The sequence below is a fragment of the Amblyomma americanum genome, chromosome 5, assembly GCF_052857255.1.
Source record: "Amblyomma americanum isolate KBUSLIRL-KWMA chromosome 5, ASM5285725v1, whole genome shotgun sequence".
In the NCBI taxonomy this organism is placed as follows: Eukaryota; Metazoa; Arthropoda; class Arachnida; order Ixodida; family Ixodidae; genus Amblyomma; species Amblyomma americanum.
In genome coordinates, this window is record NC_135501.1 from 1,564,315 (window position 1) to 1,708,493 (window position 144,179).

A 144,179-nucleotide genomic window follows, 5' to 3' on the forward strand; every position below is an offset into this window, starting at 1 on the left:
TAAGGCAGTTACTAACAACGCCATACCATGCCATGTGTAATGGGCTTGTAGAGCGGTTCAACGGCACCCGAGCCGAGCGCTGCTTGTAATTAAGTTGATCTCCGCAGGCCCGTAGCATTCACTGCCTTCAATCAGATTTTTCTGCACACTTAAGACACCCGCAAAGTACTTTGATTTTAGACGACACACAAAAAAAACGGGAACTAGCCATGGAATCAGCTGTTTTCTTGCAGGCCGCCATGTTCACGCTATACCACTGCCAGTGCGCCCTTATGGCAAGAGAAGTTATCCTACAGCAAATTTAATTGCAAAACTGAGAACGCTTCTAAATTTGCTTCGTGTTGCTGAGTTTGTCAACACAGTTTATTACCAAACTAAAACATTGTTTTTTTATTCACTGCGTTTTTTTCCGGCTGACAAGTGCACGCTTTACCGCTGACAGCGCACCTTCGCGGCAGCAAAAGCGACTTAACAGCAAATTTAATTGCAAAACTGAAAACACTGGTTGATTTGTTTGGCGCTGTTGAAATTGAAATACAGTTTCCTAGCAAAATAAAAGATTACGTGTTTTATTCACTCCGTCTTTACAGCAAAACATTAGCCTACGGTCCCTTGTCGTGCAAATAAATGGTTCCGGAGCGGAGCCCTGCTAATAGCCACCGCAACCTTGCTGCTAATTGGCTGACTTCGCTCTCGGCATCTCGCGGTGTCAAGTCAAGTTTATTTTTCTTTTCGTCGAAAAGAAAGGGGCCAGGACTAAAAGCTGTGAAAGGCAGCTTGACAAGGCCCTGGCCCCCTACAATTGGCAGAGCAACAGCTAGGAGGAAGATCAGTTTGGAAACACGTGCACAATTTTATACATCAAAGAATTTCATGTTATTACTTTTGTCTATATGAAAATAACACAGAGCAAAGCACAAGAAAAGAAAATAGACACGTCCTAAAAACTCAGTCTTAAAATGAGAAATACATCAAGATAACATTCTAAATACAAAGCAACACTAGGCTCACAACAGTTGTTTGCGGAAAAAAAGACCACTTTGGCGATTTGACTCATTAACTGCATCGAACCCAGTTGCATGCAACTTATCCAGTAGTTTCGCTACAGTGTAGCATAACGATTGTGTATGAATTTGTGCGAGGCTCTGAAACAAGATATTTTTCTTTGTGTCGGGTTTGTCGGTCTCAGATATTTTTTTTTAATTCTGCAAGGTTTACGATAATGCTTACATTAGATTTCATGAAATATTTATAAGCTACGATTATCTTGTATCAAAAAAGGAGAACGCAGAGCGGACATTATACCTCAAGAAAAGGTCTTTGGTTGAATGACAGTAAGACACACCCGCAACATACCATAAACCTCTTTTCTGCAACAAGTGTAATTTGGATAAGTTGGTTACCCCTGTGATGCACCAGACTAAGCTGCACTACTGTAAGAGCGGCAGCACAAACGCGTTATATAACAAGAGTTTTATTTTAGAAGACTGCAAGTATCTTATTCGGGCAATGGCGCAAACTGCTGATGCAACTTTTGAATGTAAGTAATCTATGCGGTCGTTCCATGTAAAGTGCCTTGAAAAGGCCACTCCGAGTACTTTCACAGAGTTAACAATCTCAACTTTTTCTGTCCCCAAGCGTACGCTCAAGGCAGCCGGTAATTTCTTCCCTTTTGGAGTGTATAGAAATGCTTTCGTTTTGCTTGCGTTTATTTTTAAGTGGTTTGCTTTGACCCAAGCGTCCAGGTCCAGAAGCACCATATTTGCTCACTCCTCTACATCTGCTTGCGTACTTCCGGTTACGAAAATGGTGGTGTCGTCCGCATAGGAATTAAACTTTACGTTCCGAGTGCAGTGTGCCATATCATTAATATAAATAACGAAGAGTAGCGGTCTGAATATGCTTCCCTCTGGCACGCCAGTATGAACGGATTGCAAAGAAGATTTAATGTTATTTATTTCGACATACTGTGTCCTGTTGCTAAGGTATGATGTAAGAAGCTCATGTGGTGTTCCACGAATGCCATATCTGTGCAATATTGAAAGAAGGATAGTGTGACTGACAAGATCAAATGCCTTTGAAAACCCGACATACCCGACCAGACGGGTTTCCGTCGAACCCTGGATTTCATGCCCAGTACCATATGTTTCTTGGTGAATGCTTCAATGATAAATTCTTTTTGCGTTAAAAGTGGTGTTTCTGTTGATCGATGCTTCCTGAAACCATGTTGATAATCGAGCGGAAGAGTATGACGCGATAAAAATGATACAATTCTGGTCTAGTATTTTTTCTAAACCTTTAGAAAATACTGGTAGTATCGAGATTGGGCGATATTTGACGAAAAGACTACGATCTCCAGATTTATATAGGCATAGGAACGACACGAACAGTCTGCATTGCTTGGGGAAATACGCCCGTGGACAACATCGTTATATATAGAAGTAATGACTGGACAAATTATGTCAAGAACTTGCTTCACAGGAAGTATCTGAATGCCACATACATCCTCAGATTTACTATTTTTGATGGACTTAATACAAAGGCATAATTTTGTGCACTCCGTCGGAGAAAAGAACAGTGAATGGCATGTAGCAGTCTGACAGAGGAAGCGTTCAGCACGGGATGTATTGTTTGCACCAGAGTAATCACTGTGATCGGCCTACTGTATGAAAAAACTATTTAAGGCATCAGCTAAGTGGCTGCCATTTAGCCGTTTCCCTTCATGTATAAGTGTATCGGGTATAACTCCTTGAGGGCCAGAATGCATTGGTGAGTTCACTTATTGCCAAAGTACGTCATAACGTTTTATGCTCTCATCAGAAAATATATCTGCAAAATAGGCGTTCTTTGCTGCACGTAGTCTAGACGTAAGCTTATTTCAGTACGCTTTAAATTCACAAAATGCATGCATATCTTTGTCTTTTACAAACTGCATGCAGGCCATTTCTATGTTTAACCGAATCTAGTAATTCCCGCGTCAGCCATGGCTTCCGAGCATTTTTCGGTTTCCTTCTTGGACGTAATGGAAAATGTGTATCGTACAGGGCTTTCAAGAGGCCAATGAATTTGCAGTATGCTGTGTTACTGTCTTGAGTTGCACAGACAGGGTCACAGTCCTGCTTACTAACGGAATGACGAAACAAATCAAGTGTAGCAGGGGTAATTTCTCAGAAGAATTTTGTTTGCCTGGTTTTTTTAGCTACGACATAAGATTTTCGAACTAACATTACTATTCCAAAGTGGTCACTGAGGCCAGTGCACACAGTATTTGCAGTCGTTAAATCTGTGTAAATAGTTGTGATAAATATATCTAGTAATGACGAACTATCTGGAGTGACACGAGTGGGTTCTGAAATAGCATTCCAAAAGCCACTTGCATCCATAATACCACAGAGCTTCTTTTGTGTGTTCGTCGGTAAAAGCATATTAAAATTTATATCGCTCCCTAAATAAAGATCTAACTTAATGTCTGTCACATAACCAAATATGTCCCCCAAAAAATTAAAATATATGTCTAAATCACCGCAGGGCGGCCGGTATACGTTGCAAAAAAGATTCATCTCAGAGCGCAAAGTACCTTGTAATCTGGAGTAACCGCACAAAATTCAGATACTTCTTGACAGGTTATGTTTTCTTTGGTTAAAATGGAGACGCCACCCCCTCGCTTACCCGAACGATATTGAGAAAATGACTGGTAACCAGGCAGATTGAACATGTGTGATTCCTGGGTGTATCATGTTTCTGTGAGCATAACAGAAAATACTATGCCGAACATCTCAAGTACAAGCATCGGTTCGTCTTCATTATTTGGAACAGCGCACATTTTGGTGGAAAACAGATAATGCCGGATTTTTTGCTTTTCCTGTAGTTTTAACATCACATGGTTGAAGAACCATTTCAAAGAAGGAAGTCTAAAGTACAACTGCCACTACGGCTAAACCAACTTTGTCAGGTCATCAATGTGCTCGACACAGACGGCTGACGAGGCATCTGCTTTTCGGGCATAGATTTTCCCATGCCGCATCCACAAATACTTCCAGCCAACTGCTTTTCGCTTCTTGTTTGCTGCGCCAAACAGCCGTTCTGTTGCTGGGGAAAGGTGCTCATTCACGAAGATGGGGACCTTTGGTTTGAGATATAAGTCCTCTGACGTAAGGTTTTTTTCTTCGCCTTTTCAAGACAGGCGCCATGCTTTCCCCTGCACGTAAACTGGACGACAGTGTTAGGCACAGTAGTGTTACCGGCTGTTCAGACTCTGTGTCATGCCTCAATATCAGTATTTTCAACAGGAACGCCAATAACTACGCCAAGTTTCTTGGTGATTTCAAGAAGCTTTCATCCTCAGTTTGCAGCATGGCCGACATTTCAGTGTTGAACCATCGGGAGTGCTGTTCATTTTGGCCAAGACGAATTTCATGATCTTTTAACTGCGAGCGCAGGGCATAACGTTCCTCCTGTAAACTTCTGACATTTTCTGAGCTCTTCATTTTCTTCTTCAACGATCTTAACTGGGGTTTCCAATTTTTCTTTGCTTTAATTTATATATGTCAAATTCCTCCTGATTTCTCGGATATCTTTAATTAGTTCTCGCTCAAATCCTTCTTTGAATTCTCGCTTTAGTTCATGCTTGAAATCTTCAAACAGTTTCACAAGTTCTTTCGACATTTTGAACAATTGTGCTCAGCGGGTATTCCAATGGTTTACAGTTTATGTGGCAAGATACAGATGCAAGCAGCAAAAGAAAGCAGGATTTCAATTCCAACATGTGGGATTTTAACCGGGGAATCAATAGTTTCTGCCCGCTTAATTGCAGCTGACACAGTTCGAAACTGCCAGACCCCACCTCATGATCGCGTATGCTACCGAGCGCACGCCAACCACGGCGGGCCTTGCTCTGAGGGAACAAAGGAACGACACATTGGCTGACACAAACAGGCATTTATTGCTACAGCAACAATAACGTCAGCTAGCAATGAATCGAGGCCGTCCGACTCGCCAGCAAAGTTCTGAGCGAATGTTCGCCCGCGCTAGGGCAAGGGATATACTCCGAGGCCGGATAGGACGAGTACGGGAGCCAGTCTTTCCATCACTTCCTTGCCCCGCTGGCGAAGAGCGGAGCCGTGAGCAACACGTCTGCTCACGCCGAAGATCCCAGCCGAACAGCCTCATGCCCTCTCCTGCGCGAGAACTGCAGGCAGTCTCACGCAGCGACGCATGTGCCCTCTCTTGCCAGTTAATGTAACTGACAAGAGAATGCGTTCCTCCTCGAGGTGAGGATGCTGCTGCACGGTGCCTCGCGGGAAAGCAAACTCAGGGGTTCAGGAAAGCAAACACAGGGGACTGTAGGGCAGGTTCCCACAAACGATATAATACATCAAGAAAAAAAAACTTGCATGTGGCAGCAGCAATGTTGCTGATATGTTTAAAGTAATATGACAGCCAGAAAAAAACCAGCAACTCACCTGTAAGAGACGGGAAAAGATGCTTAGCGATGTGCTCACTCCGCCACTGCTGCTGCCAATGCGATGTCTTGCTTCCATTGGGGAAATATATAGCCTTTGTTGCTGTTGAGGTCACGGATAGCCATTAACCTTGAAGATATTTGAGTCAGGTACAGGTACACTCCACTGCTGTGGGCAGGCTTTCAGCAAAAAACGGGTACAAGCAGCGGACAAGCGGCGGAAGACGGCGGGAAAAGTTTCTCGGGACGGTACTCCTGTAAGACACGGGAAAAGGTGCTTAGCGATGTTCTCACTCCGCCACTGCTGCTGCGAATGCGATGTCTTGCTTCCATTGGCGAAATATATAGCCTTTGTTGCTGTTGAGGTCATGGATAGCCATTAACTTTGAAGATATTTGAGTCAGGTACAGGTACACTCCACTGCTGTGGGCAGGCTTTCAGCAAAAAACGGGTACAAGCGGTGGACAAGCGGCGGAAGACGGCGGGCGAAGTTTCTCGGGACGGTACTCCTGTAAGACACGGGAAAAGATGCTTAGCGATGTGCTCACTCCGCCACTGCTGCTGCCAATGCGATGTCTTGCTTCCATTGGGGAAATATATAGCCTTTGTTGCTGTTGAGGTCACGGATAGCCATTAACCTTGAAGATATTTGAGTCAGGTACAGGTACACTCCACTGCTGTGGGGAAGGCTTTCAGCAAAAAACGGGTACAAGCGGTGGACAGGAGTCGGAGGACGGCGGGCGAAGTTTATCGGGATGGTACTCCTGTAAGACGCGGGAAAAGATGCTTAGCGATGTGCTCACTCCGCCACTGCTGCTGCGAATGCGATGTCTTGCTTCCATTGGCGAAATATATAGCCTTTGTTGCTGCTGAGGTCACGGATAGCCATTAACTTTGAAGATATTTGAGTCAGGTACAGGTACACTCCACTGCTGTGGGCAGGCTTTCAGCAAAAAACGGGTACAAGCGGCGGACAGGCGTCAGAGGACGGCGGGCAAAGTTTCTCGGGATGGTACTCCTGTAAGACACGGGAAAAGATGCTTAGCGATGTGCTCGCTCCGCCACTGCTGCTGCCACTGCTGCTGCTCGTCATATTGACGTCACGCTCTCAAAATTGAGATTGTTTTTGAGAGCGATCCGTAATACTGCCCCAGATCATTACTGACCACTCATAATGGCAAAGCCTTTAGCACAAAAAACGAGGATTTGAGAGGAAGACGGGACTGCGCTATCTCACGTCCTCGTTTTTGGCCCTAAAGGCTTTGCCATTATGAGCGAACAGTACCAACTATCCCAAGAATCAGCATTGTTGAATATCATTACTGAACTCAGGCAACCGAGTGGTACAAGAATAACCTTATCTGAAGCCATGCTGGACTGCTGTAAATGAGAGTCAAGGTGTTTTATGACTGTGCTATAAATTATGTGTTCAACGTTTCACAATACCCAGTGGTTTGAGAAATCGGTCGGTAATAAGCCCCCGAGCTTTTTGAACCATTTTTGTGCACTGAGACTACGTTTATCACTTTTCTAGTTGGTTGGCAAACATGCAGTGTTAAGAGATGTTCGGAACAAGGTGACTAAGTAATGATCAATTACATTCATGTATTAACATTTCTTGGTAAGTAAAAACCCATTCAGGCATGGTTTTGGTGAGAGATTCATGAATTCTACGAAGTACTCTGATGTACGTTGGCGCCAAAGCAGACAGAAGATATGCATTAAAGCGGCACGCCTCATCACCATTATTAGTAATAAGGTCACCGTCGACGTCTAAATTTGGGATTCCGACTGATTCAGTCCGTTGTGTTTCAAAAAAGTCGACAATTCCTTGCGGTTGCTATGCAGTTTTGAACCCAACTCATTAAAGAAGCTATCGTTAAGAGCTTCAATTTCAGTTTTTAGTGCACTGCCAAGAGCTTGAATCAACTGCAATATGGCAGAGAACAGATTTTTTTTGTATTATTTTAGAACACAATGTTTTTTCTTGATAAGCTGTCTGGGTTGTCACGGCACCACTTACCAGAGGGACTTATTGATCGATTAGGCTGTCCAACTTTTTCTTAAATATGTCCCAAAGGGAACTACAATCTTAGATTAATAAAATCGGGAAGCAAAAGAGGCAAGTTCGTTGTTCAGTGATGTATAGTTGCCCTTGTGCCAAATTAAAATTATAAATCCGTTTCTTTGGCACTGCAGTGCTGAACTGCTGCAATATGCATCGCAGGTAATAGTGCAAGAAAAGATAAAAGGCAAGGGACCACAAGGACAAGTGCTAACTCACAAATGAAGGTTTATTCCTAAACATACACGTATTAAAATGAAGTGTCGACAGAATAGAACAAAAAACATAAAACCGGCACACAGAGCTAATCTTCAGCAAAACTTATCACCAACCGGCATGAGTCCAAAGCAACATCTAAGGAGCCAAGGGGCCAATGATACCCTAGTGAAGTGGCTGGGAAATCAAACTCCCTATCAGTCAAACTGATCGATGGTTGACTGATGCAAGATCTCTTGCACATGCGTATATGGAAGGCCTCCATTAACTCCCAAACCAATTGAACCCAGTGCCTGAAAAAGAAGAGTCACCCTAGAAAACAAACGTGTGCATTTTTTCTTTTTGCCTCTACAAATCTGCAATGCTCTCCCAATCTCGCATCGGCCAGTATGGCCAATGTATAAGGCACTAGAGCAACTTACGGACAACCACGACACCACACGTGTTGAACAGGACCTTATGGTTCATACTGCACCAGTTTTTTTTTCTTTTTCCGCCTTCATCCTGCTGGCTCCCCAATTGCGAACAAATTCTAGACAATTTTTCTGGAGCGGAAAAGACAACAGGCACATTATACCGACCTGCGACATTTTTTAACCTATGCGACATTCTATGCAAGGAATCGTTGCAAATCTGCGCCATTCTCTTACAGGGTTTTTTGAGTTAAACAAACCCTTAAGCCATCTAATCAGCTTCCCACAGGCCTGAACGATCACGTGCTTTGAGTATCCACTGCCTCTAAGTCTGTCTACCTGCGAAATGACACTCCTTTGCAAAGAATGACGACATGCTTTAGTTAGTGATGGCAGCTTCTAGACTTGAAGTTTCAATTCCATTTTTAATGACCTTGCAGTAGTCAAGAAGAGCTTTTTTTAGACCTGGGATGGTAAGGCTAACAAACATGATCGGGCAAACAGATAAGAGTAGGTCAAGAAACAAAGTTTTTTGGGACTTCTATAGAGTAATTCAGATCAAAATTACTTTTCTTGAAGACATTCAGGACGTCAACAGTACTGCTGCTCCCTTGCACACCACATGTGCAAGGGATCTTGCATCAGTCAATTATCGATCAATTTGACTGACAGGGAGTTCGATTTCCCAGCCACTTCACTAGGGTATCATTGGCCCCGTGGCCCCTTAGGTGTTGCTTTTGACTCATGCTGGTTGGTCATATGTTTTGCTGACAATTGGTGCTGTGCGCTGGTTTTGTGTTTTTTTGTTCTAGTCTGTTTACGCTTCCTTTTAATACCTCTGCGTTCAGCAATAAACCTTCATTTAGCACTCGTCCTTGTGGTGCCTTTTCCTTCGTCTTTCGCAATTACCTACCATGCATTTCAACCAACCCGCCCAACTTTCTGCTCTAATCAGTGTTACAATATGAGGCACAGACTTTTCACTTCTGCCATAATCACATGACAAGTTTTGGTCAGTGGTCAGTGCCTTTTAAAAAGAATAGGCTTTATGAACCCAGTAGACGCGAGCTTTCACAGTGAGACATAGCTTCCCACGGCCACTCGTTTGCTCCTAGGAGGCGGGGTGCTCGTCGGGCCTGCTTCCGCATTGGTAGCCACGTGGGTTCCGGCAGGCCCACGGCATGACCTCAGTGCTGGTGGCTGTAGCCACAGTGCCCGAAGGGGTCACCAAGACAGCACCGGCACAGCCACCCTGAGTCTTGAGCCGCATCCGCTGCAGCGAATCTCCCAATGCCTTGGTGGGCAAAATGCCTGAAAGGGGAGACATGCAAGCGGCTGGGGTCAGAGGAAATGGGGCAAAGCATTCGAAAGAAAGACCGTCAAGCCATGCAAGTAGGAGCTGTTTTTGCGTCTCCATGTTTTCGCACATGCATGTCATAGACACAGGGTGAGATAACTAGCATAAAGTTTATTGTTGAGTTTCTGTTTATTGCGTTTGACTGGCAACGACTGAATATGTGTGACGACGAGCTTCACACAGCGATGTTCATTTGACGTCCTATGCACGGCTTGCTGTTGGCTGGTGACCTATGGCCGTGAAGTAAGTATTAATTTGCAGTTCGAGCTCACTCAAGCGCTTTGTTAAGCATAATGTGGTAGCATCGAAGTATCGGCACCAGGGTAATGTTCGTGGGCGGCGGCGTCAGCGGTGTGGCACCAAAAGCCAGTTTATTCCGACAATGCATGTTTATGTAGAGATGCCGTATTATATAACAGTAGCACAATCTCTAGACAACATCTTTCCATCTTTAGGACAACAACAACAAAAGAAACAAGCTTGATAAGACACAAAATTTCTTGAGAGCAAAAAAAAAAAACACAACACGCTACTAGCCTACTTGCCGTTACTGTGAGAGAACTGTCTGTCACTGCTGAGAGCTACATGGTGCTTCCACAGCCGTGCTTTTCTTTTTGCTGTTGGCCCAGTTCTGTCTGTTGCCCACCATGCTCAGTGCATTCTGCACTAGAAACTGGAATAACTTCCTGATGCTGTCCCAGTATCTAGAGGATTCAATGTACGACAGATTTCATGCCAAATCAACCACTTCTACTTCACTAACATCCGCGCATCTCGTTGGCCTCCCCAAGCAAATAATGTCAATTTTGACAAACAAAATTTTTTTTCATCTCCTAGTAAAAATGGATTACTATTTATACACTTCTTTACGTCCAGTGGACAAAGTCCCTTGACTTGATGGAAGAATCTCTGGCACCCCGTTTTGCATCCATGCAGCTTGTCACTAACTGTTGCGACTTGTTGAACCGCTGCCACAGGTTTACCATGTATACCACCAGCTTGTCAAAGAAGGATTCTTAGACGAGATGAGATTAAACGATATGGCCTGGGCATTGCAATGCGGGTAATATATAAACACCACACAATGCTTAGTGCCCACGTCCTGTAAGAAATCCTGAGAATATGTGGACATAACTGAAGCCCATTATCTGTCACCATGTCTTCAAGGGTTCAATGAAAATTCGTCAGGTCAGACATAAAAGAGAAAACGAGTTAGCCACTAGCCAAGGCAAAAAATGGAGAAGGACGTTTCGGTTCCTTGATTACAATGAAGCGGACAAGGCGAGTAAGTGGCATTTTAAGGGCAAAGTTTGTGATGTAATGACTGGGCGTAGATTATTGGCATGTTTCCTGCCGTGCAGTTCATGGTCTCGTTCGTCGAAGGTGACATGGGATAGGCGTCATTCAAGGGCAGGAAAGCTACCAGCAAGACAGAATCTGAGGAGTGATTAAGAGAAATGGGCGAAAAGCAGTTGGCTGGGAAAATTTTCAGTTATTAGCAAAGAATATTTTTAGTTGCTTACACATGAGGAATGTCCGACAATACCATTTGTTGGGCGAGCTAGATTTAGTTGTGAGTCAGCGCTCTGTGTTGTGTCCTCTCTTCTCTGTCCCGTCTGTCGTGCTGTTATAGATCATTGAGGAATGTCGACACAAGAAGGAGAAAGCGAACTAAAAAATTGTCAAGAAAATATTTGGACAGCAGTGGGAGACAAACCAGGAATTATTGGTTAAGAACAAGGTTAAAGAAACATAGAGGGGTCTGAGGAATAGAGGGTTGCAGACACAATCAGCACTGGGAACACTGCTGCTTCGGTCACGTAGCTCGCTAAAGATGACCGTTTACAGAGAGCAGTTTGCTCTGCTCACGACAGGTGGCGCCACTAGGACGTCTGCCATTTCTGGCCTTTGGAACTGTTAATAACAATTAGTGGCTTCTGAATAACGGAAATGGCGAAGTAACTGTCTCACTTCTCGGTGGACACAACTGCACTGTGAGGGAAGGGTGGAAAGTGGGAGTGAAAGAAGAAAGAGGTGCCATAGTGGAGGGCTCTGGAATAATTTCGACCACCTGGACACCTTTAATGTGCATAGACATCAAACAGCACACAGGCACCTTTTGCGTTTTCCCCCCTCCATCAAAACGCAGCCAGGTTCCCGGGGTACTCTGCTTCATGAAGTAGCCGAAACTGCCGAATTAGAAAGCATTGTAACCGCACACAAACCCCACGTTCTAGTAATAACAGAAACCTGGTTACTTAGTGGCATCACCGACTGGGAAATAACACCCAATGAGTACAAAATTTACAGACACGACAGAGACTCCCGTGGCGGTGGCGTTGCTATTCTTCTCAAAGAAACGCTGAAGGCTACTAGGCTGCCTGATATTACAGGAATTGAATGCGTTGTTGTAAAACTGTTTCTCAATGAATGTAATTTAATTGTAGGAGGGTTCTATCATCCACCAAACTGCGACAACGCCTTCTTCAAAAACCTTAATGAGTTCTTGTGCGCCTGCAGGAAAAAGCGCTCTGCTATGCTCCTTACTGGAGACTTTAATGTTCCATCTGTCAATTGGAATGATTTTCCTGAGCCCCTTTCAAGTGCTTCTGAGCCTTTCGTTGATATAGTAGTTCTCCATAACCTTACTCAACTTGTCAAAGAACCTACCCGTGTTCACAATAACACACTGTCAATTCTGGACCTTTTTCTTGCAAACGCCACTGTTATTCGTAGAAACCCACAAGTTCAGGTGTTTGAAGGCATATCAGACCACAAAATTTACCTAACTTTGGAAGTGAACTTCGATTCACATATTGAAAAACAAGAAAGAACTGTCCCTATTTTCTCGCGTGCCAATGATATTGATGTACTTGATGCACTGGAGAGCTCGTTATCTACATTTCAAGTTATGTGTGGATCAAATGAACATTCAATTGATGACCTGTGGTGTTCCTTCAAATGCCTTGTCTTAGAATGTGTGCAAAAGTTTGTTCCAGTGAAACGAAAAGTGCTGCGGAAACGCAATCCCTGGGTAAAAAAAGAAATCGTGCGGTTAGGATGTAAGGTAGGCAAGAAAACAACACAAACTACGTCCCACTATTTCCACTTGTCACAGTTTGCTTGGCTTCTGTGTATCATTAGCTGAAAAAAATAAAAAACGCAAAAGATCATTTTCAGAAAATAACGCTAAAAAACTTTTTGGTCTCTTCCCCGGAGAAGTTTTGGCAGCACTTATCGCCGAAAATGAAAGTTGCACCCAAACTCTGTATCGGTGATACTTCTATCACTGACAATCAAAATATCGCAGATGCGCTCAACCAGTACCTCTGCACGGCGCTTATGCATGATGACGGTATCAGCCCACACTTCCCAGTCTATGAACACATTCTAACAATTGGTGACGTCACGATTACTCACGAAGGGGTGTTAGCACTTTTACTCAATCTAGAAACCAAAAAATCGCCTGGAGCTGATTGAACTCCGAACGCATTTCTTTTCCGCTACGCCGAGTGGTGTTCAAGATACCTAATTTTAATATTCAAGAAGTCATTATCAAGCGCGGAACTCCAAACAGTGTGGAAGTACGCAAATATCGTTCCCATACCAAAAACAGAAAATCCGTCCCTCTTCACATCATACAGGCCAATTTCTTTACCTTGCACATGTGCTAAATTGCTCGAACAGATAATATTCAAACACATATCTGTCTTTCTGAATGACAACGCATTAGTTGATACCAGACAACATGGGTTTAGGCGAGATTTTTCCACCGTAACTCAGCTCATCGAAACAGTTCATGATTTAGCAGCAGCTTTAGACAGCAAAGCCAAGTTGACATAATTTTCCTCGATTTCGAGGAAGCATTTGACCGCGTCTCTCACTCCAAATTACTGCTGAAACTAAGGCCCATACTAAAGAACAGCACCTTAATTAACTGGATTCAAAAATACCTCTCTTTACGGAAGCAATGTGTTCAAGTCAATGATGCAGCTTCTTCTTCCGCAAACGTTCACTCAGGCATTCCACAAGGCTCCGTTTTAGGTCCGCTATTCTTTCTGATTTTCATAAATGATATCATCAGTGACATAAGCGTCAAGATCGTCTTTTTGCAGATGACTGCGTCCTGTATCATGAAATACGCAATGCGAATGACCACGCAGTTTTAAACACCTCCCTATCTAAAATACAAACTTGTTGCTCGGATTGGCAGATGACTATTAATCTTAAAAAGACCGTGGCAATGACCGTTACACACAAAAAGAACCCCTTGACATTTGCTTATAACATTAACAACCAGTGCTTATCTGTTGTTTCCAGCTACAAATACTTGGGAGTTATTATTTCATCAGATCTTAGGTGGAATGAACATGCAACACACACCTAAGATAGAGCTATGAAGAAACTCGGATTTTTAAGGCGTACGTTAGGGAACGCTTCACCTGAAATAAAATTTTAGCCTACAAAACATTTATCCGACCCGTCCTAGAGTATGCCGCGATTGTCTGGAATCCACATACACAATCTAATATTACCAAAATTGAGAAAGTTCAAAGAAAATCAGCTAGGTTCATGTTTAACTCATACAGCTGGCGCACATCCCCATCATTACTTCTAGAAGCTGCAGAACTGGAAAGTCTCACATTGAGACGTTACCGGAATAAGATGAAATTTTTCTATTTACTCAATCATAACCAGTTGGGAATAGACAAATGTTTATACATTCTGCCAGCTAACCGCCGCTCTACGCGCTCATATCACACCAAGAAAGTCCTAGACTTTTCGTGCAGGGCTAACGCATTTAATAATTCCTTTTTTCCACGCACTATTTGCGATTGGAATGCGTCATCCACCAACACGGTTGACTGCCCAACGGTTTCGTCATTCCTCTGTGCACTTGCGCATAAATCCTGAGTGACATGTGCCTCCCCCCACAAAAATGACATTCATGTTGTAAATAGTATCTTGTGTTTTTGTTTTTGTTCTGATTTACCATTCAGTGTCTTTTAATGTTTTTGAATTTGTTGATTTGTGTTGTCCATTCCTGCCTAAGGCCTGATAATATGGCTGGCAGTACCTGTAAAATAAAATAAATAAATAAATAAATAAAACAATTGAGCCACCGCAGTGGGTGTTGGTGTGCAGTGTTGCTGTGCAACATGTGCACGAATGTCAATTCTCTTAAACCCGGCTGTGGTGCCGTTTTTCGAGGAGCTGTCTTGCAAGTTCATGCTGCTTTCTGGGAGAACAGAATGTTAACGTGTTGTTCCTTGAAACAAATAAACATATCACGAACTCCACACGCCAGTTTATTTCAATGCCGACAGTAGCTGTGGGAATGCCAGAGCTAACTGACGATATCTTCACAGCAGTACTACTGAGGAATTGTAATGTCGCCGCATTATTTTCACAGTGTATTAAAAAGCATATTAATATGGCTATTAGTGCCACCACATTCATAATTCATCATGCGAAGGAGGAGAGTGCATGCCTGTAACCTTGCTCACATTTGACGAGCGCTGGTTTATGGGAGTTTAATGTCCCAAAGTGACTCGGGCTATGAGGGACGCCGTAGTAAAGGGCTCCTGAAATTTCAACCACCTGGGGTTCTTTAACATGCACTGACATAGCACAGTAGATTTTCACTGACATAGCACAGTAGACATAGCACATAGATTTTCGCCTCCATCAAAATTCGATCTCCGCGGCCGGGATTGAACCCGTGTCTTTCGGGTCAGCAGCCGAGCGCCATAACCACTGAGCCAACGCAGTGGCTGGACACTGATCCAACACATCGAATAATTGATGCTTTTCAAGACCTTTGCAATAAATGCTTCCTAGGCATTAGCGCAGTCCTCACTGCAATGTTGTGTGCACTTGGCAATAGCACGGGATAAGTGGCAGTGGAACTGGTTTGCGACAGTCCTCAGAGGAGGCGTTTACAATTTCCTCGCCCGATGCAAAGGTCTAAAGAAGTACGCTAATACACTGGACAGTGGCGGAATATATCATGACACAACCTTGTATATTGAAGCTCATTCCAGATGGCTACAGCTGCAGCTGCCGAACTCCAGAGCAGCTTTCAGTCGTACACAGCAGGAGGGCACAGTCAAATGTTGCTAAGCTCCTGAAGCAGCTTGGATGGCCATACTCTGAAAGCCTGAATGTAACGGATGATAAAATAATATCTTCGAAATCGTCCGGCGATCACACGCACACACACATTCGGTTGTAAACCTCATGCGCAGTGCTGCGTGGTGACATTCTTAATGGCTCTGAATACATATTCCTCCGTTTGGCAAAAACATTGAGCCCTGGAAAGAAAACTTTAAGGCAATGCTCTGCTTTTAATCTATGCAATTTGACAACGAATTATGCGGGCATAAAAAGCATTAGGTAACGAACTGATTGAAGAAATAAAAATGCAAAGATGGCTGACCATGGTTTTTTGGCGCTTCGAACTGATGCAGTCAGAAGGAAACAAGTAAATAAGGCGGTTGAGCCAAACATTTTCCAGTACCAACACATACTATGTGCACTCACACAAAGTTTATGTACAGTTCTAAAGCTCGTTATTCATAGCGAGTCAAAAAAGTGTCTCGCACTGGGCACCAGTGCGGCGGCAGCAATCGAAACAAGAAACCTGAAGACCAGCGATGACAAAGTGGTCATGTGGTGATGTGATGGCGATGTGAAAGCTAGATCAAGGAAGCTCATTTTTCCTGAGTTTGCGCAACAATATGTGGCCTTTTCCGTATTTACAAGACATACATTATTTGCGAGGATAAAATCTTCTGATTATTTGGTCCCTAGATTCACGGCATTCGCTTCCGGAAAAAGGGGAGTGGGCATTAAAATCCCTAACTACCAGCTATGGCTCTCGCAGTTCATCGATTAGGTCGTCTATATCTTGGACTGTTAATGCGAGATGTGGAGGGACGTATACAGAGCATACTATTGTTTTGTAACTGACGATGCTGTCCTCAACGACCAAGTTTTATTTCTTGAGCAGGGACGCTGCTTTGAATGACAATTGTGATGCCTCTCGAGAGCATATTTGTCTGCTTGCAATTGAGTCGAAAAGTATTATAATGTTTCAGGATATCCACATGTTGGAGATCATGATTGTTTCCTGAAGACATGAGCCTACAGGCAACATTGAGCCTGGAATTTGTGTTATGCCACTGCAATTCCTTAGCAGTCCTCTCAGTTCCATTGAACCAAAAAAGTCCGGTTTGTATGTTTTTAGGCAGGAGTGGAAGAGATTTACTTCTTTTCTGGTACCGCTAGCAGGGCTCTGTCGTTTTTTTCAGTCTTAAGAGGCCACTGCAAAGCAGGCAGACAGGGAGTTATGTCCATCACCTCACTGAAGGTGCTGGAGGACTGTGGAGAAGCCGTGGGTGTGTGGGCTTCAGGCCTGCAGCCCTGTGGGATGCTAACCAATGGACTGGTGCTCCCTGCTTTGAAGATGGCAGAGCAGCCTTCGCTGTCCCTGCCAGAGGCTCGGTGAAAGTGATCTCGACAGGTGCCCGAGTACTGTGTGGTGCACCACCCTTGTGCATCACATCAGCTAAGTTTCTTTTTGTGGAGAAATTGCAAGCGTTCGTTGCATGGATGAGTCATCGTGCTTCCTTAAAATTGATATTTTGTTTTGTCATCATGATTATTATCTCTTAATCATTCTTCCATGAGGTATATGACCTTGAATAGGTGGGATGATCTCCATCACAGTTTGCACAGCGTAGTGCTGCTGCTTCACAGTTTTCAGAAGCATGCTCGTGTGAGCCGCATTTCGCGCATTTTTGGTGCCTATGGAAACTTGTGTGAGCCATGACCACATTGCTGGCAGTTGAAACACCATAGCGGGTTCCAGATGTAGTGTCTGACAGATATATTTAGGACCTCAACTGATTTGGGCAGCCTACTTGAGCTGAAGGTGAGGAGGACAAGATGTTTTGTTGCAATTTCTTTGTTTCCCTTCCTGATTTCTATACGGTGTACACTGAAGACATTCTGGTCCTTGAGACCCTAGAGCATATCCTCTTCTGCGAGTTCAAGAAAATCGGTTTCAGAGATCACACCCTGGATGGCGTTCAAGGGTCTGCGTGCAGTAATTGAGACAGGGGTACCCCCAGTAGACCTTAAGTTGGGAAGTTTTGAATACTGGGCGTTGTCTTTCAGTCTTCGTAGGAGGTCGCCACTGGGCATCTTTGTTCGCTTCTAGCCCATGCTTAAGGATCGGTTAGATTTTTTAGTCTACCATGAATAGGGATATTGTTTGGGCAGTTTTATCTGTAGCTCTGCTGTGAAGAACATGGAACTTTGGGAAAGTTTCTTTGATTTTTGAAAGTACTGGGCAGTCCCTTTGGTCCGCCCTCTTTGCGAAGATGACCATTTTGTGAAGGGGGAGGAGCCGTAAAATATGTGTGTTCTTCGGCCTTGGTACCGGCTGCCCACGCCAGCTGTACACCGTTATTAAACCCGAATACGAAGTAACTCAGGGTGGTTACTCACACAGGGTTAAACCTCACTGCCAGGAAAAAGTCACCAACAGAGGAGAAGAAAGCATAGTTGTGTGTGAGAAAGAGAAAAGGAAAGTGAAAGATGGAGGGGAGGGCAGGAAAAGGCGACTGCTGATTCCCCCGGCTGGGTCCGGCCAGAGGTGCCGTCTACAGGAAGCCATGGATCCTTCAAGGATCAAAGGATCCGGATCAGCTGTCACTACCTGCCCAAAGTAGAAAACTTTGCCACTTCCAGCACCTCGCTTCCACTGGTGAACTGTTGTTTCCTTGCTAGACTGTTGAACATTACTTTGGTTTTCTGCATGTTAATTTTTGCACCAAATGTTCTGCTCTGCCTGCCTAAATCATTGATCATGCTTTGCAGTTCACCTCCTGAGTGACTCAGCAAGGCAATGTCATCAGCGAATTGAGAGATTATTTAGGTATTCTCCATTAACTCTTATCCCCAACTGTTCCCAATCCAAACCTCTGAATACTTCCTGTAAACAGGCGGTGAATAGCATTGGCGAGATCGTGTCTCGTTGCCTGACGCCCTTCCTTATTGAAATTTTATTGCTCACTTTTTGGAGCACTACGGTAGCTGTGCAGTTGCTGCATATACCTTCCAGTATTTTGACATAAGGCTCTTCTACACCCTGATTACGCAATGCCTTCCTCGTAATCAATGAAAGCTATATATAGAGGTTGGTTATATTCTGCGCATTTCTCTATCACTTGATTGATAGTGTGAATATGATCTATTGTGGAATATCCTTTACAAAAGCCTGCCTCATCATTTGGTTGATTAAAGTCTAAGGTTCCTCTGACTCTATTAGCAATTATCTTAGTAAATACCTTGTAGGCAACAAATAGTAAGCTGATCGGCCTTTTTCAAGTCCTTGGCGTCTCTCTTCTTATGAATTAAGATAATGTTTGCATTCTTCCAAGCTTCTGGTACAGTCGAGGTCAAAAGGCATTGCGCATACAGGGTGGCTAGTTTTTCTAACACGACGTCCCCTCCATCCTTCAACAGATCTGCTGTTACCTGATCCTCCCCAGCTGCTTTTCCCCTTTTCATTGCTTCTAAGGCTTTCTTTACTTCATCTTTCGTTACTGGCGGGATGATGCATTGCTGTGCACTGCTGTCTTTCTCATTAACGCTCTGATTAAATTGGCTACTGTACAGGTCTGTGTAGAACTCTTCGGCTCTGTGTAGAACTCTTCGGCTACGTTAACTATCTTATCCATATTGCTAATGACATTGCCCTGCTTGTATCTTAATGCATACATCTGGTTTTTACCTATGCCTAGCTTCCTCTTCATTGCTTTTAGGCTACCTCCATTCTTTAGAGCATGCTCGCTTCTCTCCATATTAAACTTCCTTATGTCGGCTACCTTGCGGTTATTAACTTCGATAGCTCTGCTAGTTCTATCCTGTCTATAGGGTTGGATGCCCTCATGCTTTTGCGTTTCTTAATCAGATCTTTCGTCCTCTGAGAAAGCTTGCCGGTATCCTGTCGAACCAGACGTGCGCTTTCCAAACTGTACATGGATAGCAAAGTCTTCTATAGCAGAGAAGACATGGTAAAGGAGACAGCTATGTGTAAAATTTCTTGAAACCCGTGTGTGAGAATGAGCTGTTCTGGTGGCTTTCCACTGCATATCCTGAATTTTAAAAAATAAGGTACAAGAGTTTGCTGCTTTGCTTTCAGTCACATGTAGCTATTGGCTGCACGCATCTGCAACTAATATTCTAGTCTTTCCGTGTGGCTGTCATGTCTACCAGTGTAACAGAAATTATTCTTTCCCTCAGTAAAATTCTGCTCTGTGACTCTCTCTCTCTGGCCACGTTATTGCCTACCTTAAGGTTTCTCTCACAATCAATAGATTTGGACTAATTACGCCAAGACAGGCTCTGCAATCACTGTTCTGCAAGTGAATGGAAGCAATGCTTACCCCCTGACATCACCATAATCTGACCGCAAAAATGGCCACTGGTAGCAATTTCTGTAGTTCTTTTTTTACCTATTCTAGCCTAGCATGTAAATGCTCCACTTTGAGGCTCACGTGTGCCCTCTTAGTGACACAACTACCGGTGAACAGATCAAGCCAGGGCCAACGCACCTGCCTGCAGACGAGCAGCCATGTCGTATGCAAGGCAGGCCCTCATGATGGCCTCCCCATGCCCCGTCGTGGAGATGGCACCCACTGCATTGTCTGCCAGTCCGCCGGCACCCACGATTGGGCTGTCGCCCACCCGGCCGCACAACTGGCCTGTCAAGCCACCTGTCGAGGTGGCACATGCCACACAGCCAGCCATGTCCACGGCCACGGCACCCACTGTGTCATGCTCCCTGCAAAGCGACCACTCTTTGGCATTGCACGCAGTGGCAGCACATCACTAAATCAAAACAAGTAAAACACTAAGTCCAAAAAGAAGCACCACACACAAATATATTTTCAAAAATGTACAGCCAGACACTAAGTATGATAACTATGGTAACTACCACTGTACGGCAAGCACAGCAACGGCAACAGATTACAGTTGACGGCTGAGACAGTTTTCGCATTCCTGCTTACCATGTGACCGCATCGTCCCCTCACCCTTACCCATGGTGAAGAAACCCCTGCATTTCTCCTCTTTTTGTCATGTTCCCGCTCGCTAGGGCATTGCTTTCTTTTGTGTGTGAACAACAGCTGCAGAAACTTGAGGTCAGCCAAACTGAGGCTGTCTTTGACCTACAAGTATTTGAAAGAAACATCTGCTATTATTTCTGAGGTGCAGCAAGAAAGGTGCAGCAAGAAAAATTCTCACTTCCTCCAGTGTCAATCCAACTAACTGCTTATACACTCATATAATATGCAGTAGCCTAATGTCTGTGGGCAAACCTGTAAGCTTTTCATGCTTTCAAAAAATGCCTTGCTGAGCTGGTTCTCCAGCCTTTGAACTCGGCCCAAAACCACCACCCTGACTACACCCACTGAAGGGCAAAAGCCTCGCCCATGTCTCTCCACTTCCTTTGCCAGCTGTGACCACTGTTTCCTCGAAGAAAACTTCTTAATCTCATCCGCTACCTAACTTTCTGCTGCCCCCTGCTACGCTTGCCTTCTCTTGGAATCCATTCCGTTGCCCTCAAGGACCAGCGGTTATCTTGCCTTCGCATTACATGTCCCGCCCAAGCCCATTTCTTTCTCTTGATTTCGACTAGGATGTCATTAACCCGCCTTTGTTCCCCCACCCACTCTGCCCACTTCAAGTCTCTTAATGTTACACCTATCATTTTCCTTTCCATGGCTGGCTGTGTTGTCTTTAACTTAAGCTGAACCCTTTCCGTTAACCATCATATTGTTACAGGTTCTATTTACAAATAATATTTACAAGGCAGGTCGAGAGGAGCCTGGTGCGCCGGCGGCAGGATCCTTGACTTCCTCTTCTACTTCCAGCCGCCGCACGTCTTCTTTATTCCTCAGAGCCCATGCGCAGCACGTGACATTTCCCCGTTCGCAGACGAAGCCCTCTGGGCCAGTCAATCAATCGGGGTCCCGAGAGTGGAATGGCTTCAGCCGTGCGACATGCACGACCTGGGTTGTCCTTGAGCGGCGTCCTTGCGTTGATTGGGGAGAGATGACATAGTTGAGGTCATTGAGGCGAGCAACAACGATGAACGGGCCTGTGTAGTGGGATAGCAGCTTTTCTGATAAGCCACGCTTGTGTAGGGGCGTCCACAACCATACAACGTCACCGGGGAGGTAGGAGACATCCTTGCGCCGGCGGTCATAACGCTGCTTAGAGCGATGCTGTGATGCCAAGGTGCATATCCGGGCAATCCAACGGGCTTCTTCAGCGCGACATAAAGTGTTGGCAATAGAAGGCTCGGTGTCGAGAGAGAAAGGTAAGATGCTGTCGAGGGAGCTTCGAGGCGGACGGGCATAAAGAAGGAAGAATGGGCTGTAACCAGTTATTTCATGCCTCGACGTGTTATAGGCGTATGTAATGAAGGGAAGCACGTCGTCCCAGTTCTTATGGCGGGAATCGACATACATGGCCAGCATGGTCGTGAGTGTCCGATTGGTACGTTCAACCAGTCCATTAGACTGGGGGTGGTACGGCGTCAAGTGGCGAAAATGGCATGAACTAAGACGCAGAAGCTCTTCCACAACGTCTGCCGTAAACTGGCGACCGCGGTCACTGATAACAACTCGAGGAGGTCCATGCCGGAGGATGACAGCACGAAGAAGGAAGAGCGAGACCTCAGCAGCGGTGGCGCAAGGTAGGGCGGCGGTCTCACAGTAACGGGTGTGGTGATCAACGCACACTATAATCCAGCGGTTACCGTTGGACGAGCGGGGAAACGGACCGAGCAGATCGAGTCCAACTTGTTCATATGGCGTGCTTGGAGGTGGCAAAGGATGCAGGCGTCCAGGTGGAGAAGTCGTGGGAAGCTTGAACCGCTGACACTGTACGCAGGTGGCCACGTAGCGCTGAACCATGTGACGCATTTTTGGCCAGTAAAAACGTTCCTTGATGCGGTTAAGGGTCCTGACAAACCCCAAGTGCCCAGCCGTGACGTCATCGTGCATTGCCTGCAGAACAGAGGAGTACAGAGTAGCCGGAACGACGAGGAGAAAGCGCGCACCTCCAGGCGAGTAATTCGTTCTGTAGAGTAAACCGTCGCGAACGCAGAAAGGGCTTGCGGATGTCGGGTCACGGGCTTCGGCAAAAAGCGGCGCCAAGTGCTGATCCTTGCGTTGTTCCATCTGGAAAGTGCCAAGATCTGGAAACTCTTGGGAAACGGCAGCGAGATAGTCATCGAAGTTTTCATCATCGGAAGTAGTAACCGGGAGCGGCAGCCGCGAGAGGCAATCTGCGTCTGCGTGTTGGCGGCCACTTTTGTAAGACACTTTGAAGTTAAACTCTTGGAGGCGTAACGCCCAGTGGGCCAACCGACCGCAGGGGTCGCGTAGATTGACCAGCCAGCACAGAGAGTGATGGTCTGTGACGACTGTAAAAGCACGTCCATAAAGGTACGAACGAAACCGTTGTACGCCGAAAACAACGGCGAGACACTCTTGCTCTGTTACAGTGTAATTGCGTTCCGACTTGCTGAGGGTGCGACTTGCATAAGCGACAACGTGTTGATTGCCCTCATGGCGTTGGATAAGCACAGCACCCACGCCGATGCCGCTGGCGTCAGTGTGGAGTTCAGTCGGTGCTGTCGGGCAGAAATGACGTAATATTGGCCGCGAGGTGAGGAGAAACTTGAGCTGCCGAAACGCGGAGTCGCATTCGGGAGTCCAGTGGAAAGGGGTGTCTTTCTGCAGGAGACTTGTAAGCGGGTAGGCTAAATCAGAAAACTTGGGAACGAAACGTCGAAAATATGAGCAAAGTCCTAGGAAACTCCTGAGCTCTTTCACTGATTTGGGTTCTTTGACACTGCTTACAGCTTCAACCTTCTGCGGATCGGGTCTGAGGCCATCCTTGTCAACGAGATGACCAAGCACAGTAATTTGGCGTTCACCGAAGCGACACTTCTTCGAGTTCAGCACGAGGCCCGCTCTCTCTATGCAGTCTAGGACAATGGCTAAGCGGCTGTTATGTTCAGCGAAGGTCCTACCAAAAATAACAACATCGTCCAGATAACACATGCAAACTTGCCACTTCAGGCCACGTAAAAGCGTATCCATAAATCGTTCAAAAGTGGCAGGAGCGTTGCAAAGGCCGAAAGGCATAACATTAAATTCATACAACCCGTCAGGTGTCACGAATGCTGTCTTCTCTTTGTCTTGCGGGTGCATTGGGATCTGCCAGTACCCGGACCGTAGATCCACCGAGGAAAAGTAGGAGGCTGAGTGGAGGCAGTCAATGGCATCATCAACGCGCGGAAGCGGGTAAACATCCTTCTTTGTGACAGTGTTAAGCCGGCGGTAGTCGACACAAAATCGCCAAGTGCCATCTTTCTTTTTGACAAGGATCACTGGAGCAGCCCACGGGCTTGAAGATTCCTGAATGATGCCACGGTGCAACATGTCACGGACTTGTTCATCGATTATCTGACGTTCGGAAGGCGAGACGCGGTATGGCTTCTGGCGAATCGGCTGTGCAGATCCAGTATTGATCATGTGATGGGTACGGGAAGCTGGAATCGGCGGTGGTTGGTCGCGAGCAAAGTCAAACACGTCCGCATGCTTCATAAGAACGGCCACTAGTACCTGGCGGTCGCTAGTGGGTAGGGATTTGTTGACCATGGCTAGGAATTGAGAGTCGCGCAGATCGCGGCGTCTAGTTGGACGAGACACGTTGTCAGTGATAGCGGCAACTGGTACAGAAAAATGTTCTTCAAAGCCAGCAAGTTTTAAACCACATGGCAATACTGCAGGTTCGTTGGAATGATTGACAGTCCAAAGAGTGGCATGGCCCTTGGTCACATGGACGACGCTGCGGGGTACTAGCACACTTTTCTTTGCACAGTTAAAGGAACAAGGTTCCACCACAGCATCGAAGGCATCAGAAATCGTGCTCGAGGACACAACGGGAACAAATATGGCAGACATTGCTGGAACGACGATATCTTCAGAGACAGAAAACACTTGGGCAACCACTGGCGAGTCTTCTATGAGAGCTGACCGAAGGCCAGGACTTAACGATATGCCACCACTGCGGAAGTCGAGAGTAGCGCCGCACTGGTGCAAAAAGTCAATACCGAGGATGATGTCATGCGTAGAATGAGGGAGCATCGTGAATTCAGTTCGGAACATGTGGCCAGCGATCACTACATTCACAAAACAAATACCAATCGGAACCAATGATTCTCCCCCTACACCCCGGAATATAACAGCACGATCCCAAGCGAACATTATTTTACGACCCAGACGGTTGTTGAAAGTTGAACTCATTACTGACACCGTGGCACCAGTGTCCACTAAGGCCATGACGCAAATACCGTCCACTAAAACTTCAAGGCGGTTCCTTAACATAACAATGGGCAGAGGAATTGGCACTATCAATGATCCGGCGACCGCACCTCCATCGGCCGCACACGCTAGTTTCCCGGGGACGGTGGGGAACGACGTTGGGGGGAAGGCGAGCGGCGAGAGCGGTGCGAAGGTGGAGTCAGACTTCGGTCAGAGGCAGGGGAGTCGTTCCGTGGTGGCGCGTAACTGGAGGGGCGCTGAGACGATGTGAAGACACGGTCATGAACAGGCGCATTGAAACTCAGGCGAGGGTTCGACCATTGGCGCTGGGAGCGGGAAAACTGGCCCCGGCGACGGCAGAATCTAGAGATGTGACCGATCATACCACAGCGGTAACAAAGTGGTGGGTCGGGGGGGCACTCGGGATAACACTCCTCGTAGCCAGTGTCGAAACGACCATCGTACTCCGGCTGCCGCAGGTGGCGTTGCGGATGAGCTGGCGCCCTGGGGCCGGGGCGGGTGATCCGGGGAGCGTCGCTGTAATCAATGCGAGTAGCACTGGTAAAGGCCTGGGCAGACAAACTCCAAGGGGAGGAGCGGTAGGCGGGAGCCGCCTGCAGAGAACAGCTCCCATACGGGACCTCACTGCGGCGCGCAAGATCTTGATTCCGGGAGAGTCCGTCACGGACGATTTGACGAATGACGTCAGGGAGAGTCGCCGCATTCACAGGCTCGTGGAAATCCATGCTGGCGACGGTGGTGACGTTAGGCAGGCGACCGAACTTGGGAGTAATTCGATGCAGTTTTAGAGCTTCAAAGGTGCGGCAGTGCTTGATGATATCCGTGGGCGAGTCTAAATTTTCTTTACTAATAAGAAAGCTGTAGACGTCCTCTGCGATGCCCTTGAGGAGATGACCAACGCGATCTTCGTCGGACATACTGGGATTAACGACGTTGCACAGCTTCAAGACCTCTTCTATGTAAGTCGTGCAGGTCTCTCCAGGCACTTGCACTCTCTGTAGCAAAGACTGCTCAGCGCATTTTCGTTTGGCAACAGTATCCCCGAAGCAGCTGCGGAGCTCTTCCATGAAGCGGTCCCAACTTGTTATTGATGCCACATGGTTTTCGAACCAAGTTAGCGCGGTGCCATCGAGAAAGAAGACGACATTGGCCAGCTGAAGAGTGGCATCCCAGCCGTTGTATTTGCTCACCCGTTTGTAATTGGTGAGCCAATCATCCACGTCTTCGCCAGCCTTCCCGGAAAACGTCCGCGGCTCACGGTAGTGGTGCCAAGCGGGCGTTGCGGCGCCGGTCAGTCGTGCGTCGGCTTCCTTGGGCATTTGCACGGGCAACGGTGGCAATCCGGCGATTCTTCGGCTGCAGCGGTTGCGAGAGGGATCCGTGGTGATCAACCCAGCACCTCCACCACACTGTTACAGGTTCTATTTACAAATAATATTTACAAGGCAGGTCGAGAGGAGCCTGGTGCGCCGGCGGCAGGATCCTTGACTTCCTCTTCTACTTCCAGCCGCCGTACGTCTTCTTTATTCCTCAGAGCCCATGCGCAGCACGTGACAATATTTCTGCCTCTTAGGTGAGTACAGGTGAGATACAATGTTGCATACTTTTCTTTTGCGGGATATTGGCAAATTGCCATTCATGATACGAGAAAGCCCGCCATATGCGCTCCATTCATTCTTATCTCCGGATTCCATATTGCCTTTTTTCCAACGGACTAATGGAACACCTTGTGGCATTTGCAGGAAATGAACTGCAATGCGCGATCAATGGGTTTGAGAGGCAGAGCAGAATGGTGGGTCTAAAAATGAACATGCAGAAACTGTGGGATACACTGGTATCCCCCCTTGTCCCCTGCGCCAGCGGCGATCATGACTTCCACATGTGCGCTGGCCACCAGGAATGTGGAGAGGAAGCACCCCTGCGACTCTGCTCATTTCTGCCCCAGCACTGACGTGACGTCACGGCCGAGCGCTGCCTACTGCGGAGAGGGTTGCATGCGTGAGCATGACGGCAACGATTTGCTGCTAGGGAGGCAATGCCCGAGGGGATAAAAGGAGGAACTCGCGGCGGGAAAGGCCCCTCACTGCCGGAACTGACCTGAGTGCCCCGAGAAACCCTTTCACTGCCTGCCAGCCTGCGAACCCAACGCCGGTTGACGTCAACGACTTGGTGAGCTGCTGAACATCTATTTTACGGATAGAACATTCTTCCGCAGTGTGCTTTACCTCGCGTTAGGATAATAAACTATTTCCTAGCGTTACCTGTCGTTGCCTATTTCGTCCGGACCTGCCGTGGCTGCGACTCTGCGCCACGGGTTGGGGAAACGTGGTGTGTATTTCAATAAAGCCTGCGTGTAGCTGGCACGGAAGCTCACCTTCCCGGCCGGCTGGACGTAGAGTAACCCCATATCTTGTCGCCCGAACGTGGGGCGAACTAGGCAATTGAGTAGGGACCTTTGTTCGAGCGAACGACTGCCGTCGCCCTAACAAAGGATGACAGTCGATAGACCTGACCTTCAGTCTTTGTTCATGCTGTCAGAGCTAACGGCACACAGCCACGGCTCCCTACTTGACGCGCCTTTGGAAGGGTTTGAATTTGTGAATCTTGGGCGTTCCACGCGGAATAGCCGAGGAACATCCCTTGACGCACTGGCAGGACTTAGACCTGTTATGCGGGGCTCCACATCGGGCGCCTCGCCGCTCCGCGGCGCAGACAATGAGGCACCTAGGCCTCATCATTCGACGCCATCAGCAGCTGCACCAAACTCCGAGGGCGTTAGTCCGCAATCATCCGAGGTGCTCTTGCAGAACGCATTGCAGGTTATGCAGAGTCTAGCGGGTATTTTGCAAAACAATTTGCGAGCTCTAGCCAGCCACCGCGTGTTAGGATAGACTAGCCTACCTACACGGGGTACCACGACACTACTGGAGCAAATGAGTACCTCGACCGTCTGCTGCATTATCAGCAAGTGACAGGAATCGCAGCAGACGCCGAAATGCTTGAGCGTGTTGTGCCTGTTTCTTTGATGGAGCAAGCGGCCCGCTGGTACCGACTAGCCGACAACCGAGCGAGGACAATGGAGGAGTTTTGCGCAAGCTTCCGCAACGAATTCCTTCCCGCAAACGAGTGGCGTTTGAGGAGAGAGCTGGAGCTCCGCACCCAGCACGCCGATGAGTCTGTTAGTGTACGTCCGAGCGATGGATGAACTTTATCGCCTCGCTGACCCTCGCGGTACGAACACGAAGAAAGTTGAGCGTGTCACGAGACAAGCGCACCCGACTTTCATGGCCTACCTGAGAGGCCGGCTCTGAGATTTGGATGAGCTAGCTGCTGAGGCGAAGCACATTCAGGGAGACATCCTCTCTGCGCGAGCATATAGGCCGCCACCACCCGCATCGCTGTCACTTGAGCCGCGCTGCGCGTGGAATCGCAGTTCAGCGCAGTCCATCCAGAGCTGAAGCGTCAGCACACTTTGCTAACGAGTATGTCCCAAGGGGTTGGGAGTTGTCTGACCGCGCTTTGGACCCATTCAGCTACGCGCTGCGAACAGCACACGCTGCTGAAGAGCGCAACGAACCTAGGCGAGCTCGCGAGGCCGACACGTGGCTGCACGAGCGGCCTCCACCGTCCGCACCGTGAGTTTGAGACAACCGACTGGAACGGGGCGACCATCGCCAAGCCCATCGGGGCCCGGGCAACCGTTGCTACCGGTGCGACCAGCCAGGACACTTCGCCCGCGAGTGTGGCCGCCCCACACCCATGACCAAACACGGTCAGAAAACGGCCAAAGCCGCCAGTGATCGACCTTCGATCTCGTGCGGCGTACACAGAGAACCCCGGTTTGCTAGCGCCTTTGGCATGTCGCGTAGGAAGATCCATTGACTTGTCAGTGCTGTTCATTGAGCTAACGATAGCTCGAAAGAAATTCACCGCGTTACCCGATACAGGAGCAAGCACTTCTTTGTTTGGTGACGAGGTGTTAAACCATCTCCGAGAGAACAAAATCCGGTTGAGAGAGTGCGATACCACTTTTCACCTCGCTAGCGGCACAGCACAATCAAGCGGTGCAGCTAGGATAATGGCTTGCTGGGAAAGATGCGTGTGGCAACAACGCCTCATTCATCTTCCCTGTTTATCAGTTCCTGTAATTCTTGGATGAGGCTTCCTAGCCAAGATACGCATTGTGATAGACATCAGCAGCGGAGGCTACAGGGAGCGCACGTCAGGCGCCTTGAAGCTTTTCGCGAAAGCACCCGCAGCATAGCAGACTATTCAGACTACTAACGCGGCGTGAACAGGGGGAGACCGTGACCAATTCACCCCGCCAGCCCGAGATCCAGGAGGCGAGCGGACCATCGCCGCTGAGAGAGAGGGCAGAGAGAAGGTTGCCGCGGTAGAAAACTGCTCTGCCGCGCAGGGAAGGTCAGCGCACCCCTTGTTGTCGGAAGTGAACAGCGTGACAGAGAGGGAGAAGGCACGGTTGTCATCGCTCCTCTACGAGTACAACGCGACATTCACTGACCGCCCAGGCCTCACTACCCTAGTCAGGCACCGAATAGCCCTGCCTTGGAAGTTCAATCCTAGACCAATTAGCTTGGCCAAGAGAAAAGCACTGGACAGCGCCATAGACGAGCTTATCGACACTGGCGTTGTTGAGAGGTCTAACAGCCCTTGGGGCTTCCTGGTAGTCTTGGTTCCAAAGAAAGACGATACATATCGACTTAGCGTGGACTACCGCAAACTGAATGAGGTTACGAGAAAAGACGTGTACATACTCCAGCCATTTCTTCCCTAGTGTCCAACTTAGGTTGGGCGAAGTACTTCACAACGCTTAATGCTAGCCGCGGATACCTACAGGTTGAAATGAATGAGCGGGACAAGGAGAAAACTGCTTTCACTTGTCACAGAGGCCTTTTCCAATTCAAGAGAATGTCTGTTGGCTTTGTAGGAGCACCCGCTACTTATCAGCGCCTAATGGACCGCGTTCTGGGAGATGCGAAGTGGCAACATGCGTTCGCGTACCTAGACGAAATCGTGGTGTACTCGAAAACGTTCGAGGAACACCTGCACCACTTGAGGGACGCCCTAGAGAGGCTGAGGTCCGCGGGAATCACTTTGAACCAGAAGAAGGCACAGATCGCCACGACCCGAATATTACTGTTGGGGTTCACAATCGAGAGAGGCCGCATTCTGCCGTGCGATAATAAGCTTGAGGCTTTGCTTAAGTTTCCGTCGCCCACAGATATAGCCGGTCTCAGAGGCTTCCTGGGAATGGCGAACTTTTATCGCCAGTTCATCCCAGATTGCGCAGCACTGCAGGCGCCTTTGACAAAGCTTTTGAAGAAAGGTGAGCACTGGAGTCGGGGTCACGAGCAAGAGGATGCACTGCGCAACCTCACCAAAGTGCTCGCTGACACGGCTGAGTTGCAGTTACCCAATCTAAACAGAGAGTTTGTGAATCAAACCGACGCAAGCGTCCTGGGCTTAGGAGCAGTGTTGCTCCAGGAGCATGAAGGCGTTCTCCGTCCGGTAGCTTTCGCGAGCCGTTTGTTGATGCCAGCAGAGAGAAACTACTCGGTGACAAAGAAGGAATGTCTCGCGATAGTTTTTGCTCTGCGTAAGTTCGACTACTACGTCGGTCGATGCGGTGGCATTTTTGATCGAGACGGATCACATGGCGCTCACCTGGCTGAGACAACTCAGCGAGCCGAGCGGCCGCCTAGCGCGTTGGTCCCTCTTGCTGCAGCGTTACGACTTCACCGTGTACTACCACAAAGGGAAAAGCAACGCTGTGGCTGATGCACTCTCGCGAGCACCTGTCCAGTGTGAGGAAGGTCACGCGACCGACCACCTGACAGCCGGAGAAAGTGAGGGACAGACCCAAGCCGTAGCCCATGTAAGGAACACGGACCAACCGTTGATCCAGGGCGAGAGCGTGAACCACGTGAACTACGCGAGTTCCGTGGGGATCGTGTTCAGCAGAAAGGAGCTGCTTGAAGCTCAGCAGAAATATCCGTTTTGTCGAAAGGTGTTTGACGGGCTCCGGGAGCCGGGCTGCAGGGCCGCTGCGCACACGGAGACAGCTGGTTTTGCTGTCGTTGCGGAGCGCTTGGAAACAGCTGGTAGTGCTGTGAGCGCGATGGATTCGTATCTGCTGGATTCCGACGGCATCCTGCTGAGGTATATCCCCTCCGAGAGCGACACTAACGAGGCATTCAAGGTGGTGATACCACAAGCATTGAGAGCAGCACTGTTACGCTACTTTCTTGACTCGTGCATCGCTGGGCATGCAAGCAGCCTCAAAACTTGCACTAAGTTGTGTCGCTTCGCTACCTGGTTCGGCATGAAGAGGGACGTAATACGCTATGCCCGCTCGTGCCTTGTGTGCCAAAGTGTGAAACCCCGAGGCGGACTACCACCCGGCCTCATGCACCTGATTAAGAGCCAGACTCCCTGGCAAATCGTGGCGTGTGACATCATGGGACCGTGACACCGAGTAGGAACAAGTTCTTGCTGGTGGTCACGGATCACTTCAGCAAGTGGGTTGGACTTTTCCCCCTTATACAGATGAACGATGTGCACAAAACGTCCGATGAACCACATACACGGGAGAAACACAAGGACTGCGCCAGTCCTACTGCTGGGACGAAATATGAAGACTGCAATGGACCTGCTGCGACCGGATCTAAGGGCCACCATAGAGCAAAAACAGCTCAAGCAGAAGATCAGATGGGACCAGCGAATGAAACCTCGGACTCAGGGACTGCCTGGGGATCAGGAATTCGCCAGAAACTTTCGGCCAGGGCCTGCATGGGTGCCGGCTGTAGTCACAGCCCAGGGAGCGTTTTCATCGGACCTCCAACTGGCAGACGGACGATGTTAGACGCGCCATCATGGTCATCTCAGGCAGGCAAACCCGCTACCCCAGGTAGAGCATAATCCACTGTCCAGCAAAGTCATGGACCCTGACGTTCCTGGGCCCAGTCCCGACATATCTAGAGATCAGAGTTCTGAAATCTCCTGTCCAGGGGTATCAACTGGGGAACCAAGGCAGCCAAGGGCTGCAGAAGGTACAGTGTCCCCTCGTCAAACACCTGTCACCACACCTCCCCGATGGGGCACCACGGTTCGTCGACCTGTACAGCGCTATTCCCCATAACTCAAGTGCTGCCATTGTTACACTTGATCACATTTTAATTGTTTGGGTTTTTTTATTAACTTCGGGTGGGAAGGATGTGACGTTATTGATCCCTGGAGGGCGCCACCGCATCGGTCAATAAAAAGGCACACATGACTGGCCCAGTCAGTTTGTGGTATACCCTCGACTGGCGTGTCGTCTTTCACACGTGGCCGGGAAATGTTCCCGGCCCGAATTATCACACAGGGTCAGGCCGATACAGGTGCCGATACATAACTTAGAAGGACTTGGTTGTAGGCCAGTTGGCAGGACATCGTGAGGACCGCCCTGTGTTGTCGCCTGCCTCAGTCCTGTCTTGTTTTGCGGTTTTGCTCCTCACGATGCCGATACATGCCTTCATTGCTTTTCAAAACTGTCACCATGAATGATGCAATAGCGCTTACTCTTTGCCAACGTTGATGGACTGGTGCACAGTGTTGTGGAAGGACTTGTACTCCTCCAGCCTCCGCGTGGCCTTGGCAGAGACCAGGGAGCTGTTGTCAATGGCTGGGATGCCCATCTCACGTGCATAGTCGTCCGCCCACGGCCCAACCAGCAGCACGTGCTCCGTCTGCACACAAAAAATTTTGCCACAACTAGACAAGACAGCTGCAGGCACAACCTTTTCAGGGTTTTCCGTCCTGGAAGGTCCTTGCCTTACAGAAACGGTTTCAACCCTCTGTTTGAAATTTCGCACCATAATGGTGATGCATGGTCACTGGGAGGTGGTGCCACCTTCTAGGACTTACAAGAAGCGTTTGAAATTTGATTGTGCTACCTTCTGTGGAGATAAGCAGAACCGACTTCTAGCTTCAGCGTGTCGCAACGGAGGATTGGAAAACTTCATTCTTATGTTCAGTGGCACTCCCTTGCAGGGGTCACCGCAGAAGATGATTTCCATCTTTATTGGCGTTGCCCTTAGCTTGCTTATCACTGAAGCTCACTAGGTATTCTCAATCTCCTCGTTTACCAAGTTTCCTTCGAGTTCTTCAGATGCACGTCAAAGCGGTGATATGGCCGAATGCACTGCCTGTTCTCCAGACACCGACAGCAATGACTGTGATCTTGCTCTATTCACAGAGTCGGAATCGGAAGACAGTTTTCTTCATAAGAGGACAGCTCATATTTGGATGATGAAATGCATTCAACCAGTTCTGAGTGATGCAGACACCAGAATACTGCTCCTGGTTTTTTCTACAATTCCTTCCAGACTTTACACATTCTGTACATTCAAAATCTGCAATTAAGTAATTTGACCATATGGGAAAGTTTTTTTCAAAAAAATCTGACCCTCAAAGGGTTAATGAAGAGGACAACTATATCCAATCCTGGTCCTGTGTTGATGAAGCACATTCAGGCTCATGACTGAATATGTGATCACTATTGGGAAGTGAGCGGCAGCCCAGACTCTGTTGCACCACTGCAGTTTCCTTGTGACAATGACTTCCTTTTGGGCTTTGTTTCATGGGTGAGACTGATCACTGAGGCTGTCTCACATTCACTACGTTTTAACACTATGCAGCAGTGCCACTCAATGACATCGGACAGACGTTATGCCATGGAGTAATTCTCTTATTGGGTGACATGCCATGGCCCCCAACATTTTCTGGCTTGACACATTCTTGGGCTTCGCTTTAAGTGCGAAACTTCAAGAGCACAAGAACTAAAGAAGTTTCATACGGGGAAGGGAAATGTTGCCCTGACTCCACAGGACATGCAACATCCAGCCACAGAGTGCCTGGACCACAGTGAACATGAAGAACTTGATAAAAGAGCTGGAGAGAGAGAAGTTTCGCACGGAGAACTGACTGTGCGATGCATTAGGTGGTACAAGTAGGCATAAAAAGCAGTCACAGAGAGAGAAAAAACAAACGTAGTGCAGTGCCCACCTGTTCCATGACCTTGCGTGCCAGTGTGATTGGGTTGCGGACCGTGCGCACGGCCCCCACGGCACCGGCCTTCATCTGGGTGCCCTCCATGATGAGCGCATCCATTTCGACCGTGCCCTTCTCAGTCAGCGAGGAGCCATAGCCTGCACAAGCAACATTTCTGCCACTCAGACAACACAGAAGACAAGTCAACTGAACAGTTATAAAAAATTACGGCTGCCCTAACTAAATTGACTTATGAGATAACATAACTCCTGTTTTAGTAAAACTTGGTGCTGGGCAAGTTGGTTAACCATTTCTTTGAAACAGGTTAGTGCTAAAAAAGACGAACACAAGGCGAGAGAACGATGACATGACACAGATGAGCGCTCATCTGTGTCATGTCATTGTTCTCTCGCCTTGTGTTCGCCTTTTTTAGCGCTAACCTGTTCTAAAGAAACAACTCCTGTTCACCACACAGGGGGCAACCTGACTAAAAGACAAAATATGGCGTCAGCCTAGTTATACAAGCGAAAGCTATGTTAAGCATGGTCCCAAATCGAATATCAAGGGTCAATGTCAAAGTCAGTTGCCCAGTGGTCATAGTCATATGATCACGTGGTCATACTACCATAGCTTCGGCCACACCACCATGCAGTAAAGTTCAGCTTGAACTTGCGTGGCATTGAAGGCCATTGTCTAATCCAGACTGAAATCTGAGCTTTTACCCCAATGAGCAGAGCTCTCACTCTAAACGGCTCCCAAAGTTGGCTGGGGGAATATATTCTTTGAAGCACGTGCCTTGTTCCCCTTATATGTGTGACAGCACTGACAGCATGGCTCAAAAACTGCTCTTTGAAAACATTGCGGCAGTGCACTGCCGGTTTAATGCTCATGCAAGGGATGTCCCTCAGGCGCAAAGAGTTTTCAGCAAGACTGTCTCTATAACGACAAGCTTTATTACAGCATGCATGCATGACCATGAGATGTCCCGTCATTCATGAAGAGGGGAGTGAGGTGACATTCCAACTTTGTTTCATTCTGGTTCTTCGTTAATGGCCCGTGCCCTTGCTGTCACTGTCCTGTACCGTAGTGGCCTTATATTAATTACATGAGCAAACCGACAGTGGTTAATGCGTCGTAGAAGAAGGCACCCTCCCTGTTGTAGCTTTCCAATCCACCAGCAAACTCGATTATAAATCTATCCACATTTAAAGGTCGATAAAGTCTATCAGTCAAAGATCCCTGACAAACTTTTCTAGCTGGTCTCCTCCACAAAAGGTTCCTGTGTCGTGCCTACCTGTAGATACAAAAAACTGGGCATCGCCATCTTAAATTTTCTCCCTTTCATGTAGTCCACGTTCAAATGCCATTTCTTTGTATTCCTTTACATCGTCAAGAAACGAACTCTCTTGTCTGATCATGTGCCAGCCTGTTTCGCAGTAGCTGTTTCATCTCACTGCCATTTAAGTAAAACACCAGCGAGCCTTGCAGCTTGACCTGCGCAGACAGCCGTGCAGCACTGATGATGAGGCCGAGCAAGAAGGCGGTATTTATTCTTCAGTGAAAGGAGAGCTTGCCACAGAAAAATTCCCACCTTCTGCTATGGTTAACTATGCAATTTCTGCCAGGTATAAGTTGAACCCCATTATAAGAGACATTTTCCACTCACTTGGCAGGCCACTCTATTTCTCCCATTTCATCGGGCGTGGAGGACATTGGGTGATAAAGAGCAAGTTAAACTTCCGATCCTCACTTCCGTCACTTGTGAGGTTCCTTGCCAACTCCGAAAATGCTGTGCCATCAGTCGTAAACCACCATCGCATCTGTGAGAAGGCAAGGCGTGATCGCTCCCCTAATATTTATTACCGCTCACACTAACCTAGTTGTAAACGAGGGCACATAATTGTGAGTGCTACGTGAAGAACGGCTTCCAAACTGCTGGAAGGAATGGTACAGGTGAGCGGTCGTCTGCTCACACTAAAAATGGTGGCAATGCGCTACTCCCACAGTTATGAAGCTGCTGGAAACCTGAGAAAGAGGGCATCAGTCAGTGGCTTGCGCGGCCCACAGGTTATGCCACAAACCAACGAGGAAGCCTCCACCAGTGCGCCGCAATGCACAACCCCTGCTACTCCCGGCTTCCAAGTTCAGCGAATTTACGGCAGAAACTTTGGAGAACTTGAGTGTGACATGAAGCAAGTCTATTTCTCAAGGCAATGACAGGCATGCTAACCTAAGGAGGGGACCCGTGGGAAGAAGCGTGCCTTCAACTCACTTCTTAGATGTCAATGCGATTCCACACTCTTTGTTGGCCGGTTTTTCTGCGCTGAAATGCCGCAATGCCACTACACAGGGCTCCTTTTATTAACTGCCGGTTTGCGTAATAGAGATTGTATCGACATGTGAGGAAGTTCTGATGGGGACACAGTAAGACAGCTGAAAAAATTCACAGGGACACCCAATCCCATTATGTGCTGGCATTAGCAACTGTTGATAGGAAGTAACATTGCTTCACGTGAGGCGACGATGTATTACAGCTACTGCATCAATATGACAACCCCAGTGCCATGTTGAGAGGAAGGGTGGAATCTCACCACACAACAAAGAGCCACCCAAACAAAGCTCAGCTAACCAGCATTGAAAGCAGGGTGGTCCTCCATCACACGGACGGCTGCCTCCACAGCATCGACTGATGTGCCGCCGCACTCCAGCAGTGCATAGCCCGCGTCCACTGCAGCACGCAGGGCCACCATCTTCTCCTCGAGGATCTGCAAGGAGACTTTTCCTGCCCCACCATGGACAGCCACGACTGGCAGCATCCCAGCAGTCCCTGTCGCAGAATGAGACGATGTCTCACACTGTCAGAACCTACATTCTGAAGAAACCCCAGAGATGCACAGTGACGGCATAGGAACAAGAGAAACATCTTGTCAGGTGGGAAATACGCAGCTTCCAAAAGAGAAACAGAAATGCCTTTTCCGACTACCCCCTCTTAAAGTGACACAAAGGTCCACTGAAGCTGGCCCCTGCTGACAGATTACTGCGTACAATTTGCACGGAGAAGAACAGGTCAGGCAACAACACACAGACTCTTCTCGCAGCCAAAATGCAGCGACAGGATTTCAACGTGGTTCCCTGAGGTTCACATCCGAACAGTGATCACAGAGTCTTTTTCGGTCAAGAGTTTGAATATAAAAGAAACTTGATTTTCATGGGAATAAATGTGCTGCCAAACCAGAACACCCACAGAGAGACAGAATTCATTTTTCTTGGGAACAAAACTTGGATGCAGTTGTCTTAATCAAAACCTTTGTTCACTGGTACAACTAGGATAGCTTCACCAGTGACACTGTGGAGTTCAAACGCTATGTTAAGTGGGCAGTTCACACACACTGTGTGCAGAGGGGAGTCCTTCTAGCTGCAGCCAGTTGGTGCGTGTAAGCCTTCTTCACCGCAATGCCTTGCTATCGCTACCACATTTTTGTCAAGTGCTTGTGTCCAGTACAGGGAGACACATGAGCTGTTTGTGCACAGCTTCCAACCAGGCGGCCACAGGATGGAGCTGCATGACTGTGCAGGAGAGAACATATCGAAGGTGCCCCTCACATTCTGCAGGAAAACAGCACAGAAAACATAGGACTAAGAACCCACCACCCAAATTGGCCAACAATACACCTTGATGCCACTTATATCCTGTGGCTGTTTGAGTCAGGATGGGTATGTCTCAAAATGACAGCACTTGCTGATACGGGAGCTATACTCCATCTTAAGGTTTCAAGGGCTTACGCACATGGCTGAGGAGGAGGGGACCTGGTTGCTCTGGCCACCAGTTTGGCAAAGAAAATACAAAATGGGTGAATCATTGCAAAAAACAGGCATTGCGCAAAAAATACAACGGCAAACACTTTTGATTTATTACAACACACGGGCTCGCAAGCAGTTTACAGTGCTGTGAAGGCTGTGGCGACCGGAGCCAATGAGAACAGCATGCGCTGTAAAATGTGCTCCTCTGCGACTCCATCAGTGGGAAGAAAGAGTGTTCAGCTACTCACAGCAGGCTTGGCTGACTCAACGGACACAACATTTACGAATGGTGGCACACCACTTCGCAGCAGGCCTCCACAGTGCTGTGCTTGTAGAGATTTTCTCTGCTAATTTAACCAGCACATGAAACACTTGCAGTACTTTCAGAACACCGTGCTATGCTACCTTTTTTTAATTACTGCAATAATTGTTCAAAAATAGCCCCAATTCTGGTCAAATATCAGAGGGACTATATGTTGTCTTCCTTGGCCCTGAAGAAGATCTTGGTCTTTTTCATTGCAACCAGTGTTGCATGATTCCCTGCGCAACAACAGTCAGGAGTTGCCTTCACAGGGGTCACTTTTGCCTGTGCTGAGATTTATCTAGATAGGCAGGTTAGTGAAAACCAAACGCAAGCATGTGCACCTCAAACTTTGGAGATATGCGGCGAAAAGAAACGGCAAGAGATAAACAAAAGGACAAAAATGAGTGCACCAATGCAAGATATCAATTTTATCAGCCGCCGGTGCAGTGCACAGATTTTCTCCTGATAAAGGTTCTGCCCCATATCATCATCATCAGTGAAGCAGGGATGAAGGCCGGCCCAAAAGCCTCTTAAACACCTCGAATTAATTCCTCTTTTGTGCAGGCGACATGAAATGGTTGTGAATCCACGTTCACAAGGATTGTTTTGTCCAATTTTATGATGTAACGGATAGAACTATATATTTACAGAAGGGGATTAATATATGCAGAAAGAGACAGCAGAGGAGCCATAGAATAAGGGCCAGCACCGGAATACATTGCGTCTTCCTTGTCCGCCACAAACACAAGCACAATGCTTCATCATCATCTTTGTCTAAGCCTACGGCCGTAACATAACCCTGTCGGCAAAAGCACCGTCCCGGTGCTAAGGAGAAGACGTATCAGGGGTGTGGTATGGCTTAAGACGAGCCACATGGACAACATCAGTCACAGGGTGGGTGGATGACGTCGCAGAAGATACAGGACTAATCTCGTATGTGACGTCGGTCACAAGGTGGACGACTTGGTAAGGGCCGGTGTATCGAGGCAGCAGCTTTTCAGACAGTCCAATACGGCAAGAGGGACACCACAGGAGGACAAGGGACCCCGAGGAGAATTGGACAGCTTGATGTCGGTGGTCGTAAAAGGCCTTCTGTTTGATTTGAAAGGCGGAGAGACGAGCGTGAGCAACTTGGTGTACCATGGCGGCACGTGCAATGGTATCCTGTGCGTATTCCGTGGGCGTAGCAATGATGGGCAGTAACAATGTGCCCAAAGGCAAGTGAGGATGGCGGCCGAATGAAAGATAGAAAGGAGAAAATCCTGAAGTGTCATGGTGGGACAAATTATAAGCGAATGCGATATATAGAAAAACTTCAACACAATCGCAATGGTCAGGAGAGACGTACATAAATAACATGTCTGTGAGTGTTCGATTCAGGCATTCGGTAAGGCCATTAGTCTGGAAATGGTAGGCTGTGAAGAGTTGGTGTTGAGTGGAACAGGACCGAAGGATGTCGCCCACGACTTTGGACAAGAATAGCGGCCACGTTCAGTGAGGAGCTGCCGTGGTGCACCATGGTGAAGGATGATGTCGTGCAAAAGAAAGTCCACATCATTTGTAGCACAGCTCGTTGGAAACGGACACGTGATGGTGTATCTTGTGGCATAGTCGGTGGCGACAGCAATCCACTTATTGTCAGATCGGGTGAGCAGAAAAGGGTCAAGAAGGTCGAGACCAACGCGGTAGAAAGGAGCGGGAGGTATGTCAATAGGCTTGAGGTGATCAGCAGGCAGCACAGATGGTTTTTTCCTGTGTTGGCACACATCGCAGTCGGCGGACGCGGTCGTACATCCGAAACACGCCAAGATGTCCGGCGGTTGACAGGTCGAGAAGTTCGGACAAGACAGATGAGCGCAGGCGTTGAGGCACGAGAAGCAGCAGGTCAGGCCCATCAGGGTGGAGATTCCGCCGGTACAGAAAGCCGTCCTCAAGGACAAAAAGCCACAGTGAGGGATTGGGGCGAGCAGCGGCGAAGCCTTCAATGATCGTGCGTAACGAAGGATCGCGCTGCTGTTTGGTAACGACGTGCGCAGCAAGTCGGAAATAGCGAAGAGAGAAGGTGCCTTGGCATTTTCATTTGTGTCAGGTGGATCCACAGGGTGATGAGATAAGCAGTCAGTGTCCTGATGGAGACGTCTGGACTTGTACACTACGTTGAACGAGTACTCCTGTAGTCTTAAGGCCCAATGACCAAGACATCCTGTGGAGTCCTTGAGAGAAGAAAGCCAGCAAAGGGCGTGGTGGTCCGTCACGACGATGAAAGGATGGCCGAAGAGGTAAGGGCGAAATTTAGCAACTGCCCAAACGAGAGCCAGGCATTCACGCTCAGTGATGGAGTAGTTGCGCTCGGCGGCCGAACGAAGATGACTGATTTACGCAATGACGTGTTCGTGGCCCTGCTGGCACTGGGCTAACACAGCACTTATCCCATGTCCACTGCCGTCGGTGCTAACTTCAGTAGGGGCTGATGGGTCAAAATGGGCTAAAATAGGTGGTGTGGTCAGCAAGGTGATGAGCGCTGAAAAGGCTTCCACTTGGGTGAGGCCCCAGGTTAAGAGAACGTCGTTCCTCAGGAGATCTGTGAGTGGACGGGCGATAGCTGCGAAATTTCGAAGTGGCGGAAGTACGAACAAAGGCCAATAAAGCTGCGAACATCCTTTGGAGACTGGGGAATAAGGAAGTCTTTGTCAGAGCGGATTTTATTTGGGTTCGGGCGTATTTCCAAAGCATCGACGAGATGGCTGAGGATTGTGAGCTGGCAGCAGCCGAATTGACACTTCGAGGAGTTGAGCGTCGAGAAAAAGGGCAAAGATCGCTGAAAGCCTTTCAAGATGAGCTTCAAAGGACGGCGAGAAGACTACAACATCGTCGAGGTAACACAGACATGTTGACCATTTGAATCCTAGAAGAAGCAAGTCCATCATCCGCTCAAAAGTGGCCAGAGAATTGCATAGACCAAACGGCATTACTTTAAATTGATACAGACCGTCGGAGAAATGAAGGCCGTTTTTTCACGGTCCATATCATCCACAGAAATCTGAAAATATCCGGAACGAAGATTGATAGATGCGAAATAGGTGGCTCCATGAAGGCAGTCCAGGGCATCATATATACGGGGTAATGAATAGACGTCTTTTTTTTTTGTCATTCGGTTGAGGTGGCGGTAATCGATGCAAAAGCGCCAGGTACCATCCTTCTTCTTGATTAAGACCACAGGAGAGGCCCATGGACTTGAGGAGGGCTCAATAATGTCCTTGCCGAGCATCTTGTCAACTTCCTGTTGGATGACGGTCCGTTCAGCTCTGGAGACTGTACGGCTGCCGATGAACAGGGGAAGAGTCGCCGGTGTTTATTTTATGTGCAGCAACGGATGTTCGGCCCAATGGGCGATCGTCAAAATCAAAGACGGCATGGAAAGACTCCAAAGCACATTGAAGTTTACAAGCTTGGGCAAGCGACAGGTCGGGAGCTATTATTTTCGAATGCTCGTCGGCTGGCACGGCTGCAGCAGACGATAGGTGACTAGAGGAGGATGGAATGGACACGGTAAGAGCTGAGGTGTGGCATTCGTATGTTGGGCTAAGGGTCGCTGGTGCAATACCTTGAGGAATCGGCTGGACATAAGTGGCAGAGTTGAAAACTGGAAGGTATGTATGGTTCTTGAAAATGCTGACGACTGTGTGCAGAAGAGCAGGGTCTTTCGCTAGGAGAACTTCCTTAATGAGAGAAACGATGTAGTCACCATGAGGAACAGGAGGGATGTAGGTCGCGAAATGTAGGAAATGTAGGTCGCGGCTTCAGGTGCCAGACAGACAAAGTCAGCAGTACACAGGCGGTTGACAATGGGGTTGGCGTGTTCTGTCACAAGAGGTAGGTCGAGCTGGACTACATATGAGGCGCAATTGATAATGGCGGAATGGTCGGAGAGGAAGTCAACCCTGAGGATGATGTCTTGAGGGCAGTAAGCAAGGACAGTAAATAAAACAGAAATATAGCGTCCCGTGATCGACACACAGGCAGTGCACATGCCAACTATGGCAGATGTTCTGCCATGAGCCACATGGACAACGACTGAGGGGGCAAGCGTCGGCACTTTCCACAAGCGACACTGAAGCATGGAAGACGTAACTGACACCTGCACGCTGGTATCGATCAATGCTGTGACAAGCACATCATCCACATATATGTCGATCAAGTTGCGTCTGGTTCGGAAAGTCAAGGGAAGACTTTTGGGTCGGGTTGTGAGAGCAGCATCACCTCCAGACACTGCAGCCATCACTTTTTGAAATGTAGGCGGGCATACGAGGCAGGGGATGATGGGTGGGCGAGGTCAGGGCGATGAAGAGCGACGGCGTTGGGTGACGACGAGCAGTTGATGAGAAGGGGTCTGGGCATCGAGGCTCGAGAAGTGCGGTTCAGACGGTGAAGAAGAGCAGCATAAATAGACAGAGTCCGGATAGCAGTGGTAGGTCGACGTTGGTGGGCTTTGGCAGCGTCGAGAAATGTAGCCAACTCGAGAACAGTTAAAACAGGTGGACCTGTCATCAGATGTTCTCCATCCATCTGGGTTGCGGCAGCAGCGAGTATAGTATGGGGGCCGAGGGTGAGGACCGGAGAAACGCGGCTGGCATGTTCAGAACTGATTGAGCACACTGGTTTCAGACCCAGATTTGCGAATTCTTGCCGGATGACTGCTTGAATAAGACTGAAGTTGTTTGGTCGGGTGCCAGAGGCGGCAAAGCGGCAGGTGACATTACCTGCAGTTCGCGACGTACAATCCGCGTCAGGCTCTCAGATGTTGGCGTGGTGCAAGGTGGGTCCGGGTCAACGCACGATGACGTTGCAGCTGTATTCGGTAGCTGCGTGAACTAATGGGTGATGCAGCAGCTCTTCGCTTGTTCGAAGCAGCGGCATTCCTGAATGATCCCATCAACCGTCGCACAGTTCCTATAAACGAGGTTAGAGGAGTCATCCGCAATGCCTTTAAGGACATGACCCACTCTTGAACATCGTGCCGTCGACTTTCAAGAACAGTGCTAACACATCCTAGATGTACGATACGTAGGACTCCGTGGACTTTTGCGCGCGGCAGGCAAGCTCTTTTTTAGCAGCAAGCTGTCGGCTAATCAGCTTACTGTACAGCTCATGGAGCTTCTGCTTGCAGGTCTCCCAACTGGTGAGGTCGTCCTCATGGGTCTCGAACCACACCTGCACTGTACCCTTCAGGTAGATCACGTTGGCGAGCTTAAGGGTACGATCCCATCGGTTGTGTGTGCTGATGCGCTCATACATCGCGAGTCAGTCCTCCACGTCACTACCATCTGTTCCGCAGAAGGTCCTGGGGTCGCGTGGGTGCGCAATGATGACTGTGGGGGTGGCAGGCACTGGTGCATCATCCCCTTCGAGTGGCACAGTGGAACAACTTGAAAGAAGAAGTCTGTTGCGGAGTTCCATCTTGGCTATTGCGGTACCCAGCAGCTCCACCAATAATGTAACGGGTAGAAATATATATTTACAGAAGGGGATTAATATATACAGAAAGAGACAGCAGAGGAGCCATAGAATAAGGGCCAGGGCCGGAATACACTTCGTTCTTCTTGTCTACCACACACAAGCACCATGCTTCGTCAACATCTTTGTCAAAGCCTACGGCCATAACAATATGTTTTCATTTTGTACAGCCTACACTCCCTTAGAGGCGGTATCTATTTTGTTACCTTCTTTAATTTGTGTGCTGTGCTTTCCAGACTCAACGTCAAAACTGCTGTTGCAGATCAGGTGCGTGGCCTATTCAAGCTGTCATTACACAGTAATAAGGGAGTAATTACTCATTGGCATCCACCCAAGCGCAGCCACATGGCTACAAAGGAAAGCTATACAGCTTTCTCAGAAACCTCGCAGTTAAAGAAAAATTCATCCTGCTCCGAGGTTCGAACCCGGGACCACCGCTTCACCGGAGCAGTCGCTCTACCAACTAAGCTAACTGGGAAAAATCTGCTCCCCCTTGGAGGATTCCCCTAAATATCAGACCAACACTGTTCCCACTTCGAGTTATTGATCAATTCGCTCTCGCCCTACCATAAGCTTGCCGTCCCGGTTAGCTCACTTATAGAGCGACTGCTCCGGTGAAGCGGTGGTCCGGGTTTAAACCTCGGACCAGGATGAAATTTTCTTTAACTACGAAGTTTCTGAGAAAGCTGTATAGAGAGAGAGAGGGTTTATTGACTTGAAAGGCAGAGAGTTTGGCCTGAGAAAAATATCTGGCCTGCTACTCTGCACTGGGGAATGGGAAGAGGAGAAAAAAGAGGGTCACAGTAGAGGGCGATGATGATGGGAGGAGGCAGATGAAAAAATACATAAAAAACAATGCACATTTTCTAACATCACAAACGCGAGGCAAGGTCCGTGTCGCTTAAAAAGCGTGAGCACTCACATTGCCTGTACAGTTTTCAAACTATCTAGCCAAGCACCGAGGATCAAATCCTCTGAGAGGGGCCTTGTGTCCATAGACTTCAAAAAAGATGCAAGCATGAGTCTTTGTGTATATGCTGGACACACCACTAAAACATGTTCTATAGTCTCTTGCACGCCACATGTGGTACAGTCCGGGGAGTCCGCTTGTCCTATTAAGTGCAAGTATTTGCATGTGAAGGCGACGTTTAAACGTAATCTATGGATTATGCATGCAATAGGGCGTGGTATTTCGCAAGGAACAAAAAAGGTCATCGCCGGATCTAGCCGTTTAAGGCGTATGTGTCAAGTGTCTGGCAGGGCCCAGTACCTAGCCGTCACACTCCTCATTAATTCCGAAAGGAGACAAGTAGTGTCCGGTCTAAAGAACGGCACAGCTGTACGCAGGCCACTGCTGAAGGCGTGCCCTGCTTCATCGTCAGCGGTCTCATTTCCATCGAGTCCGCAGTGTCCAGGGATCCACTGGAACACTATCCAGTGGCCTTTTTCCTGAGCAAATGACAGGAGACTAATGATATAAAGAGCCAGAGCTTGGTAGGCAGTGTGGCGTAGGAAGCATCCCAAAATTTGTAATGCATTTTTACAGGCAGTGAAAATGCACCGCTCCCGAGGCGGTTCTACGCAGATGTGGCGAATCGCTTCCCGAAGGCCCGCAAGCTCTGCAGCGGTTGAAGTATACTTGTGTTCTAAAATGAATCTGCGGGTCGTCTACTGAGCGGGGATTGTGAAATCTACTGTTGATGCCTTTGGTGACGCAGATCCATCCGTGTATATGTGCACACAGTTTTGGTATTCTGACCAGATATAGGCAAGAGCAAGTTGCTTCAGTCTGCTAACCAGCATCACAGATTTCTGGATTATGCCAGGGACATGCAGGCATACTGAAGGCTGAGCCATCACCTATGGCGGCTGCAAGGGATGATGCGGCAGGGCATAGTCTGATAGCAATTCGGATCGATGGAAGTGCAGTGCACATGCAAAACTGCTGTCCGGTCGCTCATCAAAAATCTCCGTCAGCGGGTGACAGCGGTGCCGTGTAAGCGCGCGTAAATATACACGAAGTGGTTCGTGTGACAAGTAGATCGATATTGGGCACGCACGAGATTCCTCAACCTTGCCTTTGTTCGAAGCACAACGTGCTAATCCGAGGCATATTTTGAGCGCTTGTGCTTGGACACTCTCTAATGTCCGCAAGCAGGAAATGCTCATGGTATAGAGTACAGGAAGGCTGTAACGAATGTAGCCTATAAAGAGAGTATAGTAAAGTCTTGGTGAGGAGCACTCCATTGGGCCCCATTTAATGCCTGCTATGAAGCGAAGGACATGGCAAAAAAGAGTGAGACTTTTCTTTAGCATATTTATATGCCTCGACCATGACAGATCGCGGTCAGTGATAATGCCCAAAAATCTGTGGTGGGAGACATATGGTATTGCAACCCCTTGAAGTGTTACCAGGTAGCGGCAGACAGACTTGCGACCACAGGACATTTTTCAGCTGCTAAGTGCAAACCCCGACGTCGTAGGTACCTTGAAGTAGATGACATGGCACATTGTAATCTCGCGCGCATTTGCGGACGTGTCGAATCCGAAGCCCATATGCAGATGTCATCAGCATAGGCAATGATGTGAATGTGAGTGGGAAGTTCACTCACCAGTCCAACCAATGCCACGTTAAAAATGGTTGGGCTGAGAACCTCCCTCATGAAGTTCCTCCCTGAGGAACTCCACGGCAAACCTGATGACGGGTAGTCTCTCCATCAGGCGTAGACATGTAAACGGACCGGCCGTTGAAGTAGCTCACAATCCACGAGTACATCCGGCCGCGAACACCTATGCCGTCAAGGGCATCAAGGATGGCGTCATGAAGTACATTATCGTAGGCCCTTATGATATCCAAGAAGACAGCAGCGACGAGTTGGCGACTACGTTTTTCATGTTCCACTGGCGATATATGAGAAAGCTGTATAGTTTTCCTTTGTAGCCGTATGGCTGCACTTAGGTGGATGGCCATGGGTAATTACTCCCTTATTACAAATCTACTCCGCCTTGAGGGATTCCCCTAAACATTTTACCAAGTTACATGGTTTTTTCCCTGTTAACCATTCCAGAATTGTGAATACATCTGAAAGAAGTAAAACTGAATTCAACTGAATTAAATCTGCACTAGTCCTGTACCCTGACCTGTTACTACATTCTGCGAGTTTCTGCAAACAAGATGCCTAACCAACTTGCCTGTCATTATGCTATCTCAATACATGGAGTTATCATCTCACCACAACCACAAGCTGAACAGGGAAGGACACTGTTCAGACAGGAATAAATTAATTATAAATGTACTATCGACAATAAAGCAAAGCAGTTTCACATCCCATGCAGACAAGAATAGCAGAGAGGCAAGCCCACTACGTCCACCCCTGAGGTTGGGATGAATTTATAAATGTACTATCGACAATGAAGCAAAGCAGTTTCACATCCCATGCAGACATGAATAGCAAAGAGGCAAGCCCACTACGTCCACCCCTGAGGTTGGGATGAATTTATGGCGTCTGCAGCACAGTGAAGCTGTAGGCCTTGGAGGGCTGCTTCAGTGTCAGCATAGCAACAATCCAAAGCGACACCTTGGCAATTCATTACAAGCCCTCCAGCCACTTTCGATGCTATCGCATTGACAAACGAGTTGTCCCTTGCACAGGACATCACCATTTTCATCCTCTCAGACTGTTTTTATTTCGCCAATGACCACATGTGGAAAAGGTCTCTCATGATGACCTTTCCCGGATAGGAGGGCATGCATGACAGTCTACCGCTCTCCAGTGAGCACGCCTCAAATGGCCATTCCATGTGAGCCAGAGAAGTGTTTGCATTGTTCAGAAACAAGATAGGCTGTACATGACACACTGTGGCTGCAAAATCCGAAAGGTTTGTATCACCTTCAAATTAGGACACGCTTTGGTTGAGATTCCACTATGCTATGGAGTATACTTGTAGTTGCACTACTACTAGCCTTATCAGGCAATGACTAAACAGGTAAAGAGGAGCATCATCAAGTACAGTGTGACAAATATGCTAAAAAGCTCATGCGAACACATGCTTCAAGAATGCTTGAAGCAACAGCTCCAATAACTTTGATTCTGGGCACCCGAGCCACTCATGGTGGGTGTGGCTGAAGGCATGCTCCAAAAATGGAAAAAGAAAAATACGGCAGTCAGAAAAAAATGATGATAAAAGAGGACAGCAGGATCCCAGGAAAATGGCTGTAGTTACTATATTCACTAGACCTTTCACAACCTAAAGAAGACGGGGAAATGAGCAGGTGTTGAAGTGGTGTTTTCGGCACCTCTCAAATTGTCGATGCTTTGCAAAATGAGAGACCCATAAGCAACCAAAAAGAAAAAAAAGCATGCAAAGTAGACACCAGAAATGATTTGTCACTCGTGAGGAGGGTGCTGTTTATCACATACTGCTATCTTGTGGGACAACCGGCCAATGCGTTAGCAGCAGGTTAAGAGAACATAACTACACTGCCACTGAGAGCAGTCAGAGCAACCTCAGCCTGCACTGCTATCAATGTGGAACAAGATCTAGGCCATGCATGCCTCTGCTCGAACAAAGTCAGATTGTCGACCGTCATAATGACCAGCAGGTTAGAGAAATTACTAAGGCTATGCACATCGAATGCACGGGAAACAGGTGTGTTTTTAGCCGGTTGGCAAGCAGCAATGACTTCAGCAATTTGGCCTGCTTGTCAGTAATCCAAAACTTTTGTTTCTCTTTCATGCTTGCACTTCCTGTGTGACGGCAGCAAGAAATAACACAGTTGAAAGTCAGTGCTCGTGTTATGTCTCCTCCTTGTCCGGCACTTGTGTTGTGCTGTTTTAACAGTTATGTACAATAGAGTAGTGCCCATCTTGGTTTCCACGCGCAAAGCTGTTGTGGACAAAAGTTTTAGTAGATTGTGGTTGCCGCTCCATCCAAGAAGCACCACCTAGTGATAAAAGCAAAGGAAGCATTACTTTTCTTGCGGGGTACAATGGAGAGGGCGTAAGCGATAACTCACTCCTGAAAAAAAAAGAAAAAACACCGGGCACTTAAAACATAATCAGTGATATTTTTCCGAGATATGGTCATGCAGCGGAATGCACTGATAATGAACGGTTCACTGCAAGATTTATTTATTTATTTCGAATACTTTCCAGGCCTGACGGCATTACAGAAGGGAGTGGTATTGGTACTTAACAAAAACAGTGCATATTATACAATATTAGTTTACAAAGTGGCAGAAAATACAGTGGTCTTGAAGTTGTTAATGTCAGAAATGGCAGCGCTGGAGGGAGGAAGGTCGTTCCAGTTTGCGCTGGTTTTGGAAATAAATGAATTATGACACGTTTTTGTTCTGAAGATGACAGTTCAGTTTGCTTTATGCGATTGTAAATCCTCATTTCGTCAATACTGTAGTGCTCAATTCCTATATTATCCAAGAGTGGAATTAGCTGGGACAGTTGGTTCATGCCTCTTCCTTATTGTCCCGTCTGTCGCGCTGTTATTTATGTGTCATGGACCAACTGGCCCGGCTAATTCCACTCTTGGATCGAATTTCTTCTCCACCGGGCTCATCTTTGTTGCGGTCCCATCAAGATTCTTCTGTCTGCATCAGCCTCATCGTGACAGCCACATGCAGAGCACGGCTACTCTCTTTTTCCATCAAAAGTGCCAACCTGCCTCCAGAACTACAAACCGTGATAGGACCACTGCCCATTTCTAGAAGACATGGCATGGGGATATGCCGCTTGCTGCGGTCAGTAAGCATTCATGGTGGGTGAACAGCGCAACAAAAGCGGGACAAGCGCTGACTAGCAACTGAGTTTATTGAAGAACGAAAAGTGGTAATATATAGTGAACGTATACAATAAAAACAGAAAAAAAACGACAAAAGGTGGGGGGGGGGAACAACCTATGTCATGTGCAAGTTGTGCACGACCCGTTTTTGATACCGAATTCTGAAGCCTTGGTGGATTACCTCAAGCTAGATAATCTTGGAACCTGCTCGTTGTTCAGCATAGACGTGGTGGACCTATATTATTATTTGCCACACCGTAAACTGATGAACACTGTGAAGAGATGCATTACCCAGGATAACGATGAATGTGCCTTTATTGACCAATGCAGAGTGTCCATTGAAAGCTTTTTAGAAATTCTGCCTTTTTATTTGTCTGCGACCGTGGTAGAATGGCAAGGAATATCATATGTACAAGCAGCCGGTGTTTGCATTGGATCTAGAGTTGTACTGATTTGGCTGATATTTTCCTTAGCGGTGTTGACACTGGCATAAACAGTGCGTCAAAAGACTTGGTCACTCGTATTTTCAGGTACGTAGATGACTACCTGGTTATCACCTGTGCAGGCAGCTTCCCAAAACCGCTGGTTGATGTTTTGAAAGTTTTCAACGAATATGGATGCGGGCTCAAGTTCACCATTGAGATCCAAAATGATAATCAGCTTCAGTTTTTAGATGTGGCTTTGTTTATCGAACGTGAACATGTTCGCTGGAGTTACCGACCGAGGTCTGCAAAACCGTTGCTGAACTTTTCATCGGGTCACTCCAAGCTGATCAAGGAAGGCATAGCACTATCGTGCCTGAAATCTGTCCAGAAAAAGTCATGTCACGAAAGGATTGCTGACGGCATTACTGCACAAGCGTGCAGGTTATGGGCTAATGGTTACCCAGATCGTGTCATCTCTAGGGCTTCTGAAAAAGCTGCTTAAAAGTGTTAAGAGCGGTAGCTCCAGTGAAAGGAAGGAGAAAAGAAGACTGGCTGTAGTCCCTTACAAGCATGGCATGTCGCACGGCCTCAAGAAGGTTGCAGGCAGGTACGACGTCGATGTCATATTTTCTGCCCCTAGAAAACTGAATGCCATTTGCAAACAAGTCTCGCAGGGACAACAAGCAAAAAAGGTTGGTTGCCAGGTTCGACATGTGTCACCCTCCGTTGACTGCAAAGAAAACGTGGTATACCAGACACCCTTCAAGTGCGGTGCTGCCTATGTTGGGCAAATAGGGCGACGCCTGAATAAGAGGTTAATAGAGCACGAATGCGCCAGAAAAAATGACCCTCTTTGCCATGTTGCCGCTCATTGCGCTAGTTGTAAGTGCAAACACGAAAAAGAAAAAGAACATAAGAGAAAACCTGAAAGAGATGGCCCGGCTCCTGGTACGAAGTTTCGCTGCAAAAAATGCAAATGCGAACCGCTGTACAAGAAGACAGCAGTGCTGTTCTACCATAAGAACAAGGTGACCCAAGAAATCATGGAAGCATATCACATTCATAATCTGGCAGAAAAGTGTGTCAGCAATCCTTCTGTGACATTAAGTGACAAGGAAATTCAATATCTGAACTTGGACATGACATAGGTTGTTTCCCCCCCACCTTTTGTCGTTTTTTTCTGTTTTTATTCTTTACGTTCACTATATATTACCACTTCTCATTCTTCAATAAACTCAGTTGCTAGTCAGCGCTTGTCTTGCCTTTGTCCTGCCTTTGTTGCGCTGTTCACCCGCCATGATTGCTGCAGTCGGAAGCCTGGTATCAGGTGGTATTTTTCAAGGTCTGTCTGAGGATTGCTTGCTTCCGTGAAGCCTCTTCGGGGGAGGGTAAAAACGATTCATTCAGTCCCTTCGCACCGTTTCTCAAGTGAGTTACTTCCTGTGGAACAAGATTCTACCAATTCTTCCTAAGAAAGCCCCACGCCTCTCGGATATTCAAACAATGCATATTTTCAGCAATACGGAAGTGCCTGTGGATGATAAAAAAGCTCTCAACTTGGGACCAAAGTTCTGTGTTGATCCTCATCACGACAAGTTCGAGCTACTCTCTCCAGGGGGGAAAAATGTTGCAAGAGCACACCCGGAAGAGGCTGAAAGATGTATCAGCGAGGGCGTTGACATTCTAAGGAAGGCACCTATGAAGAAGCCGCTCATAAACTGCAGCAAAGTTGCGGCAAGCCTCAGACAAGCAGATCTTCGGTTGCTGACTCCTGACAAAGAAGGAGGCTTCGTGGTCCTACCCTCGCATACTTTTGAGAGAAAGGCTGAAGAGGCCGTAATGGCAAATTTCCAGAAAGTGGAAAAAGTAAAGGTTTAGGCTGGGAAGAAATAGGCAGAAAAGCTTTGTGATGACCTCAACCTAACTAAGGTAGGACAAGCTATGAAGAAGACCAAAGGTCTGAACGCATTCTTTAAAGTCAAGGCACACAAAGATGACTGGCCTTTCAGAACAATTGTGTCGGAGCGAGGCAGCTGGCAGCACGTGTTAGGGCACTTTATACAAGACTCCCTTTCTTTGCTAGCAGTGGACGACCCTTTCCTGATAGAGAAACCTGAGCAAGTTTCAAGGTACCTTGAAGAACAGTGCCCACAAGAGGCAAACATTTTCTCAGTCGACTTGAAAGACCTCTACTACTCTCTTCCACATGAGTTGTTGTTAAAAGTGGTAAAGGAAAGCATCGAAACAATGGGAACCTTTAGGTTTCAAAATGCCTGTGGCATTAGTTGTGCGAGCTTCTTTGAAGTCCTGAGGTTTTATCTGCGCTCAACCTTCATAACCTTTAAAGATGGAGTTCACATCCAGCAAAAAGGAGTATGCATAGGATCATGCGTGGCGCCGCTTCTCAGCGACCTGCTACTTGGCCGCTGTGACAGAAAACTGAAAAAAAAAAAGCCCTAGAAAACAACAGCTCGCTCAATGTGTTCCGCTATGTAGACAATTTTCTGATCGTCTACAAGGCCTCTGCCTTGGGATCCCAGAGTGATGTAGGGGAACTTTTCAAGACATTCAAAGAGACTCTTAAAGATTTCACTCTGACGAAGGAATTACCGCAAGACAACCAACTCCAGTTCCTGCACTTGTGCCTCTTCGTACACCCAGAGCACATCTGTTGGTGCTACTACCCGTGCTCAAAGAAAGGTCTCATGCATTACAGTGCGGCTCACTCAAAACTAGTAAAAAGAGCAGTAGCAGCAAGCGCCTTGAAAAGCACCCTCAATAGGTCATGTCTGCATCGTAGCGAAGAAAGGTTTAAGAACCAACTACAACGGTTGCGCATTCTCGGATTCCCGGACGCTGTTCTTTGTAGTGTTGGCTACAAAATTTTGAAAGATTTCCGCCGGGCAGCCACGACGGCACAGGAACAAGAGGAACATGAAAAAACAGTTGTGATCACGTATGTGCACAGCGTGAGTCAACCTTTGAAGAAAGCTTTGGGGCGGTCCGACGTAAGGGTAGTTTTTACTGCACCTAACAAACTGGAGAAACTTTGCAAAATGGTCAATCGAGAATAAACGCCACCAAAACGGTGCAAAAAGAAAACGAGAGGCATTTTACCGAATATAAAAAAGAAATGGTCTACGAAGTACCTTTGTCCCATGGATCATACAACATATAGGACAGACTGGACGTTGTTTAAATGACAGGCTCCGAGAACATAGAGACATCGAAGAGAGCACGAGGAAGAACACGTGGCCGCCTGCAAGTGCACTGCAAATCTTGACAAGAGCGAAGTTCTCAGGAGATACAAGGAACAGCTTGTGCATGAATTATTCGAAGCGCATGTCATTCATAAAAGAGGAGTGAAGTGCGCGAGCACACCTTCTATAACTTTGAAAAGAAAACAGATTAGTTTCCTTGATTGCTAAGAACGCAGAGAATCTTGCTGCTTGGTTTTAAAGTTATGTTTTTATGCTGTGGGCGCGACCCTGGCATCAGCGCAATAAAATTTTCTTTCAGTTGATAGTCAGCGCTCGTATTTGTGTCTCTTCGTTATTGTCCCGTCTGTCGCGCTATTATTTATGTGCCCTATAATATGAATACATACATGAATACCTTAAACAGGAAGTGGACCTGGAAGAGCCCCAATGGTGAGATTAAAAATGAAATCGACTTCATACTATGCGCTAAACCTGGCATCATTCAGGATGTGGCCGTCCTCGGAAAGGTGCGTTGCAGCGACCATAGAATGGTAAGGTCTAGAATTAGCTTAGACTTGAAGAGGGAACGGAAGAAGCTAGCGAAGAAGAAGATCATTAACGAGTTAGCCGTAAGAGTGAAAGCACAGGAGTTTAGGATAGCGCTGCAAAACAGATATTCGGCTTTAACTGAGGAAGATGATCTTGATGTTCATTCAATGCACGATAACCTGACATCAATAATTACGGAGTGCGCAGTAGAAGTAGGCGGTAGGACAGTTCGAAAAGATACCGGGAAGCTATCTCAGGTGACGAAACATCTGATTAAGAAGCGCCAAAACATGAAGGCATCTAACACTACCGATAGAATAGAACTAACGGAGCTATCAAAGTTAATAAATAAGCGCAAGGTAGCCGACATAAGGAAGTTTAATATGGAGAGAATCGAGCATGCTATAAAGAGCGGAGGTAGCCTAAAAACAGTGAAGAGGAAACTAGGCATAGGTAAAAACCAGATGTATGCATTAAGAGAGAAGCAGGGCAATGTCATTAGCAATATGGATAAGATAGTCAACATAGCCGAAGAGTTCTATACAGACCTGTACAGTAGCCAATGTAATCAGAGCGCTAATGAGAAAGACAGCAGTGCACAGCAATGCGTCATCCCGCCAGTAACGAAAGATGAAGTAAAGAAAGCCTTAGAAGCAATGAAAAGGGGAAAAGCAGCTGGGGAGGATCAGGTAACAGCAGATCTGTTGAAGGATGGAGGGGACATCGTGCTAGAAAAACTAGCCACCCTGTATACGCAATGCCTTATGACCTCGACTGTACCAGAAGCTTGGAAGAATGAAAACATTATCTTAATTCATAAGAAGGGAGACGCCAAGGACTTGAAAAATTACAGGCCGATCGGCTTACTATCCGTTGCCTACAAAATATTTACTAAGGTAATCGCTAATAGAGTCAGGGCAACGTTAGACTTTAATCAACCAAATGATCAGGCAGGCTTTCGTAAAGGATATTCCACAATAGATCATATTCACACTATCAATCAGGTGATAGAGAAATGCGCAGAATATAACGAACCTCTATATATAGCTTTCATTGATTACGAGAAGGCATTTGACTCAGTGGAAACCTCAGCAGTCATACAGGCATTGCGTAATCAGGGGGTAGAAGAGCCTTATGTCAAAATACTGGAAGATATATATAGCAACTGCACAGCTACTATTGTCCTCCATAAAGTCAGCAATAAAGTTCCAATAAGGATATAGAAGAAGTTAGCGCAAAGCTTAGACGAAGACAGAGAAGAAACACACAAGACGACAGACGAGCGCTCGTCTGTCGTCTTGTGTGTTTCTTCTCTGTCTTCGTCTAAGCTTTGCGCTAACTTCTTCTATATCATGCAAAGCCAACTTGCCCGACAACACGCTCTTCTGAATTGTTTTTCCAATAAGGAAGGGGCGTCACGCAAGGAGACACGATCTCGCCAATGCTGTTCACCGCATGTTTGCAGGAGGTATTTCGAGGCCTGAATTGGGAACAGTTGGGAATAAGAATAAATGGAGAATACCTAAATAATCTGCGATTTGCTGATGACATTGCCTTGCTGAGTCACTCAGGAGGTGAACTGCAAATCATGATCAACGAGTTAGACAGGCAGAGCAGATCGATGGGTCTAAAAATTAACATGCAGAAAACCAAGGTAATGTTCAACAGCCTAGCAAGGGAACAACAGTTCACAATTGGCAGCGAGAGCCTAGAAATTGTGCCGGAATACGTCTACTTAGGGCAGGTAGTGACAGCTGATCCGGATCATGAGAGGGAGATAACTAGAAGGATAAGAATGGGGTGGAGCGCATATGGCAAATTCTCGCAGATCATGAGTGGCAGTTTACCAATTTCTCTCAAGAGGAAAGTGTACAACAGCATAATCTTACCGGTACTCACCTACGGGGCAGAAACGCGGAGGCTAACGAAAAGAGTTCAGCTTAAGTTAAGGACAACGCAGCGAGCCATGGAAAGAAAAATGATAGGTGTAACGTTAAGAGATCGGAAGCGGGCAGAGTGGGTGAGGGAACAAACACGGGTTAATGACATCCTAGTCGAAATCAAGAGAAAGAAATGGGCTTGGGCAGGGCATGTAATGTGAAGGCAAGATGACCGCTGGTCTTTAAGGGTAACGGAGTGGGTTCCAAGAGAAAGTAAGCGTAGCAGGGGGCGGCAGAAGGTTAGGTGGGCGGATGAGATTAAGAAGTTTGCAGGCAAAGGGTGGATGCAGCTGGCAAAGGATAGGGTTAATTGGAGAGACATGGGAGAGGCCTTTGCCCTGCAGTGGGTGTAGTAAGGCTGATGATGATGATGATAATATGATGGTCTTTTCATTTCCGCCATAACCTTATGACACGCATTAAACAAACAGAAGTAACATTTTGAAGTGAAACCGTGCCTTTACTAGTGCAATGCACCACATAAGCACAGCTCAATAAAATATCACTGATTTGTTTTAAATGCACACTGTTTTTAAAGCGAAAGCTCTTACTACTCCTCTCCGTAGCTTTGCCGTGTGCTCGAGTTTGACCTTGAACCGAGCAAAAACCGTGTGACAGCTATGACATTAGTGAGCCGCCGCCGCCTCCGCCGAAACTAAGCTCTCACCTCCGTTTCTATACGCTGTCATTGTGTTCTAGACTCCGATGATTTTGAGGGAAGGAAGGGCGCATAACTGGTTCCCTCCCTGGGTCAGTGGAGGCCTCAACAGCACTTTGAGGTACGTGGCGGTGGTGAGAGAAGGATCTGGGCTGCATGCATTAGTGCTGGAAACTTTGTGGTAGACACGCGGCACTGCAGCAATAGGCAGCAGCGTTCATTGGGTGACCACCTTCGCGCGATCAAACATTAACAGCCACCTGCCAGGGCGGCAGGGTAGGCGTGCTGCGTATGCAGTGTGCACTCAATGTAACAGAAGCCTAGCCACATCTACTTGCACGATACACAACAGCTTTCGCTCTCTGACCAGGTTCAGCAGTAGTTGAACCGCAGCTAATGTTTTTTTCCTTCAGGAGTGTTCCTCGTGCTATACGCTCTCTCCAGTGCACCCATTTGTGAAAAGCAACGCACACTTGGCTTCTCCGAAAAATTGCCTTTAGCTTTTGTCTCTTGATGGCGTCCCTGTTTTGCATTTCTTCGAGGAAGCGGCACGCACAGTCCACTAAAACTTATGTCGATGAAGCGTGCATCACTGTACCGTAACAGCTTTGGGTGTGGAAACTGAACCAGTGGCTACTCTTTATTAAAAATGTCCACTTGCTGTCAAGGGAGGGTGAGATTTATATTAGTCAATGGTACATTACTCCTACCAACATGAAATCGCCATCGCTTTCGCTATAAAAACAGGCGCACATACCAATTCAAAAATTCTCGGTAAAAATAGTCTACAGCATTTATAACAAAACCGTTGTGGAACCCAGCACCTTAGACAGCAAGCTTTCTGTTGTGCCAGAAAAAATTGGGTGCTTAAACTTGAGCATTCTGTCCGTTTCAACATTCATTTCAGAACCCCTAGCCTTATCACACGCACTCGGGATGACAGAGCTCCTCAGCCAAGAGCAACTCACCTCCTGCTGCCATGGGTGGATGTCAGCCTAGTGGCAGCAACTGGAGCCCTATCAGGCAAGGGTGATAACGGGTCAGATAAGGGCAGCTCCAAGAACAACAATCAAGCCAGCAAGGGAGCAATGCGCTGATAGGCAGAGCTCACAGCTGGCGAAACCATTCTGTCAATGCTATCGTCAGTCAGCTGATGCTGCCTGCGAAAACTTGAAAAGCAAAATTAGGAAAGAAGTGGGCCTCAAGACTTGTCACAAGATCACTTTCTACTTTCGGTTACCAGGTTCGTAACCAACAATTAATTTGCTCCGAAAATCCCGAGAGAAAGAAACTCCTCGTTCACACGTGATGTAAACTCTAAAAAAAAATGCTGCTGAAAAGAGTCTTCTGCCACTTCAGTTTTCACTGTGCGTCGCCATTCTCAGTATTTGTCACACTGTATTCTGAACACTTCGCAAAGCTGTCAAGATACTCGTATAAACACACTCTCTGACCAACTTCTTTTTTATTTCTGTCTTCAACTGTAGGCAATTTCGAAAAGTGCTGCCATGACAATAGCCACAAAATTGCGGCTTCAGATGGTTAACTTGCTAAAAATCAGCTGCTGGGTGAGCTGGTATTTCATGCTTTCATTCACATAGCACAAAGACGAACTCGGACCAGAGGGGAGCCGCCGCTTTGTGGTGTCTCCCCTCTTGTCTGAGTTCGGCTTTGCGCTCTGCGAATGAGAGGGTTACCTGCCTCTTTAACAACTCATAAACCATTGCAGAAGGTGCATTTATTTCAACTTCGGGGCCCAAAGGCATTACATAAGGAACAAGTCTGCATATGCCAAACTGCAGCGAAACCATGCGTAAGAAAAAAAATTGACACGAACTGAAAACGGAACATAAAAATAACACAAACTACAAAATAATAATACACATACCAAATGAAAAACTACAAAAAATAAGTGGCACCATAAAGCAAGTAATAATATCAGTGTTTCACAAAGGATGCATGTTTAACATTACAGAAAGCAAGATAACAAAACTTGTTTGTACGTAGGCACAAAAGCAGCGAACGCTATAAAAGGTTAATTTTTATTTCCTTGCAGAATGCTTTATAATCTCTGCATGGAATCATGGTTTTAGGTAACGAATTCTAGAGTGCTATTGAGTTGGGGAAAAATTAGTTGTTGTAAGCGGATGTGCAGCTGTTTATATGAGCTACCAGTGCTATTGAGGAAATGAACGGCGGAGCAACAAGGACACTAAAAAGCAAGGGACACCACATGCGCACTCTACCAACTGTCCATTACACAGACAAGTGGCATATTCAAACATTCAGCACAAGCATGAGACTCATCGCATTATCGCTTTGAACCCATCACATGGAATAAAAGCGGCAACATCAGGATAACAGACAAGAAAACTTTAACCCCTACAGACAAACTAACAGACTCTGATAAAAGGAATTAGAAACGAAAAGGAGGGGGCCATCTCTTAGCAAAAGCAGTGTTAAAACAATCATAGCAAAACCAGAGTCAAACATATGAAGCAAAAGCAGTCACAAACCGAAAAACATCAAAAAAGAAAAAGATAAAGCCAATAACAAAAATTAACAACCCACCTAAATGAACAACAGACGGCCGCCAGAAATGCAGGGCTTAAATGTCGCACAGTACATAACGTCACAAAAAACTATCAAGAAAGAAAACTTCATTTCTATGGAGGGATACCGAAGAGTCGCTAACACAAGTGCTTCCCTTCTTTCTGATCATAAAAGCCTCAATCAAGAATTTCACGTGCCACCTGATCGCAACTCCTGCCCACAATCCTTATTCCGCTAAGCATTGGCTCATACTTGCAATCTTTACAATGGGGGGCAAATTTAACCCGTCTCCGTTTTCTAATGATTTCTCATGCTCCCATGCCCTGTCGTTAATGGAGCGACCCGTCTGGCCTATATAGACCCTTCCACCCGTCAGTGGGATTTCGTACGCCACTCCGACGGCACAGGATATGAAATGCTTGCCGTGCCTCTTTTCATACAGGGCTTTCTTCTTCTGGTCGATCCGCGAACATAACCTGCTCAGGTTTTGTGTGCGGAGAAAACGATAGGTACATCGAACCGGCCAGCCACCTTCTTCAGGCTGAGCGCCACTCGGTGTGTATAGGGCACCACTTGTGGTCGCCTTGATCCCGGCTTAGCATGGGATTTGTTCTTGCCTTTCATTGTGTGAAGGAGGGTCTCAGCTACGCTGCAAACAACAGAACACGGGGAGCCAGCCTTTTGAAGCCTTTCGATCTGATTGTTGAAGCTAGCCTCAGCCACGTGAGCACAGGACTTGAGCAATGCAGACTCGAGGCAATGTGAAGCGACAGCCCTGGAGTGAGCTGATCAGTACGGAAGCAGTTCCTTTTTTGCTGGGGGGGAACACATCCAACACACTCGCCCTTCAAGAAACTTGATATTAATATCTGAAAACTGCAAGCTGTTGTTGTGCAGTAGTTCATCAGTAAGAGCCAGCCCTTTTACTTGTCTAAAAACAGGTAAGATTCTTTCCACTGTGCTAGGGAGCGTCAATGCAGAGTTAGTACTTTGTAGTATCACCAAGAAGTCGTCCACGTATCTGAAAATTCGCAGGACTGGGCCACTGTCAAGGGAAGAAGTTAAAGCTGAACGTAAAAGCGCAAGAAACAAGGACTGAATAACACAGACAACATGAGCGCTCACTTCCAACTGATTTTATTACATGCAGGAAACAGAATTTTATACTCTTGATAATGCCTGCAAGGCATTACCAGAGAGTGGTAAAAGATAGATAACAGTCATCGGGCCTCACACTTGAACGATAAAAGATAGAACATCTCTTTTTTGTGAGAGCAGAATTGACGCAGCACTTATGCAGTCACCGCCAGCTCGCACCTATCTCCAATGCCTCAACAATTTCGCGCGTAATTTAACATTTTTTCCCGTAAAGGACTTTGCACTTGTGAAAAAGAGGACGACAACCCTCTTTTCCTTTGTTCTTGCATTTTAGAGAATGAATGCTCATGTGCCCCCCTTTATTATTGTTTCCAACATAGTCATGCTCACCCAATCGCTCATTTAGGCATCTTCCTGGTTTGGCCTACATAATATTTACCACAGGATAACAGCACTTTGTAAACAACACCTTTCGTGCATCTCACGAACTGCTTTTGATGCCTGATCATGCAACCAGTTTTTCTTGGGCTTTCTAAAGCGCTAAGCTTACATAATGAATTCAGCTTATCTGGGGTAGAGAACGATACGTCAACGTTTATGTTGTTGCCAATTTTTTAGACTTTTTGCAGAAACAAGGAATATGTATAGGGTCCAGCGTTGCTCCTTTGTTAAGTGACCTATTTTTAGCTGAACGTGACAGAAGGTTTTCTGCTTGCCTTGAAGGCGTAGGGGTGTTAAAAGTTTTTCGTTTTGTGGATGATTGTTTAATCTTTTTAGACACCACTGCAATCGCCCTCGATGAAGCAGTAGGAAGCGTTTTAGATCATTTTAATCATAACTTATCTCCACTTGTCGTCACGCATGAACTTCCTGAGAACGAAGTTCAATAAAACATTTTGCTGGGCGAGTTGGTTCATTTTGCTCGAGGGGATGCTTGTAGCGCGACAAAAAACACAAAAACACAAGTTTTGATGACCAAGTTTCTAGGCTGCTATTGGCAGGCTTTCCTTTGTCCCTGTTGGTTATGGTCGCAGAAACATTGCTGCAAAAGAACAAGAAAGTTAGAAGAGAAAAGGTGAATAACGTAAGGCCACAGGTGATTCCGTATTTGCATCGCGTGGCCCACAACATGAAAAAAGTGGCGAATAAATACAAAATTCCTGTGGTTTTTACAGTGCCCTGCAAGCTCAAAAGCCTTTGTCCTAAGGTGAATGAGGAAAAAGCAAAAAAGGATTGCAAAACGAGGCATAAACACCGATATGTTGATTGCAAGGTGGGAATTGTCTATCAGATTCCACTTTCATGTGGCAAAGTGTATATTGGCCAGTCCGGACGATGCCTGAACAAGCGCCTGCGCGAGCATGAAAAATGCCTCGAAAATGGGAGCGGAACAAATATGGTAGTTCACTGCAAGTCATGCAAATGCTCACCATTTTTAAACAGAACAGAGGTCATTGGCAGAAGCAAAGATGCGCTGACGCGTGAACTAATTGAGGCGTTCCATATCAAAAAGAAAGGGTGGGGATGCGTCAGCAGCCCTTCGGTGACGATGTTTTCTAACGAGTACAGGTTTTTAGATAAACTGATTTGATTCAAGCGTGATATTTGCGTGTCATTCGCATGTGGGATCGGGTGATTATGTTCTTGAAGAAGAAGGGGAAATGTATAAATGTTGCGATCGTTTTTTTGAATAAAACCAGTTGAGAGGCGCTTGTGCCGTTCGTCTCTGTCCCTTGTGTTTTTTGTCGCGCTACAAGCATCCCCTCGAGTTCCTGAGAACGGTAGCATACGCTTTCTTGATATCAAGTTAACTTTTTTAGAAGACCACACTTGCTAGATTTATCATCCCAGGGATGGAAAAATGCCCTTACCTTTCAGTTCTGCGCATTCAAAGCTCATAAAAAGAAACTTATCTCGTTTAGGGTTTGTCAACTGCATAAAAAAGTCATGCGAACATGCAATTGAAGAAAGCCTTTTCCTGCAGCCCAACAAGTTGCAAGAAGTGGGTTATCCGTTGCACATGCTGGTTTCTGTGGCGGAAGGACTTATCAAAAAGAAAAAATGGGAAGCCAAGTCTACAGAAGAGCCCGAAAAGACAAAAGACGATAAGAAATTTTCAGTCATTCCTTATAAACATAAGCTTTCGCACAGTCTTAAAAAAATTGGCAACAGGGTAAATGTTGACGTATTGTTCTCTGCCCCAAATAAGCTGAGTTCATTATTTAAGCTTAGCACTTTAGAAAACCCAAGAAAGACTGGTTGCACGATCAGGCATCAAAAGCCGTTCGCGAGATGCACGAAAGGTGTTGTTTACAAAGTGCCGTTATCCTGTGGTAAATATTACCTATATAGGCCAAACAGGAAGATGCCTAAATGAGCGATTGGGTGAGCATGACTATGTTGTGAACAATAATAAAGGGGGGCACATGAGCTATCATTGTCTAAAATGCAAAAGCAAAGGAGAAAGGGTTGTCATCCTCTTTTTCACAAGTGCAAAGTTCTTTACGGGAACTAATGTTAAATTACGCGCGAAATTGTTGAGGCGTTGGAGATAGCGCGAGCTGGCGATGACTGCGTAAGTGCTCCATCAATTCTGCTCTCACAAAAAGAGATGTCCTATCTTTTATCGTTCAAGTGCGACGCCCGATGACTGCTATCTATCTTTCACCATTCTGTCGTAATGCCTTGCAGGCATTATCAAGAGTAGAAAATTCTGTTTCGTGCATGTAATAAAATCAGTTGGAAGTGAGCGCTCATGTTGTCTGTCTTATACTACGTCCTTGTTTCTTGTGCTTTTACGTTCAGCATGGAAAAGCAACTCGCCCAAACGCGACCTTTATTGAAGCTAAAGCACGGTCAATAGTTGATAAAAATATATCACACAATGCAGGGGCAATGCAGTACCCAATACAAATGCCTCTTCTCTGCAAGTACATTTCTGCTTCAAAGGGAAAAAATGTAGACCTGAGGTAAAATTCAAGTAATGATTAAAAATTTTCCACACTTAGTCCACCCGAGTTCTGAAATGCTATGGCCCCATCAGATTCAATACACTCCCGTACGGATCTGAAAAGTTTGTCCACCAGAGTTCTGAAATGCTATGGCCACATTAGAACAATACAGTACACTCCCGTACGAATTTGAAAAGTTAGTCCACCCGAGTTCTGAATTGCTATGGCCCTGTTAGATCAATACACTCCCGTACGAATTTGAAGTTAGTCCACGTGAGTTCTGAAATGCTATGGCCCCATTAGATTCAATACACTCCCATACGGATCTGAAAAGTTTGTCCACCTGATTTCTGAAACGCTATGACCGCATTAGATTCAATACGCTCCCATACGGATCTGAAAAGTTAGTCCACCTGAGTTCTGAAATGCTATGGCCCCATTAGATCAATACACTCCCGTACGAATTTGAAAAGTCAGTACACCTGAGTTCTGAAATGCTATGGCCCCATTAGATTCAATACGCTCCCATACGGATCTGAAAAGTTAGTCCACCTGAGTTCTGAAATGCTATGGCCCCATTAGATCAATACACTCCTGTACGAATATGAAAAGTCAGTACACCCGAGTTCTGAAATGCTATGGCCCCATTAGATCAATACACTCCCGTACGAATCTGAAAAGTCAGTACACCCGAGTTCTGAAATGCTATGGCCCCATTAGATCAATACACTCCCGTACGAATTTGAAAAGGTCACTATGCGAAACTCAATAGAATAAATTATCAACGTCCACAGAAAACAAGTATCCAATAGAAGACTGGTCTTTTAAAAAGGCAGAATTCTCTGCAGAATTATTGGTGGCGAAGGGATCGCCCACTTCCAGTCCTTTCAAATGCTTTAGAAGAAATTTGCTCACCTTTTGCTGCCAAGAGTCCCGCTCACTAACAATGGATCTGAAAAGGCATGTCTGGGTTATTGCTTTTACATACATACATACATCTTTATTTTCCAGAAGACAACTGGATGGTCTCTTGGGCTAAAAGCTTGGGATAAAAAACACATCAAAAGGCACATTCTTGCAATTGCTGATTCTCTTGGCCAGCATGGAGAGCTGGCCAAGCAATGAATGCTCATTGCACGAGATGGCTTTCGTTTTCACTCTACAGGCACTCTTCTTCACCTGAAGAAAGTTATTCAATATGCCCTGCGTCACCTTTTCTTTGAATAGGCCAGCTGGAACCGCCGAAAAACCTCCTTCTTTATCCGCTTGAAGGAGTGTTAGGTCATTATCCTTGAAGAACGACATGACGCATTGCGTGCGCTTGTTTGGGTAAAGGTTCTTTTTCCGGGATGTCCTCAGTACTCCGTTAGCACCATCCAAAAGGCACCTTCACTGGTCCTCGCCGGCTTTATCTGCCAACTTCCTGCTCAGGGAGAGGAGCTCGAAAGCTGGGATTCTCGGAGGAACACTGTACTTCGGCTCTTTCGCTAGGGTAGCGGCAACTTCTTCTAAAATGAAGGCATTCCCAAGGACGATCAGGCTTCTAGGCATCACCGTCTTCTTTTCAGGTTTTCGCGGGAGAACAGTAAGGTAATGCTGCCACAAAAACTCTGTGATTTGTGCTGCGAGAAGTCTTAGAGCCTCCAGTTCCTTTTTCAGCAAGTCAGTCTGGGTTAAGGGTGAAACACGAAACGTGCAACCAATCGTAAAACAATCGAACTTGTCTCCACAGTTCAGATTCCAGAATGCAGCAGAGCCGCTTGACGTGTCCAACGGATGGCTTAATCACACCAAAAAAGGCATTCACTTCTGAGGGAACAAGTCCCTTGAGGAGACAGAATGAGATGAATCTTGCACGGCAGGTCGAAGCAGCTATGTGAGCAACAAGCACATGTACTTGAGTATAGGAAGGACTTGAACACATAGCAGGGCCCACTGTACAAGAAAGGTATTTAAGAAGGCCTGCGGGGTGAGTTGGTCCATGATGAAATGAATGGCGGTGCAACAAGGTCGCTAACAAGAAAGGGACATCACATGCACACACTACCAACCATTTATTACATGAAAAAGCAGCATACTTACACATTTAGCTCAAGCATGAGACTTATCACATTATCTCTCGGAACCCAGCACGTGGAATAAAAAGCAGCAACACGTGGATAACAGCAAAGAAAACATTGACCCCTGCAGATAAACAAACAGGTTCTTATAAAAGGAATTAGAAATAAACTATTGACTGTACTTGGCTATCAGCCGTGCTTAAGCTTCTTCCCTTGACAGTGGCCCAGTCCTGCGAATTTTCAGATACGTGAACGACTTCTTGGTGATACTACAAAGTACTAACTCTGCATTGACGCTCCCTAGCACAGTGGAAAGAATCTTACCTGTTTTTAGACAAGTAAAAGGGCTGGCTCTTACTGATGAACTACTGCACAACAACAGCTTGCAGTTTTTAGATACTAATATCAAGTTTTTTGAAGGGCGAGTGTGTTGGATGTGTTCCCCCCCAGCAAAAAAGGAACTGCTTCCGTACTGATCAGCGCACTCCAGGGCTGTCGCTTCACATTGCCTCGAGTCTGCATTGCTCAAGTCCTGTGCTCACGTGGCTGAGGCTAGCTCCAACAATCAGATCGAAAGGCTTCAAAAGGCTGGCTTTCTGTGTTCTGTTGTTTGCAGCGTAGCTGAGACCCTCCTTCACACAATGAAAGGCAAGAACAAATCCCATGCTAAGCCGGGATCAAGGCGACCACAAGTGGTGCCCTATACACACCGAGTGGCGCTCAGCCTGAAGAAGGTGGCTGGCCAGTTCGACGTACCTGTCGTTTTCTCCGCACCCAAAAAGCTGAGCAGGTTATGTTCGCGGATCGGCCAGAAGAAGAAAGCCCTGTGTGAAAAGAGGCACGGCAAGCAATTCGTATCCTGCGCTGTCGGAGTGGTTTATGAAAGCGCACTGATGTGCGGAAGGGTCTATATAGTCCAGACGGGTCGCTCCATTAACGACAGGGCACGGGAGCATGAGAAATCATTAGAAAACGGAGGCGGGTCAAATTTGCTCCCCATTGTAAAGATTGCAAGTGTGAGCCAATGCTTAGCGGAATAAGGATTGTGGGCAGGAGTTGCGATCAGGTGGAACGTGAAATTCTTGATTGAGGCTTTTATGATCAAAAAGAAGGGAAGCACTTGTGTTAGCGACTCTTCGGTATCCCTCCATAGAAATGAAGTTTTCTTTCTTGATAGTTTTTTGTGACGTTATGTACTGTGCGACATTTAAGCCCTGCATTTCTGGCGGCCGTCTGTTGTTCATTTAGGTGGGTTGTTAATTTTTGTTATTGGCTTTATCTTTTTCTTTTTTGTTGTTTTTCGGTTTGTGACTGCTTTTGCTTCATATGTTTGACTCTGGTTTTGCTATGATTGTTTTAACACTGCTTTTGCTAAGAGATGGCCCCCTCCTTTTCGTTTCTAATTCCTTTTATCAGAGTCTGTTAGTTTGTCTGTAGGGGTTAATGTTTTCTTGTCTGTTATCCTGGTGTTGCCGCTTTTATTCCATGTGATGGGTTCATAGCGATAATGCGATGAGTCTCATGCTTGTGCTGCATGTTTGAATATGCCACTTTTACGTGTAATAGACAGTTGGTAGTGTGCCCATGTGGTGTCCCTTTCTTGTTAGTGTCCTTGTTGCTCTGCCATTAATTTCGTCATGCACCAATTTGCCCCTTAGGCCATTATTCTGAGTGCTATTGAGTTGAGGTAAAATTAGTTGTTGTAAGCAGATGTGCAGCGGCTCATGTGGGCTATCGGGTTATTGTGGTTGAGGCGGGAGGGCGATCTCGTGATTTGGTATTGTGATAGCAAGTATGAAGTCGGCATGGGGGCAAAATGACGCGGCGTGATTAAAGAGATGGGAGACGGAGGGACTACCTTAGGGGCAGTGGCACTGGTGTCTCCTGATTAAAAAGAAGTGATGAACCAAGCTGCACGATTTTGGACTGATTCCAATTCAGTGAATAGGTACGATTACCATGGGTGCCAGATGGAAGATGCTCCCTCTGAATTTGGACATACAAATGAATTACGTAAAGCAGACGATAGGCATTCTGTCACTCATCACCCCTGTGCAAGAATTTTTGAGCTAGCATCAATAACAGCGAAGATATAGACGATTAAAAATTACGCTCCTCCTCTCCCCCTCAACTCGTACACGAGGAGCACCAGAAAAAAATAAAGAAAACAGCTCTGGGACTGGGCCCCACCTATGAATACCTACGTCATCCGCTGACGTTTATTTTGCAACTTCCGGTTGTCGCTCCTAGCCCCCCAGCAACAGCGTCGGCGGCGTGGCGGCATCTCTCTGGTCTCTGCGCCTTCCTGGATTGCGGCGCGTGTCGGGTTTCTTTGCTTGTCACCTGTGGTAATTAGCAGTAATAAACCCGAACCTCGAGACGCGACTGCTCGCTTTTACGGCCGCGATGGGCATCGAGCCCTATGCGTGCGCACGAAGAGCCGTGCGAGTGGCTCCGGAACTCCCGACAGAAAGAGGTGGCAGAGGAAAATTGAAACCATATGCGCGAATGCAATGCCCTGGCTCGCGCTTGCCCGAGAGGGTCGCGCGGCGGCACAAGCAGACGATTTTCACGGCTACCGGAAGTGTGCCCGTGACGTCGTGGCTGCGCTGGCTCCAGCGAATGAGAGCGTGTGGTGGCCTGGCGACGTCATGGTACAGTGACGTCTTTGTTCCACGATTTTAGTTCCAAAATCGGTAACTACGAGCACACCAATCGGCCCGCAAATTTTGAAAAACATGGTTTTTAAAAGTTCATAATAAATTGCCGGCTCAGTTCTGAAGACTCATACTTGGTGTGAATGCTTCTTAGCATCATTTCTAAGCATTGAAAACTTTTACAAGTGACTTTTTATTCGTTGCATAGTCCCTTTAATGTTCAAAGACAGACAGTAACCGGTCTTTGAATTTGACAGGGTCACATTCCATGACAGTAGAATCTGGCAATTCATTCCATTCCTGTATTGCAATTGGTAGAAATGACTTATTAAAAGCAGACGTTGATCCATGAAGGTGCTGTATACTTAAGCTATTGAATAAGCGTCGAGATGAACATGCTGGTGGGTGAAGAAAAGATTGGCGCAGAGGCGTGAAATGATAGAATATCTTGTGAAAGAGGCATAGTTGTGATATCTTGCGGCGAATGAGGGGACATCCAGTGATGATTTTATACTGCTGATACTGATTCTGTAGCCGTATTTTGAAGATATAAAGCGAGCGGCGCGGTTCCACACAGATTCTAAAGAGTTGATGAGGTAAGTCTGATGTGGACACCACATTGCGCATGCGTATTCCGAGTTTGGATCATACGAAGGTTTCATATGCCAGTTTACGGACGGCTGGGGGTGACAACGATAATGTTCTTCGAATAAAGCCCAGTGTTATGGAGCACTCAGTGACCAGTTTAATGATATGCCCGGACCAATTTAGATTGCTTGAGATTAGGACACCGAGGTAACGATACGTTAGCACTTGTGAAATATTGACTGAGTACACGTGGGTGATGCTACAGTGTTAGCGCAAAACTCGCATAAACTTGCATTTTGAAATATTAAGCTGCATTAGCCACTTATTGCACCAGTCATCTATTAAAATTAAGTCATCCTGAAGCATGGTCTGGTCGGTTTGAATATCTGTTGGAATCTCGGATGAACTTCTTTGAGCGTAGCACTACTTACTAGTAATGTTCCCAGTTTTATGAATGGTGCGATTTAAACAAGAATTTCAGAATTCAGTGAAAAAGTTGATAAGTAAATAAGGAAATGCTTGTCCCATTCATCAGACATCTCTTGACAACACTGCACTGCGAGTGTCAGTGCACGTACCAGACCCTAAGGCATGTGTGAAACCTTTCAGCAAGAACAGAGAAATAGTGAAAGCATTTCTTTATGCTGATGGGTTAAAGAAAAAATTCACTATAGTGTCTGCGAAAGAAGCCATGTAATAAATACGCTTATCAAAGGACAAAGTTGAAAAGCAAAAAAAGAAAAGTGATTCACCACAAAGCAATAAACCTTTTCAGCACGCTAGGAAAGTTTCGTCCACTGCAAGCACAGTGTGACTGCCTCCCGATCTGCACTTCACAGTGGATGAGTTCTAATACAGACGCGTCAAGGATATCTCAGCAGCCAACCACTGGTCCACCCAGTGCTTTAAAAGGGTGCCCAGGAGGAGGCCTCACATAACCTCAAACCACATTGTCTTCCTTTAAGAACATGTCAAGCTATCAATAGATTAATCAAGCATGAAGGAATGAGGACCCAAAAGAACACAGGACAGGCACTAACCGCCAACTCTTTGTTTCACAAACCAGCATGATAGATACAAGTGACACTGGACCACTTAAAACGGTTGGCCAATTAACACTGCAAAAGGCCACCTCTACACGCTTGTCGATCTTGATAAAGCGACCAACAAAACAAGAAAAAAAAACTAACCCATGCACTCAACACAGGCCATACAGCAAAGCCAAAGTAATGCCAACCAAAGCTCATAAGCTCAACCTCCAAACTGATGACAGCACACCCACAAAAAAAAAACAAATGATGGCAGCAAATAGAAGATATGTGAAACTGCTTGCAAGTCTGGCAACATCACGCCCACAGCTTCCGGTTTCCACCTTAGTTCAGTCGAGTGTGTTGAGCTGATGGTCATTTGCTATGCGTACTCTCTTGATACCGGTGTAGCTGTCATGAATCTCGCGAGTAGAATTTCAAAAGCCAAGCTTCACCCACTAAGCGGCTTGCACTGCTCATCTTTTACCAAATGTAGGCCCTTTCAGGCAGCGCCAGCATGCTCCTGCCAGATTCTCAGCTTTGTTGGAAGTTTGGCGCTGATGATGGCAAGGATCAGCACTGCAAAGCGGGCTGGAAAGTCGAACTCTGTGCTGCTGTTTTAATGCACACATTTGAGCACCGGTTCAAGTACCACACATTATGAGCGCTATTTTAATTTCAAATGGACACAAATTCATCTGGTACGGTAGAAAGCGGTTATTTTGCGCTGAGTGCATAGATGCGTTGACCAGCTTCTGTAGCAGTGCGAACCATCGTGCATGCTGATGCTAGAACAGATGCGGGAATTGCAATATAATCACGCAAGACCCTCAGGATGCTGCGTAATGCGCCCAACATCACAGTTTGTTTCTGGTGCAGTTGCTGGCATTGATAGGAGGTGTGCGAATATTGCACTGTTAGCAGTCTATATTAACACGTCCACATCCTAAAAAAATAAAACATACACACCTCAGTTTTCATACACAGCGTGTATTATCACAAAGACGCATTAACACACATGTCATATGAGGGCGCGATAGCATGACATTAGAACAGATTAGCGTGTCGGACCTTGCAACAGCTCCATGGCCGAGAGAGAACTACAACCATTCTAGAAGTAACTGAACACGATAACAACTCAACTGAGCACAAAGAAAACTAAGCAGTGATCGGCGTACGATTCATTGACAGCACTTAGTTCACCGCGGCATGAGTGATCGAGATTTGTAGATGGAGGGCACTGAGTGCCCACAGCCAAGATTTTAAAACAAATTAATGAACGCACTTCTTTTCGAGACTGGACTAGATGCTTGAACAGCACAGGCCTAGGCCAGCTGAAAAAGTCTGCCTGCCTGCTCCATTATGTTTTTCAAGTATGCAACGATATGTTCATGTCAGACCAACTATGCGCTAGTCGAGAGTTGGTAAAAGCACGAAATCACCTAACAGTTTTGATCAGATAAAACAAAGACTCTGACTTGTATCTTAATTTAAAAGCAAATCCTTCACAAAGCTTAGTGAAAAATCAGCACAGAAAAAGCGAAAACTGTGCACTAGTCGGTGTGCTGACACGATACCTTGCCCGGCATTTGTTGTCATTAAAATGTTGGGACAGAGCAAAGAAAAGAAATTTTTTTACGCGTGTTGCTGAAATGTACTTGTTTCCTGCACGCATTGTAGCGCAGCCATTTTAACTCAACGCTGGCCAAAGGTTACATTTTCTCTACCGAACCAACATGGCTGGCCTAATTCTCGGAGTGCCAATAGATGGCGCTGCACAATCTGCATTCTTAGTGTACCTTGATGTCCCCTCGTGACGCCGTCGGAGGAGGATGCTTTTTTCGGAGCTCAAGCAATTTCGTCCGGAGCTAAGTGCTTTTAGTATCTGCGCTTGTACATGCTGTCAGGCGGTAGTTTTAAACCGAGTTAAAGGGTAGGAAGGCTAGCAGAAGTGTGTGTGCCGAAGGTTTTTGTGCAGGAATTTTGGCAGGCTTTTACGTTACGTAGTTGGCCGGACGATTGGTCGCCAAGCTAGGTAAGTCAAGGTGGATGGGGAGTTAGTGCAGTGCCAGGAGTGCGACCGTTGGTGCTACTTAGACGAGACCAAGTTCAGGAGCTTAGCCGAGGCAGATGGGGCTAGCTTCGGGCGCAAGATATGTAAGCATTTTGAGGAGGCCGTTGAGACGTTGAAAGGGGAATGGGCAGCTAGCATTAAAGAACTCAAAGGCGACCTGAAGGTGGAACGAGAGGAACGGATTAAGCTATAAACTCAGGTCACCGAGTCGCTTAAGAGGGAGGGCGCTAATTCCGACCTGTTGGAGCGAATTGTGGGCGAGCTGAAAGAAGAGCGCGAAAAGCGGGCCCAGCCAGAAGAGCAGGTGGAAGCACTCAAGTCACGGCCGGCAGGTCACCCCGATTCGGAGCAGTGTCAGGTGGTGGACGAGGAGAGCGTGGTAAACCTAAAGGAGGCTCGTCGATCCTACAGCGCTTTAGCGCAGCGGGCTTTGAGTGGGGAAGACAGAAGGGCAAAAACGGGCACGCTAACGCGCGACACTAGCGTAAGGTGGTGGGAGAGACAGCTAGAGCGATCTCGAGGGCAACAGTCGCAGTCAGGAAGCGATCGGTCAGAGCGCAGAAGGGTTCCGGTAGTCGGTGACTCGAACGTAGCGACGGTTGAGGGAGGCGTTTTGACGACAGTGAATGCGGACAGCTGGGTGCAGGTGGAGGTCCAGTCAGGGAAGTACATGGTAGATGCAATGGCCAATGCCCAGGAGGCGGTGGGGGGCAGCATGGATGGCGAGCACCTTGCCATTATCCATGCTGGTCTCAACGATGTGCTGAAGGGGAGGAGCCAGAATCTCGAGTAGCAGTTAGAAGTGGGGATGCGTAGGCTTAGAGAGACCTCTGAGAGGGTGCATGTGAACATATGCACAATCCCAGAGGTCCAGAGGCAGTCTAGCGGAATGGAAAGGAGGGTCATTGAGGCTAACCGTGTAATTAGGTTAATGAGTCAACAACTAGGATACAGGGTAATGGAAGTTAACAGGGACGTGTGCGAGGTCAGCTCTCACCCTTTTCACAGTATGGCATTCACTACGGTGGTGGCACTGGCAAGAGGGTCTGTAGTAGGATAGGTCGCCAGGCAACAGCTTTTTTGGGGGGACCCCAGAGCTCTGAGAGAACCAGTGTAGACAAGGAAGAACCAAGATCAAAGCGACGATGGCACCATAGGAGAAAAAATAGATACAAGCGCCAGGGCCAAGTTAGTTTATATATAGGTTACATTAACATGGACGGTGGCAGGAGTAAGCTGAAATGGCAGGAAATAGAACAGTTAAGGCACGAGGAATTAATGGTATATGATTTAGTGGAGACACATCTTAGAGACATGGAGGAACCATGCTGTAACCCAGACTACGCATGGGAACATTGAAATAGAACAGAGGGTAGGAGAAAGGGGGGTGGAATTGGGACATTCATTCATGAAAGTAAGAATTTCCAAAGGGTTAAACTGGGATGCAAGGAACATTTATGGCTAAAAGGAAAAGTGGCAGGGGAGCAAACATTCCTTGGCTTTGTATACCTGTGGACAGGAGCCAATGCCAAAGAGGAAAACAGGAAAATGTTAGAATGTAGTACAAGCGACATTGATGAGCTAGGAGGACAGGGTGAGAATTATATTAGGCGGCATGAATGCACACATAGAAGACTTGGATGGGTAAAGGCCTGCAAGTCTGCTCCTCCGCAGACCCTACCACTGCCAAGAGGCGGCTTCAAGAGCTGTCATCCCTGACTGACCGCACCACAGAGTTCTTCTGGCAGCTTCAACTCAAGCAGCTTCGCGACTGTCTTCCTCAGAAGCATCCCGCTACCAAAAGCCCTGTCCACCTCCTAGAACGTGTAAGCTTACCAGAGGATGTGCACCATGTGCTGGCAAGGGGACCAAAGTTTGCCACTGACAAGAACAGGACCGCTCCGGAACTTCTTTCCCTTGTATGACAGGTATCTCGACGTGCCTCTGCGGATGACACATCGCGCTGTGTATCGGAGGGTGTGGACGCCTTGAATCACGGAAAACCCCTGCGCCGAAGGTATCTGTCGAACGCGTTTCTTCGTTCTTGAGGGACCACGAGCTTTGCATATTGTCTACGGACAAGGAGGGCAGTTTTGTAGTTATGTCACATGGGCTGTTCAATGCAAAAGTCTTGGAAGCTGTCTCCAATGCCTTTGATCCTCTGCGGAAACTGTTTACATGTAAGTTGAAAGCAGAAGCCAAAAAGCTGTTAAATAGGCTGCAGCTGGACAGGCTTTCTAAAGGCATAGAAACATCAAAGTATGATCACCTTGTCTTTTTCAGTGCAAAAACACACAAGGTGGGCATTCTGATCAGGGTGATTGTTTCTGAAAATGATATGTGGCAAAAATCTATTGCTATGTTTCTGCAAGAAAAGCTCAACCTATTGCAAATAGATGATCCCTTCCTTGTAAAGGATTCCTATGCTGTCATAGATTACATAAAGTCTTCATCGCTCAAGAGCTTGAGAGGTTTTTTCTATAGATATTAAGAATTTGTTTTATTCGTTACCGCAAGCTAGTCTGCTTTTTTGTGTTCACAACTGTATTGATAAGTTCGGAGTCATACCGTTCCAGAATGCTTCAGGTACGTAGAGCAGTGGCTTCCTAGAACTTTTCAGACTTTACCTTCGGTCCACTTTAATTCAATGGGACGGACTGCCATTTCTGCAGAAACGGGGTATATGCACAGGGTCGTGCATTGCACCCATCCTTAGTGATTTACTTCTAGCCGAACTTGACAGAGGCATTTGTAGCCGCCTTGCTAACTTAAAAGTAACAAAAGCATTTAGATATGTTGACGATTATTTAATATTCCTTGACTGCGATTCTGGGTCCTTCGAATCACTTGTCACTAACACACTAAATGTAGTACGTGCAGACTTATCGCCTCTTATCATTACCCATGAATTGCCATCAAAGGACAGTCTTCGCTTCCTTGATATCAGGCTTTTATTTCAAGACAATCAGATTTACTGGAAATACGAACCACGTGCCAACAAGCCACTGCTCTCGTATGACTCTGCATATTCCAAGCTTGTCAAGAGGGGCATTGCCAAGTTATGCTTCACAAATGCCATAAAAAAATCCTGCCCTCAACTAATGACCAAAAGTTTTGCTCAACAAGTACAGAGGCTAATTGCAGCCGGTTTTCCTATGCATATCCTTGTAAGTGTTGCTGAAAGGCTCCTAAAGGAGATCTGTTACCCTCATGTTCTACCACCGTCCCATTCACTAAACAAACAGAAACTGGCTGATTCCGTACACTCACGGCTTGTCCCACTGCTTGAAGAAGATTGGACAATGGGCAAAAGTGAAAGTCATTTTTTCAGCTCCAGAGATGCTGCAGAAACTTTGCAGATTGACAAGACCAGGCCCTGCTACAAAGAGTGGGTGCAAGATGAATCATCAAACTAAGTTCGTTAAATGTACGGAATCCATTGAGTACAGCATACCATTGACCTGTGGAAGGAAGTATGTAGGTCAAAGTGGAAGGTGCTTAAACGAGTGCCGCCGTGAACATCGTTACAATGTTAAAAAAAAGAAAGGTGGTTTTTTAGATGCACACTACAGAAAATAAGAATCCGAGTGTAAACCTCTTTTTCAAGCATGCACGGTCATTGCCAAAAACACCTGCAAACTCACGCGAGAAATAATCGAAGCAGAAATGATAGATAGCTTAGGTGATAAGTGCATAGTGAAACTCTCTGTTGGGCTATCACGTAAGAAATTAGATTATCTCAGAAGCCACTAACAATTGACTGTCTGCCACGCTTGCACGATGTATCGCCATGCCATATATATCTACAGGCTCTCTTCCGCAATAAACTGTTGCAAGTTAGCGCTCGTGTGTGCTCTTTCATGTTCTTGTCTGCTGTTGCGCTATTTTATGTCATAAGCAAGCGGTTTTGTCAAACGCGAAGGAACTTAGAGGGTCCGAGATAAGCATATCGGAAGACTTTTCTGCAACCGTTAAAATGAAAAGGAAGCAGTTGTTAGAATGTAGTAAAAAGGTTAAAAAAGAAACTGACAAAATGCATCTAAAACATGATACCATGTGCCTAAACGGTGTCAAGTATATATTTGATGAATCACTTGACCAGGTAGTTCCTGCTCATTGACAAAAGTCAGCAAATTGGTCTTGATTGCAAACTGTAGGAGCATTAAGAATAAAACAGATGACTTCGCTGCCCTCCTTGACATGACTCGGCCCTCCGTGGTGTTCGGATCCGAGATTGTTAGCGATACAGAAATTTTCCCCGGAAATTATGTTTGCTACCAGAAGGACCGAAACTGTTGTGGAAGACGCGTCTTCATACTAATCGAGCAGGCGATTAACTCTAGGGTAGTTGAAATAGAGGTTGGCCAAAGTGAGGCCGTCTGTGCTTTCATTAGACTTGAAAATGGCAAAACTGTTTTTTTGTGTTCATTTTACCGCCCCCCCCCCCCCCCCCCCAAAGATTCGGGAAATGTTTTGTATGAGCTGAATCATGCAACTGAGGCTGCAAAAACGGACTACATGGTAATAGAAGGTGACTTTAATCTTCCCGAAGTTAGCTGGGGGATCAAGGGCCTACTTCGAGAGTAGAGTGCGTCAACCAACGCAATCATTGAAATTTGCTGCTCTTATGCTCTGACTCAGTTGGTCCATCAGCCTACGCGTGGAGCTAATATTTTAGATCTGATATTCACGAACGCTCTTACGGCTGCGAGACCTCCTGTAGTACTACCAGGTATCAATGACCATGATGTTGTTTTGTGTGATATAAATATGCACTACGCAAAAATGGCTAATTGTACCGGCAAAAATGCTAATTGATAGCATTTACAGCCATCAAAAAACCCGTATAAGCAATATAGCACTTTCATATATTACGATGTCTTCGAAACTTTAGCAGAAACAGAAAATGTGCAGACGTTGTGGAACATATTCAAAAATAAACTTCTCGAGTTGCGCGATCAATATGTGCCATCATGGATAATCACGCCTCGACACAGTAGATCAAAGCCTTGGTGTAATCGGGAGGTGCGCAGGATTACCAGAAAAAAGGCAACTACTTATGCTGCATACAAGATATCGCCTTCGTTCCACTTGAGCCAAAAACTGAAGCAAATAACAAAGGACCTGAAACGTGAAAGGACCTGAAATTGAACGGCAAAGATGCAGTATCAGTTCCACCGCTCGAAGATGACGGAAAATTGATTCATATCGACCTTAGAAAAGCAAAACTTTTCAACGAGTACTTTAGCTCTGTGTTTGCTGGTCACCTGAGCAGCCATGACTATAATGCGCAGACAATCGATGTGGGCGCAGAACAAATGGAAGACACTGTTTTTGATTTGCGCAGAATTCAAACATTACTAGAAGAACTGAATGCTTCGAGGGCCACTGGGCCAGATAGCTTACCATCTGCATTACTTTCTTAGTGCGCGGGCCCGGTATCAAAATACTTTTATTTTCACAAAATCGTTTCAAGAAAGTGCCTTGCCAGATGACGAAATTCGCTCACGTCGTGCCAGTGCACAAGTTGGGGCCCCACAGTATCGTTTCAAATTACCGTCCAATTTCACTAACGAGTATTAGCTGCAAAGTGCTTGAACACATCTTCTTTACAAACATAATGAATCATTTCGTTACTATCCCCCCAGCAACACGGTTTCCGCACTGGATTTTGTTGTGTCACGCAATTAAGCGAATTTACATACGATCTGGTTGGTGCCTTGCACGATGGATTCGCTATTTACTGTTTATATTTGGATTTCCGGCAAGCCTCTGACTTAGTCCCCCATTCTTTACTGCTTGAAAAACTATCCTGGTACAACATAACTTGTTCAGTTATTGCCTGGATTAAAGAATATTTACATTTGCGGCGTCAAATAGTAGTGTTAAATGGAGCGCAGTCTGATCAGGCAGACGTATCGTCTGGTGTACGTCAGGGGTCGGTTCTAGGGTCACTTATCTCTTTAATATATATGAATTATATATGTTGCAGTATTTCTTGAAAAATGAGTCTGCTTGCAGACGACTGCGATGTATACAGGGGCATTCATACTTCCGACGATTGCAGTGCCCTGCAGGGTGATTTGTCATTGATTACTAACTGGCGCAATACTTGGCGCATGGATATTAACGTGACGAAATCTGTGTACATGTCTTTTACTAGAAAAAAAAAATTCTCATGACTTTTCATACAGTATTAACGCAGAAACAATGTCAAAAGTTTTCAAACATAAATATCTTGGTGTTACTGCAAATTTATCCTGGCGTCACCATATCGATTACATTACAACCAAGGTTTCCAGAGTGCTGAGATTTCTTCGCAGAAATGCGGAGAATTTGCCGCCTAAAGCCAAAGAGCTCTTGTATAAAACTAACATAAGACCAGTTCTTGAATATGCTTGTTGTGTCTGGGACCCTTGGCTGCAGGCAGATATTCACAAGATTGAAAGGATCCAGAATTTGGCCGTGCAATTTGTTAATGCCAATTTTTCCAGAAATTTTAGCATCTCCACTGCAAAGAATAACCTTGGATGGGAATCACTCCAGCAGCGAAGGAAACTTCTTAGACTCAAATTTCTCCACAGTACCTTTCACAATAAAACTGGTATTAACCGGGAGCATTATCTGTGTCATCCTGACTATGTCTCACCACGTCTTGATCATGCCTTTAAAATTAAAGAGATCAGGTGTAAAACGAACTTCTTCAACGTGTCCTTCTTCCCCCAAACAATTCGCGAATGGAATAAGCTCCCACATGATATTGCTACCATTACCCCCACCGGTGTATTTTTCTTCCTCTTTGTGAAATATGCATCGTAATTAAGCCCCCCCCTCCCACACTTTTTCAATGATTGTAAAAGTGTTACCTGTATGCTTGTTTGATTCAGTTGCTTGCCTACTTGCTTTTTATCTGCATTTCCTGCTCTTTCGACTGTGTTTGAGTTGTCTTGCCCTCCCACTGTAATGCCTCACGGCGCTGTAGGTATAGTGATAAATAAATTAATAAAAAAAAAATAAATAAATAAATCGGTTAAGACAAAGGTTAAAGAAACAGAGAGAGGCCTGTGGGAAATGGGGATGCTGACGAAATCGGCAGTGGGAACATACAGGATCCTTAAGCAGGAAATTGCCAAAGAAAATACCTATGATAATTGTAGGGGAAGCTCTTTGTTGTTTGAGGCCAGGACGGGAGTTTTGCGGACTAAGACATATAGAGTCAGGCACCATGAGATAGACACGTTGTGCGGTGAGTGCGGAGAGGAGGAAACGGCTGCACACTTGCTGCTTTCCTGTAAAGGGCTTCACCCTGCAGAGGAAAGCAGCGGGGCTGATTTATTCAAAGCATTAGGTTCGAAGACAGTGAAAGGAAAGTAGATTTTAAGCGGGTAGAAGTAATCAAGCGAAGGTTATCCGATTGGTGGCTAAAATCAAGACAAGAGTATAATTTCACAAGTCATGGCTAGGTGGCTTGAACCACTGCCCGATTTAAATATATTCACCGAAAATACCCAATGGCGCGATCAGCTTCCTTTGAGATTTGCGTGCCATGGTATGACCACCTAACATCATGCGTCAAATGAAGACCTAAGTATTTGCAAGTTGTTGCAGCAGTGATCTCTGAGTTAGCAATAAAGTGTTTTGAAGGTGGCTTAGAGTGACGCCTGTGGAAGGAAAGAAGTTTTTTTGACGTTAAGCGCCATTAGCCATTTATCACACCAAGATAATATGCAATCTATGTCGGATTGAAGGAGCTGGTGATCATTGTGAGTGAGTATAGGATGGTACACAACACACTCATTAGCGAACAAGTGTATGTTAGAGCATATGTAAGTTGGTAGGTCGTCTATATTTATTTATTATTATTATTTATTTTCAGATACTGCAGACCATACATATACATGGCCCAGGCAGAAGGGGCATCCGCGGCAAAAACATGAGTACACATATAACAAGCATACAGCTGTTCAGAAACAAATTTCACACAAAAAATTCATAACGAGCGAACTACAATTAACAGCGCAAAAATTGACGCTCCAGTTCTTTAACAAAGTCACAGGCTGCGAAAGTGTGCGAAGGCAGGGAATTCCATTCACTGGTAGTCCTGGGAAAAAAACTATGCTTATAGGTATTGGTTCGTGCAAAAATTGGGGCCAAGGAGTGAGGGTGTGTGTGTCGAGTTTTCCTGGTGCAATGTGGCTTAACACAGTCTGGCATGTTTAACCTCAGCGTACCTGAGACGCAGTTATGCAAAAAAGCGAGCCGACTAATTTTTCGACGGGATTCCAATGTTCCTATACTATGTTGCCGCATCAATAAGGAAGGAGAATCGTGCCTTTTATATTTGCTAAAAATAAACCGGACAGCCTTTCTTTGGACTCGCTCGAGCTGCAATATGTCCTTCTTATTGTGCGGATCCCATACAATGGAGGCATATTCGAGCTTGGCTCTAATGCAGGCATTATAAGCTAATAGCTTAACTTCGACAGGTGCACCTTTAAGTTTCCTCTTTAGGGACCACAGCTTACTAATAGCGGAAGAACAAATGGCGGATATATGCGGAGACCAAGTTAGTTTATTTGTTAGCGTCACACCAAGATATTTATGCGTGTCTACTTCTGTTATAATATTGTTGTTAAGCAAGTAAGAATAGGTGCTGATATTTTTCTTCCTTGTAACTCGCAACAGAACTGTTTTTTGTGCATTTAGTTGCATTCCCCATCGAATGCACCACTCATGAATAGCCTCTAGGTTTGCTTGTAATATTGTATGGTCATTTGGTGCTGTGATGTTCTTAAAAAGCACACAATCATCCGCGAACAATCGGATAGCAACGCCATCATGAACGACATCAGACAAATCATTGATGTATACCAAAAACAATAGCGGCCCCAAGACGCTGCCTTGGGGGACACCAGAAGTCACAGAAAGCGTTTTTGACGAGAAATTCATAATTTCAACGAACTGCTGCCTATCTCTAAGGTACGCCCTTATCCACTGCAAAACGCAGGAAGGAAGACCAATGCATTCCAATTTGTACAGCAACTTTCCAAGCGGCACTTTATCGAAGGCCTTCGAAAAGTCTAAAAACAGCGCATCCAGCTGGCCATTCATGTCAAGAGCTTGTGCGAAATCATGAACAGTACAAACAAGTTGGGTAACAGTTGACATGTGCTTCCTAAAACCGTGCTGATACTGTGATAGAAAGTTGCGGCTTTCTAGGAAATCTCTGATGTAGGTGGCAATGACGTGTTCAAAGAGCTTACAGCACGTACTCGTGATTGAAATGGGGCGGTAATTTGACACAGATAAACGATCACCATTTTTGTAAATGGGAACCACACGTGCTTTCCTCCAGTCATGTGGTATTTCCCCTGTGGCAAGTGATAAGTTGAAGATATCTGTTAAGAATGGAGATAGTTGTTCCGCGTACCGTCGCAGAAAAGAATTCGGTAAATCGTCAGGACCAGAAGGTTTTTTAGCATCGAGTTTTAAAAGCATAGCTGTGACCCCTTCCTTAGAAACCACGAGATCATCCGCGCCTGCTGAGTGTGTACTGTGAACCCTGAATTCTTCTGCGGCAGTGAATACACTCTGGAAGTAACCGTTGAAATGTTCGGCGATTTCAGGGGGATCAGATATTGTTGCATCTCCGATTTTAATTTTCTTAATTTCCTTTTTGCTTCCATTTAGGTGACGCCAGAATTTTCTGGCATCGCTCTTTATGAAGGCAGTAAGACGATGACCAAAGTAATTACTTCTAGATTCCCTAACCTTTGCCAATAACTCTTGCCTTAGTTCATGGAAGCGTGTAGTTGTCGTGTTGTGGTGCCTCCTTAGTCGCTTCATCTTACGTTTGGTATGCCAGGGAGTGGGTAATCCAGGGAGTGAAGCGTCGGCTACGAAGATTCCTTGAGGGTACATAGTTATTAACACAAAATTTGATGGCGCCGCAAAACTTTTTCCAGGAAATTTCAACATTATTGACCACGTTGTCAAACTGGATATCCAAGTAGTCAATGATTGTGACATCATCAGCCCTGGAAAAATCTTTTACTACTCTTTGTATTTTTTTCTGCCTAGTGTTGTTTTGCGATAGCCACCTCAAAAATACCAACTTGTGGTCAGAAATTCCTTCTTCTACTGAAACCTCAGAACCATGAAAGAACTCAGTGGTGAATAAAAGATCGAGAATCGCAGTGCCACGAGTGAATTCACGAACACGCTGTTCTAAGTTCAAATAAAACATCATATCTAGCACTGCATCTGCTTATCTAGAAATTCCATAATTCAAGGAGCTTTAGTGAATCGATGGTAGGTTAAAATCCCCCGTGATGACAACATTCCTTCCGCCAAACCCTTGGAGGTGGTCGTATAAACGGTCCAAGAAAAAGTCATCAGCGTCCGGAGCACGATATACCGCACACAAAAAAATTCACTCCGAAAAGGCAAAGTTTCAACAAGAGACTTTCGTGCGCAGCAATTTGTTCACAGACAGTAACATCAACATATTCCTTCGTAACAACTGCTACACCGCCACCACGTGCGCCTCTATCACGCCGATACAGGTGATACCCCGGTGGTACGATTTCATCATCATTTATATCGTCGTGCAGCCAAGTCTCAGTGATCACGCAAATATGGGGATCGTACGAAATCAGAAGTGTCTCCAAAGCGTCTGTTTTATTTGCTATGCTTCTAGCGTTCAAAGAAACCATGCGTAACTCACTCAACTTTGTTTGCTAGCTATCAGGCAAGGCAACTGCTTTCTTCGGTAGTGCCAGGCGGGACATCGTGTTGTCATCCCATACATAGAAGACGTCGTCAACGCGAAGTTTATCATAAAATAGGTTCACTAGAAAAGGAAGGGGCCCGAGAACCGTGCCTTGGGGTACCCTAGAAATAACAGAGGAGCGGGAAGATGAACACTTACTAGCAAAAACAAACCGTTGCCGGTTAGTTAGAGGCAAGACCAAGGGAATTGAGATTAAGATGAGAGTTTCAAAAAAAGCCGTTTGTGTGGAACTTTGTCAGAGGCTTTTTCGAAGTTTAAAAAGAGGGTGTCTACTAGAATGTTGAGATCAAGTTTAGCGCTGAGGTCATTAATTAATAGAGCTAATTGAGTATCACAAGAAAGGCCCTTTATGAATCCATGCTGGTTAGGGTGAAAGAAATTAAGAGAAACTAGAAATTTCATGATGTGAGAAAAGATTACTTTTTCCATTAGCTTTAATGGACGCTAGGAATGGATATCGGGCGGTAATTGTGACGAGAAGATGAAGGCCCTTTTTTTGGTATTAAAGACTACCCACTTTCTAGTCTTACAGTACAATGCCTGATGAAAGAGCAGGACACTTGTGACATGTTTCGTGTTTTTTAGTACCTTAGCATTAATGTCACCAATACCTGCTGATGAGGATAGTTTCAAAGAATCAATTACTTCAATAATACCATGAGGTCCGAATGATATATCGGGCACGAAAGGGAAGTGAAAGGACAGAAAATCAGGTATATCCCCGTCTGGTTCGCGAGTAAATACAGAAATAAAGGTTTGGTTAACCACTTCGGCAACATCCTGTTTGGCAACTGCAGTGTTATCATTGTGAACTGCTGTTCTGTTGCTAGGGTTAAGATTAATGCATTTCCAAAATTGACGAGGGTTTGTGTGCAACATTCCGGGGAGTGTGGTGTTAAAAAATGTTTGCTTAGATTTAAAAACTTGGGCGTTATAAACCTTTCTGGCTTCGTAATATTTCTTCCACGTGCTAAGGTTATTATTTCTTCTGGCAGCCCGAAAAAGCCTTTTCTTCTTGTTACTGAGCCATTTTAATGCATCATTGAAACCAAGGGGTAGAAACGCGCTCTCTCACAGTAATTGTAGGAATGTATCGCTGGATGAGGTTATTCATTTTATTCTTAAAGAGAAGCCAGTTAGTCTCGGTAGATTTCATTTCATTTATTGGTTTTGTTTGGCCAGTACAGAGACTGCAAACAAGGGAGAGCAAGCTAAAGGCGCCTAGTAGCGCCTGACAGAGGACTGCCCTCCCCATGTAAAAAAAAAAAACCAAAACAAAGTGGCACTTGGCAATGGTACAAAATTTCCATAAGTAACAGAAACTAGAAAAGCAGCGGATATATTGACAACGAAACAGAAATCAGTCATGCATAGAGCTAAGCACAACAAAACTAAGAGCAAAACATAACAAAGACAAAAACTGATTAGGTAAAAACACACCACAACTAGCTATAACAAAAATGTTCATGAACAGATTTCCTAAATCTGACCTCGGACATATTTTGTACTGACAATTCTGTTAAGTATGGATAGGTGTTTAATGTATGAGGAATTATGTGAGTTAGTTTTTGGAACCCATAGTTTGTACGGGATTTTGATGCATGGTATTGAGGGTGCCTTAGACTGTAAGCTGTTTGGGCAATTAAATATGTGCTCTCGAAAGTCTGCCAGTTTCCTTTCATAAGGTTTCTGATATAAACAGCAAGCTTCTTGTGGCAAGTGGCCGTGATGGTTAGCAGTCTATGGTTGAGGAAGGAAGGACCCGTGCTCTCACTGTAATGTAAATTATCAATCGCTCGTACAGCTCTTTTTTGTAAAGTAAGTACTTTCACAAGATTGGTTGAGGTAGTCGTTCCCCAGATCAACAAGCAATATTGTACATGCGAAAAGACTAGTGAGAAATAAATTTGTAGTTTGAATTTTCGAGGCAGTATTGTGCGAAATTTATTTAGGATACCAACAGAGCGAGCCATTTTAGTGCAAACGTAGTTTACATGATCTGTCCAGAGTAAGTGTTCTTCAAAAATGACTCCAAGGAACACTGTAGAGCTGACATGAGTTATATGAGCTTGTTCGAAGTGAATTTGGAAGTTGTTCGGAACTTCCTTATTTTTGGCTCTAAACAGTATGTACTTTGTTTTCCTGACATTAAGTTCTAACCTATTTGATTTTAACCAAACAGACAATTGGGATAACCAACTATTGGAGGCTGCTTGCAAAATATTACTATCTTGCCCTGAAAAAAATACGTTAGTATCGTCTGCATAGATTATAATGTTGTCTGCTGGACGAAGGTTGACGATATCATTAATATATAATAAGAACAACGTTGGTCCTAGAACGGAGCCCTGTGGCACACCAGACACAATCTGACCAATCCCAGATGAAATACCGTTAATGATAGTTGTTTGAGATCGGTTGTCAAGGTAGCTAGCAAATAAGGTTAAAGGAACGCCTCTTATTCCATAACACTGCATTTTTTCAAGCAATATCTTATGGTTAACCGAGTCAAACGCTTTCCTCATATCAAGAAATATGCCAACTGTTAGCAGTTTATTTTCTATGTTTCCAATTAGCTTTTCTTTGATTTCCAGTAAGGCGGCCTCAGTTGTTTTGTTTTTTTGAAATCCGTACTGTTGCTTGGAGATGACATGGTTTTTGTCGAGATATTGAGAAAGACGTGTGTTGATTGCAAGTTCCGCAATCTTAGAGAAAACTGAAAGAATGGAGATCGGCCGATAATTATTTAAATCATTAATGTCACCCCCTTTATGAATGGCAGTGACACGAGCTATTTTCAACTGATGTGGAAATGTGCCTGTCGTGAACATTAGGTTGACTATATGTGCTAATGGTATCGCAATGACATCTGCTACTTTCTTGATCGGGACTGGAGCTATGCCATCTACACCTGGAGCACTATTACTGCGTAAGGAGTGAATAATGGTAATTATTTCTGAGTCAGTGCATGGTAACAAAAACATGGAATTACTTTGTTTACTGGTTATATAGACTGAGGCATCTTGATGTGGACCATCAGTTGATTTTCGTGGAAAAACAGATAAGAAATGCCCATTAAATTCATTCGCTAGGTCAGCGCCATCATAGTTCACACCATGAATGTGGAGTGAGACGGGTGCGTTGGTTCTGTTTTTACCTAGAAGATCGTTAAGTGTATTCCATGTTCCCTTCGAGCCATCAGACATGGAGAACTTTCTCGCATAATAATCACTTCTTGCTTTTTTAATGTCAGCGCCTAACTTATTGCGGAACGTTTTGAATTGACGAAGAATGTCAGTGTCTTTTGTTCTCACAAAACGAGAAAAAAGTCTGTTCTTTTCCTGTATGCGGTCATATAGTTGTTTTGAAATCCACGGCTTTCTTGATTTTCTATGAGTTCTGTGCGTTGCTAGCGGAAATGTAGTATTATATTGTTCTTGAATAGTAGATATAAAATTTGTGTACGATTGGCATGCATCCTCCTGTCTTAAAATATTACTCCAATCTGTGCTAGCACAAAGGCGTCGAAACTCTGATAAGCTGTTTTCATCAATTCTTCTAAATGTAGACGTTTCCGGTTTACTCCTGTGTTGTTTTGGTTGACTCGGAACTATACAGAATATAGGCATGTGGTCACTAATGCTTAATGTCAAAACGCCAGCCGGGACATCACTAGTGCAAATATTCGTAAAGCACACATCAATAAGCGTTTCAGAGTTATCAGTAACTCGTGTTGGTGAGGAAATTAAGTTCACAAATCCATAGCTGTTGTACAAATCTAGAATATGGGCGTGGATTACAGTTCACCTTTGAAACTCCTACAAACGATTGCCTGCAGTTCCTTGACACAAAACTTCATTTCGTGCAGGATCATGTGTGCTGGAGGTATTCTCCGAGGTCTGATAAACCACTCTTAAATTATCAATCAAATCACTCAAAAATTGTGAAGTGCGGCATTGCTGTCTCCTGCCTAGGATCGTCTTTGCTCAAGTCGTGCCCCCACGAAATGAAGGAAAGTTTCTGCGAGCAAGTGAACAGACTAAGATTGGCTGGATTTCCAGAGGACGTGCTGTTTCTAGCTTCTAGCAAGGTGCTGAAAAAAGTAAAAGAGTTCAATAGGTCACTTTTGAAGGGTTCTGAGGAGAAAAAGAAAAATATTGCAGTCATACCTTATGTTCATCGGTTTTCTCATCAACTAAAAAACGTGGGTAACAGATATGGTGTTAATGTTCTCTTCTCTGCCCCTCAGAAAGTTAGTAGTGTTTGTGCGAAGGTTGCTGTAACAGATATGGTGTTAATGTTCTCTTCTCTGCCCCTCAGAAAGTTAGTAGTGTTTGTGCGAAGGTTGCTGCGCGCTCTAGCAGCGGTGTATGTGATAAACGAAAGCGGTGCTGCACTGTGAATCACAAGAACCGCTATGTCAGATGTTCAAAAGGAGTGGTGTATCACATTCCCTTTTCTTGTGGCCGGACCTATATCGGTCAAACGGGCCGCTGCCTTAATGTGCGCTTGCAATTCCCTTTTCTTGTGGCCGGACCTATATCGGTCAAACGGGCCACTGCCTTAATGTGCGCTTGCAAGAGCATTTTTTGTCATTGAATAAGTCGCCTTCATCTAATCTCGCTAAGCACTGTTCAAAATGCAGCGGCTGCAAGCCTTTGCTTGACCAAACTAAAATCTTGTTCAGACACCCTAATCAGCTAACCAGAGAGATTTCAGAGGCCTATCACATCCGTAAGAATCAGCACACGTGTGTTGCCGACCCTAAGGTGGTTTTGCATGAAAGAGAGTTTTGTTATCTTGACGCACCTGTATGAGCACTTTTCCTGTCACGCCCGCGCGATGGCTTTTGTTTTGTTTGTGATTGTTCTTCCTTTTTTGTGTTTCTCGAATAAACGCGCAGTTGCGAGTAAGCGCTTGTGTGGTTTGGTCTCTCTTGTCTGTTGTCCTAAGTGCGCTTTATAATTTTTGAAAATGTGTGTACGCCGCCGCTGCCACTGCCAAAGTGACTGCAGTGCACTGGAAAACAAACGCCCCCCTGATGAAGCCGATAAGCAGCAGACGAAGCTCAATTCAGTGAAGACAGATGGCAGCAGGGGAGGATCCGGCCAGGACTTGAAATACGGTTGCTCTGAACGCTTGGAACAGCGATGTAGCCGATGAGTAGGCTCCGCGGTCGTTTCCAAAGCTCGGGCAGCGCTCCTTACAGGTAGACGAACTCGGTCACGGAATGTCTCTACGCCGCCGCTGCCACTGCCAAAGTTCTTGAGTATCGCATATGACTGTTTTTATGTTTTGAAATTACTTGTTTGCGGAGACGTGGAAGAAAATCCTGGACCAGCAATAGAGGAAATGCTTCAGACTCTTGTAGATGGTCAGCAGTCTATTAGGTCAGACATAGCTGACTTGAAAGCACGACTGGAGAACACAGAGACACTAATACACAGCTTTGGTGTGCGTTTGACAGACCTCGAGAGCAAAGTAAACGCGATGCAGGGAAAGATTATCTCGAACGAGGGAGTTAACTCAGCTTTAACAGACATACAGGTGACTCTCCAATCGCAGCATGCAAAATTAGTCGATCTGGAAGATAGAAGTCACAGATCGAACTTAATTGTTTTCGGAATCGCAGATATACCTGACGAAACAGAAACCGACTTAAGAAATAAAGTTATAACAGAAACATTCGAGCATAAACTGGGCGTTACCTGTTCGTCTGTCGCTCGTATTCATAGACTTGGAAAGCCTAAACCAAATCGACCAATTATTCTTTCTTTCCAAGATTTCCGAGAGAAGCAAGCCGTCTTGTTAAACGCAAAAAAACTGAAGGGAACAAACACTTATATTCAGCAGGATTATTGCGCAGACACGTTAAGGAAACGCAAGTTGCTTTGGGACAGCTCTAAACGTGAAAGAGACGCTAAGGAAAAGGTGTCACTTGCATATGATAGACTTAGAATCGGCGACAAGACCTTTCTTTGGGATGACGCGTTGAACACCAGAAAAGAGCTGCCGAAACCGAAAAGGTTATCTTCTTCTAGCTAGCAGTCCGAGCCTTGCCAGCTACGCTTGCTGTCTCTAAATGCTCGCAGTATCGTAAATAAAGCAGATAAGCTTGAAAATCTTTTGTTGCTGTATGCCCCCCATCTTTGTGTTATCACTGAAACTTGGTTGAACGAGTGGATTCATGACGATGAAATAGTTCCACCAGCTTATCAGTTGTATAGAAGAGATAGAGGCTCTCGGGGCGGCGGTGTAGCAGTCATCGCGAAAAAGGGAATTAACATAGACGTTCTTGATCAAATCCACAATCACGAAAGTTTATTCTTAAGAGTGGTGTGGTCGGGAGTGACTTTTGTTCTTGTCACGGTTTACCGCTGTCCTGATTCAAAAGACGATTACATGATTCAGTTATATGATGATGTTGTAAAGCTGCAAGGTAAAAATTTAATAATCACTGGAGACTTCAATTTGCCAAGTATTAATTGGAACGACCTTAATTATGGATGCTCCACTTCTTCGGACGTGCTACTGGACATTATGCTTTCTCTTAACCTGGATCAAGTAGTAAAAGTAAACACAAGAGAGAATTCAATCCTTGACCTTCTGTTCGTTAGTGAAATTTTTTGCAGTGGAAATGTATCCGTTGAGACTGGAATTTCAGATCATGAACTAATTTTTTTCACGTGGGCTAGGGCTCTTGATAAGCAGAAAAACACTTCTGCAGAAAACTTAGTTAAGGATTTTAATCGAGCCAATGATGTGGAAATAATAGACTATTTGGATACTCACCTTTGCGTTCCGGTGACTAACGTTGAAAGCGCATGGAAGTTGTTTCGTAATACTGTCACATACTGTGTAGAAAATTTTATTCCATTAAAAAGAGTGCGTAAACGTCGCTCAAACCCATGGATTACGAGAGAGATAATTCACTGTGGGCGCAAAATAAAACGAATGCGGAAGAAAGCTAAGACAGGAAGTGAGCGGCTAAAACTTCTGAAGAATAATTTATTGACAATGATTAAGAAAGCCAGAAATAATTTTTTCAGTTACAGGTTGGAGGAGTTCATTAAAAGTGACCCTTCAAAATTCTGGCGATTTCTTGGGCAAACTAAAACAGACGTTTCGAAAATAAAAGTCGCTGGCAGAACACTGACTGACCCCTGTAGTATAGCAGAAAGTTTTAATCGCTACTTTCAAAGTGTATTCTCGGAACCGGATGAATTTGTGCATAGATCACCCGCATCTGTTTCTTCACAAGAAATTGTAATCACGCGCGAGGGTGTTCTGGCGATGGTTTTGAATGTCAATACCAGGAAATCTGGTGGACCTGATGGCATTCCTAATTTGTTTCTGAGACGCTATGCAGAGCAGGTTTCTGGATTCCTTACGGATCTTTTTAACTTATCAATGAGTTCATGTGATATACCAGATGACTGGTGAAAGGCACGCATTGTTCCTATACATAAAAAAGGGAGTCGCCTATTAGTAACGAACTATCGCCCAGTTTCTATCACTAGTCAATGTTGTAAGATGTTGGAGCATGTTATAGCAAGTTACCTTCAGAAATTCCTTGCTGAACAAAACACACTTTCCCCTTACCAGCATGGTTTCAGAAAAGGCCTGTCTACTGTCACACAGTTGGTCTCAACAGTTCATGAATTTTTGAGTATTCTTGACACTTCTGGACAGTTAGATGTGTTGTTTTTAGATTTCTGTAAGGCCTTTGACAAAGTGCCTCATGGTAAATTATTGTTGAAGTTGCCGCGCCTTGGTCTTCCATCTGACATAATAGGATGGATTTATGCTTATCTTAAAGACAGACAACAATTTGTTCAAATTAAAAATTACTCATCCGGCATGCTTTCTGTTACCTCCGGAGTTCCCCAGGGAAGTGTTCTCGGACCATTGTTATTTTTACTTTATATAAATGACTTAGTAGATGTTTTACCAGGTGATGTTTCAATCAGGTTATTCGCAGACGATTGTGTTGTTTTTAAAAAGATCTCGAGCACGGAAGACCACACTTCTCTACAGGCTGCCTTGAATGCTATTGATCTTTGGTGTCAAGAGTGGGGCATGGAATTAAACGGGGAAAAAACTGTTCTGCTCCGCGCTACAAGAAAGAAACACCCCAGCATATTCACATACGAAATAGGCAAGACTGTGATCTCTGTAGTTGATAAATATAAGTATCTAGGAATAACCCTCACAAATAATCTATCATGGTCTATTCATATCACAGATGTTTGTGCTTCCGCTTTTCAAAAATTATGCTTTTTGAAACGAAAGCTTGAAAATGCTCCCGTTAGAACAAAACTTTTAGCCTATAACACATGCATAAGATCGAGACTGGAATACGCGTCGGTGCTGTAGGATCCCTACACCAAAAAGGACATAGAAAAATTGGAACGCATTCAAAGAAAAGCAGTGAGGTTTATATTTGGAAAATATAGAAGACTAGATTCTCCTTCACTACTCATGCAACAACATAAAATTCCAACATTAGCAATACGCCGGAAAATAAATCGACTTCTGCTCCTTCATAAATTTTTGTCAAGTAAAGTCCCGTTTAAACTTCCAGATTGCATTCAGAAAGCTACCACCAGGCGAACAAGGCACACTACTCAATACACACTGGCTCCGATTTTTGCAAAAACCAATTCTTACCAGAACAGTTTTTTCCCCAAAACAGTGAATGAATGGAACAAACTACCACCGAGCATTTTTGAATCGAATAACTTTCTATCAGAACTGGAAAGTCTTTTTTTTTCCCAGGTAAAGGCGCCTTGATTGCACTGTATTCTTGTACTGTACCATGTCATTTTCTCACTCTTTCTATATTAATGCCTCTTTACGTTGTACTTTTGTATCTTGGACTGATGTCCTTTTTCTTGTATAGTTTTGTTCCAAATTTTATTGTGGACAAGTATTCATTTGTTGCCAGACTTACTGGTGTTGAATTTCTGGACATTTTTCTTTTGTTTGTGTAGCCTTTTTACTTTGCATTCTTTGTAAAATGCCCCTCCTGCTAGGGCCAAAGCATTGGCCTGCAGTATGGTTAAATAAATAAATAAATAAATAAATAAATAAATAAATAAATAAATAAAGTCAATAAGGAACCAAGCACAGAAATTGTCAAGTTCATGGTTAATGCTGCTGTAATTGCCCTTATCATATAAAGTGAGTGTTTTAATTGCTTTTCTGTGGTTTTGGTACATGGCTGAGAAATTTGGCGGGGATTATGGAATGATCACTAAGTCCTGGAAGATATGAAAGGGATAACAGGTTCTCTGGATGGGACGTTAGTATCAGATCAAGTATGCAAGATGATTGTACAGTTTGTCTTGTTGGGGAAGAGACTAGTTAGGTTAAAGCAAAGGTTTGACATGTGTTCATAAAATGACATTCTGTGGAATTCGATGCGATCTCAGAAGGGCAAGACCAGTTTATCGCAGGGAAGTCAAGATCGCCTACTATAAAGACAGTAGAATGCGGAATTTTCAAGGTTACACTGTTAATAGCGTCATGAAATAGTGGACCGAATGAAGCGTCGCAGCCTGGAGCACGGTAAACACTGCAGATTAAAATGGGCGGAAAAGAGGTGGTGGAGCAGATGAGCAATATTTCAAGGAGTGAGTCAATTTTTAAATCGAAGCATTGAAGGTTACAGTGGGCGGCTATCAGCATGCCGCCACCTCGCTTGCCTTCGCGATGGCGCCGAAAAATACAGAAGTTCGGGAATATGAACTGCACTTCTTTGTAATCTATTAGTTCATTAAGCCAAGTTTTTAGTTAGGACAACGATATTGCATTGAGTGGTATTAATGAGACTGGTGAGGGCATCGCGTTTAGGAGGAAGGCTTCATATGTTAGTGTACAGGAAAGATACAGAGTTAAGAGCCACACAGCGCGAGGGACTAGCGGATAGCTATAGGGTGAAAGGTGCAACCTGTTGAGAATCCTGATCAAATGAGTACGTAGTATTGCCTATGGCCGTGATCTTGTGCCGCAGGGTGAATTTCTCATGTTGCTCTTTTGCAAACTGGACGAGGTTTTTACGAGCTAGACAGGTGTTCCGGCAATTGTCTTCGGAAATGCTAAAATTGGTCCCTTTCAGTTTCTGTGCATTAGTAAGTACCTGTTCTTTAATTTTGAAGTGCGCAGACCTTACCGTTATTGGTCTAATTTTCTTACTGTCAAAATGCCCGAGTCGGTGTGCTCATTCGATGTACATCGGTTCGGCTGAAACAATTAACCTTGGCATCACAAAATTCGATAATTAGCTTCTCTGGTTCCACCCAAGTTTCACGATCGGTATCCTTTACACCAAAAAACAAAAAATTGGGACGATGAGACTGATCCTCAGAGTGATCTATTTTATGCACAAGGTACCCTAATTTACTTGCGTTATTCTTAGCGAGACACTGGACGCATTCGAACTGCTGTTTAAGAGAGCTTAAAGAAGCACAGTCATTTTCAATTTCAGCAAGTCTAGCTTTAATTTCTTCAAAAGCTTTCTCGTGTTCAGCCAGTTGGGTACGAATTGTTTTCATTTCTCGTAGAATTGATGCTTGGCCAGCCTTGATATCGTGCAGTGCCACTACCACGTCATTGTTGCTATCAGCGCCACCATGAGTCGTAAGCCCAGGATTTAGCTCGATATCGCTGCAAAGGACTAAAAGATCAAGCAATACACGTGTGCACTCAATTGAAAGAGAAATGCAATAACGTGGGCTCGGCAGCACAACCAGACCAGATCGGTCGACGTAGTACTGCCCAGCCCACTGAAGTGGGTGTTGATTGAAGGCTGTCTTCTATACTGTGACGTCGTTGCCGCTGGTGGTCCAATTGATGTGATGCACGCAAGTAGTGCGCAGTCTTCAGCGTCTGGGAGTGGTGCTGCAGGGCAGGATTGAAGGTCAGGTGCCAGTGATTCTGGGCCTCCTGACGGGCAGTGCCGATGGATTTCCTCCGTGGTGACGGCCGCCTGCTGGGACGATGCGCTTGCAGTAGCAAAGGGTCCAGAGCGATTGGAGCTCAAACTAGGTGGCCAGGAAACAGTGAGAATGAGAAGCTGCACGAAGCAAAGGTGAGGCATTTAGGCAAGCCAGTCGACGCAGTGCCACAGAGCCCACTCTCAAAGTATCACACCACCTGAAAAAGATTGTGAGCAAAGCGAGTAGTGAAGGTCCTTTTTTCCGCCAGGAATAAGTTGGGAAGGCTGCGCAAGAGAGTGAACCAAGAAATTAGAAAGCAGGTGTGTCAGAAGAAGCACCGAAAGAAATTTGTCGACTGTTGTTCCACTGTCATATGGCTGATTTTACATCAAGGAGACCGGGCAGTGCATCAATGGTCAGTGTGTCAATGATGATCTGTTACAGAAGAATGGTGAATTGGGCGAGCTGGATGTTCATTTTGGCGGAAAATTGAGCGCGAAGGGACGAAGGACACAGAAAGGGGACACAGCGCTTGTTTTGTCCCCTTTTTTGTGTCCTTCGTCCCTTCGCACTGAATTTACCGCCAAAATGTCAATGATGAAGATTTTCACATGTATCAGGTGACAAATGTGTGCGCCAACCGTCAGTGGCTCTATTCCCACAGGAGGTCCCTAATCAGTGACGGTTTCGATATCACCCAGATGTATGTCAAAGTCTTGATTGTGCCGTATTTGTTTTCCCTCTGTTGCTTTGGCTTGCCTTGCTGTTATATATTGCCACCTCCTCTTTTTCGTAGTAAACGATATGATTGCTAGTCAATGCTTGTGTCTGCCTCTTCTTTTTTCTCATCCTGTTAGTCAGCGCTGTTTCGTCGTTTCGTTCAATTTTGCCTACCTCAGTCCAGTGACTGGGGAACACAGCAGTACGCGTCATAACTTCTCGATTGCCGTGTTGCCGGAGCAACTACATCACGCATAAAACGCACTCATAAATTCCAGAAGAGTACTGCCACGACGGAAACAACAACTATGCACTGTCTATTTCCAGTTCAGTTCGCCCAGATGGTCGACATTATTCCGCAGCCCTCCACTACGGCACGTTTTTCTCTCTTTCTCCTTACCCACCTTGTTTCCTTCCATTACGGCGCTGTTGGGGTGTCCCCGAGATGTGGGGCACCGTTTCCTTCCCTCAAAAGCCAATTGCCATGCGACAGCACAGATACCACATAAGCGACCAACTTGCCGCCGCGAAGGGAAAACGGCGGCGCGGTACAAAAGGTGTCCCCAATCTGAAAGCGCGGGCGTTGTTGACACATGCATCTATATCGAGGAGACCGGGCAACTCGGAGCGATCCGCAGCTACAGTACGCACCGTGCTCAATCCGAGAAGGGGCTCGATCCGACAGGGGGGACCTCGCTGCGGTGGTCAGGGCCGCAGTTCCACTTCCAGCTTCTGCTGTGCCGTGGCTAGCCGAGAGGCGAGCCAGTCTCTGCGCCGCTTCAGGTACTGGATGCGCAGGCTTTTCAGCTTGTAACCCGCGCCGACGCCCAGCAGGAAGGAGACGAACAGCATCAACGACAGCTGCCTGCCGCTCAGTGTCACCGACATGCCGCTTTCTCAACACGCACCCACTATCTTCCTCGGAAGGAAACCAAGGTTAAGGTTGACGTAGCGCGAAACTGCCTGCGTTCACAGCTCCCAATCAATCCCGGCCAGCACCAGCAGTGAAAGGTGGCTCCAGTGGCGGTCGCGAGAACTAACATCGCTGCAGTCGAGTCTTGCTTCCGGTACAGCGCGGCCGTCTGCTAGTGCCGTAGCAAAACACAGGAATGAGAGGCGGAGTAATCATGCTTTCAGGGCGTTTCCTTTTCTAGTTTTTCATTTAGCTCACCTATATTCGATACCGAAGCGAAGTGTTTAAATCGTAAGTATATATTTGCTCCCAGTTCTGCCCTAAGGTCCGTTTTTATTGCGTATCACTGAGGTTCAAAGACGTGTCCTTAGGTCTGTTTAAAGCAGGTGCACAATCGGCGGTGGTCCCAGATGAAAGCTTAAAAAAAAAATTTAGTGCGATTTCCGTATATACAGCATTGTGTGTTTTTATCGTGAAGACTTTCAAAAGTTTCCCCGCCTCAACCGCTGGCTCTTTTGCGATGAAACTGCACACAGAGCTTGCGAATTATGGTAACTTTTTTATCGTAGCAAGTTTTACAACGGTACTTACTTAGTTGAGCCGTACATGATGCGAAAACGCAATCGTCTTCGTAGAGATCGGCCAATCAAAACCCGCAGACGACGTTTTTTCGCTGAATAGCGGCAGTGGCGCCATCTGTTTTCGGCAGTCGAAAGTTTCCCAACAAGGCCACCCGTGTGAGTAATAATAATAATAATTGGTTTTCGGGGAAAGGAAATGGCGCAGTATCTGTCTCATATATCGTTGGACACCTGAACCGCGCCGTGAGGGAAGGGATAAAGGAGGGAGTGAAAGAAGAGGTGCCGTAGTGGAGGGCTCCGGAATAATTTCGACCACCTGGGGATCTTTAACGTGCACTGACATCGCACAGCACACGGGCGCCTTAGCCGCCGCGGTCGGGTTCGAACCCGGGTACTCCGGATCAGTAGTCGAGCGCCCTAACCACTGAGCCACCGCGGCGAGCATTGCAAGAAGCGCGGGCCATTTGAATATCCCGTTCCGGCCGTTTCGTCTGCTTCAACTGAAGCGCTTACAAAATTTTTAGCTAATTGAGCGGAAAAAAATATCAGAACAACTGATTTAACGAGGCTTTACCCTTCAAAGAATATTTCATTTTATTTCATTTATTTCATCCTTAAAGGCCCGAAGGCATTACATAAGGAGGGGCTTACAAATGAGTTTGTGTAAATGCACTCATGATGAAAACATAGGCACAATGAACTTAACACTGAAACTGTAAACACTAAAAAAGGAGGATCAAGCGGTTGCAAAATGGTAAGCAAAAAAATAAAGGAAAAAAGCACAAAAATACAGGGAAAAAATGCAGGAAAAAGTACAGGGCAATTACAAGTTCACGTGTTCTGAAAATGACTAGCGAGTTTAGCGCGAAATGTTTTGCGATTGTTGCACGAAACTATGTCGTTTGACAGGGCATTCCAATGGGTTATTGCGTCAGGAAAAAAAAGAACTGCTCATTGCTAAAGTACGGCTCTTGATGCTGGCTATGGGGTGGCACTGGCTGAGGCGACTGGAAGTTCGGATTGGTGGTTTCAGCAGGGGGTGCTTTGACGTCGGATGGTAAGAAAAGCTGTGTAGTAGGCAAAGGCGTGAAATAATGCGGCGTGACTCAAGTGTGGGGAGGAAGATAGAACGTTTGAGTGCAGTGATGCTAATTTATTTAGTGTATTCGGAGGTGATAAAACGGGTCGCGCGGTTTTGGATAGCTTCAAGTTCGGCGGTGAGGTAGGCTTGAGAGGGATGCCAGATGGATGATGCAAATTCAAGTTTGGGACGAACAAATGTTAGGTAAGCAAGTTTTTTTTTACTTCGGGAGATGCTGACTTGAGGTTACGTCGTAGATAACCTAAGACACGGGAGGCATTTGAACATATTCTTTGGACATGGTTTGCACAAGATAGCGCTTCAGACATCTTGTCCCTCAAAGCGTAGGGAACCGTACGGGCCTTAAAAAACTTTGGACACGCATTCTCTTTCAGCTGCAATGTGACCGGTGGTCCCTTGCATACGCCGAGTCCTGGAGCAAACACGTCAGCATATTCGTTGAGCAGCTCTTGCAGTTCCGTGCTGTCAGCTTTTATCTCGACTGGTTGCACACTCGCGACCACACGCGACAGCATTGCCACCCCAGCCTCGTTGAATGCCTTGATTGTGTCTCTGCCGCACAAAGATGGTCCGACGCTGTCGACCACTACGACCGTACCCGGAATGCCTTTCCCGTCGCATGTAGCCGTCATACTGAGCTGTCCGACAACTGGAAGTTCGCCCAAGAGGCAGGATAGCTTAAGCTGTGATTTGCGCAACGGCGGCCACAGCGCCTCGTACTTCCGGAACGTCGCTACGGAGATGACACTCACGGGTGATCCTGTGTCCACCAGCATAGTAAGAGGGACGTTATTCCAATCAATGTTCTTGTAAATTGGCCGAACCTTGCGGATGCTGGCTTCTTGGTGGAGAACCGCTACAATAGTGTACAGGGCTTCGCTGTCGTCCGAGCTCGTGTCCCCTGCTGCTGCCATTGCGTAGGAGCCCTGGCGTCGTTGGCCTCCCGGGTGCGATGCGTGCCGAAGGAAACTTGTGCTGGACTGGCACATTCGGCGCAGATGTCCTCGTTTGCCGCACCGGTAGCACACCGCGTGAAGGTGTTTGCATTCCGCCTCGGTGTGCGACTCGCCACCACACCTGCCACATGTATCGCACTTCTCCAGCCTTGGGCGCGGCTTCGATGAACGACTCTTTTGACGGGCAAAATGTACCTCTCCTGGCTCTGAAGAGTGCATGCTTTTGGCGTTCTGGGAGGCTTTCTGTGCCGAGACAACAAAGTCTTCCGCCTCTTCTAGTGTAAGCTTCCGTTGAGTCAGTAAGTGTCGCCGGACGTCTTCATCTTGCACACCGCACACAATTCTGTCCCGTAACATGCGCTCCAGTGACGTTCCGAAGTTGCACTTCTCCGCTAGCCGCCTAATTTCCGCAATGAAGTCCTGGGCAGACTCCCCGTCTTTTTGCGAGCGCCTGAAGAAAGCATAACTTGCAGCGATCTCGTTAACTTGCGGAGCATAGTGGTCTTCCAAATGCTGGACGACTTCTTGGTAACTCAGCTCATTCACTTGTTTTGGATGACACCGCCCCTGCACCACTCGCACCGCACTGTCTGTGAGCGAAGCTATGAGCAGCGCTCGCTTCTTCGTTGGTTCCGCGATGCTATGGGCTTCGAAGTAAGCCTCCAGCCGAACACGATACGTAGGCCACGTACCTTCTGCATCCGTGAATTCCGGTGGCCGCCCGGCACTCATTCTTGCGCACGTAAGTTCGCCTAGCGCCGGCGCGCTATCTCGTCGCCACTGCAATATAGCATCACGCAGCAATGACACAACAAGAAGGAACGATTTATTCAGGCAGCCCCTTTTATAGCTCGCCGGTGAGGTGACGTTGTGATCACGTGGTCAAGCCAAGGTTTGCCGACGACGCATCAGTCAGATGCAATCCAAGATACTTATATGACGTTGTTGGGACAATCGGAACTGAGTTTATATTGTATGAATGATGAATAACTGCGCGTTTTCGAGAGAACGACAACAGTTGGCATTTATCGAGGTTTAAAGGCATCAGCCATGTGTCGCACCATGTGGCTATTGTGTCGATATCTTTTTGTAGCAGGTGACTATCGGTGGGATCACGAAGGGGGCTGTATATTACACTGTCGTCCGCGAACAATCTTAATTTGGTGCTTGTGTTTAATGGAAGATCGTTGATGTAAATGAGGAATAGCAGTGGGGATAAGCCAGCCCCCTGTGGGACACCTGATGATACATCGGTAAGGGATGAGCGGTAGCCATTGCATGACGTGAATTGCGTGCGTCCATTTAAGAAATGATCAATCCAGGTTATTAGGTTATGGGAAATGCCTAGGGAGGAGAGTTTTGCGAGCAGGTGCGAATAAGGAACACGGTCGAAGGCTTTGGAAAAGTCTAAAAAAATAGCGTCTATTTGAAGGTTATTGTCCATAAAGTGTATGTAGGATGTCATGAGTGAATTCCGCCAGCTGTGTTTCACAGGAATAGTGTTTTCGAAAACCGTGTTGGTGGGGATAAAAGAAGTTAATTGAATCTAGATGGCTCATTAAGTTCGACGATATAACATGTTCAAGTAATTTTGAAGGAATGCTGGTTAACGAAATGGGACGATAGTTGGAAGGATTTGCGCGGTCACCTTTCTTAAATATTGGAATGATTTCAGCTATCTACCAGTCATTGGGGACTTCTCCGGATTCCAATGATTGGGTAAAAATTAGATGCAGGATTAGGCTTGAGATTGAACTAGTATTTTTCAGGAGTTTACTGTTTATATTATCGCAACCAGCTGATGATGAAGTTTTGAGAGAACTGATTAAGTTCGCTATTCCTGCCGGTGTGACTGTGACTTGTGGCATGGGTATTGCGGCGATGGCTGGCAAAAAATTGGGGCTGCTAGTTGCTGAGGAGAACACTGAACAGAAGTAATTATTGAGAATTGCCGCGCACATATTACTGTCTATGGGCTCACGGTCTGCGTCAAGAAGCTCAATTCTACAGGATCGCAGTTTGGGAGAGAGAATACGCCAGAATTTACTAGGATTTGTTTGGAGGATAGAATGTAAGTCGGAAGAAAAAAACTTGAATTTAGCGGAGGCTAATTTTTCATTGTATTCTTTAGCGCATTGATGGTATCGCTCCCAAGTTTCAGACAGGTTATGCAAGTTAGCCTTACGATAAAGACGCTTTTTCCTATTAAGAAGCCATTTCAGGTCTCTATTGAACCATTCGTTGTTATAATCGGATTTTACAAGGAAGGACGGAATATGTGCGTTTTTCAATGTGAGCATTGTAGTTTTAAAAAGTTCCCAGTTGGCATTGACCGAGCGAGCATAATAGCATTTAACAAAAGAGTTATAAAATTCTGATAATGCGAGGTTGATGGCATCGAAATTAGCCCTTTTGTAGTCGGTTATTATCTTTCTCGTTGGGGACCGCTTTGTGATGGGCAATGATAGGCGGATGTGAATTAGGTTGTGATCGCTAATGGCTGGTAATATGGTTATGCCTTTAACGTCATCGGGGGAGGTGGTCAGAAGTAGGTCAAGAATGTTACTTCCTCTTGTGGGGCATGTAATGACTTGGTGTAAGTTGTAGTCAAGTGTTAGATCAAGGAAGCGTTTTGATTCGTTGGAAGGTGATCCATTAAGCACTGAGAGTAAGGGCCAGCTAATGTTAGGGAAGTTAAAGTCGCCGAATAAATAGATGGGAGAATTTGGAAATTTATCTTTGATGTCGTTCAAAGCACGGCACAGCGCGTCACAGAAAGATGAATCACTATCAGGTGGCCGATAGCAAATACCAAAAACGACTTTTTTTGCCCTGTCATTCACGGATGCCCACGTGAGTTCAAGGGTGTCGTCACTAAAGATGTGAGACGGAGACAATATGTGTTCTTGATGGCTATGAGAACGCCTCCGCCTTTCTTGTTTTTCCTGTCATGCCGGTATGTTGTGTAGTTAAGGTTGGGGGAAAATATTTAACCGTCTCTAATATTGTCGCTCAGCCAGCTTTCAGTGAGTAGCACGACTTCCGCTTCAATATCAGTAATGCAACCTTCAAGTCTGCCTCGTTTAGGGATAACGCTCCGGATATTCGTGAACGCAATATTCAGGTCGTGGTATAGTGATGGACGCTGTGTAATGACGGGTGAAAGTACAATTGTTGCATGGTTGGCGCGTCATGTATCGCTTAGTTGGGTGTTTGCGGAGGGTAGTCTTGCGTTTTTGCGGACGGTAGCTGCTGAGTTTGGGCTTTCCAGAACGCTATCAGTGTCAGCGTTATAATAATAGCATTTGCTGCCTATATACGTAAAGCTTGTCGAATGCAAGCTTATAAAGGCACATTTTTTTGGTCTAACGAACTCAAGCAGCTTTGAACGTGCTTGGCGCGTAGGAAATTCAAAGTCTTCTCTTATGGCCTAGTTGGTCCCTTTAAGTTTCCGCCCATGGGAAAGAATGTTCTCTTTTGTTTTGAACAGTGTAAATTTTACGATAATGGGGCGCTTTTTGCCGTTGGAGTGACTACCAATACGGTGGGCACGTTCGATGCTACTCCGGTCTAGTTGAACGTCAAGGTGATCTGCGCAAAGTTGAGCAATTTTGTTTTCTGATTCGGTCCATGATTCGGTGTTTGTGTCGTCAAGGCCCAAGAAAAGCAAGTTGTTGCGGCGCATACGGTTTTTGGTGTCGATGTTAGCAGCTTTTAAGACTGCTCGTCTCGGCTGGCGTAACGCTTTCCACTGACGAAAACAGATGGCGCCACTGCCGCCCTTCAGCGAGAGAACGTCGTCTGCGGGTTTTGGTTCGTCGATATTACGTAGACGATTACGTTTTCGCGTCATGCACGGCTCAACTCAGTAAGTGCCGTTGTCAAACTTGCTACGATACAAAAGTTACCTTAATACGCAAGCTCTGTGTGCAGTTTCACCGCAAATGAGCCAGCGGTTGAGGCGGGGAAATTTTTGAAAGTCTTCACGATAAAAACTAACAATACTGTATATATGGATCGGTGGAACGGCTGAGATCACCCGCGAAATTCAGCGCCCGAAAGAAGGTAGAGGCTCTTCGCTCGCGCGCGCTTTTTTCAAATCGTTTGACCACGCGGTAGCTCGCAACGTTGCAAAACTCTAAAACAAAGCTAAAGATATACGAACAACGGATTGGGACAAGTTCAGGGAACTTCGCAACAAAAGAGCTCCAAAGGAGACCACTAATGTCACTAACCTTAGCCACTGGGTAAGCTCCCTGAATGAAGATGCATGATAGCTCCACTAGCATTCTGGTCTCAGTTGACAAAGAGGAGCAGATTGCAGATTCAAAACTCTTACACCTATGGGAGGCACAAAAAAGGCCTCCGAAAATGCTGGAAGAGCAAAAGCACAACAAATGACTCCACCAAAATATCGCTGAAATCGAGCGGGGAATCAAGGAACATAATATATTACACACACGCGTACGGCAAACGCAACAATGGAACCAAATATGCGAAAGCATGAATGAATAACTCAGAAATAAGAAGACATGGCATCTTCTAAGACACCTCCTTGACCCAGAACAAACATGTCCCGTGCAACAAATTCAGGTGCATAGACTCATACATAAATATGAGGGTATAATAAGAAGAACACTATCTAAACACGGTGAGGCTACCATACAACCAACCCCAAGCAACCACAGATATCCACTGCAAGGCCGACGGAGGTCCGTTTCGGATGTTCCGGACGTCCGCTAAACATCCGCAAACAGCCGGTGTACGTCCGTCGGCCGTCCGATGGGAGCCCAAAGGTATACGTTTTTCTCGCCGTTGGACGTCCGTTGCCGGATCTTTCCCGGATATTTGCATATGTGGTGCATGCATGCTTTTTTTCACTCCCGCGAGGCAATAAAATGGAAAACAGTTTAATGTACTGCAGGCATATTTTTTGTTGTTGATGTACATAAGCAGAAGAGTGACATATTCGTAAAATATCTGACTTCAGGTATGACAAGCTTGGAAAGCACATCCATAATCTCCCACCCACAGAATTTCTGAAAAGACAAAGCAACAAACATCAGTCTTGTCAAACTCGTGCAAAAATGCGGTAGCCTAAGGGAACATCAACCAATTAACAGAACTGTTTACAGAGCACTCCTATTACAGATCAAGTCATCAAGCAAGCATTTTACATCAGAATTTATAGCCTTTAATTGAATGTAGAATGAATAAGTATACTGACATTAAAAATTTAGGTGTGTAGTATAACTTTTATATCATCCATGTTTTCTTACTGATACTGCTATCACTAAATAATGACACTGTTTTACCAGATAACAGCAAAGGAAGCTGAATGGCACTTCATGTACTGAATGTCAACTGTTTCAAATCCAGTGTGACAGGAGTACAAATGCATTTATGTATTCAACAAATCTCGGAGCAAAGCCAGTAGCAAGGCCCCGCCGCGGTGGCTCAGTGGTTAGGGCCTCGACTACTGATCCGGAGTTCCCGGATTCGAACCCGACCGCGGCGGCTGCGTTTTTATGGAGGAAAAACGCTAAGGCGCCCGTGTGCTGTGCGATGTCAGGGCACGTTAAAGATCCCCAGGTGGTCGAAATTATTCCGGAGCCCTCCACTCCGGCACCTATCTCTTCCTTTCTTCTTTCACTCCTTCCTTTATCCCTTCCCTTACGGCGCGGTTCAGGTGTCCAACGATATATGAGACAGATACTGCGCCATTTCCTTTCCCCAAATAACCAATTATTATATTAAGCCAGTAGCAAGAACGCTATAAAGTGAAATAGCACTCATTTATCAACACATAAAACATGACACGAAAAGTAGTAGATGAATGAAGTATAAAAAAAACTGAAACTTATTATGATGAAAAAATTTTGAGCAAAAAGTGCACATAAATCAGATTATCTATACCGATGGTAGAAAGTGAACTGGCACAGTATATCACACATTTTGCGCGGCAAGATTTTGATGTTCGCTGCTAACGAAGAAGTCATCACCTCGTGCTTTCAACCCCAGTATCTTACGAGCAAGTGCTATATATGATCCTGCTGCATTGCCCATAAGTAATTTTCAAGCCGTGTACTACTTACCTTAAGCCTTCTTTCGTCCAAAGTCGGCGCAGTACAGCATTCCAGCGTTCCAGAAGAGCTTCAGGCCTTCCTGCGTCTTTCGAATTGCTCAAGTGCCACACCACTTTTGTCCGCAGACCAAACAAAACCACGCTTTGACAAAAGACTCGGTCTGTGCGCTCGACGTCGTGATCTTGAACCGGAAAAGGTATGCGCACGACGCGACCTTAGCGCCCTCAGCGGCGGTGGCGGCGCGTGCTCGACGAAGACTGTTCGGGTTCGGCTGCCGGCTGTCGAGCCCGTGCCCCCTACTACGGCGCCAAACATGGCTCACAGACGGCCGGCGTTATTTCGACCAGGTGAAAATAACGGAAAGCCAAGCCAAATCGTTATTCTGACCTGGTCGTAATAACGAAAGCGTTATTTTCACCCATGGATTATAGATTGGCTTGGCGTCATTTGTTATTTGTGGATCGCGGTCGTGCGGGCGCGGGCGTTTTGCATCGCTTGCTTGTTTGGTCGGCCTCTGGATGCTCTGGACGTGTGGTGTGGCACATTCATTGTGAAAGGACGCTTGTGTGGTTTGTGTGCTCGTACTTGTGTAGTGCCTGTGCCTTCGAAGGCGCTCCAGAAAAATGAAAGTCTTTTCGAAACTTTCTCAGGAAAATCTTGTCGTAATTGACCGTATGAAGATACGCTTTCATTTCGCGTAATTTATGGGTTGTTCGAGTGGCCATATGTGCGCTCATCCGTTCCGAGCTTTCGTCCTGATTTGCGCAGAGTATAGGCAAGCTAGTAATGAGAATTCTTTACCACGTGTGGCAATGGTCAGAAATACGATCAAGCACGGCCGGTTCTGCAGTCCCCGAGGCATCCTTCAGTCGAAGCGAGCAGCGGTCCCATGCATACAGGGTCGTCCACCCTGAACACGCGAGTGCGTGTCTGCACTCTCTGGAGGGCCACTGCGTCCGACACGGCCACTCATCGCAGTCGAGTGGCGCAGAAGTTGGACCTGGGCGTGGCGCTTCCCGTCATCTGCCACTTCGCTTCGATGCGCGGCCGTGTCGGACGCAGTGGCCTTCCACAGAGCGCAACCATGCGCTCGCGTTACGACAAGAAGGTTGCTAGTGACACGTCGACAGGACCAGATGGTATTCCGATTATGTTAATAAAGAAGCTAGGACCAAAATCCAAGCAAACATTAATAGATTTCGTGAACAAAATGATAGTGGATGAATGGCGATCAAGTAGAATGAACATGATATATAGGGGAAAGGGGGACAAAGCTGACATAAGCAAATACCGTCCCATAACAGTGAGGTGTGTGGTTTATAGGGTGGTGATGCAGATTATAAAGGACAGACTGCAGGTTTGGATGGAGAACGAGGGGGTGCCTAGGGGAGCTACACAATGGGTTCCGAAAACAGAGGAGGTTGGAGCTATAGACAATCTGTTTTCATTGACGCATTATATAGAGATTGCTGAAAAGAAACACAGGCCCCTATGGCTAGCATTTCTGGATATCAGGTGAGCCTACGGCAACTTTATTCAAGAGGATTTGTGGGACATACTAGGCACATTGGATGTGCCCAGTATGGCACATCCGATGGCGATCAAGTAGAATGAACACGATATATAAGGGAAAGGGGGACAAAGCTGACATAATCAAATACTGTCCTTCAGAAACGCACTGATGAGTCTCGGTTAGCCTGAGCAGCTGTCTGTGGAAGGTATTTATCAATGAAGAGGGAGCATACCTGGAGCGTGCGGTACGCGTGCGCTTCTTCGCTGCTATCGCGGTGGCCGCATTAATCCCATAGAATCATCGCTATATTGGAATCTAGAAATTGTGTATTTTAAGGTGCAGGCGACAAGAATAAAGCGGATGGCAGAAACAAAACTGTGGGAGCGAACCCACGCAAGCGCATTTCGTACAGCGGTGTTTGTGCTGTCTCCCGCGGCATAGTTTCGTTTTTGTGCTGTCGTTCGCGCTAGCGTCGCAGCGTCGATGTAACTGTGCCAACAGACGCACAAAAAATCACATGGTCTGTCAGTATGTTGGCGTTGGCCTGGGTGCTTCCAGACGTCGCCAAACGCAGCGGCGAACAAGTGCCTATATAGAGTACGGGTATGGTATCGCTTTTTCTGGCCGGCGTCGCCATTACGCGCGCATTGAACGAATTCCGGGATGGTGTAAACTACCATCGTGAGATGACTTTCGCGACGTACGACAAGGGAATTATGCAACAATTGCATTATGTAACAGATATAGGCGATCGAGTTTCAGTTGTAGGGGCTTCTGTGGCAGCTGGACTATCTGGCTCATATGAAAAAAAAACGTACCGGGAAAAACGCAGCAACCGCGAACGTAACAGCGGGTTCTACTAGATGTTTGTTTTGCAAAGGGAAAAATTAATCCTGCCTCTTGTTATTGCGAGGGCTAGAAGCGCCAGATGCGGAATTCCATCTTATATTGATATCACCGTTTCGCTGTGCCGCATGCAAGCACTTTGATCAGTGCGTTTAGTGGTAAAACCTTTTATGCGCGATCCTTCCTCAAACACACGCTCACACAGTGAATTCTCGTTGTTTCTTGCTCTCTTTTATAGCTCAAACTTTCGGTCAATCTATTGGAAATGAATTAAGAGCGCCAAGAGTGAACGCGTGTTTGCGGCGGTGGTTTTGTAGTCATGCTCCCTTTGAGCAGTCTCGTATACAAATTTGTCGCTATAATAAACTTTTGAGATTTTCGACAAGTCTTTTGAAGATGAAGACAATATATCCAACAGTCATTACGTTTAGGAACAAATTGTGCACGCGCCATGGGTGGGAAATATATATATGGCCACGTACCAATGGTCAGGCATTCAACGCCTCGATACTTCAAACTATTACGTGACCGAAAATTTGTTCAAACTATGCTGATTAGAAACAAAGGGTAAGGGGACCGAAAAATAGTTCTTTACGCAGAGTTCGGAATAAAGAGAGCCCGACCACAGGGGTTGGTACGGGTCTTTTCATTCTTATGCGACCGCTCATCAGCACTGTCAGCGGCGCCTCATAGATTCCACTCGATAGGCTCCGCATACGGTAACATAAACTGGTCCCACGTCGTGGCAGGAACAGGAGCGCAGCTGGGGAGAGAAACTGCACTTCGGAAGCACCGTGTGACTGGGGTAGTAGACGAGTGGTTCTCCACGATGGCCACATGCAGCGCGCTGCATTGCCATGCTTCATCGGTCCGGACAGGTAAGCTGTACGGCCGTTGCGTATGCTTATATTACCGTCAGCTTTGTCGCACTGAAATACGCGATTTTGACGAGAACGAAGTGCCAGTTTGTAAATACCGTCGGTATGAATTAAGCTATTTCCCTGTCTACAGTACACACCTTACATAACCCCTTGGCAATAATGGCCCTCAGCAGCTGAGAAAAGAAAAAAATCTGACATTAACAGGTGCTGCGAATTCACAAATCAAATTTAGCGAATATTTAGGGCCTCTTGTTAGCAGTTAAAGCCTGATATTACCGTTTGTGCACCCAAAACATAAATCACGAAAACCAGGGTAAGCCCAATTCCTGCTTAAAAAGTGCCAAGAGAAATGTAATTTTCCAGTGCAACAGTCTCAAGCTACCGTATAGAAACTGGCAGATGTCTTGAACCTGAAGGCAATGGATAAACTGGCCATGTGATGGTTTCCATGTCATGTTGCATGGCATGAATTACTGAGGAAGACATCGTCTTCTTTATGCTCTTTTACAGTGAAGTTTCGGGTAATGCGAATTTTGAAAACTGCCAGCAATAGCCCAGTGCTACAGAATCAACCTCGTTTGCGAGTTGCAATTCCAGTTGCACTGCTAGGACTGTTATCTTGCCTTTCTAAAATACCTACAAAGAACATTCAATTCTAAGGGCCTCATTTACAATGTTCAGTGGGCTTGAGCACCCGTTTAGCAGTTGTCTCAAAGCAGTATGTTGGCGAAATTTATTTTTTTTCATTAGCTTTGTGGAGCATTTTCTGCTGCAATGGCATAAACAGGAATGCAATATGCAGTTCTGCAGCAACACTTCAGATTGTGATGCGACACACGGCAAGCACTTACCTCAAAGATGAGTAGGTTGCTCAGAGGAAACAATGTGGTGGCTGGGTATGGCTTTTAAAAAAACTGCTTTGTAACACGGTTTTTCTATGCGGCCAACGAAGTTGTTACTCATTTATTCATACGCTTCATCAATTACTGACAAGGCGTGTCGGTAGGAACACTTTATTTGGCAAGGAAGTCCTGGCCGATGTGGGCCTAATGCGACTCTACCTGTAGGCCAAGGTGCAGACTTGTGGGCACAATTTTGAGCCAGTAGCCTGGAACGGGGAATAGTTGCGTTGGACCAGAAAATGCCGCGCCATGGAAGGTCGGCTGCTGCAGTCCCTCCACTAGTGTCAGTCATACACAGGGTTGGATGCCATGAAAAGAGAAAAAAGTATGCAAGCTCAGAACAATAAAACTCAACTAATAAACCACTAAGAGAAACCCACAAACAAATACATAAAAAATGAAATGCATATGAGGGAAAAAAGATAAGGACATCTCCCAATAGGCTACAGCAGCAGCCCACGCACTCCTGTAGTGGCTTTGCATATGGGCATTAGAAAAATTCTTAAAAAGAAAGAATAAAAGGAACATTGTTCAAGATGTGCCAGAGAAACCACACACAAAAAGAAGTGTTTACAAGGCACAGACCAAGAATGAATAAAAACAGTCAAGATAAACAACGAAAGGGTTTCTGAAATGCTTCTGACGCTGCCACACAGGAGGTCACAAGCTCCATATGCTAAACCCAAAACCTTATAGGGGCGGAGACATCAAATTTTTGGTTAGTGTGTTCTTAGTTTCAAACATTGCATACTCCCACCCGGTGCGTGATACGTGCTCCGCAATTTAAATATGAACTTTAAATAATACCGCATTATTTACACTGAGCGATTTCGGTTTCTGAGTGTCGGGGTGCATAATGACGTCACTCCCGAGGAAGAGCAGCAACCCTGGTCATGTGGGCTCCAAAAGTAGTGACACAGGGACCGCTGCATCGTCTGCTCTCGTACACATGCTGTGCATATCAGGGCCTTTCGAAATGCAGGCCAGTACTGCAATATGCTTTATTTTCGAGTAGTTCAAATTATAAAAGATATTTGAAATTGCAATACAAACATGTTTCCACAAAATGCAGTGATGAAAAGAAACATTTCATTCCTCTTCATAATTTATCGCATCCTAAAGCTTATTGAGCATCTCAATGAATGAGGGAAAATCATGTAGAGTGGTACAATTAGTCTGAGCCATAACTGTGTTCAGGAAAAAACATGACAGCTTGACTTTGTAAGCTGCCGAACGACAATCTTTCGGCTTTTCATTTCTCGGCCTTTTGGCGAAGATCATAGCACCGAAGCGCGACCTTGTGCTAGAGCATCCGCCTCACATTCGGGAGGTGCTGTGTTCGATTCCCAGTGCCGCCGGGTGCCCACCGGTTTTAAGATTTCCCCGCCATGGTGCTCGGCTCATCTAGGGTGAGATGCTTGGGAGAAGGGTCTTCGACCAAACCGTAGCCTTGACGGATCAGAGATAAGTCCCACCGTCAAGCAACCCTAAATCCACCTCGTGCGGTAGAAGCCCGTCTTTTTTTTTTAACCCGTCATGCACACCTGCCGATGTGCGTGAGCCAGCCACAACGGTAGCAAGCAAATACCGCTGCACTTTGCTCGAAGGGGGTTTGTGAGTGGAGAGTGCTTATGGCACATCTCTCTTGAGGCTCGAGAAGTGAACGTTGTAAGTTTTGTAACTGGCACAAGGCGAGAGTTTTGGACTGCGGGTTTTAGCCACGTGGAGACGTTTTTGTGCCCGCATTTGACGGGAATTTTGAGGCGCAGGCTATCCTTCCCACGCAGTGCACCCCTGGAGAGCAGAGCACTAGGCCGGGGGACCGCCTGTTCCCATTGGATTAACCGGCTGGTGGACCGAAAGCCGCGGGAATCGTATCCACGACCTCCCGTAGCCGAGGCGAGCACTCAAGCACGAGGCCACAGCTTCGGTGGAGATGCTCTTCTTGGCGCAATTCAGACACTGAAAAGGCATATGACGTGATGTGGCATTGTTGAGAAACATTAATGACACAAAAAATCGATGAACAGCAGCTTAAGCTACAACAAGAGTGAGAGCATTAACAAGACGACCCCTTCCACACTCCCTTGTGACACCTCCATCTGTGGAGTGCTGCCCCAGATGCAGCATTCTTGACGGGACATGGCCCACTTAACTCTTGTGTATGGGTTTCATCACACTGGAATCCCTAGCCGTAACGTACCCACAGATGCTGGCACATTTCAACTAGGAATCTGTGCAGGAATTTCAGCAGCTGTTTCCCTTCTCACTATTTGAAAAGTGCCTAGGTGATCCAGAGTCTTAGATTTGGAAGTTTGTTAAAATTATACTCACAAGTTTTTGCTTTCTTTTAATGGTTCATAAGAGTGGTGGCCATATGTGGTGACATTAGATGTGCTTTTACAAAAGAAACAAACAACTCTACTTTGAGAAAATTCTGGAAAATTTCTAAACGGAACACTCTGCATGCTTTCAGGGGCTTCATTGTACTGCAAATGAATATTTCAGGCTTTCAAGAAGGAATCCCTGAACAAGGAGGCTGACAAAGGTTGGTTTGCTCATCACTGAGAAGCACTGCCTTTCCAATGAAGGCACACTCTGGCATTCCTTTCGATAGCAGCAATGCCACAGGACAAGCACCAAGCGATTTCCACAAAAAGTAACAGCTTTTTATGGCCTCGTCATCACAGCTCGAACCGCAGAGAAACTAGCCTCTGTTTGTTTCTGGAATAGCCTACAAGATTGACGAGGCCTGAGAGCAAGATTTACACATCCATTTTGATGCCCCACATGGGTGGCGTGGCACCTCGCATCAGCATAGTGAAAGTGCATGAATTCAGCACATTACTACGATTACGGCTTATTCCGCAGAAAATACTTTTGAACGTAGCTGCGTCTATTCATATGCACCAGCCCAAATTTAATGAGCAGTGTGGCAACCGGTACAGAACCAACCAGTATATACAATGCTCACTTCATGGACGACAAGAAGCAGACAGCTAAAACAGACAAGCTGCCATGCCTTATACACGTTAGAATCAAAAATATGTCATGCCAATGAGAACGGACCGTGCGCTGGACACTCACAGTATCGTTAAAACTCGCGGCAGACCCCTGTGTTAATTTCAGTCCGTCCTTTTCCCAGACTTGGCCGCGTTCTTGATGGTATCCCTCACAATTCCCCGATTTTTCCAGGTAAACGAAATTCCTCTGACAATTTTAGGTTACTAGACGCCCTTTAAAACCGTCACAGCCCTTCAAAAAAATACAGTAGAACCTTCTGTTCTGTTCTTGGTTCGTGTAATCTGTAGTATCACAAAACCAAAAATTATGCGTGTTGTGCTATTTTTATTCACAGTACAAATCCTAGATAATTTTTTGAAACGATTCCCTACTATACATGTTAATAATTTTGCCAAATTCTGACCATATGATGCTTGGTTTGGTTTATGGGGGTTTAACGTCCCAAAGCGACTCAGGCTATGAGACACGCCATAGTGAAGGGCTCCGGAAATTTCGACCACCTGGGGTTCTTTAACATGCACTGACATCGCACAGTACACGGGCCTCTAGAATTTCGCCTCCATCGAAATTCAACTGCCGCAGCCAGGATCGAACCCACGTCTTTTGGTCCAGCAGCCGAGCGCCGTAACAACTCTGCCACCACAGCGGCTGACCATATGATGCATTCAGAGACCAAGAGAAAATGCCAGCCAAGCTAGTCATTTTTTAGATGCTTTGCCCACATGCACCTGAGCACTGCGAAAAAGACGCCGCTGCTGCCCTGCACAAAGGCAAGGACACAGAGTATCTTAAGAGCAGCTGCGGCTCTTGCACAATGCAGAAGTGTAATGGCACAAAGTATCTCAAAACGGTAAGAAGTAGTTGACCGACTGGACGTGCCATGAAACTTCAGCCCCATGGAAAAAAAAATATGAAAACAACTTGCAAGTGCTAGAAAAAGAACTTTTCAAAATTTGTGCCAGCACATTCACAAAAGTTTTAATGAAGTGAAAGTGCCAATAAATGCCAGGGACTAGGAAATGGCGCAAAACCTGGACATAAAGACAATCACGTGCAGACCAGCAAAACATTTTTTCGTATGTGCTAATTCAAGCTTGTTGCTAAAACATTGCATTCATAACATCCATAAAAAATATTAAAGGGGAAAAAGGGGGGCCTTTGCCTTAAAATGCAAAAGGCCTTGTCTTGTACCATTTGCAGACGCAATCATGTCAGGATTTCGCATTCACTGAAAAGCAGTATGCAATCACCTTGAAATCAGTGTGTGGCAGACTAGCCAGCAATTAAATTACTGTAATAAAATTACTTTTCTCGGTAATTTCTAATGTAATTCATTACTTTTGTGACCTGGTAATTTAGTAATTTAATGAACTACTTTCAAGCAGTAATTTCACAGAAAAGTAATTTATTACTAGAGATTTTACTTTTGCTACATACCGAGTCCATGCTTCTCGTATCTGCCATGCTTTGGCCTCGCGTTGGTGGAGATGAGCATATTGGCACACTGCTGACATTCTGCCGGCGCCACCCGGTGGCCGAACCTGTCTCCCAGCGCGTGGCCGAACGTCTTCTTTTGTCTCGAATGAACACGGCGGTTCGGCAAGCCTCGCCCCAGTATACGGCTGTGTTTCCCGCTTCTTGCTACGTTTGTCGGTGACAATATACAAAGCAAAGATGCAGTTTATGGGGGTTTAACATCCCAAAGCAAGCGAATATGGGCTATGAGGGACGCCATAGTGAAGGGCTCCGGGAATTTTGGCCACGTGGGTTTCTTTAACGTGCACTGACATTGCACAGTACGCGGGCCTATAGCATTTCTTCTCCACCGAAATGAGACTGCTGCTGCCGGGATCAAACCAGAGTCTTTCGGGTCAGCAGCCGAGCACCATATAACCAATGAGCCACCGCGGCGACTCCCAAAGCAAGAATAAATTACGGAGGGCACTTGAGACTTCTTCGATGCTTTGAAGGCAAAAAACATTTATTTTTTAATTTATAATGTTTCCTTCCTTTCTAATGACACACCTACTCATTAGCATACAGTCATAAGGTAACACATACATTAAATGAATCATTATTCGCAAAGAAGCAACGCAGTTTCGTGGCCCATGGGCTGCGCGATCGCCTTGCAATCTGAAGGCCCTCAGTTGGTTCAATTCATTGCACCTTCGGAAAAAATTTTTCCCCCTGCTGATGACGTCATTGGGGGTTGTGGACCACGTTTCCTGGACATCGACAACGACGCCGGGTATCAATGTCAATGTGCCATATAAGGCGTTCCCCTTAAAAGTGCACCAGTAATGGCCAGCACTCCAGGGAAGCGGCGCATGTGGACGAGAGGTGACGTGCGCACAGGCGTCAGCACTGCCTTGGCGAAGAGTCTGCATATCAGTCACAGGACTGCTACGCATCTTCCTGCACTGCACACGATCTCACACACAAACGCACTGCGAGCGCTTGAGCAAGTGCTTTGACGTCGCCGCACTGACAAGTCTCAACTGAGACGTCTAAGAAAGTTGGTCGTGAGTTGTCGAGTTTTTGTGGCCTCATTTGAGGCCCTATTTCTAACTCAAGGGCAACATAGGCAACAGCGTCTCAGTGACATGCAATGCATTTCCACCAACTTGCCTCCTGAACAAATCAATTGAACAGCAGAATTGGCAGTTTCTCGCGCACCTGTGCAGGTCTGGGATGATGCGTGGATAAGCGGTCAATGCACTCCCGCTGTTTACGCGGATGATAAATTCTTCAAAATCAGGATGGTGGGACCATATTACCCATTGAACGATGTACTTCTGATTGAAGAGTGATATGACAAAGGCCTCATCTACATCAGCAAAGCGGCTGTTCAAATTGACCAAAGGGGGGCAAAATTTTTGACGCCTATTTTCAAGCTCAGTGGCGGTGCAAACAAAAAACTAAAGAAATTTTGCGCAAAATATGACCAATGTGCAACATTTTAGCATCGAAACTAAGTAATTTTCATTACTTAATGCAGGTAATTGTAATGTAATGTCATTACTTTTTGAGACCAGTAATTTGTAATATTAATGAATTACTTGTGATATCTAGGAAAGTAATTAGTAATGGAATTTAATTACTTTTCAAAACTAATTTTGCCACGTATGGTGTGTGGTCAGCGGCTGCCTAGGGAACGTCTCAGTGTCCTTAAGTTCTTATGCAAACAATGACACACCACCCAGCTTCCTACATGTGACAATGTCCATGAGAAAAAGGAATATTGTGACAAAGACCACGAAGCTGGCTGTGGTGCATTACAGAGCATTCGCGCTAGGCCAACGGCCATTAAATTATATCTCTGCCATCGTTCATCGCACCTCACTCTTTGGACGGCAACCACGTAACAATATTGCCACCTAGTGTTGCCAGGTGGCGCAAGCTGTCCGCGAAGACGATGAGGTTGCGATCGTGCTATCGCGGATCGGCCGCCATTACCGTCTCCTCTTGCCGACTCCAGCTGTTGAAGCGTCTCTCCGTGAGAACTCCGTGACAATTTGGTGGAGCCTGCTGGGTACGAGTATCCCATGCAAGAAACCCCTCCAGGGAGCCGTGCCGCCAGCCCTGCGTCGATTGACACCCCGGTACACCGCTTCAGCCGGAGGCTGCAGGGACTTTCACCGGAGCTTGGACCACTCGCGACAGTCATGATACCAGCCACCGGTATTCTCACGCAAGCTGCCGGTGCTACACCTGCCCACTATACCTTGCAGACCCCGCGGGTTCCCAAGGCCTTCCACGGGGACCTTTTCGAAGACGTGGAGGACTGGTTCCTTCACTTCGAGCGTGTGGCTGCTTATAACCAGTGGGACGACGCCGCGAAACTAAGAAACGTCTACTTTAGCCTAGAGGATGGCGCCCGCACGTGGTTTGAGAACCGTGAGGAAGTTCTAACTTCCTGGCGAGAGTTTCGCCGTCGCCTGCTGGAGGCCTACACCAGCGCGGATCGCCGCGAAAGAGCGGAGCGGGCAATCCAGTCCCGCGTCCAGCTACCGAACGAAAGCGTACAAATGTACGTCGAGGACATGACGCGGCTCTTCAGGAGAGCTGATCCTGCCATGCCTGAAGAGAAGAAACTTCGGCACTTAATGAGAGGCGTCAAAGAGCAGCTGTTCGCAGGCCTCGTGCGCAGCCCACCATCTACAGTTGCTGCATTTCTTTCGGAAGCCACAACGATGGAGAAGGTCCTGCAACAGCGTTGCGCCAGTTACGACCGGCCCGTGCATGCTGCTGCAGTCACATCATCGTTTGCCACCATCGGACAGCATCCTGATGATTTGCGGGAACTTATTCGCACAATCGTGCGTGAGGAGCTTCACAAATTTTGTAGCCCGTCGCAGCCTGCACTCGGTTCCATCTCCGCTCTTGTACGAGAGGAGGTGCAACAGGCGTTCCGGGGCCCTGTTCCTGTGGTCGACGTACCACCTCTGCCTGGGGACTACCACCGTCCGACGTACGCCGAAGTTGCAAGGCGTCCGGCTCCCGCTTCGCCGCCACCAATTCACGCCACGCCTCAAGCCCCGCGGCCCTCTGTGCAACCGGTGCAGTACTTCGAGGATCGTCGAGCACCCCTCCGAAAGGCCGACGTTTGGCGTACACCTAACCGACGACCGCTCTGTTTTCACTGCGGAGAGCCAGGTCATCTTTATCGAAATTGTTATTACCGACGCATCGGCATCCAAGGCTTCCGCACCGACTCACCGAGACCCTGTCAAGGTGAACGACCCCCTGAAATTGAAGAATTCCTTGCGGACCAGCGCAATCCATCCCGAGCGCAGCGGCAGTCGCGCTCACCCTCACCGAGGCGCTCTTCCCCGACACCTCCCGGCTTCTCGCGAGCGGCACCGGGCCGATCGCCAAGTCCTCGTCGGGAAAACTGAAACCCGCGACCTTCGGGGGCGAGGTCGCTGGGGGGCGCTGTGCTGAAGACCTCCCGTAATGAATAAAGCTAGTAGGAATGCAGCTGTCATGAAAAATAGGGCACTGTGGAATTACAATAGGTATGAGGTGGTAAGAGGGATCTGGAAAGGGGTGATGGTCCCTAGCCTGACCTTCGGGAATGCGGTCCTGTGTATGAGGCCAGATGTTCAAGCAAGGCTGGAAATTAGGCAACGGGGAGTAGGGAGGTTAGCTTTGGGAGCACATGGCAATACACCAAATCAGGGGGTACAGGGTGATATGGGATGGGCGTCTTTCGAGAGCAGAGAGGCTAGCAGTAAGATAGCATTTGAGGAACGATTGAGAAGGATGGAGGAAAAGCGGTGGGCTAGGAAAGTTTTCAGATACCTGTATATAAAGAATGTTGACACGAAATGGAGAAAGCGAACTAGAAAATTGACAAGCAAATATCTGGACAGCAGTAAGGGGGCAAATCAGCAATTATCGGTTAAGAAAAAGGTTAAAGGAACAGAGAGAGCTTTGTGGAAAACAGGGATGCTGACGAAATCGGCACTAGAAACATACCGGACCTTTAAACAGGAAATTGTCAAAGAAAATATCTATGATAATTGTAGGGGAAGTTCATTGTTGTTTGAGGCCAGGACTGGAGTTTTGCGGACTAAGAAGTATAGAGTCAGGTACCAGGGGATAGACACTTTGTGCATTGCGTGCGGAGAGGAGGAGGAAACGGCTGAACACTTGATACTTTTCTGTAAAGGGCTTCACCCTACAGTGGAAGGCAGCGGGGCTGACTTACCCAAGGCATTGGGGTTTAGGGATAGTGAAGGGAAAGTGGATTTTAAGAGGTTAGAAGTAACCAAGCGAAGGTTATCTGATTGGTGGCTAAAAGCAAGACAGGAGTAAAATTTCACAAGACATGGCTAGGTGGCTTGAGCCACCGCCCGATGTAAAGGGTTCAGCCGTATCCATCCATCCATCCATCCATCCATCCCGTCGTCGCCGCTACAATCCGACAAAAACCCGCCGACGCCATCACCAGAGTTAAAAAACCGCGTTTCTTTAGAAATACCCGTTCTTATCGATGGTCGCAGAGTAAGCGCATTAGTTGATACCGGGGCCGATTATTCGATCTTAAGTGGACAACTGGCGACCATTCTGAAAAAAGTGATTACCCCTTGGCCTGGCGCGCACCTTCGAACTGCCGGCGGTCATCTGGTTACGCCCAAGGGTATGTGCACTGCTCGCGTTCAGATCAGCAAGTCCACGTTCGTCGTCAGCTGCATCGTCCTGGGCGAGTGTTCTCGGGACCTAATCCTCGGCATCGACTTTCTGCGGGAGTATGGAGCAATTATCGATCTGCGCAACCGAATCGTCATGTTTTCCACAGAGCAAGCCGCCGAACTCGACAACTCCTGCCAACGCAGTGCCGCACTTCGCGTTTTCGCCGACAGCGTCACACTTCCGCCCCGTAGCAGTGTTTTGATTGAAGTCGCCTGTGCTGAGTTGCACGACGCTGAAGCAGTCGCCGAGGCTAATCATTCGCTCCTCCTGACTCAAGGCATCTGCGCCGCTCGAAGCTTACTAACAATTCGCGCTGGCCGGTCTGCGATCCTTGTTACAAATTTTTCTCCAGAGCACCGGCACCTTTTCTCTGGAACTGCGATCGCTACCGCTGAAGCGGTTGTGGATGTTCCGGTCTGCTTTGCGTTCGCGGCAGCGGCCCCTGACGACCAATCATCGCGCGCCACTGACGACCAATCTGTTCCGAATGTCGACATCAACTGCAACCTCCCCGAAGGAAAGCGCCTGGCCTTAGAGCACTTGCTATTGGAGTATAAACAGTGTTTCGCTTCTTCGTCGAAAGTTCGTCAAACGCCCCTAACGCAACACCGGATCATTACGTATGACGACGCTCGCCCTATCCGCCAGCAGCCTTATCGTGTTTCCGCCAAAGAACGGGAAGTAATCCAAAAGCAAGTTCAGGAGATGATTGACGACGGTGTAGTTCAACCTTCCCAAAGCCCGTGGTCTTCGCCTGTTGTCCTTGTTAAAAAGAAGGATGGAACACTTCGATTCTGCGTGGACTACCGTAAATTAAACAATGTGACTAAAAAGGACGTCTACCCGTTGCCCCGCATTGATGACTCCCTGGACAGATTACGGCGTGCTAAGTACTTTTCATCCATTGACCTGAAGAGCGGTTATTGGCAAATTGAAGTGGACGAACGGGACCGCGAAAAAACTGCCTTCGTTACACCAGATGGCCTCTATGAATTCAAAGTGCTGCCTTTTGGCTTGTGCTCTGCGCCAGCGACGTTTCAACGGATGATGGACACTGTCCTCACCGGCCTCAAGTGGCAAAGTTGTCTTGTATACCTGGACGACGTTGTCGTTTTTTCAGAAACTTTTGAACAGCATCTCGTGCGCCTGCGAACTGTCCTCAGAGCCCTCCATTCCGCTGACCTTACGCTGAAGCCCCAGAAGTGCCACTTCGGTTACACAGAGCTCAGGTTCCTCGGTCACGTTGTGAGCGCCGACGGAGTTCGACCCGACCCCGACAAGACAGCCGCCGTCGCCAATTTTCCTACTCCGACTGACAAGAAAGCTTTCCAGCGTTTTCTGGGTCTCTGTGCATATTACCGACGGTTTATTGCGGACTTCGCAAAGATTGCAGAGCCGTTGACGCGCCTCACCAGGAGCAACACCTCCTTCGTTTGGACAATAGACCAAGAGACGGCTTTCTCTTCGCTCCGCCAACGCCTTCAGACATCTCCCGTTCTTGCACACTTCGACGAAGAGGCCGACACCGAGATCCACACCGACGCCAGCAATATCGGTCTTGGAGCTGTCCTTGTCCAACACCAAGAGGGCATTGAGAGAGTTATAGCCTATGCTAGCCGTACTCTCTCCCGCGCCGAACGCAATTACTCTACGTCAGAGAAGGAATGCCTTGCTGTCGTATGGGCCACCATGAAATTTCGCCCTTACCTTTACGGCCGCGCATTCAAAGTCGTAACCGACCACCACTGCCTATGCTGGCTGGCTAATTTGCGAGACCCGTCTGGACGATTGGCCCGCTGGAGTTTACGGCTCCAAGAATTCGACATTATCATCGTATATAAGTCGGGCCGTAAACACGAAGACGCCGACACGCTGTCGCGTGCACCACTCTACTCTTCCGGTCCCGAAATCGACGACGACAGCGGTTTCTTCGGTATACTTAATGCATCGGACATAATAGCCCGGCAGCGGGCTGACACGGACCTCCGACCGCTGATTGACAACCTTGAAGGTCCCGCCATGCCTCTACCACGACACTTCGCTCGACGTCTCGGCTCTTTCTGTTTGCGCGAAGGTATCTTATACAAGAAGAACTCGAGAGGCCAAGAAAGAGCTTACCTTCTGGTACTTCCGGCCGATCTTCGCGCCGACATTTTATTGGCATGCCACGACGAGCCCACTTCAGGCCATCTGGGTTTTTCCCGGACGCTCGCCAGGATACGCAACATGTACTACTGGCCCGGACTCTCGGACGATGTCCAAAGGTACGTAAAAAGCTGCCGTGAATGCCAGCGCCGGAAGACGCCACCGCTTAAGCCGGCGGGTTTTCTCAAGCCCGTTACTACACCCCGCTCTCCGTTCGATCAAATAGGAATGGACCTTCTCGGTCCTTTTCCGTTGTCACTCTCAGGAAACAAGTGGATCATAGTCGCTACTGACTATTTGACTCGCTACGCCGAGACCAAGGCGATACCCTGTGCCACAGCTTCAGAGGTCGCCGACTTTTTCATGCAAAACATCGTCTTGCGGCACGGAGCCCCTTCGTGCGTTATTACCGACAGAGGCACAGCGTTTACAGCGCAGCTAATCGACCATATATTTACGTTGAGCTGCACTAGCCATCGCAAGACCACAGCTTATCATCCGCAGAGCAATGGGCTAACCGAACGCTTAAACAAGACCATTGCGGACATGCTGTCAATGTACGTAGACGTTCAGCACAAAACTTGGGATGAGGTGCTACCGTACGTCACATTTGCGTACAACACGGCCCTCCAGGAGACTACACGCTTTACTCCCTTTCGTCTTGTATATGGACGTGAAGTCCAGAGCATGCTTGACGCGATGCTACCATGCCTCGATGACGACCAACTCGCACCCGATGTTCATGAAATTGCCCAACGCGCTGAAGAAGCCCGTCAGCTTGCCCGCGTACACATCGGCCAGCAGCAGGGCACTGATGCGCGCCGTTACAACCTTCGACACCGACAGGTCGACTACAATCCCGGTGAACAAGTTTGGGTGTGGACATCTGTCCGCCGCCAGGGCTTGTCCGAGAAACTACTCTGCCGGTACTTTGGCCCCTATAAAGTGCTACGGCGTATCAGTGATGTTACCTATGAAGTGGTTCCCGACGGTGCCGCGCAACCGAGACGTCGACAGCCCAACAGCTCTGACATTGTGCACGTTGTGCGGCTTAAGCCGTACTATGCCCGATAACGGCTTAGCGGCCCTCCGTTGTGACTCTGTGTGTGCTCCGTTTTCCTCGCGTTCTTCTCTGTTTCCCTTCTGAACCTTAGCGCGCCTACGCTGCTGGCGGCACCACTGCGATGCCCTTCTTTTTCGGAGGGGGGAATAATGCCACCTAGTGTTGCCAGGTGGCGCAAGCTGTCCGCGAAGACGATGAGGTTGCGATCGTGCTATCGCGGATCGGCCGCCATTACCGTCTCCTCTTGCCGACTCCAGCTGTTGAAGCGTCTCTCCGTGAGAACTCCGTGACAATATTATACACCACACAGCATTTGCATTGGAGGGAATGGCCATGAGCATTTTCCATTTGGTTTTCTGCGTGCTAAAGGAATATTGAAAATATACCTGCGCTCAAAAGACACGGACTGAAAGATAAAGACACACACACACAGCGCTGGACTTACAACTGAATTTTTTATTCGGGAAACACTGCTCTTTATACACATCAGCAGCTGATAAAAATGGAAGATGGTAACACCCGGATGATAAAAATCGACAAACTGTCTCGTCACATGTCCCGTCCTACCTTCCCTTTTGCAAAAATGCCTTTTCCTTTGATAGTAGTGAAAGGGACGTGCTACTCACGCATGCAATCCCACTGTCCGCTATGCTCATGGCTTCAATTATTTCACGCGTCGTTTGGTCACGGTTCCTGCTTACTATCTTCGTCTCGTTATAGGAAGGTACACATTTACACTCTTGACAATGAACCACCAAATTCCCATCGCCTTTCCGTTCCATGTTCCTCCGATGTTCACGGAGCCGCTCGTTCAAACAACGCCCCGTTTGGCCTACATATGCTTTGCCACATGTCAGCGGCATCCTGTAAACCACTCCTTCTGCGCATGCGACCATGGGGACTTGGTGTTTCTTTTTACACCCCTTAGCTTTTCTTTCTGGGTACGTTACTATTTTGCATAAGTTTTCCAATTTGTCCGGGGCTGAAAAAACAACCCTAGTTTTTACTTTCGATGCAATTCTTTTAAGATTATGGGACACCCCGTGAATGTACGGAATCACCACCGTTTTCTCCCTTTGTTTTGCTCCCTCCTTGCTAGGCACCGTACCCTTTTTCCCACATTTCTTGAGCAGGCTTTTTGCCACCGACACCAACACCTGATCCGGATAACCTGCTTCCTTAAGCCTCACCACCTGCTGCTCAAAACTTTCTTTGACTAATTCCGGGCAAGATTTCTTCAACGCATTTTGAAAACATAACCTCACGATTGCCCTCTTCACTAATTTCGAATGTGCAGAGCTGAACGGAAGCAAACCTTTGTTACCTCTAGGCTGGTACATCCAAAATGTCCCATCAGGCGCCAGTGACAGCTTGATATCGAGGAAACGTATCGTGCCTTCATTCATTTCTTCATATGTGATTATTAGTGGGTTAAGGATTTTACTAAAAACAGCAAGTAGCTCTTGCACAGCATAGTCGTAAATGCCGTCAAGGTGATTAAAGACCACTAAAAAGTCATCCACAAACCGGAACACTTTTATGCCATCAACTTTGTTTTGATCTCGCAACAGGATAGCCAACCTTCTGTCACATTGGGCAAGGAAAATGTTACGAAGAACTGGTGCGATACACGACCCGATGCAAACTCCCTTCTTCTGCCGATAAACCACATCAATCCAAGTGACGCACGTGGCAGCCAAATAGAAGGACAACATTTCCAGAAAATTGCTCACGCACATTCCCGTTTCATTTTGGAATGCTACACTTCCAAACTGATCAATGCAATCACCCACGCATTGAAGCTACTCCTGATGTGGCAAGGAATAATATAGATCCTTTATATCGAACGAGCACGCCATGAACCGACTGTCTTTGTGATTGTCCAGAAAAGTTATAATCTGTTGGGAATCCTTCACCAAAAACGGATCATCGATGCTCAGTAGGTTGAGCTTGCCCTTAAGAAATTCAGCAATTGACTTTTGCCATGTTCCCGACTCAGATACGATAACCCTTAGGGGACAACCAGGCTTGTGGGTCTTAGCCGTAAACATAAATTTCAGACTATTGCATTCACTCTTGTCTATACTTGAAACGAGTCTAGTTAATTCCAGTTTTTCACATAGTTTCTTCCCCTTTGCTTTCAAGCTGCGTAAGGAATTACGGGGAAGTTTCTCAAAAACTGAATTCACAGCCTCCAAAGCTTTTTTACCAAACATCTCTTTCGTTAGAACAACGAAACCACCGTCCTTGTCTGCAGTAAGTAAACATAAAGAGTCTTCCCGCAGCACTGAAATAACCCGCCCTATTGGAAGACTGGTTTTCGCAGGCTTACATCTTGAAAGAACGTCCACTCCCTCTGATATGCATCGTTCACTCTCGGACGTTGGAGCGAACCTTGCAACTTGGCGCACGAGGGACAGCAGCTCAGGCGCGGTCTCCCGTGGTTCCACGGCGAACTTGGGGCCAAGTGAGAGCACCCGCTGCACATCCTGAGGCAGGCGAACGTCGTCTAGGTTGTGAACTGCTTTCACTTCCGTCGCTGATCTTGCAGGAACGCAGGCACGAAGATGAGGCAGAACTTGTTGCCACAAAAATTCTGCCGTGCAGTCAGCGGTACGCTGATAGTCACGAAGAACTCTGAAGGCCCGAGGAGCACCTGTTGAGCCAAGTACCTGCACCCGCAGGAGATCCCTGAACGTACGGACTTGACACCTCCACTCCTAACGTAAAATTCTGCACATCCGCATGCCATGCCCCATAGAGGGCTCGAAACCACCGAAGAGAGCCCTTACTGCTTGCGGTATCACACGCTTCCGGATGCAGAAGGACAGGGATCTTGCATGGCAGCACGCCGTTGCTAGGAGAGGTATGACGGAACTTGGTTGCAAAGAAGAACACGACAAAGAGCCCGATGTATAAGAAATGAAGTTTAGCAGAGTGGCTTGTTGGGCGAGTTGGTTTACCATATTGAAAATATACCTGCGCTCAAAAGACACGGACTGAAAGATAAAGACACACACACACAGCGCTGGACTTACAACTGAATTTTTTATTCGGGAAACACTGCTCTTTATACACATCAGCAGCTGATAAAAATGGAAGATGGTAACACCCGGATGATAAAAATCGACAAACTGTCTCGTCACATGTCCCGTCCTACCTGCCCATTTGCAAAAATGCCTTTTCCTTTGATAGTAGTGAAAGGGACGTGCTACTCACGCATGCAATCCCACTGTCCGCTATGCTCATGGCTTCAATTATTTCACGCGTCGTTTGGTCACGGTTCCTGCTTACTATCTTCGTCTCGTTATAGGAAGGTACACATTTACACTCTTGACAATGAACCACCAAATTCCCATCGCCTTTCCGTTCCATGTTCCTCCGATGTAAATGTGTACCTTCCTATAACGAGACGAAGATAGTAAGCAGGAACCGTGACCAAACGACGCGTGAAATAATTGAAGCCATGAGCATAGCGGACAGTGGGATTGCATGCGTGAGTAGCACGTCCCTTTCACTACTATCAAAGGAAAAGGCATTTTTGCAAAAGGGAAGGTAGGACGGGACATGTGACGAGACAGTTTGTCGATTTTTATCATCCGGGTGTTACCATCTTCCATTTTTATCAGCTGCTGATGTGTATAAAGAGCAGTGTTTCCCGAATAAAAAATTCAGTTGTAAGTCCAGCGCTGTGTGTGTGTGTCTTTATCTTTCAGTCCGTGTCTTTTGAGCGCAGGTATATTTTCAATATGGTAAACCAACTCGCCCAACAAGCCACTCTGCTAAAGGAATATAGACACGTAATTTTGGTGGAATGTTTTCTTCTCTACAACGATGCAGAAAATACTACTACCCATGAATCACCATGTGATATTTGCCCATGGCCGCTAAATAATATATAATTGAATTTTTTCTGTCGCGCTGTTTCAGTTTGAACAGCCGAACAATTGCTGTGACGTCAAAGAGTGCTTTTGTGTCACGTGAGGCATGGAAAAACGCCCTTATAATCGCTGCTTCATCGTTATGATTTACTGCACTGCTGAAGCCAGCCTTCCTCAAGAGCCGGAATGACAACTAATGTGGAAGCAGCGATTATATTGCAGTTTTTCACACCTCACATGACCTACAACCTCTCTTTGAGGCCACAGTCATCGTTCAGCTAGTGAAACTGAAACAGCACAAGAAAGAAATTCAGTTATAAATTATTTAGCAGCCATAGGAGCATACCACGTGGTAATCCGTGTATAATAATGCCTTACACCTCATTACAAAAAAAGATTGGTTTGGTTTATGGGGGGTTAATGTCCCAAAGCGGCTCAGGCTATGAGGGACACTGTAGTGAAGGGCTCTGGAAATTTCGACCTCCTAGGTTTCTTTAACGTGCACTGACATCACACAGTACATGGGCCTCTAGAATTTCGCCTCCATCAAAATTCGACCCCTGCAGCCGGGATCGAACCCACGTCTTTCAGGTCAGCAGCCAAGCCCCATAACCACTGAGCCACCGCAGTGGCGTCATTACATTAAAAAGAAGAAACCACGCGCACCCATAAGTTAGGTGTCTATGCTCCCTTAAAGAACGCCAGGTGTTCAGAATTTCCGGAGCCCTTCACTACGGCGTTCCTCATAGCCTGAGCTGATTTGGGACACACCCCCATAAGCCATAACCTTTCAGCAAATAACTGCCACCATTTCATTAAATAAATCGTGCCATACCTTCTCTGCTTCTTCGACCTACACATAGAGGAGGTGAGTGACTGTTTGAGGAGTCATAATGAAAAACAGGTGATAGAGAAATGCGCAGAATATAACCAACCTCTATATATAGCTTTCATTGATTACGAGAAAGCATTCGACTCAGTGGAAACCTCAGCAGTCATACAGGCATTGCGTAATCAGGGGGTAGAAGAGCCTTATGTCAAAATATTGGAAGATATATATAGCAACTGCACAGCTACTATAGTCCTCCATAAAGTCAGCAATAAAATTCCAATAAGGAAGGGCGTCAGGCAAGGAGACACGATCTCGCCAATGCTGTTCACCGCATGTTTGCAGGAGGTATTTCGAGGCCTGAATTGGGAAGAGTTGGGAATAAGAATAAATGGAGAATACCTAAATAATCTGAGATTTGCTGATGACATTGCCTTGCTGAGTCACTCAGGAGGTGAACTGCAAATCATGATCAACGAGTTAGACAGGCAGAGCAGATCGATGGGTCTAAAAATTAACATGCAGAAAACCAAGGTAATGTTTAACAGCCTAGCAAGGGAACAACAGTTCACAATTGGCAGCGAGAGCCTAGAAATGATGACGGAATACGCCTACTTAGGGCAGGTAGTGACAGCTGATCCGGATCATGAGAGGGAGATAACTAGAAGGATAAGAATGGGGTGGAGCGCATATGGCAAATTCTCGCAGATCATGAGTGGCAGTTTACCAATTTCCCTCAAGAGGAAAGTGTACAACAGCATAATCTTACCGGTACTCACCTACGGGGCAGAAACGTGGAGGCTAACGAAAAGAGTTCAGCTTAAGTTAAGGACAACGCAGCGAGCCATGGAAAGAAAAATGATAGGTGTAACGTTAAGAGATCGGAAGCGGGCAGAGTGGGTGAGGGAACAAACACGGGTTAATGACATCCTAGTCGAAATCAAGAGAAAGAAATGGGCTTGGGCAGGGCATGTAATGCGAAGGCAAGATAACCGCTGGTCTTTAAGGGTAACGGAGTGGGTTCCAAGAGAAAGTAAGCGTAGCAGGGGGCGGCAGAAGGTTAGATGGGCGGATGAGATTAAGAAGTTTGCAGGCAAAGGGTGGATGCAGCTGGCAAAGGATAGGGTTAATTGGAGAGACATGGGAGAGGCCTTTGCCCTGCAGTGGGTGTAGTAGGGCTGATGATGATGATGAATGAAAACCTAAGCGGTCAAGTCGAGTCGCATGAGCAGCATTTCAGCGCTAATTCGTAAGTCGCCTGTGTGTATACATGCAACGATTTTTTCCTTTCTGTGAAACGACCATTTCCTAGAGCAGGTACATGGTAAAACTTCATTGCGATTTGCTGCTTGAAAATTATTCCAAGTGTTTCAGAATTTTGGTGGTTGTTGGTGTCGGCGGCATGCAGTTGGTTGCAATTTCGTGACGACAGCAAGGCTATTGGACAATTGGGCCTGCACTCGACCGTTCGTTTTGGAAGCGGCCTGTGCCAAGCTGCATTTGAACTGCCTGAGCTGACGTTGCACGGTGCCGGCACCACCGCGGAACTTCATAGAACTAGTGCAGAGAGTGCAGCCAAATCAAAGAAACCTATCATGACCAATCTTAATAAAGCTGTAGTTTGGGCTTGTTTGTACAGCATGTTAGAAGACATAGCGCAGCAAAATGGGACAGAGAAAAGGAGCACACAGGACGAGCGCTTATCCTGTGTGCTCCTTTTCCCTGTCGCATTGTGATGCACTATGTCTTCTTTTAATATCACCCCAATGACCTGTCACACACAGCAACAGTGCCTTGTGAGCTTTATGCACCTCACAAGCTTCCAAACAGTCAAAGGATATACAGCACATTGCCCACAATGTTCATCTCTTTAAGGGCTCGTTACACCATCAGCTGTAAAAAGGTCTTAAGCTTAGAGGCCTTAAAATTAAGCTTGCTTCTCCAGTTGCCTCATGCGCTCCATTCTGCTACCTGGGTCCAAGCACCTTTCCCACGTAAAGCCGATGCTCGGCGCAAGTGGCACAGCACTCATTTTAAAATTCTTGGAACGCCGCAATGTTGACTGTTGGATTGGATTGGACTGACCGGAAACTGACATACATGATGACGATGACAGGAGTATTTCGCGGGAGTTTTGAATTTACGAATGCTTTCAATTACAAGTTTAACGAACAAAGTGGATATGATGTCACACAATTTCGATAATTTGTAGAGGTATTATAAACTTAGAATTAGTAACTGAGATGCTTCAAAATTGTGCAACACCTGCTTCCCCCCTTAAATTATTTTGGGTCATTGGCGGCCCTTGCACTACAGAAAGGATTGTGGAATCAGTCCAATTCACAAATGTTTTCGCGTCAAACCCTGTAGTTGATTCAAAGAAATTTATGGAAGAAGATATGCACTTTGAATATTTGCGATTTCGAGCCAACTTGCCCATAAAATACACAAAATGTATTTCCGGGATAAGTCTTTCTCGATAAAAAGAATACAAAATATACATACACGAAAGGCGCAATTTTTCTGTGCGAAAAATAAAAACCGTCCATACTCATGTCCTGGGAAAATACCCAGCCGTACATACCTCGGACCTACGCTTCGTCTCTCATACGGATATACAAAACCGGACACTGTTCGTACGTCCGATGAACGTACGGATAAGTATGTCAGAAACCGGATTCTGTTCGTACGTCCGATAGACGCCCAATCTCGTCACAGGACAATCGGATCTAGTTCGGACGTCCGACGGATATCTGTGTTTGCTTGGGGACTACAGGGGGACTCCTAATCCCAATTTAGACGCAGATATCACGAACGCAGAGGTATGGTACGCAATTGTAAAACTGCGGACATCCGCGGCAGGACGTACGTACCAGACAAAGTAACCAATAAGGCTCTCAGGAACTTAGACACAACGTTGATCGCAACGGTTACGGACCTAATGAACAAATATTGGCAGGCCGGCAACAAACCACACGAGTGAACCCAATGGGAAAAACTTGCTAGGCCCAGTCTTGGCCTTTTGTGTGATGGCCAGCTTTGCCTAACCCGGCCCGACCTTGGCAAGCGAGTTAGGGTTGTGCTTGGGATTGACATCGGCCATACGCTGGCCGACTAGGCAGAGACCACAGTTGGGCCAACTTGGCCAACACTAAACTAAGCATGGGCCAAGCATAGCCAAGCATGGGCCTGTCAGGAATGCACGCCACTAACCGTTCATGCTATTTCGGGCGCTGCTGCTGACCGGCTTCTACTATCAGCCACCCGTTTCAACGAGATGCCTACCGGATCCGCAAGCTGCCGCCGCTGACTGGATTCTTGACATCTGCAACCGTTGTGCATATTACCTGTGCGCACCGCAGCCGTTTTTGGAGGCGTTTAACCTTCTGACCTGGCAACACGCAACAATATCAGCTGATCAGGACACCTGCATAAGGCGTGCGGTTTTCACCGTCCCCTTGAGCGACGGCACTGCTGACGAAATGCCACGCCACTCACCGTTCATACTGTTTCAGGCGCTGCTGCTGACCGGATTCTTATATCAGCCACCCGTTTCATCGAGACGCCTACCGGATCAGCAAGCTGCCGCCGCTGACTGGATTCTTGACATCTGCAACCGTTGTACCGATTACCTGTGCGCACTGCAGCCGTTTTTGGAGGCGTTTAACATTCTGACCTGGCGGCACGCAACAATATCAGCTGATAAGGACACCTACATAAGGCGCACGGTTTTCACCGTCCCCTTGAGCGACGGCACTGCTGAAGAAATGACACGCCACTCACCGCTCATGCTGTTTCAGGCGCTGCTGCTGACCGGATTCTACTATCAGCCACCCGTTTCACAGCGATGCCTACCGGACTCGAAAGCTGCCACCGCTGACAAGATTCTTCACACCTGCAAGCGTTGTACAGATTACCTGTGTGCACTGCAGACGTTTTTGGAGAGGTTTAACATTCTGACCTGGCAGCACGCAACAATATCAGCTGATAAGGACACCTACATAATTCGCGCGGTTTTCAGCGTCCCCATGAGCGACTGCACTGTTGAAGAAACCACACGCCACTCACCGCTCATGCTGTTTCAGCCGCTGCTGCTGACCGGATTTTACTATCAGCCACCCGATTTACCGCGATGCCTACCGGATTCGCAAGGTGCCACCGCTGACTGGATTCTTCACTTCTGGAACCATTGTACAGATAACCAGTGTGCACCGAAGCCGTTTTTGGAGGCATTTAGCATTCTGACCTGGCAACACGCAACAATATCAGCTGATGAGGACATCTACAAAAGCCGTGCGGTTTTCACAGTCCCCTTGAGCGACGGCACTGTTGACGAAACCACACGCCACTCACCGCTCATGCTGTTTCAGGCGCTGGAGCTGACCGGATTCTTCTATCAGCCACCCGTTTCACCGCGGTGCCTACCTGATTCGCAAGGTGCCACCGCTGACTGGATTCTTCACTTCTGCAACCGTTGTACAGATAACCTATGCGCGCCGCAGCCGTTTTTGGAGGAGTTTTACATTCTGACATGGAAACACGCAACAATATTAGCAGATGAGGACGCCTACATAAGGCGTGCGGTTTTCACCGTCCCTTTGATCGACAGAACTGCTGACGAAAGGACACGCCACTCACCGCTCATGCTGTTTCAGGCGTTGCTGCTGACCAGATTCTATTATCAGCCACCTGTTTCAGCGCGATTTCTACCGGATTCGCAAGCTGCCACCTCTGACTGGATTCTTCACACCTGCAAACGTTGTACAGATTACCTGCGCGCACCGCAGCTGTTTTTGGAGACGTTTAACAATCTGACCTGGCAACACGCAACAATATCAGCAGATGAGGACACCTACATAAGGCGTGGGGCTTTCACCGTCCCCTTGAGCGACGGCACTGCTGAAGAAATGACACGCCACTCACCGCTCATGCTGTTTCAGGAGCTGGTGCTGACCAGGTTCTACTTTCAGCACCCCGTTTCAGCGCAATGCCTACCGGATTAGCAAGCTGCCACCGCTGGCTGTATTCTTCACTCCTGTAACCGTTGTATAGATTACCTGTGCACACCGCAGGCGTTTTTGCATGCGTCCAACCTGCTGACCTGGCAACCACGCAACAATATCAGCTGATGACGATACCTACTTAAGGCGTGCGGTTTTCACCGTCCCCTTGAGCGTTGGCACTGCTGACGAAATGATACGCCACTCACCGCTCATGCTGTTTCAGGCGCTGCTGCTGACCGGATTCTACTATCAGCCACCCGTTTCACCGCGATTCCTACCGAATTTGCAAGCTGCCACCGCTGACTGCATTCTTCACATCTGCAACCTTTGCACCGATTACCTGCGCTGACCGCAGTTGTTTTTGGAGGCGTTTACAAATCTGACCTGGCAACACTCAACAATATGAGCTGATGAGGACACCTGCATAAGGCGTGCGGTTTTCACCGTCCCCTTGAGCGACTGCACTGCTGAAGAAAAGACACGCCACTCACCGCTCATGCTGTTTCAGGAGCTGGTGCTGACCGGATTCTACTATCAGCCACACGTTTCACCGAGACGCCTACTGGATCCGCAAGCTGCCGCCATTGACTGGTTTCTTGACATCCGCAACCGCTGTACAGATTACCTGTGCGCAGCTCAGCCGTTTATGGAGGCATCCAACCTTCAGATCTGGCAACACGCAAATATATCAGCTGGTGAGGACACCTACCTAAGGCGCTCGGTTTTCACCGTCCCCTTGAGCGACGGCACTGCTGACGAAATGACACGCCACTCACCACTCATGCTGTTTCAGGCGCTGCTGCTGACCGGATTCTACTATCAGCCACACCGATGTCTACCGGATTAGCAAGCTGCCACCGCTGACTGGATTCTTCACATCTGCAACCGTTGTACAGATTAGCTCTGACCCCCGCAGCCGTTCTTGGAGGCGTCTAACATTCTGACCTGGCAACACGCAACAATATCAGCTGATCAGGACACCTATATAAGGCGCGCGGTTTTCAGCGTCCCTTTGAGCGACGGCACTGCTGAAGAAATGACACGCCACTCAACGGTAATGCTGTTTCAGGCGCTGCTGCTGACCGGGTTCTACGATCTGCCACCCGTTTCACTGCGATGCCTACCGGACTCGCAAGCTGCCACCGCCGACTGGATTCTTCACATCAGCAAGCGTTGTACAGATTACTTGTGCGCACCGCAGCCGTGTTTGGAGGCGTTTAACATTCTTACCTGGCAACACGCAGCAATATCAGCTGATGAGGACACCTACATAAGGCGTGCGGTTTTCACCGTCCCCTTGAGCGACGGCACTGCTGAAGAAATGACACGCCACTCACCGCTCATGCTGTTTCAGCAGCTGCTGCTGATCGCATACTACTATCAGCTTCCCGTTTCACCGCGATGCCTACCGGATTCGCAAGCTGCCACCGCACACTAGATTCTTCACTTCTGCAAGCGTTGTACAGATTACCTAAGCGCACCACAGCCGTTTTTGGAGGCGTTTAACATTCTGACCTGGCAACGCGCAACAATATAAGCTGATTGGGACACCTACATAAGGCGCGCGGTTTTCACCGTCCCCTTGAGCGACGGCACTGCTGAAGAAATGACACGCCACTCACCGCTCATGCTGTTTCAGCAGCTGCTGCTGACCGTATTGCACTATCAGCCACCCGTTTCACCGTGATGAATACCGGATTCGAAAGCTGCCACCACTGACCGGATTCTTCACACCTGCAAGCGTTGTACAGATTACCTGTGCGCACTGCAGCCGTTTTTGGAGGCGTTTAACATTCTGACCTGGCGGCACGCAACAATATCAGCTGATAAGGACACCTACATAAGGCGCACGGTTTTCACCGTCCCCTTGAGCGACGGCACTGCTGAAGAAATGACACGCCACTCACCGCTCATGCTGTTTCAGCAGCTGCTGCTGACCGTATTCTACTATCAGCCACCCGTTTCACCGGGATGCCTACCGGATTCAAAAGCTGCCACAGCTGACTGGATTCTTCACACCTGCAAGCGTTGTACAGATTACCTGTGCGCACTGCAGCCGTTTTTGGAGGCGTTAAACATTCTGACCTGGCAGCACGCAACAATATCAGCTGATAAGGAAACCTACATAAGGCGCACGGTTTTCACCGTCCCCTTGAGCGACGGCACTGCTGAAGAAATGACACGCCACTCACCGCTCATGCTGTTTCAGCAGCTGCTGCTGACCGTATTCTACTATCAGCCACCCGTTTCACCGGGATGCCTACCGGATTCGAAAGCTGCCACAGCTGACTGGATTCTTCACACCTGCAAGCGTTGTACAGATTACCTGTGCGCACTGCAGCCGTTTTTGGAGGCGTTTAACATTCTGACCTGGCGGCACGCAACAATACCAGCTGATAAGGACACCTACATAAGGCGCACGGTTTTCACCGTCCCCTTGAGCGACGGCACTGCTGAAGAAATGACACGCCACTCACCGCTCATGCTGTTTCAGCAGCTGCTGCTGACCGTATTCTACTATCAGCCACCCGTTTCACCGGGATGCCTACCGGACTCGCAAGCTGCCACAGCTGACTGGATTCTTCACACCTGCAAGCGTTGTACAGATTACCTGTGCGCACTGCAGCCGTTTTTGGAGGCGTTTAACATTCTGACCTGGCGGCACGCAACAATATCAGCTGATAAGGACACCTACATAAGGCGCACGGTTTTCACCGTCCCCTTGAGCGACGGCACTGCTGAAGAAATGACACGCCACTCACCGCTCATGCTGTTTCAGCAGCTGCTGCTGACCGTATTCTACTATCAGCCACCCGTTTCACCGGGATGCCTACCGGACTCGCAAGCTGCCACAGCTGACTGGATTCTTCACACCTGCAAGCGTTGTACAGATTACCTGTGCGCACTGCAGCCGTTTTTGGAGGCGTTTAACATTCTGACCTGGCGGCACGCAACAATATCAGCTGACGAGGACACCTACATAAGGCGTGCGGTTTTCACAGTCCCTTTGATCGACGGAACTGCTGACGAAATGACACGCCACTCACCGCTCATGCTGGTTCAGGCGCTGCTGCTGACCGGATTCTACTCTCAGCCACCCGTTTCACCGCGATGCCTACCGGATTCGTAAGCTGCTACCGCTGACTGGATTCTTCACTTCTGCAACCGTTGTACAGATAACCTGTGCGCGCCGCAGCCGTTTATGGAGGCGTCCAACCTTCAGACCTGGCAACACGCAACATTATCTGCTGATCAGGAGACGTACATAAGGCATGCGGTTTGCATCGTGCCCTTGAGCCACGGGACTGCTGATGAAATGACACGCCACTCACCGCTCAGGCTGTTTCAGGTGCTGTTGCTGACCGGATTCTACTATCAGCCACACCGATGCCTATCGGATTCGCAAGCTGCCACCGCTGACTGGATTCGTCACATCTGCAACCGTTGTTCAGATTACCTGTGACCCCCGCAGCCGTTTTTGGAGGCGTTTAAACTTCTGACCTGGCAACACACAACGATATCAGCTGATCAGGACACCTACATAAAGCGTGCGGTTTTCACCGTCCCCTTGAGCCACAGCACTGATGAAGAAATGCCACGCCACTCACCGTTCATGCTGTTTCAGGCGTTGCTGCTGAGCAGATTCTACCATCAGCCACCCTTTTTATCGATACGCCTACTGGATCCGTAAGCTGCCGCCATTGACTGGTTTCTTGACATGCGCAACCGCTGTACAGATTACCTGTGCGCACCTCAGCCGTTTATGGAGGCGTCCAACCTTCAGACCCGGCAACACGCAACAATATCAGCTGATGAGGACACCTACATAAGGCGCGTGGTTTTCACCGTCCCCTTGAGCGACGGCCCTGCTGACGAAACCAGACGCCACTCACCGCTCATGCTGTTTCAGGCGCTGCAGCTGACCGGATTCTACTATCAGCCCCCCGTTTCACCGCGATGCCTACCGGATTCGCAAGGTGCCACCGCTGACTGGACTCTTATTTTTATTTTATTTTATTCAATACTGCCAGCCTCCATTTGGTGGCCAAGGCAGGAGCGGTACAAGGATACATCGTACATCGCGACAAAACAAAGCAAGTAAAAACGCGGATAAAGAAGCAAAAGCTAACACACAGGGTTTTATAGAAAGACAAAGAGCAAAGTTAAATGCACTCGGTTACCTAAAATACAAAAGAAAGCAAACAAAAGAGCATGAACGAATACACTGCGCTTAAAATGACGATATGACAGCAGATAAAAAAGACTTCTGGTCTGTCAAACGGACCACGTCACACGGAAGCCCGTTCCATTCCAATATCGTTCTTGGAAAAAAAGAAAACTGATACGCTTTCGTTCGGCACCGTGGCACCATGATTGTCAAATTGTGTTTATTGCGCGTTGGTCGTGAAGTGTTGTATGCCATGTAGGTCTCAAAATGAATGTTTGTTAAGTTATTAACAATCCCATGCAACATTTTTAGACGGTGCAACTTGCGACGAGATTGAAGTGTCTGCAGTTCATATTCCCTCAATAGATTAGTAACCGAAACGTGCCTTCCATATGCGTTGTAGATAAATCTAAGCGCCTTCCTTTGAACGCCTTCAATGCGCTGTACATCTACTTGGGTGTGCGGATCCCAAACCACATCTGCGTATTCCAGTAATGGCCGTACGAGTGCAGTGTAAGCTGCTAATTTAGTTTTAGATGTGCAGTGCTTTAGACGATTTCTTAACAGCCAAAGCCTGTTGGACGCCTTTGAGACTATATGCCCGATGTGCGAACTCCAACTCAAGTTGCTATTGAATACAACCCCCAAGTATTTGTATTCGTTTACGGGGGAGACAGCTGCACCGTGTATTGTATATGTGTAATTAAGAGCGCACTTTTTACGCGTAAACGTCATTTTTGAGCACTTAGACGTGTTTAGTGACATTTGCCAGACTAGGCACCACCTTGAGACCTCTGAAAGGTAGTCATTCAGCACATGGTGATCCTCCGCATTTTGAATAGGCAGATATACAACGCAGTCGTCAGCGAAAAAACGGCACCGTACAGGGGAGACGAAGTTTAAGTCCTTTAAGTAAATAAGGAACAATAGTGGACCGAGAACAGAGCCCTGGGGTACTCCTGAGAGAACTGGAGCTGGCACAGAATTGGAACCTGAGATCTGGACGTACTGGTGCCGTTCAGAGAGGTAGGAATCTAGCCATTGAACAAGACGCTGATTTTGTAATAGATGTTTGAGCTTTATTATTAGATTACGGTGCGAAACGCGATCAAAGGCCTTCGCGAAGTCGAGAAATATTGCATCTACTTGCCCACCCTTATCAATGCATGCCAAAAGTTCATAGGTTGTGTGAATTAGTTGTGGTACGGTGGACAGGCCACGCCGAAACCCATGCTGGTTACTAGAAAAGAAGTTACTACTTTCTAGAAAAGAAATCAAGTGCTTGAAAATGAAATGCTCCATAACCTTACCCGAGGTACAAAGGAGTGAAACTGGCCTGTAGTTGTTTAGACAAAGTTTGTCACCCGATTTGTGGATAGGGATGACCTTTGCAGTCTTCCAGTCAGCCGGAACTTCTGAATTTAGAAGACTTTCATTGTAAATGATGACAAGATATTTCGCGCACCATTCTGCGTAGCGGGAGAGAAACGCATTTGGAATGCCATCGGGCCCAGGAGACTTCTTTTTGTCTAAACTGAGTAGAGCTGAAAAAACTCCTTCGACAGATATTTGCAGGTCTGGTAAGATAAGGCACGTGGATTGAAATTCAGGCTCCTGCCTACTGTCAGTAGAAAACACTGAAGAAAAGTAATTATTGAAAGCTGATGCAATGTCATAAGGATCCTTACTTTCTCTGTTATTCAAACGAATTTTACTGACTGTATCCTTCTTCTTTGTTAAGTGTGTCCAAAATTTGTGTGGGTCTGTGGTGAGAAAGTTATGCATTTTAACGTTAAAAAAAGTGTACTTAGACTGTTTAATTTTCATGCGCAACTCTGTGCGAAGTGACTGTAGGGAAATGTGCCCTGTTTTAAATCGCTTGGATCCTAGACGCTTGATACGTCGCTTGAGCTGGAGCAGTTCGCGAGTAACCCAGGGACTACTGCGATTCATTTTTCTAAGTTTAGTCGGCACGTATCTTGTGATACATTTGTGTACAATAAACTTGAAGTGCACCCATAGGTCATTGACTTTCATGAGACCAGTCGCGTGTTTCTCAACGAATTCATCGTAGTCTTGTTCCAATAAATCTAAGATACTTTCGTCTAGGGCATTGTTGAAGTCATGAAATGGTTTTCTTAACTCAGGGACAGGCGGTCGCATCATGTCACTTTTGAAGAGTACAGCTTTGTGATCAGAAATGCCTGGTATGATTTCCACGGAGAAGCCAAGTTTTTCAATAGTATCGGTAACAAACACAAGGTCTAGAAGGGAGCTTGAACCTGATGCAGTACGTGTCGGCCCCTGCACGACCTGCTTTAAATTAATTGCAAAGGCGATATCAAGCAAAAGATCAGAATGTTGACATGAAGCTACAGTACGCAGAAGTTCCCAGTTGATTTTTGGTAAATTAAAGTCACCACACATCATTACATAAGCATATTTTTTACCATGTTCTAACAAAAATTCGTGCAGTCGTTCTAGAACCGAGACGTCTGCATCCGGGGGTCTATACACAGAACCAATAAAAATGTTCAAATTGTTAAACCGAAGCAATATCCAAACCATTTCGATGCCTGTATTATGAGGAATAACTGTGTAATCTAGTCCCTTTTTTATAGCTATGGCTACGCCCCCTCCCCGTCTGCTACGGTCGCGCCGTACTATCTCATGAGTGTTGGGTATTACTTCTGAATCAGGAATAGCTTCGTTCAACCAAGTCTCGGTTATGATTGTGATGTCAGCGTCGTGTGTGATAAGAAGACCTTCTAAGTCATCGCATTTATTCCATATGCTTCTGGCATTAATGTTCAACAAAGAAAAAGGGCCCGCAGTGGGGCGGACTTTGAGGCATTGGCTGGGTAACTTCACAGTGTGCGCATGTCTGTGATATTTGCGAGCGTCCGAACAGACTGGTCAGGGATCATTTACGGTCACTCTTTCTTCGAGAGTTTCGTCCCATCGGAACAGTTTTCTGTTGATCTTTATCTTGTCAAAAAAGAGCCCGACCTTCGCACCATTTGCTTTTTGCTGTTGGGCACTGTTCCAAAGCTTCTTACGTATCGACTGAACCCGTGGCGAAAAGTCTTCCGAGATGACGTATTTCGTGTTTTTTAGCTTGCTGCAATTTTGAAGGATCCTTCCCTTGTCCCTTCCGTTCAACAGTTTAAAGATTAGTGGGCGGCATTTCTTTTCCGCAGGTCTTCCAAGTCTGTGAATTCGCTCGATAGCTACATTAGGCACCTTCAGTATGTCGTTGAGAATTTTTTTAGACATAATTGCCTCTAGGTCCTCGTGCTGCTCTTCATTATTTTCTGGCACACCGTAGACAACTAGATTATTTCTCCTGCTTCTGTTTTCTAAGTCGTCAACCTTACGAAGCAAAGTTTCCACAGTTTTTTGCATCTCGTCGACTCTCTGTGAATAAGATGTAACAGTAGAAGTCAATCCGTCCAGTTTTCCTTCGATAGCAGCTATTCTGTTATTTGTTTCGCCAAGTTGTTGATGTACTGACTGCGTGGTTTGCTTTAGGACATTCAGTTCAGCCAGAATTTGTGTAAACATAGTTTCAGTGCTAGGTCCAGGATTAAGTTCGACGTCACCACAAGAACAAAGCAAGTCCACGAAACAATGGTAAGTCGCCAAAAGCACTACGCTCAGGGGCCGTGGGCACGGCAGAAGCAAAAGAAAGGCATCATCGCTATGGTAAACATGGACAGGACGCTTGTCCCTCACCTGGATAAGAAACAAGAAGGGGCTTGTAAGACGCATATTCCTTGAGATTCCGCCGCGCCCACTGACAAGGCTGCACCGCAGGTCCGTCTTTATACCCGTCGGAGCTGGTGACGTAGACGATGGTGGCTGGTGATAATCAGCGTGTGGTAGATTCCAGGCGGGCAGGTCCGGATTTTCAGTTCCGCAGGTGTTTTTCGCTGACTGGTTGGTCAAGAAAACGTGATGCTCGGTCGCTTCGACAGGAAAACCGAAGCATATTTCGCCTGGTGAAAGCTTCACCGCGATGAAGTGCACGACCTGGATAAGAAACAAGAAGGGGCTTGTAAGACGCATATTCCTTGAGCTTCCGCCGCGCCCACTGACAAGGCTCAACGCAGGTCCGTCTTTATACCCGTCGGAGCTGGTGACGTAGACGATGGTGGCTGGTGATAATCAGCGTGTGGTAGATTCCAGGCGGGCAGGTCCGGATTTTCAGTTCCGCAGGTGTTATTCGCTGACTGGTTGGTCAAGAAAACGTGATGCTCGGTCGCTTCGACAGGAAAACCGAAGCATATTTCGCCTGGTGAAAGCTTCACAGCGATGAAGTGCACGGCCTGGATAAGAAACAAGAAGGGGCTTGTAAGACGCATATTCCTTGAGCTTCCGCCGCGCCCACTGACAAGGCTGCACCGCAGGTCCGTCTTTATACCCGTCGGAGCTGGTGACGTAGACGATGGTGGCTGGTGATAATCAGCGTGTGGTAGATTCCAGGCGGGCAGGTCCGGATTTTCAGTTCCGCAGGTGTTTTTCGCTGACTGGTTGGTCAAGAAAACGTGATGCTCGGTCGCTTCGACAGGAAAACCGAAGCATATTTCGTCTGGTGAAAGCTTCACAGCGATGAAGTGCACGGCCTGGATAAGAAACAAGAAGGGGCTTGTAAGACGCATATTCCTTGAGCTTCCGCCGCGCCCACTTCTGCAACCGTTGTACAGATGACCTGTGCGCGCCGCAGCCGTTTTTGGGGGTGTTTACAATTCTGACTTGGCAACACTCAACAATATCAGCTGATCAGGACACCTACAAAAGGTGTGCGGTTTTCAACGTCCCCTTGAGCGACGGCACTGCTGACGAAATGACACGCCACTCACCGCTTATGCTGTTTCAGGCGCTACTGCCGACCGGATTCTACTCTGAGCCACCCGTTTCACCGCGATGCCTACCGGATTCGCAAGGTGCCACCGCTGACTGGCCTCTTCACTTCTGCAACCATTGTACAGATGACCTGTGCGCACCGCAGCCGTTTTAGGAGGCGTTTAACATTCTGACCTGGCAACACGCAACAATATCAGCTGATGAGGACACCTACATAAGGCGTGCGGTTTTCACCGTCCCCTTGAGCGATGACACTGCTGACAAAATGACACGCCACTCACCGCTCATGCTGTTTCAGGAGCTGCTTTTGACCAGATTCTAATATCAGCCACCCATTTCACCGCGATGCCTTCCGGATTCGCAAGCTGGCACCACTGACTGGATTCTTCACATCTGCAACCGTTGTACAGATTACCTTTGTGCACCGCAGCCTTTTTTGGAGACGTTTAACATTCTGACCTGGCAACACGCAACAATATCAGCTGATGAGGACACCTATATAAAGCGCGCGGTTTTCACCGTCCCCGTGAGCGACGGCACTGCTGACGAAATGACACGCCACTCACCGCTCATGCTGTTTCAGGCGCTGCTGCTGACCGGATTCTACTATCAGCCACTCGTTTCACCGCGCTGCCTCCTGGATTCAAAAGCTGCCACCGCTGACTGGATTCTTCACATCTACAACCGATGTACAGATTACCTTTGTGCACCGCAGCCGTTTTTTGAGACGTTTAACATTCTGGCTTCTTATCCGCCTTTTATGTGCTGTTTATATGTTTTTTGAATGCTGTATGCTGTGCTGTATATATTTCGCCATGCTTCTCAATAAAACCTCAGTTGCTATTTCAGCGCTTGTCCCCTTCTTTCTGTCTGTTTGCTTGTGCGCTGTTTTTCACTAAGATGCAAAACCAACTAGCCCATTCAGCTGCTTTACTGATTAACATTCTGACCTGCCAACACGCAATATCAGCTGATGAGGACATCTACGAAAGGCGTGCGGTTATCACAGTCCCCTTAAGCGAAGGCGCTGTTGACGAAACGACACGCCACTCACCGCTCATGCTGTTTCAGGCGCTGCAGCTGACCGGATTCTACTATCAGCCACCCGTTTCAACGCGATGCCTACCGGATTCGCAAGGTGCCACAGCTGACTGGATTCTTCACATCTGCAACCGATGTACAGAATACCTTTACGCACCGCAGCCGTTTTTGGAGGCGTTTAACATTCTGACCTGGCAACACGCAACAATATGAGCTGATAAGGACACCTACATAAGGGGTGCGGTTTTCACCGTTCCCTTGAGCCACGGCACTGCTGAAGAAATGCCACGCCACTCATCGTTCATGCTGTTTCAGGCGCTGCTGCTGACCGGATTTTACTATCAGCCACCCGTTTCATCGAGACGCCTACCGGATCCGCAAGGTGCCACCGCTGACTGGATTCTTGACATGTGCAACCGTTGTACCGATTACCTGTGCGCACCGCAGCCTTTCTTGGAGGCGTTTAACATTCTGAGCTGGCAACACGCAACAATATCAGCTGATCAGGACACCTACATAAGGCGTGCGGTTTTTACCATCCCCTTGAGGAACGGCACTGCTGAAGAAATGCCACGCCACCTATCGTTCATGCTGTTTCAGGCGCTGCTGCTGACCGGATTTTACTATCAATAACCCGTTTCAGCGCGATGCCTACCGGATTCGCAAGGTGCCACTGCTGACTGGATTCTTGACGTGTGCAACCGTTGTACCGATTACCTGTGCGCAGCGCAGCATTTTTTGAGGGGTTTAATATTCTGACCTGGCAAAACGCAACATTATCAGCTGATCAGGAGAGCTACATAAGGCGTGCGGTTTTGACCGTCCCCTCGAGCAACGGCACTGTTGAAGAAATGCCACGCCACTCACCGTTCATGCTGTTTCAGGTGCTGCTGCTGACCGGATTCTACCATCAGCTACCCTTTTCATCGCCATGAATACCGAATCTGCAAGCTGCCACCGCTGAGTGGATTCTTGACATGTGCAACCGTTGTACCGATTACCTGTGCGCACCGCAGCCTTTCTTGGAGGCGTTTAACGTTCTGACCTGGCAACACACAACAATATCAGCTGATCAGGACACATACATAAGGCTTGCGGTTTTCACCGTCCCCTTGAGGAACGGCACTGCTGAAGAAATGCCACACCACTCACAGACCATGCTGTTTCAGGCGCTGCTGCTGACCGGATTCTACTATCGGCCACCAGTTTCACCGAGACGCCTACCTGATCCTCAAGCTACCGCCACTGACTGTTTTCTTGTCATCTGCAACCGCTGTAGAGATTACCTGCGCGCACCGCAGCCGTTTATGTAGGCGTTTAACATTCTGACCTGGCAACAACCAACGATATCAGCTGATCAGGACACCTACATAAGGCGTGCTGTTTTCACCGTCCCCTTGAGTGACGGCGCTGCTGAATAAATGACACGCCACTCACAGCTCATGCTGTTTCAGGAGCTGCTGCCGACTAGATTCCACTATCAGCCACCCGTTTCACCGCGATGGCTACCGGATTCGCAAGCTGCCACCGCTGACTGGATTCTTCTAACCTGAACCCGTTGTACAGATTACATGTGCGCACTGCAGCCGCTTTTGCAGGCGTCCAACCTTCCGACCTGGCAACACGCAACAATATCAGCTCATCAGGACACCTACATAAGTTGAGCGTTTTCACCGTCCCATTGAGCAACGGCACTGCTGAAGAAATGTCCCGCCACTCACCGTTCATGCTGTTTCAGGCGCTGCTGCTGGCCGGATTCTACTATCAGCCACCCGATTCATCTAGACGCCTACCGGATCCGCAAGCTGCCGCCACTGACTGGTTTCTTGACATATGCAACCGCTGTACAGATTACCTGGGCGCACCTCAGCAGTTTATAGAGGCGTCCAGCCTTCTAACCTGGCAACACGCAACAATATCAGCTGATGAGGACACCTATATAAGGCGTTTGGTTTTCACCGTCGCCTTGAGCGATGGCACTGCTGAAGAAATGGTACGCCACTCACCGTTCAGACTGTTTCAGGCTCTTCGGCTGACCGGATTCTACTATCAGCCACCCGTTTCAGCGCGATGGCAACCGGATTCGCATGCTGCCACCCCTGACTGGATTCTTGACATATGCAACCGTTGTACCGATTACCTGTGCGCAGTGCAGCCTTTTTTGAAGGGGTTTAACATTCTGACCTGGCAAAACGCAACATTATCAGCTGATCAGGAGACCTACATAAGGCGTGCGGTTTTCACCGTACCCTTGAGCGACTGCACTGCTGACGAAATGACACGTCACTCAAGGCTCATGCTGTTTCAGGAGCTGCTGCTTACCAGATTCAAATATCAACCACCCGTTTCACCGCTACGCCTACCGGATTCGCAAGCTGCCCCCGCTGACGGGATTCTTCACATCTGCAACCGTTGTAAAGATTACCTGTGTGCACCGAAGCCGTTTTTGGAGGCATTTAACATTCTGACCTGTCAACACGCAACAATATAAGCTGATGAGGCCACCTACATAAGACGTGTGGTTTTCACCGTCCCATTGAGCGACGGCACTGCTGACGAAATGACACGCCACTCACCGCTCATGCTGTTTCAGGCGCTCCTGCTGACCGGATTCTACTATCAGCCACTCGTTTCACCGCGATGCCTACCGGATTCAAAAGCTGCCACCGCTGACTGGATTCTTCACATCTGCAACCGATGTACATATTACCTTTACGCACCGCAGCCGTTTTTGGAGGAATTTAACATTCTGACCTGGCAACACGCAACAATATCAGCTGATGAGGACACCTACATAAGGCGTGCGGTTTTCAGCGTGCCTTTGAGTGACGGCACTGCTGAAGATATGCTATGCCACTCACCGTTCGGCTGTTTCAGGCGCTGGTGCTGACCGGATTCTACTATCAGCCACCCGTTTCAGCGCGATGCCTACCGGATTCGCAAGCTGCCACCGCTGACTGTATTCTTCACACCTGCACCCGTTGTACAGATTACCTGTGCGCACCGCAGCCGCTTTTTCAGGCGTCCAACCTTCTGACCTGGCAACACTCAACAATATCAGCTGATAAGGACACCTGCATAAGGTGTGCGTTTTCACCGTCCCATTTAGCAACGGCACTGCTGAAGAAATGCCCCTCCACTCACCGTTCATGCTGTTTCAGGTGCTGCTGCTGACCGGATTATACTATCAGCCACCCGTTTCAGCGCAATGCCTACCGGATTCGCAAGCTGCCACCGCTGACTGGTTTCTTGACATGTGCAACCGTTGTTCCGATTGCCTGTGCGCACCGCAGCCTTTCTTGGAGGCGTTTAACATTTTGACCTGGCAACAGGCAAAAATGTCAGCTGATCAGGAGACCTACATAAGGCTGCGGTTTTCACCGTCCCCTTGAGCGACTGCACTGCTAACGAAATGACACGCCACTCACCGCTCATGCTGTTTCAGGAGCTGCTGCTTACCAGATTCTAATATCAGCCACCCGTTTCACCACTACGCCTACCGGATTCGCAAGCTGCCCCCGCTGACTGGATTCTTCACACCTGCAACCATTGTACAGGTTACCTGTGCGCACCGCAGCCATTTTTGCACGCGTCCAAATTTCTGACCTGGCAACATGCAACAATATCAGCTGATCAGGACACCTACATAAGGCGTGCGGGTTTCACAGTCCCCTCGAGCGACGGCGCTGTTATGAAACGACACGCCACTCACCGCTTACGCTGTTCCAGGCGCTGCTTCTGACCGGATTCTACTATCAGCCACCCGTTTCACCGCGATGGCTTCCGGATTCGTAAGCTGCCACCGCTGACTGGATTTTTCACATCTGCAACCGTTGTACAGATTACCTTTGCGCGCCGCAGCCGTTGTTGCAAGCGTCCAGCCTTCTGACCTGGCAACACGCAACAATATCAGCTGATGAGGACACCTGTATAAGGCGTGCGGTTATCACAGTCCCCTTGAGCGACAGCGCTGTTGAAGAAACGACACGGCACTCACCGCTCATGCTGTTTCAGGCACTGCTACTGACCGGATTCTACTATCAGCCACTCGTTTCACCGCGATGCCTACCGGATTCAAAAGCTGCCACCGCTTACTGGATTCTTCACATATGCAACCGACGTACAGATTACCTTTACGCACCGCAGCCGTTTTCGGAGGCGTTTAACATCCTGACCTGGACACAACCAACAATATCAGCTGATGAGTACACCTACATACGGCGTGCGGTTTTCACCGTCCCCTTGAGTGACGGCACTGCTGAACAAATGACACGCCACTCACCGCTGATGCTGTTTCAGGAGCTGCTGCTGACCAGATTCTACTATCAGCCACTCGTTTCAACGCGATGCCTACTGGATTCGCAAGCTTCCACCACTGACTGTATTCTTCACACCTGCACCCGTTGAACAGATTACTTGTGCGCACCGCAGCCTTTCTTGGAGGCGTTTAACATTCTGACCTGCAACACGCAACAATATCAGCTGATCAGGAGACCTACATAAGGCTGCGGTTTTCACCGTCCCATTGAGCGGCTG

The 144,179-nt window shown here is 46.8% G+C and overlaps 2 protein-coding genes across 5 annotated transcripts; both read right to left on the reverse strand.

Annotated features, from left to right (window-relative positions):
- Window positions 1-7,734: 7,734 nt before the first annotated feature.
- LOC144132229 (isoaspartyl peptidase/L-asparaginase) lies at window positions 7,735-94,539 on the reverse strand. 4 transcript variants are annotated; one of them, XR_013314725.1, is made up of 8 exons: window positions 94,297-94,539; window positions 57,153-57,200; window positions 36,627-36,824; window positions 34,013-34,155; window positions 32,528-32,694; window positions 20,138-20,367; window positions 15,533-15,672; window positions 9,330-9,466 (listed from the first exon to the last, which is right to left on the reverse strand). XR_013314725.1 is itself a non-coding variant. In XM_077664483.1 (7 exons), the coding sequence occupies exons 2-7, from the start codon at window positions 57,163-57,165 to the stop codon at window positions 9,267-9,269; spliced, it is 951 nt and encodes a 316-aa protein (XP_077520609.1). In that variant the 5' UTR covers window positions 57,166-57,200; window positions 94,297-94,539; the 3' UTR covers window positions 7,735-9,266. The 4 variants fall into 4 exon arrangements, 2 of the variants coding, with proteins under 2 accessions (XP_077520609.1, XP_077520610.1); XM_077664483.1 differs by lacking the exon at window positions 15,533-15,672 and having other exon boundaries at window positions 7,735-9,466; XR_013314726.1 differs by lacking the exon at window positions 57,153-57,200.
- Window positions 94,294-94,533, reverse strand: LOC144132230 (uncharacterized). The gene has a single exon (XM_077664485.1). The coding sequence runs from the start codon at window positions 94,531-94,533 to the stop codon at window positions 94,351-94,353; it is 183 nt and encodes a 60-aa protein (XP_077520611.1). The 3' UTR covers window positions 94,294-94,350.
- Window positions 94,540-144,179: the final 49,640 nt, after the last annotated feature.

Excerpts from the sequence above, each read along its gene's own strand:
- LOC144132229 (XM_077664483.1), bottom strand. Across the intron at positions 32,695-34,012 it reads CACGCAAGGTCATGGAACAG|ACGGAGCACGTGCTGCTGGT; the intron begins GTGGGCACTGCA and ends TTTTGTGTGCAG. Across the intron at positions 20,368-32,527 it reads TCCATCAACGTTGGCAAAGA|GGAGCATGACACAGTGGGTG; the intron begins GTAAGCGCTATT and ends GTCGCTTTGCAG.
- LOC144132230 (XM_077664485.1), bottom strand. The coding sequence starts at position 94,533 with ATGTCGGTGACACTGAGCGGCAGGCAGCTGTCGTTGATGCTGTTCGTC.